The 144,179-nt window shown below is 40.3% G+C and overlaps 1 protein-coding gene and 1 long non-coding RNA gene across 7 annotated transcripts; both read right to left on the minus strand.

Moving 5' to 3' along the window:
- Positions 1–20,960: 20,960 nt before the first annotated feature.
- Positions 20,961–65,404, minus strand: LOC142109292 (uncharacterized). 6 transcript variants are annotated; one of them, XM_075193414.1, is made up of 23 exons: positions 65,208–65,404; positions 64,485–64,541; positions 60,191–60,278; positions 50,170–50,380; positions 47,054–47,172; positions 46,025–46,075; positions 45,731–45,787; positions 42,057–42,119; positions 41,065–41,118; positions 39,274–39,336; positions 38,522–38,575; positions 36,729–36,791; positions 35,977–36,030; positions 34,184–34,246; positions 33,431–33,484; positions 31,637–31,699; positions 30,872–30,925; positions 29,445–29,507; positions 28,880–28,936; positions 26,302–26,382; positions 25,103–25,196; positions 24,215–24,282; positions 20,961–21,031 (listed from the first exon to the last, which is right to left on the minus strand). In XM_075193414.1, exons 6-23 carry the CDS (start codon positions 46,044–46,046, stop codon positions 21,003–21,005), a joined length of 1,056 nt encoding a protein of 351 aa, XP_075049515.1. In that variant the 5' UTR covers positions 46,047–46,075; positions 47,054–47,172; positions 50,170–50,380; positions 60,191–60,278; positions 64,485–64,541; positions 65,208–65,404; the 3' UTR covers positions 20,961–21,002. The 6 variants fall into 6 exon arrangements, with proteins under 6 accessions (XP_075049515.1, XP_075049516.1, XP_075049517.1 ...); XM_075193415.1 differs by having other exon boundaries at positions 50,163–50,380; XM_075193416.1 differs by lacking the exon at positions 50,170–50,380.
- Positions 65,405–65,413: 9 nt separating this feature from the next.
- On the minus strand, positions 65,414–75,826 carry LOC142109294 (uncharacterized). Its single transcript, XR_012680324.1, has 3 exons — positions 75,744–75,826; positions 65,632–65,748; positions 65,414–65,532 (listed from the first exon to the last, which is right to left on the minus strand). It is a non-coding gene; the product is annotated as an uncharacterized LOC142109294 (long non-coding RNA).
- Positions 75,827–144,179: the final 68,353 nt, after the last annotated feature.

A 144,179-nucleotide genomic window follows, 5' to 3' on the forward strand; every position in this document is an offset into this window, starting at 1 on the left:
TATTGCTGTTGAATTTTGTTGAATGTACTAAATAAATAATAACTAGAATCTGATTGGTTGCTATAGGCAACATCTCCACTTTTTTCAAACCAGCAGTTTAGTAAATATACCCCAAAGTGTTTTTATGACTAGATTAAAACTAATATAGTCTATTGAACTGGTTGTGTGATCACAGAGAAAATAATAATTACTTATTGGACCGACAATAAGCATTAAAATATCTTATATTACTATCATATAATGCATTACTGAAAAATAAGAACAGTGAGCCATTAGAATGATTCTTTAGGTCCCCACACCTATATAAATTTATAATGACCATCGGTGTAGCGAGAAATCACTGGGCTCTGTAACAAAATTTTGTTGGGCCTAAAGTCTACTCCCCATTACTATTACATTCACTAAATTCAAACCAACCCACTGAAGTTTGCTCCATTTCAAAACACACTGCACACCTCAAAGCACTGAAACATGCAAGTTAGTTGCCTTTAAATTTGGTAGCCACTTTGACTTCTCTCCAATGTACATAACAAACTAGAATTGTGTGTTATTTTCATACAGTAATACAGTAACACAAAAGTAGGTGTATCTTTTCATTGAATTTTATAATTCAACATGACTCATTGTTAATGGAATATTTCTTATTAAAATTTAATTCAAATTAAATTTGCATTATTAATGCTCTTTTAGTGGACAATTGTGATAAATGCAAACACAGTTCTGCAGTTGTTACCTTTTCAAAAAAGAAAGTGAGCTCAGGGTCAGTCTTTAGGTGTATATTTCAATGATCTTGGAGACATAGGCTTGCAGGTTCATTGTTCAATATTTTAAGTATGCTTTCTATATTAATATAACTGGGTCATAGGGATATATTTAATAAACTCAGCGTTTGAAAAAGTGGAGATGTTGCCTATAGCAACCAATCAGATTCTAGTTATCATTCATTTAATACATTCTACAAAATGACAGCTAGAATCTGATTGGTTGCTATAGGCAACATCTCCACTTTTTCAAACCCGCAGTTTAGTAAATATTCCCCATAGGGTGTTTTATGTGAGGTAATTAAAATGAAAACTGAGCACAAAATTGTGACATGGGGACTGATGGACTAAACGCCACCTGTAGCCAATGGTAGTTTCAATCTGCCTTTTAAGAGAATCGCTGATAATGCATTAAAAATATGTTTCTTGGAATAGTATAATTCTCACCATGAATATCTGAAATCTTAATGCTGTATTTCAAGTTTAATTCTATTCAAACTGAAAATGCAGTTCTGAGTGTAGTTCACTAGGTCAAGATAAAATAGTAAATTGAACTTACATTCACTGTTATCTTTATCTGTCAGGTCCTTTAAATTTTTCCAGTTGTCCAACACTGCACGTCTCTCTTGTAACAAGGCAGACAGGCCTGTTTCTACAGTGTGACTACGTTCTACTACCCACATCCTGACACTGTCCCTCTCATCATGCCAATTCATGCACAGAGTGCCTATTTGCCATGTTCACCCATCTGTCAGAACAGCTCTTTAGGTATGCATGCCTGTATGGGGCAGCACGGTGGCTCAGTGGTTAGCACTTCTGCCTCAGAACACTGGGGTCATGAGATTGATTCCCAAACATGACCTTATTTGTCTGGAGTTTGTATGTTCTCCCCGTAGGTGTGCTCCAGTTCACTCCCAGAAACCTACTAGCAGTTTAATTGGCTGCTATTAAATTGACCTTAGTCTTTTTTGGTGGGTGTATGTATGTTAGGGCATTTAGACTGTAAGCTGCAATGGGACAGCATCAAGCGCAGGCAGCAACATTCAGTTCAAGCTTTGGGCCTCTTTCAGGTACTTGTTTTTTAGCCGTATCTCTTATTACAGCTACAGGTCTAGTCTAACTGCTAATTACTAGTGATGATGGCTGTGTATACATGCTATTACGTGTGCTTGCAGTCAGGAGCAACTGTCAAAATGTATTTTAAGCACAGTAGACATTCGTTACATACTAATAAATGTATTTCATGGAAAAAAATAAAATTAGAAAAACACTTTTTTCAATTTTTTAATGATTTATCATTAATGTCTATGTTACTAACAGGTGATATTTGTTGAATACTTTTCTTTTCAGTGTGTTCTTTTGTGATTTTATAATCCACATATATTTTGGACGTATCTTGCAGTGTCTTGTCTAGTAGGGCAGAGCAGACTTACACCTGTATTCATCTCCACAAGTATCTTCACATCTGCTCCTTGTTGAATTCGGGTGCATGTATAACCAATTTACGTGGGTTTTAAAACAAACGTACATTGCGCTTAGTATGCGTGCCTTTATGAATCAGACCCACCTAGTGATGTGGATCTTACATTTGGGCACAAACCTGTGACACCCATGACAATTGCTAGAGTATTTAATCCCACTCTACCTGAGTTTTAGTGCCTCAGTGCCAAAGTCCTGGATCTAAGTTAATTGTGTCTCACTTTTTTGATATAGGCAGTCGAATTGTCTGTGTACTGACTACGTTTGTCTACCAGTTAACCTGACTTTGACTTTGTTTACGATTTGCAAACCATACCCTGATCTTTGCTCTGTTGCACTGACTTTGGACTTTTGTTTACCAGTTCTGAGCTCATCCTATTTGCTGGTCACCATCATGTTAATCAACAGCTGCCTAGCGAGTCTAGCCTGGGGCAGCGTTCCCTGTGGTGAAGTCCATCACTCTATTTCAAGGTCAACATTTCCATTAGAGTCTGTGAACCAAGTAAGCCAGTGACAATCACTATCGGCATAGCGCTTTAACATCTGGACCAAATGTCCCGACCTGTCTCACGTAGGCCTGCCCTAACTCCATCACAAGAGGTCGGTGCCTTCCACAAAATATGTAGTCTCATCTCCTGGAATAATAGGTGCAGTTTTGTGATCTAATCAAACAAACCATAAAATAGTGTTCTGTGGCATTTGCGAACCTTATGACATATTTTTTAAAAAAACACACCTAAGCACAGAATAAATTTTAAGAGTCTTCAGGAAATTTCGTAAGCACAATAGTGTGAATGTAACCTGTGGACAGTCAGATATAGAGGTCCATAATATGTTCTTAATGCTTACAGGTCACTTCTTGTTTTATTGTTGGTGAAGCAGAAAACATAGTAATTTGTCATGTATTGGGCTTAGTGGTTAGCACTTCTGCCTCACATGCGTCATGGGTTTGATTCCTGATCATGGCCTTATCTGTTTGTATGTTCTCCCCGTGTTTGCGTAGGTTTACTCCGGGTGCTCCGGTTTCCTCCCACACTCCAAAAGCATACTAGTAGGTTAATTGGCTGCTAGCCAATTGACCATAGTGTCTGTGTGTGTATGTTAGGGAATTTAGACTGTAAGCTCTGAGTTCTCTGCACAGCGCTGCAGGATTAGTGGCGCTATATAAATAGCTGATGATGATGATGATTTATTACATGTTGAACTTTTTCTTCCTTCACAGGAATATAGTTTGCAAATGGCAGAAGTTAATAGTACCGTTGTTACTGAATTTATTCTATTAGCTTTTCAAGAACTTCATCAATTCCAGATTTTGCTTTTCGTGTTAGTTTTAATAATATACAATACATGCCTTGTTGGGAACATGATAATATATTTGCTCATTAAGTTTGAACGTTCTCTTCATACTCCGATGTACTTTTTTATCAGTGCATTTTCCATTTTGGAAATTATATTTGTTTCTGTAATTGGCCCCAAACTCTTAGATATCCTCATTGCAGGAAACAACAGGATATCTTTTGTCGGCTGCTTTGCACAATTGTACTGTGCTGATACCACAGGGATTGTTGAATGTTACCTCCTGGTCGTTATGGTTTTTGACAGACACTTGGCCATTACTAACCCTCTGCATTATTCTGCTATAATGAGCCAAGCATTTACTAAACTTTTAATACTGCCGTGGTTAGTTGGTTTCATTGCTGCCTCCATCCCAACCATCTTCACCGCTCGTTTGGATTTCTGTGGTCCCAATATGATGGACCATTTCTTCTGTGACTTGGTTCCACTACAGAATCTAGCATGTAGTGATGCTTCCATTAGCAATCTCATTACAATCACAACAGCCGTCTTTGTTGTGCTTCTCCCCTTTGTCCTAATTGTGGTGTTCTACACACATATTATAATCACGGTCTTAAAGATCAAAAGTGGTGAAGGCAAACATAGAGCTTTCTCTACCTGTTCTTCTCACCTTATTGTAGCCAGCCTCTTCTTTGGTACAGGCATCGTTGTGTATGTGAATCCAATTGGCGGCCAATATGAGAAATTCCTTGCCCTAGTATACAAAGTCGTTACACCATTGTTGAATCCTTTTATATATACATTGAGAAACAAAGAGGTGAAGACAGTTTTCTTGAAATCATTAAGAGTTATCACTAAAACAACAAGCGGACAATGAAAAGACATGAAGAACAATTGACAATATTTTTAACATTAATATAATATTAATCTTACATGATTGACAAGAAACATATTTTATCTTTAAACCTTTTAGAGCAATCTCCATAAGATTTATGGTGATGGTCGTCCCATACTCAGAAGACCATCGTTAGCAATCCTTTGCCTCGTAATACTCAGCCTTTTGATATGTGGATAAGAACTTTGGTGAACTTTGATTCAAATCACATTCAAATAGTAATTGGGTGCTCTTCTGGACACTAGGGGACTGATTCGTTAAGGAATGCAAGCTGAACACAATGTTACGGTTTTTTAAACAGACGGAAAATGCAAACAGGTATTCTGTATTCAACAAGGAGAGGAACTTGAGAAACGTTTCTGGTTGAAAATAGGTCTAAGTACAATCTGCCTACATGACACTTGCCGTATGTAGACAGACACAACACACTGCAGGATACACACAATACATGCCACTAAGCATGGTGGCTTAGTGGTTAGCACTTCTGCCTCACAGCACTGAGGTCATGAGTTCAATTCCCAACCATGGGCCTGAGTCATTAAGGACAGCAAAGAATAAAAAAGGAGTATCATTTGCACCTGGGCAAAACCATGTTGCATTGGATTTAAAATGTGAGGACACTGCAGAATTAAGGGTTGAAGGTAAAGTTACGGCTCTGCCCGCTGTCCTCCAGTCCCGTCTTCGCTACTGTCTTCAGCCTGGCTGTCACAATGACAGCCAGGCTGAAGACAGCGGGCCCCCTGGTATGTGTGTGCCACCGGGCCCCCTGGTGAGCCCGGGCCCGGTACAAGAGTACCCCCTGATGGCGGCCCTGTTGCCTGCTATCAAAAAATGACCCTAGTCTGTGTGTGTGTTAGGGAATTTAGGCTGTGAGCTCCAATGGGGCAGGGACTGATGTGAGTGAGTTCTCTGTACAGCGCTGTGAAATTAGTAGCGCTATATAAATACATGAATATGGCCACCGCCGTATTCTATTATATCACCTGCACCAAAATGGCCGACAATCAGGCTGATTCATTGAAACTCCTTTACCAAGATGGCCACCGCTATATCTTATCAGGCTGATCCATTGAAACTCCTTTACCAAGATGGCCACCGCTATATCTTGAGTTTTATAACCACTATAACTATTGTGAATCACTGTATTCCCCACATCCCACAATATCCCTCATATTCCACCATTAATAATTGAACAGAGGACTGCCTGTGATCAGAAAATCACGCCAGTACCGTATGCGCAGTTAAACCAACGAATCGCGCATGCGCAGTCCGTCCAGCGCAATGTGCATGTGCAAAATGGCGATGCGCATCAGTATAAATACATCCCTGGTTTAGACCACACTTATCTACTCCTGAGGAAGTACTGTTGAGGACGAAACGTGTAGAGGCTCTGTTCTAATCATTCCAGTGTATATTGGATCTCCATACCATCAGTTAATCCTGTGCGGAAGACTGTAGGAGGTTCCTGTTGTACCTAAGGGCATGGTATATCTGATACCTGAATTTCAGATAAGCTTGTATTTTTATTACTCTGTGTGAGTGTGCATTTTATATGTTAACTCTGATTAAATACTGTTATTTTTGAAATACTACACAATATAGTGTATTATCTTCTTTTTTCTTATCCACTGAGTGGAAGAAAGATATGGTGTTTGCAGTATGCTGATGTTATATGACTGGAGTACAGACTTGCAGTTGCTGAGAATGCTGACCACATATTATTGAAAGAGAAGTGGTGATTAAGCTGTGTTCCAGTCTCTGGATTTATTATACAGATAAGCGATATAATTCCTTGGGTGTGTGTAACACTATGGTGATGGGCTATCACTAACACACTGCTCCTACTAATCCTATGTTTTTAATATTCTGTCATTTTATATATGCAACACTGGACTTATACCCGTGGTCCTAGAGGACCGTCCAGCAAGCGTGGAACATTGAACTGTTGTTTTATTATTACTTCCCCACTGAACCTGGGTTAAATTCCCTAGTAACACACCATTGTGCGCCGTATCCTTATTTGACTTTATATATATATATATATATATATATATATATATATAGTCCCATCAGAACGCACAGAAAACAATAACATTTAAAATACATATACACCTGCTAATCATATAATCATTAAAGAAAGAGCATATCCCCAAAATTTGTTTTTGTTTTCATTTTTAATTTATTTATATGAGATACATTTATCAGGATCTTATTAATGCCTACTGTTTTTTTTATAGTTGCTCTTTATTACAAACTCATGTTCTTTCTAGCATGCATATACGACCACTATCACTATTAATTGGCACTTACACCTTACTGATCGCTGGTGTATAGTCCATTTCTAAACATGCTCAGAACAATTTCATGCAAAATACAGCACATATGGGCGTTTATGTTCCTTAATGAATCAGGCACTGGATCCCTAATTAGATCATTGAAGAAAGGGATCTAGTGGAGATTGTTATCCTCAACAAACATAATGGCATGCAAGAAATCTCCCGTCACCACTACAATATAGGTATTACAATCTCTGACACCGGACTCCTGGTGGGAAATTTAGTACACCCATGTGTATGCTAGCACTGGTAGTGCAGCAACAGCGCATACTATATCAGTTTAACCTTGTTACCCACAGATTGGGGTACCAGCAGGGGTCCAGTGCTTCTGAGCATTGGGTTGGACATCTCTAGGTGTACCACATGGGGCCACCTTCTATAGGACTGGACCCAATGCTGAGTAGCAGAATAGGACAGGGTTTTTTTAAGATTAATTAATTAAATTTTTTTTTACTACAGGCAGGTAAGATAGGTCAAGCAGCATGCAGTTTAATCTATCTTACTCATCAAAACCACGTATTTTTTTCTTGCAGTTTTTCCAGCAGTTTGACAACGAGCAGCATGATAAATTTCATGCTTTTATTTTTACCATGACAACAAACAGAGAGTTGCGCAGGAATTGCCTGATAAAACATTTATTAAATCAGATCATGTGAGAGCAACCAATGTAAAACTTTCATAGATCATTAAATAGTGATCTTATAACAGTAATAGCATATAGAATATATAAAGATATAGATAAAAATCATGCTTATAAAAAGCAAGACATAAAACAATCATATTACATTATTTTTACCATGCAAAAAAATCAGCAGTTTGGCCTTTAGTTAATCAAGTAGCTTGCAAGTTGCCAATAAAATCACTTAAAATCCTGGGGGTATATTTACCAAACTTCGGGTTTGAAAAAGTGGAGGTGTTGGCTACAGAAACCAATCCGATTCTATTTATCATTTAATTAGTACATGCTACAAAATGACAGCTAGAATCTGATTGGTTGCTATCAGTTTAGTAAATATACCCCCTGCTCTTTCACAAAACCGTATATTAGCAAATGAACCTTACCTTAGGATTAGAGCATATGCCTACATAACCTGACATAAGTTATGATGTCTACAATGTGCAACTTTATGATTTTGCATGTTAAAACATGCTTTCGCAGGTCAACGTTAATAGAAAAAATCAAGTTGTGAAAAAAAAGAAAAGCCAAAAATCAGAGAAAATAAAAAAAAACATTTAAACTTCATACACATATTATTATTAGAGATGCTCAGGCTCGGTTCCCGGAGAACCGAGGCCACCTGAATTTAGCAGATCCGAGTACCGAGCCGAGCCAACTCGGTACTTTCACACGTCCTCGGAATTGAAAACAAGGCAAAACTTCATTGTTCCATCGTCGGATCTTGCGAGTTTTGGATTCTAGAAGTACCGCCCCCAATGGTGATGCAGCACCATTTGACAGAGAGACACAGAAGGGGTAGCACGGTTCCTGGCAGTCTCTAGTGCATTTGGGCAGCGTCATAGCTAGAAAAGAAAGTGGAGGGGTAGCAGTGTTCTTCAAAGTCTCCAGTGACATTCTACAGTATTACTGTTGGCGGCACAAGACATCAGTCCTGGGGTGGAGCTCCTCTTAGACTATGGAATTCAAAAATCCTCCTTTGAAGGATTTATATTTTCTAGTTGATTAGTATTTTTGTGGACTGTCCTGGTTTAAAATATTTTTTTTTGTATTTTTTGCAAAATGTATTTTTTTAAAATATGTTTATAAACAGTTGCTCCTTTATCTTTAATTGTTTATTATGTATTATTGTCACCAGTTGTCCAATAAATATATATTGTTATTGAACATCAATGTAGTTTTTAAAATATAATTTTATTTTACTTACAGATATCTGTAAATATAAGGTTGTCTTTGAAAAGCTCAATGTTATATATGTATATATATAACACACACACACACACACATATATATATATATATTAAAACAATGTGAAAAGACAAAGGCGCTCAGTGCAAACACCAATGATCACGTGTTTAAAACCTGTGCGCAAATATTAAAATCACATACAGTAGGCTGCTTCCCTTTGAAACATCAGCTTGCAGATGTAAAGTCTAGATATACAAAAGAAAAAAGAAGCGCCAAAACATAGTGTGATATTGCCAAATCAGAGCAGTGATCAGGATAATTATCAAATTAGCCTCGTACCAGATATAGAGTGTAATTTCGCTTATCTGAGAAAAATCCCTCTGCAAACTCCAGAACCTTCTTATGCAGATTAGGGTACTGCAAACTAGAACTTAGATAGAAAGTAACAAACAATAGTGTAGTGCGTTTTAGCAAAAGTAAAACATCATTTAATTCATAAAATTGTATCCATAAACAGCAAATCAATGCCCGTACATTGAATAAAATCAAATCAAGCTTATCTGTGCACTGTGATCGTCCACTGTCCAGTAAAGATCTCGCCATCCACTAGTGATCCTGGCTCCTTTACACCAATATATAGACAGGAGATAGTGATTCCTCAGCCCTCTAAAACAGGTGACAATGCGTCCTCAGCCGACAGATTAAATCAAGTGCACCTCAAAAGATCCCTGACGCGTTTCGTCTGTTAGACTTTATCAAAAGGATGAATGTTACCAAACATTACAAGCCTTCTTTTATAATGCCCGCTTCTCATCAATTCCACGATGGAAGCGCCAGAAACCGGAAGTTGTCAATGCCATTGAGAAGTGCTGCCTCGCTATCGCTTCCGCCCTTCAGACTATCCAGTTAACTTCCGTTTTCCACAAAAACGTCACTTCTATTACAGATCGTTCAATAAAGATATTCAAGGATACAAAACTTTAATCTTAAGACACAGAATATGTTTAAATCGCACTACTGTCTCCCTTAAACAGGGGATCAATAATAAATTTAATAATTATTGGGTCAAAGTTAAATACAACTAATTTCCATCATAATACAATTAGTTTACAACAACCAAAAGTAAAAATTGAATAGGCACATAACTCCGCCCTTAGGACCTAACACACAGGAACAGCAGGTAAGTAGTTATACAATAATAGATAAATAGGAATACAATCAGTAAAGATCAAACGCTTTTATACCATCAGAATCCAGTACATAATATTATGAACAGTGAAGGATTTACATAGCTAAACTATACAGAGACCAAGCTCACTAGAGAACCAATAGATCAACAATCAATGCATGAAATCTATATCTATATTAATACAAGTACATGTAAACTAACATACAATCAGAGAATTATAATTAAACAAAGAGGAGAAGAAGGGGAGAAAAGAACAAAAAACAGTTAATTCCTTATATAAACGGGGCTATTTCAAATGTTTCATTCAAGCCTAAAGGAGCAAGTGTGTTTAGTTTAAATATCCAATACATTTCCCTATATGATAACTTACGGGCAAGATCCCCACCCCTAGGGCCTAAAAGTACATGTTCTATCGCTTTAAATTTAAGATGGCTAGGGTCCCCGTTATGAGATAATAGAAAATGCTTAGAGACTGCATGCGTCTCCACTCTATTTTTTATAGCTCGTACATGTTCCTGTATCCGAATCTTAAGCATTCTCTTAGTTTTTCCAATATACTTCAGATGACAGGGGCATTCGAGCATATAGATTACCGAAGTAGTCATGCAATTCATACCACCTTTAATCTTATACTCATTAGCATCAGTGGAATCAAAGAAAGTTTTATTCTTGGGATCAACCCATTTACAGACATTACATCTACTACATTTCATAAAACCTGAACTAAAGTCTGCCAGAAAATTACCCTTATTTAACAATCCCACCCTTTTCACCAGCATACTAGGGGCCAACATAGCCTTGAGGTTCTTAGTTCTCCTAAACACAATATCAGGTCTATCATTCAATTCCGCCCCAAAATAGGATCCATTTTAATAATGCTCCAATGTTTATTAAGAGAATGTTTGATCCTCTTCTCATCAGTACAAAATTCCGTTATAAATGGAACCATTTCCCTTTTATTTTGCTTCCTATACGTTAAAATCTCCTCTCTCCCTTTCTCTCTAGTCTTACTCAATGCATCATCCAATATGCTGACAGGGTAACCACGTTCCCTGAACCGTTCAAAATAGATTTCAGATTGGGTTTCACATACTTCATTATTAGAGCAATTCCTCTTCACTCTATTAAATTGAGAAAATGGGATATTATCCTTCCATTTTTTTTGGTGGCAGCTTTCATAGTGGACATAACTATTACTGTCTACCTCTTTTATAAAAGTGCTGGTTTCAATTCGCCCCTTTTTAACAAATTTAGATCTAGAAAATCTATACATACACTATCAGTCTTATGGGTGAAGCTCAGATTCAGTTTATTAGCTTCAATATAATTGAAAAACAAATCAAGACTTTCATCAGAGCCCTCCCATATTAAGACAATATCGTCTATATAGCGCTTGTAGAAAATTATATTAGACCTGAAGGGATTATTAGAATAAATAAAATCAGCCTCCCATTTCCCCATAAAAATATTGGCAAAGCTGGGCGCAAATATTGTGCCCATGGCAGTGCCGCACAACTGGATAAAGAAAGCATCCAAAAACGTAAAATAATTATGTGTAAGAATATATATATATATATATATATATATATATATATATATATATATATATATATATATATATTATTTAAGGTTTTTTGAGCGCTTGCATAAATTCAAACTCATATCATCTAGCAATGCACATGTTGAGATTACATTACAAAGTTACATAAAATATTCACATAGTCATACATGATTTAAACAGAAAATAGCAATATCAGTCATTATACTACATAATCGTCCCAATACTAATAAACTATATTTTTTAAAATCACATCTGTTTATTTATTTTTAAATATTTAGCTTAAGTTAGTTCGGGTGAAGTTAAGGTATATTTCATGACTGATGTGCAAAAGTTGTTAGTGTTGCAGGGACAGTAGTGTATACATGGTAAGTATTAGTAGTGTAGAAACACGCATATTTAGTATATGTAAATGGGCATGTGAAATGCTACATACATAATAAAAATATATATATTTTTTTAGCTTGAAAATGCAAAATACAATCACGGACATCAAGCAGAACACTCAACGTTACTTAGAGAAAAATAATAAAAGAAGAGAAGAAAAAACATTGTACAGAAGAATAATAAGACTCAAGCCAAAAATAAGAGGGGCGGGAGGAAGAAAGGAAAGGAGGGGTAAGGAAGGAGACAGATGTGGAGATTAGTAACACATTGGTAGTAAATACACATGATCACCATTTCAATTGCACCAACAAGAACAAGAGTGAGGGCAAGCGGTCGCGGGGGGCCAGGTGTTCCATATAATACTCCTACAATGGGAACCACTTGATGAAGGGTGAAGAGACCTCAGTGGAATTTTTAAATCCAATGGTTTCCATCTCATAACTACCTTGGGTTTTGGTAATAATTATAGAGATGGGCGGAGGGAAAGGAAACTTCCATTGCTGGGCTAATGATGCCCTAGTGGCGTTGAGAATGTGCCCAGAAACACAGTGGTTGTAACGTAGGAGCTGTGGGGGGTAAGGGTGTAAGAGGGCCATGGCAGGGCATGGGAGAATACTTATCTTAGTGACCCGACTACTTAGCTGGAACATCGCTTCCCACAATGGTCTAATCCCTGGACAGGTCCAGAAAACATGGAGGAAAAACTGTTGTTTTTAAGACAAGCAATAATCACATATACATATTTAATATATTTGAGTGACACTTTAATATGAGCGTAGCTTGGAACAAAGCACATCATTATAATTATAGAATTCCTCTATTTTGGTTGTCCTTGAGAATAAGACATACATATTCGTGAATAATGTGGGTACCTTTAATATATTGTGATATTCTAACATAGTACAAATGTGATGTTATTCAGAGAAAAAAATCACATGGACCTGGACGGTGTTTGGGCAGTTACATCTTAAGAAGAGTGTTTTTAGTGTTTTTTAGCACATGCAAGGGGATTTAAAGCATATTAATGAAGTAATGAGTTTTTGTCAGTACACCTTAAAGCCACACAATTGATATAAAAGGGCTAGCATGATTTAATTGGTAAGAGCCAGTGGTGAAATGGCTAATGAGCCTAAGTGATGCAATATGTGTAACTGCATTCTGCTTTGGCTAATCATCATCATCATTTATTTATATAGCGCCACCAAATTCCATAGCGCTTTACAATTGAGAACAAGCATTAATAAAACAAATCTGGGTAATACATACAGACAGAGAGATTAGAGGGCCCTGCTCACAAGCTTACAATCAATGGGACAATGGGATTTTGATTCATAAGGGCACGTGCTACATCATATTGCACATTGGTCCAGCTAGGATGCAAAGGTAAAAAGTATTGAGTGGGCTGTGTGGTCAGTCACACAGCAATGTTGGTCAGAGGGTTGTTGTCTTGTGCTAGCTGTGTATAAGCTGGTAATAGGGTAACCTAGGGAGGTTAAGAGGGGGGTTGGGGAATATGATAAGCTTGCCTGAACAGGTGGGTTTTCAGAGAATGCTTAAAGGTTTGAAGACTAGAGGAAAGTCTTATTGTGCAAGGGAGGAAATTCCACAAAGTGAGTGCAGCCTGAAAAAAGTCCTGTAACCCGGGAATGGGATGAGAGTAGAAGAGAGAAGCAGATTGTGTGCAGAACGGAGGTGTCAAGTTGGGAAATATTTTGAGACAAGTGAAGAGATGTATGTCGGTGCAATTATGTTGATGGCCTTGTATGTTAGTAGAAGAATTTTATATTGGATTCATTGAAAACAGGCAACCGATGTAGAGACTGACAGAGTGGTTCAACAGAGGAAGAAATGTTTGCAAGGAAAATCAATTTAGCTGATGCATGCAAAATAGATTGTAGGGGTTCAAGTCTGATTATGATAAGACCAGTAAGGAGTGAATTGCAATAGTCCATGTGTGAGATGATGAGTGCATGAATGAAGGTTTTTGCAGTGTCTATATCATATTAAATATTTGTCCAGCTAGAATGCAAATAAATGAACTCTCAAATGACCATTCAGTATGACCAGAAGTCTGGCTAGTTAAACATTCATTTGCTGTGGAATTTATTGACATTTAAGTTGTAAACTTGTTAGATGTGAGATGTGATATAGTAAATTTCCTGTCTGTGGGGAGCTACAAATTAGATGGATCATAAAGGTGTCACAGTCCTTTCCCCCTTCCATTCACATCAGTCAGTCAGATTGCCATTTGAGCAGTTACAGAAGTGCAAATCAAATAGTTTGATGAAAGCTCAATTAAATGAGAATTTTAAAGTGCAGTAAGTGATCACATGAATTTGGCCTCATGTACAACCAGAAGGGCCGATGGCTAGATGGACCAGCCGACACTTCTTGGATTCCTGGACACCTCTGTTGCGCGACGGACAAGGGCACCTCTGCTCCCTCCCCCTTATCCTGTGCACTGTGTCCTGCAATGTGGACACAGTTTTTTTATTTTTTTCTCTGAATAGGGAGTGGATCGTGGGGAGGGGGTGCCTCAATCTTTGCACGGGGGTCGCGGGGGGTGCCGCGATTTTTGCACGGGGGTCACGTGGGGTGCCGCGATATTCGCACCGGGGTCGCGAGGGGGGGTGTGGTGGTGCCGAGTTTCTCGCGTGGGGGGGGGGGGGCAGGGTTTTCACGAGTGTGGGAGAGCCAGGATGCTGGAAGAGGGTGAGAGCCAGGGAAAAAGGGGTGCTGAAAGAGGATGAGAGAGCCAGGGGGGAAGGGGGTGCTGGGAGAGGGGTGAGAGAACCAGGGTGGGGGGGGTGCTGGTAGAGGGGTGAGAGCCAGGAGGGAAGGGGGTGCTGGAAGAGGGATGAGAGCCAGGAGGAAAGGGGGTGCTGGAAGAGGGGTGAGAGAGCCAGGGAAGAAGGTGGTGCTGGAATGGGGTGAGAGAGCCAGGGGGGAAGGGGTTGCTGGAAGAGGGGTGAGAGAGCCAGGGGGGAAGGGGGTGCTGGAATAGGGTGAGAGCCAGGGGGGAAGGGGGTGCTGGAAGAGGGGTGAGAGGGCTGGGGGGAGGTGGTGCTGGAAGAGGGGCAAGAGAGCCAGGGGGGGAAGGGGGTGCTGGAAGAGGGGTGAGAGAGCTAGGGGTGAAGGGGGTGCTGGAAGAGGGATGAGAGCCAGGAGGGAAGGGGGTGCTGGAAGAAGGGTAAGAGAGCCAGGGGGGAAGGGGGTGCTGTAAGAGGGGTGAGAGAGCCAGGGGGAAGGGGGTGCTGGAAGAGGGATGAGAGCCAGGAGGGAAGGGGGTGCTGGAAGAAGGGTGAGAGAGCCAGGGGGGAAGTGGGTGCTGTATGAGGGGTGAGAGAGCCAGGGGGAAGGGGGTCTGGAATAGGGTGAGAGCCAGGGGGAAGGGGGTGCTGGAAGAGGGTGAGAACCAGTGGAGAAGGGGGTGCTGGAAGAGGGAGGGGTGAGAACCAGGGGGGAAGGGGGTGCTGGAAGAGGGGTGAGAGCCAGGGGGGAATGGGGTGCTGGAAGAGGGGTGAGAGCCAGGGGGGAAGGGTGTGCAGGAAGAGGGGTGAGAGCCAGGGGGGAAGGGGGTGCAGGGAGTAAAGTAAGAGGGACAAAGGAGAAGATGGTGCAGGGGCATAGGTAAAAGAAAGTGTAAAGGGAGAGACATCTTAAGAATGGGAATGTCAGGGAAGTAGCCATCATAAAACACAACTAGTAAGGAAGAATGGGAATGCACAGAGGGGACAAGTGTTAAAAGAAAATAAAAAATCAAGCTTTCATACTCCATTCACTTTGACCACTGCCCTCGGTCCCTGCTCCTGACTGCCTGTGTGAGCTGACAGCTGCAGATCCCTCATTGCCCAACACGCGCAGTTGGAGAACAGAACACAGTGTGCAATGTGTTTTTAACCATCCTTTGTTGAACTGGGGGTGCTACTGTGTATCCAATGACGTTTAAAACACTATGGGCTGAATTTACTAAGCTGCGGCTTTGAAAAAGTGGAGATGTTGCCTATAGCAACCAATCAGATTCTAGCGGTCATTTTGTAGAAGGTACTAAATAAATGAAAGCTAGAATCTGATTGGTTGCTATAGGCAACATCCCCACTTTTTCAAACCCGCAGCTTAGTAAATCTAGCCCTATGTATTGCTCATTATTGCGCTGTAATTTTCTTGCATATTTATCTGTACAGAGACTTCTAATTAAGAGGAAAAAGCACTGCTTGTCATAAATTTTAACTGTGAATGTGTCAATAAATGGTGTATTAAGCTGCTCCTGGGACTCACACTCCCAGGGCACTACTGTATGGCATAATGTTATTATTTGGGGTCACTATTGTGGCATAATATGATTTAGGGGCACTACTGTATGGTATATGAGTTGTGGGCACTACTGCATGGCCAAATATGAATTGAGAGTAATATTATGTGGCATAATATGACCTGGGGGCACTACGGCGTGGCATAATATGACCTGTGGGCACTAAGGTGTGGCATAATATGACCTGGGGGCACTAAGGTGTGGCATAATATGAACTGGGCGCACTATGGTGTAGCATAATATGAACTGGACACACTACGGTGTGGTATAATATAAACTTGCCCAAGCTCCCACTTTTACTTATTTTCACAAAGGTAAAGCATTTGATATTTCAGAATACTGTTGGCAAATGTCACAGTAGTGCTGAGGATCGACTTATCAACTAAAACAAGGCTATTTTCGGATCTACTGGACTGCCATCTCTATTCAGCTGTGGGACCCATAGAGCTGGACTGTCATTGTTGTTTCAACTTCTGTACAGATCTAAATGAGCTCAACTGTCAGCATACTGGACCTCGTTGTGTCAGAGCTGCAGAAACTGCCTACTCTATTAACCGCAGCCAGGGGGCAGTAAAGTATCCTTCACCTCTTTCATTGCCTTGCACAATTTGGATCAATAATTCTTACCCAATCTCTCATTACCTACCCTAGTTAATACACATTCATCCACATCTCTTACATCGCTCCATCATCCACTTACTTAATTTACACTATCGCTTTCTCCTGTTCATTTTCATTAAACTACTCTTCTCTCTCCATCATCCTATTTCTCCCTTCTCTATTATTATTTTCCCATCACTAGTTACCTCCTCACTAGTCTGCACACATGAACTGTTTTGTCTCCTGCAACCAGCACACACATCAGCCTACATAAACAGAAATAAACCTCACACTCACAAATTATCTTTGCTTATTCTATTTCCCACCCTGCTCCTTCTTGTGGCTGCTGGTGACATCTCACCTAACACTGGGCCTCATACAATTTCCACTATCTGCTCCCTCTCCTTGCTCTGCTTCAAACTTTTCCATCCACCCTGTACTACTAATCCTGCCAACTTTAGCCACATATCTCCATCTGTTCCTTTCTCCTGTGCACTATGAACAACCAGATCTGTTTGTAACAAACTCATATTAAATCATTTTATATTAATTTTCTAATACCTCAACCTCCTCGCCATTGCAGAAACTTGGCTCCTCTGACAATCCATCCCTCTCACCTATAGGGGACTCTCATTTTCACTAAAATAACTCATTTCTCCTAGACTGCATTGCCCTGCCCTAATCAGGCTGCCGCTTTTCACATCTAAATCATTTCAGCCCTACATAATGCAGCTCCAGCTACTACATACAGTCTCCAGCAATACAAATCACAACCATGGCACACCAAATAGACCCGCTACCTGCAAAAGTGCTCCCGTCCCCATGCTGATTTCCTCCACTATAAATTCATCTTTTCATATTACAGCACTGCCCTATCAACTGCCAAACACACTCCAAATCTCTCCTATCCACCCAGTCTTCTAACCCACGTCGCCTCCTTGCCACCTTCAACTTACTTATCTGCCCACCTGCACCTCCTCCCCCTTCCTTTCTCACAACCCATGATTTTGACGCCTACTTCAAAGACAAAAACGACATCATTTGACAATATACTTCCTCATAACAAATTCCACCCACTCCACCCACTCTTCCCCCATTCACCTACACTCCCCAATACACCCTCAATTCATTCTCTTCAATAACTGAAGATGAAGTCTTTGCACTCATCTCACAATCTCACCATACAACCTGTCCCCTCAACCATCTTCCATCTCAACTACTCCTCTCCCTTACTGCATGCCCACCTCTATCTCAACTCTTCAACTTGTCTATCTCCACTGGCACATTTCCATCCTTCTTTTAATATGCGCTCATCTCACCAATTTTAAATAAAGCGATTCTCGATCCAACCCACTCTTCAACTACCGTCCTATCTCTTTCCTCCCCTTTGCCTCCAAACTACTTGAGTGACTAGCGTATAAATGTCAGTCTCCCTTTATCTCCACTCACTGCATTCTCAACTCTCTGCAATCAGGCTTCCACCAAACATTACACTGAAACTCCTCTCACAAAAGTGATCAATGATCTCTCCTAGTGCTGTCAACTTCACCTTAATAACATCTACCATCTTGACTACTGTAAACTCCTACTATCTGGCATTACTAACACACATGTATCCACACTTCAAGCCATCCTAATTCATGCTGTTCTTCCTCTCTCACCACTCCACATCTGTTGTACCACTTTGCAAGTCCCTATACTGACTCCCTGTGTCCTCCTGATTCCAATTCATATTACTCACTGTTACCTACACAGCCCTAAACAATACAACCCATGCATACATCTCAAATCTCATATCAAACCACTCTCCCTCTTGCCCATCTTTGACTTGTTCCTGCTCTGGTAACCACCCCCCACTCCCAGCTACAAGATTTCTCCAATGCACCCAATTATGGAATTCCCCACCTCGTCCAATCCGGGCCTTTCCAACAGCCTTCAAATCTGTAGCTGTTCTCTGAAAACCCATTTTTTGTTTAGTGTTTATCTTATCCCCAATGATACTATTCACAGTAATGCACCATCACAACTATCCCAATCTTCACTCTCAATCACACTTGATCCTTTTGTCTCAGCTGTGTCCTCTTCCACTTAGAATGTAAGCTCTCTAATGAGCAGGGTCCTCCACACCCTTTATTTACATGTCTGCATTAGCTTTGTATACCTTGTGTGTCCCTGTTTTGTGTTTGTCCTGTTTTCCCTGCTTTACGGTGCTGCAGAGCACTTTGGTGTCTTACAAATCTGCGATAATAATAATATTATTTTTCAAAAACAACTGTTGCATGGGATAATTGTGAGTTTTGTTATAATTTCATGAAAGAGAAATGAAACTTGCATGTGTGCTGTGGTTGAAGTGGAAATTTAGAAGTGGTGGTATGGAAAAGTTACATTATAAATGTAATTTGATAGTTTTACAATGAAAGTAGTAGAAGTGGTGGAATGGCAAACCACCGTATACCAGCCCAGTTCCATCACATATGTTACCAGACAAGAGTTTTTATCAAATTGAATTTGTGTCAGTCTAATTGTGTGCTTATGTTTTCTGTACTGTCACTAAGAAAGTTCTAAAGACAAATATTTCTGTTACTCTTATTTATGTCTGATAGAAAATACTAATAGTAGTGACCATGGATGGATTGGGAACTTAAAATGGCCCTGGAAATAATTCTTGAAGTGGCCTCCTGTGGGCGGGACTAAATCAACTGTAGGTGGGGTCAGCACAAAAGTGGGCGGGATTTCGAACTACTAGAATTTGGCTGTAGTAACATTTAGGAAAACCTAAATGACTTATTATACAGTGAGTCATTTCTAAAGCAATGCAGTGCAAAACTGCCAGTCCTTTGTAAAAATACATGAATCCTTTTGTGACTGATTTACACCGCTGTGCTCCAACTTGTTTAGTTGCCTAATAACACATCCTTCCAACATTCCCTTCATAGAAACATATCTGACTGTTTAATAAGCTTAACTATTACGAAACATGATGGCACAATCGTATTTTATCAGTGTACAAGAGCTGCATATGAGCACCGCAATGATGCATCTTTCCCTGACGTCATGAGATGCAAACTACCAGTCAAGTGTGTGTTTTTGTGTGTTTATGTGTGTGTGTGTGTGTGTGTGTGTATAAATTAGAGATACTCAGGCTCGGTTCCCCAAGAACAGAACACTGCATATGTTATTATTCGTGTGTATAATCTAAATTATTACATTTATTTCATGAAAGAGACATCTAGTGAGGAACACTCAAATTACAGTTACCAGACAGAGTTTTGGGTGCTTATGTTTTCTGTACTGTCACTAAGAAAGTTCTACAGACACATGTTTCTGGTACTCTTATTTATATCTGAGGGAAATGACTAATACTAGTGAGATAAACAAATCTTTACAATAGAATAACTATGGCGCTTCCAAAATTTAAAAAATGTGACAAAATAATAATATAGTGAAAACATTAGATTCAAAATTCATAATTCATAATCTTCTCTTCTCCTATATCCCAAATATGAAAAATTACCCTAACAAGTTTGTTTCCTCGATCTCCTTTCTAGCTTGAAAATGTGCTTGTGACAAAAAGGAATATATATATAGCGACACTGTACTATACAGCAGCCGCGGCGCTGTCAAAGAAGCGTCCGCTGTGGTGCTATATATAATACAGCACCGCCGTGGACGCTTCTTTGACAGCGCCGCGGCTGCTGTATAGTACAGAGCTGCCTTAACGCTTTTTTTTATTTCGTTGGAGGAGAAACTTCCCCTTAAAAATGCTCAGTGCGGCCCTGGGGTGATCAGCGCTTCAAAGCAAAAAAATAGGAGAAGAAAAAGATAGCATAGTGTTGTACCGTAAGTATACAAAATATAAAACATGTGTTAGTGAGTTACATTCTCATTTTCTTTCTTTTAAGGAGAGGACACCATAGGGATACAATGCACACGTCTTTGGAAAGTCATCTGTGTGGGGACCTAACCACAGGCACCAGGGGTATGAACAGCATCTAAGTTGCTGACTATAGGTAGCTGAAGTGAAGTGTCATTCCTTTATAGGCTTTTCTTTATGGGGTAAATTACCTCCTAGTGTCCTCTGACTGTCACTTTTTCTGCTTATGTTAACTGATAACTAATAATTGTCCCTTGAAAACAATAGTTGGAGTGACCTCTCCTGGCTGAGTGGTGCAACTACAATGAAAATAAGATGTTTAGATTTAAGCATAGTTTTTAAATTGAATGCATTGCTATTGTCTTATCTATGGAGAGTGCAGACAGAACAGACAACTCATTGCACAAGATAAGGACAAAACATCATTTTTTTATTTGTTTTAAATGTCCAGTTATTCAGTCTGATTCAAAATTTGGCAAACTGGAAAACAAAAGGAAAATAGAAACAGTTAGTAAAGGATAATAATCAGCGATTACTTATTTAAATATGTATCAATTCTTCCATTATCATGATGAACAAAACTGTCCACAGAAGAATAGAAACAACTTTCTTGATCGTTCTTATGAAACCTGAGGACATAAAGGGGATAAATATCTCTATGGAATCACATATGTGGTCACAACCTGCCAGGAAACCCAGCAGCTGAGGCTCACATCCAATCATGTGACTCCCTAATCAGCCAGGTCTGCTCTGCGGCTTCCCGGCTAATTGAGACATATAATGCAATTTGGGCAGAGGGTATCAGTCCTCCTTAAGCATTTATATTTGGATTTCCGACAACAAAACGGAATAAGAACGGTAAGAAAACACTTGTAAAGTTTAATTTAACGGTAATGTTGTATTTTTCCCTATAATTCACTATGAGGATATACAAACACTCGGTATTACATTTTTTATGCCCTTTTCTATAATTTTTAAGCCCATTTTTATTCACTGTTGCAAAACCAAGAAGAATTCTGGAAACTATGACAAAACTCAGGGATATATAATAACACAGAGATAAAACACCACCCAATTACTTGTGTGCATAAATCTGATGTTGAACAGATTATTATTAAATGGGTGTAGTACCAATTAACAGTACTGACACCACCGACACAGAGAAACGAGACATGAGGACTCCGAATACGTAGTACAACCCCTAAAATAATACTAACATTACATCAATGACAGCCGAGTCTGTCCATCGCCCCTTTAACAGGAGTTGCGGTTTCTGATGACTTCATTTTGCAGAGTCGGCAACAGAGCGAGTCGTCCCATCAAGTTATCTGCATCCTGGTTAGTATTTTTTTTTGCAGGTCGCTGTACTACGTATTCAGAGTACTCGTGTCGTCCTCTTCTGTGTCGGGGTAGTCAGTATCGTTAAACTGACTACCACCGTATCAAACATCTTGGTCATATGTAGTAATTGGAGGATATCACCAGCAAAAAACACCACAAATGTAGCCAGGTTCAGCTACAGACAACATTGTCAGATAATTACAGCATAGTTTCCAACTTTCCATTGTTGCTCTCCGGGAGATCTCGGGAGGAGGTGTGTGGTGGGAGGGCGGAAGAGGGTGGGGCACAATGAATTGCATCATATTGGCCCCGTCCCCGTAAAAAATTGACATTTTGTCGCAGGGGACGAGGCGTAAATGACGAGATTAGCAGTGTCATTTAGGCTCCCGATGAGCAAAATGTTAATATAAAATGCCCCCATTATTCAGAGCCAAGGCCTATATTCTGAGAATACGTCTAACAGTTCATTAGGAATTATTGGGGTAAAGTACCTCCATGATTTCCCTGGTTCTTAGTTAATTGATTGGCTTCTCACTGATATCACTCCTAGTTGTCAGGTCACACTGGTCCCTAGTTAGATGATAAACTGACTCATCACACTTAATGTTCTTCTCCACTAGAGACCACTTATGATACGTAAGCGTGTGAAGATCGGGTCTCATCCCATACTTTCAGGGCTTGATTCATTAAGACACGTCCGTAGTCAACAAGGAGCGCATCTAAAGATACGTCTGATGATGAATACAGGTCTATGTGGGCTCTACTCTAACTGATAATACACTGCAGGATACATCCAATACATGTGGAATATAAAGTTACAAAGAGAGCAGGTGTGCACCTTGAATTGCACTGGAGTGGGCTAACGCGTTTTACTCCAGGCACCCACAGTGCTTTGTAAATGAAGTCCCCTGTGTGTAAGTGAAAGGTGCACGTTATTACTATATTTAACATCAAATTATAGTTTATTAACTGCATTCTTTTAAGTAAAACTCTCCCATTAACACATCTTAGTTAGCTGGTAAAGCTGACTTCTCAACACGTATGTTGTTTCTAGTGCTATGGAGTTTACATGTAGTATAACAGCAGTTCCACTAGCTGCCATATTTACATCCAACACAATAGCAATAATATAACACTGAAGGGTTTCACTTACTAAGCTTCCAAACTGCCAATTTCAGCAACAATAAACACTCTATGGACAAAAGTATTCGGACACTTGACCAACAGGGACTGTAATGACATTGTATTCAAATACATATATTTTAGTATGGAGTTGTTCCCCCTTTCGCAGTGAGAACAGCTTCCACTCTCCTTGGAAGGCTTTCCACAAGATGTTGGAGTGTTCCTGTGGGAATTTGTGCCCATTAATTCTGTAGAGCATTTATGAGGTCAGGCACTGATGTTGGACGAGAAAGGCTGGCTCGCAATCTCTGTTCCAGTTCATCCCAAAGGTGTTCGACGGGGTGGAGGTCAAGGCTCGGTGTGGTCCAGTCAAGTTCTTCCACACCGAAGTCATTAAACCATAGTCCTTACTTTGTGCAGAGGAGCACAGTCTTGTTGGACTAAAAAAGGGCCTTCCCCAAACTGTTGCCACAAAGTTGGAAGCATAGCATTGTCCAAAATGACTTGGTATGCTGAAGCATTAGGATTGTCCTTCACTGGAGATAAGGGGCCTAGCCCAAACCCTGATAAACAACCCCATACCATTATCCTTCCAGTCAGCCAAGTAACGTTCTCCCGGCATCCGCCAAACCCAGACTCACCCATCTGACTGCTAAACAGAGAAGCGTGATTCGTCACTCCACAGAAAATGTTTCCACTGCTCCAGAGTCCAGTTTTGGTGTGCTTTACACTTCATCCCACTCTTGGCATTGGTCTTTGTGAAGTAAAGCTTACATGCAGCTGCTCGGCCATGGAAACGTATTCCATTAAGCTCCTGCCGCACAGTTTTTGTGCTTATATTAATGCCAGTGAAAGTTCGGAACTCTTCAGTTATGAATTTAGCAGAGCGTTGGCGACTTTTACTCACCATGCGCCTTAGCAGTCGTTGACCACACTCTGTGATTTTACGTGGTCTTCCACTTTGTGGCTGAGTTGCTGTTGTTCCTAAATGCTTCCAAATTCTAATAATATCACTTAGTTGACGTGGAATATCCAGCAGGGATTAGATTTCACGAACCGTCTTATTGCAAAGAAATACCTCAATTCAATAATTAACAGGTGTGGCCAAATACTTTTGTCGATATAGTGTATTTAAGACATAATATTATCCTATCTGTCCTGTTGTCAGTACTTATTATATAGTTACTTAGTTATTGTTACCTGGTCTATTTGCAGGAGATGCCTGTTCAACGTCCTCATTTCCTTTATCCTTATTTTGCTTTTTCTTGCTGAAAGTGCAAAAATATTGACAAGTGATCAATTACAGAACATATCTAGCAGGAAATATAGACTGAATGTGCACAAAGAACCCAGGTTCTGTATGTTATAAATGGTGCCATAGGTCACTTAGTACAGTACAGTAACACAGGTTCCATCATAACACAGGTCTACTAACGTTACATTTTATGGGTGAACAGTGTGTTTCTGTGGATTCATTGACAAAATCTCAAGTAAGCTTTTCCAGGGAATAGGACTTTGGGAAATTAAGTTTGCATTTAGGTGACTGTAATGTATTGACGTACATGTGCCCCCAGGCAAATTTTACTAATATGTTCCTTTTTCTTTATAGCCTCCCTCTGTGCTTTTCAATCATGTCTTTATATGACATATCTATTTTTGGGTGAATTCACAAATTACTTTGTGAAGAACTGGTTAAGAGACAAAATACAATGTATCCAAACCGGGGCTGAATGTATTGATCCCTTGCTACAGACCTATTACTATTACATATAGGACATCCCACAGAATGCTTTACCTCACTCACATCGTCCCATAATGACTTATTTATTAAGTGCTCCCTGAAAACACAGAGATAGGGGAGGTAACACGGTGCATCACAGCTGACATTAGAGAAGGAACAGGTCTGCTTAATGCTAAATCTGCCCCCTGGAAAAGGCTGGAGACATACACATGTACCTGCCAACCAGATTACATCTGCTAATATAGGATAGTAATAATACGAATAATATACCTCTCCTCTAGGTAAATAATGTGTAACATGATCTGTAGATGATAGTAAGTTATATATAAGTATAGTTAGTAACTTACTAGGTGTAGATCACAATTCCCATTATTATCACAATGACAATGATGCAAGTATTGAACAGCACTATCCAGTTCAAAACCAGGATGTTATAGAAGGCTGTTGAAGAAAAAAAAATGTTAGGTGAGTAATCTTCATTTCATATACTGGCACGTTATATAGGTCAATTATTTTAAACAACTAAAAGTTACATACAGGTAACATAACAAATGGGCTTACTGCACACAGGTTAACGCATCATTTCAACCTCAAACGTGATTTGGACACAAGTATCCTACAGTCTAACAGTTTAGAGTTGGTATCAGTGTGTAGAGCAGGTGATAGGGAGTTTATCTAGGAGGGAATCATACTCTGAATTCCTTGTTACCTAACAAATTGAATGAGGGAATTAACATAGTGTTATTTCTGAGCTCAAGAAGGTAGGGTTTCTAGTATAAGAACATTGTAAACCCCTCTGTATGACCCTCCGGGGTTCGGTATTTTTTTGCGGATTTTTTTTTCTGTATTTTGTTGTAAGATCAGTAAAATATTGAACAATTTGGACAATCTTTTAATAATTTTGATTATGGATGCCCAACCTAGTGGTTTGAAAACATTAAGGGCTAGATTTACTAAACTTCGGGTTTCAAAAAGTCGAGATGTTGCCTATAGCAACCAATTTGATTCTAGTTATTTATTTTGTACAGTCTACAAAATGATAGCTAGAATCTGATTGGTTGCTATAGGCAACTTCTCCACTTTTTCAAACCTGTAGTTTAGTAAATATACCCCTAAATGTCATTTTTTTTATACTATTTCAATTAACTTTGGATATTCCATATTATAATGCTTTATTAACACATATATAATTTTAGATATTCGGTATTATTATGTTTGTAAGTATTGAAACCAAGGTATTAACATATAATATTGGTTTTGGCTCTTTTTCATTTTGTAGGATACTTTGGTGGCTACTGTTTTAAATTAAACAATGCCATCCACCATTTTGCATGGGATTTTCATCCTTTTTAAACACTGATTCCATATAAGAAATTTTAGATAAATACATAGAGGACAAGGCGTGGCCGCCATTTTGGTGAAGTCCTTCCCACGACCACCATTTTTGATTTCCTCATTCCCATAAGAAATTACTCTAACAGAAATTAGTTTCCTCCTACAGAGGGGTAATTGTACTTTTGTGTATAAGGATCAACCTTTTTCTCACCTCTGGCACTTTGGGGAATCTCTGTGGTCCCTACAGCTCTTACACGTCCCATTCTGCGCGCTGAATTAAATGCAGAGACAACTGAAATGCAGATAATCTTCATTACTTTTATTTTTTTATTTTTTTATTAGTAACATCTTGTCTTAAACAATATTACAGAACAGAAAAATTCTTGAAAGGTACATTAGTGAGATGACAAATACACACATAAATTGAACAGTATGTACAAGACTCTCTCACCGAGCTTCTACAAAATAAGTTTCGCTCCAAATCAGCATAGTACCATGAAGATGTTATTTTGTTTTTAATTGTACAAATAAGGAGGAGAAGATAAAAAAGAAGGGGTAAGGGGATGGTACCGGATAAGATGGGGGGGGGGGGGGGGAGAGAACAGATTGGGAAGGTTAGGGGAAAAAAGGAGGAATTCACGCCTTTATATTTTTAGCAGAAGATAACAGTTCAATCAGGTATTTCCAGTGACCAACTAGAATAGTAGTAGTGGTTGGTTGCAGTATGAAGCCCAAGGAGACCAGATTTTGTTGAAGGGAACGGAGAAGCCCCCTAAGCACGCTGGTGATAGGCTCCATCTGATAGGTCTGCCAGATCCGACCACATTACTTTTATTTCAATGTAAGAGTTTATCCCTTTTTATGTGTGCAGAATAAAAGAAAAACTACACATAATTGGCCTTCTAGACTTCTGTGGTTGTTGGCTGGTGGCCTTGGTGGGCATTGGAGCTTCTGAAGAGTCCCGAGAGGAAAATTCAAGGTGTGAAAGAACCGTGATTGAGGATTGTCAGATAAAACCATTTTTTTCTTATCACACATACGTAGTATTACAACTAGTATATGCTTTGGTGTTTGCCAATTCAGCACTATCATCAATCTCCTGTTTTGTTGATTTATACAGTACATATACTGTGTTCCTCTCTTTTTTCTTTTCTCTCTCTTTTTGATAACATTGGCGCCACTTTTATATTCGTTGGCTATTATCATTTAGGAGAGACCCAGCGATCTCTATTAAACACTCATAATTACCAACTATCCCTATTTTCCAGGAACAGTCACACTCTTCAATGTCTATATATTCAGATACCTTTAGATATTTTTTGGAAGTGTGTCGCTAAAGCTGGGTACACACTACAGTTTTCATCAAATAATCGGCTTAATCAGTCGACATACGACCTCTCGTTCAAAAGTCGGGTCAGTGTTTGCAGTGACACGATGGTCGAAAGTCTGCCCAAATGGACGATTATCGCCTCATTTGGTTGGTCGTACCGTTTAATATTTTCGTTCCAATCTCGTTTCCGCCGTGTAGTGTGTATAAACTTCCGACTGATCCACAACAGCGAGTACGAAATTACAGTTATTGCTCACGACAACATGGCTGTAAAAAGTCGCTAAAGGGACGTCCGCTCTTCCCTTTATCGTCCTAAACAAGGCTAGTGTGTATGCAGTCCATGGACCGAGCGATCGGACCATCGATCGCATGTAAAATCGCGCGGCATAAAAAGTTGGTCGAAATTTCTGTAGTGTGTACCCAGCTTAACCAGAGATGCAAATAAGGTAGAGATTTTTATTAGCACAACCTGTTTGTTTTCCTTCTGTGTTTTATTCACAACAATGTCTCTATCCTCAAGCAAAGTTTTTTTTATAAGCTTTGTCTGTTGATAACAAAGTGTTTGGATATTGTACACAATACACAGAGTTCTGTGTATTACATCCTACATATGATGTGATGATTGATCACAAGGATTATATTGTGAAGATCCTGAAATGGGCAGGTCTGCAAGATATATATATAAAATTATAAGCTCCCCAAATAGAAGACTTGTTTTAGGAGACTGCATTCGAATCCACATCATCCACTGACATGTTGAACATGACACTATTCCATAAATGGGAAAAGATTCTTCTAATTGCATAAACTATAGGTAAATCCAAAGTTCTGGATTACAGGGTATATTTATTCATTTTTGTTTCGTACACATCAATTGTAAGACAGGAATATGACCGCTGGTGACCTGTCTATTCTTTTGTCAATAACAAATAGCACAAGACTGAGCTACACATTTTCCAATTTATTTCTAATTTGTTAATTGAGCGCTGGGAGGAACTATAAAATTCACCTCTTTGCCGATGATGTGATATATGATTCATTACTTCATTATAATTTTTTGCACAAGAACTTCTATCTCTAAATAAAATTAACACTTCAACAGGGATTTTCATGGTTCTACTTAAATCATTTGTAATAAATTTAATTTAAAGTTGTAAAGCTTGAAATCACAAGTCTATTAGTGCCCTACAAATATCCACCTTCTGTATCTCTGAGGTGCTGTAAATACATGATATCTTATAATAATAATAATAATAATAATATAATAATATCTTCAACATGTCTACTACAATAGCCCTTTATAAATGAATCCAAGGACCCTGTCATGTATTTACATTGAAATAGTTAGTCCTGCTTTCTGCTGTCAAAGAACTAGATGGTTGCTCTTCCTCCCTTTTGTTATGGTTTGGGAAAACAGGTTCACAGCAGAATAGGGAATGAAGAGATTTTGGAGACTTACTTTTGTGGTCATCATCTTGCTCATTGGTATCCATTGGTGGTGACTCCAAATCAAAACCTTTCATATAAGGAAAGAAAAACAGTTAGGATTATATTTCTTAAAGTAACAAAAGAAAAACAGCTAAAATAGTCAAAAATCGCTAAAAATAGGGAAACCTATATTACTAAATTCAGTAATACTTTTACTGCCACATTACCTATTCTATTATCGCCATTTCAGGAGCAAGATAGTAGTTTAAAAAATGTTTAGAAATGCATTTTTCATCCATCCATCTATTGCTCCTCCCTCCCTCTCTCCACCTATTCTTCCTCCCTCCCTTCCTCTCTCCATCTATTCTTCCTCCCTCCCTTCCTCTCTCCATCTATTCTTCCTCCCTCCCTTCCTTTCTCCATCTATTGCTCCTCCCTCCCTTCCTCTCTCCATCTATTCTTCCTCCCTCCCTTCCTCTCTTCATCTATTCTTTATCCCTCCCTCCCACCATCTATCTAATCTTCCTTCCTTCATCCACCTATTTCTCCTCCCTAGCTTCCTCGCTTTATCTATTCTTCCTCCCACGGCTACTCACTTGTCCTGTCATCGTGGTGCTTGATGTCATTGTCAGTCCATTTTGGCGACTCCATATAGATTTCTTGTCATGTAAAGGAAATAAACAATTAGGAATATATTTCTTAAAATAACAAAGAGAAAGTGTTAAAAAAAGTCGAAAATAGTTACAAAATAGGGAAGCAAGGAGGAGATCATACCGCACAAGGTATATCATCAATTATAGATCCCTATATGAGTGGATGAATATACCACCTCATATCCCAGAGTACTTAATTATAGAGGAACTGCTGAGTGGTGCACATTAACACTGTAAGATTACTCATACACAAAGAAGGGAAAGACATGGCAAAAAGGGGCACTCAGAATCTATAAGTGGAAAGGCAAATAATGAAATAAAACATAACCTTTATTATTATCTGTAAAATATAGTGTGCTTCTCCTGAAGAGAGAAAACTAGCGAAATATTAAAAACCAAAACATACAAAGTGAATTAAAATTGCAGATCAACTGCAGACGCTCTGTGGTCCTGTCTAAATTATTGTAAAGTATATAATTCATATATATAGTACAATCTAATACATTCGTCCACTAAATCATTTGTCGTTATATCATAAGGAGCTACTCATCCTTAGTATATCAGATAATTCCAATATCTAGCTCTGAGAAATTATATTTCTTATATTCTTTATGTTATAATAGAATTCAAGATAATTGGATTAATCCTTATAAGGAGTTTCAATTGATTTAATATATAGTCTGATAGATACAGTTAATACTCTATCTACAGAGCAAACTGTGTACCTGTCCTATATGATTAAGGAGTCTACTACTAATGTTTCACTAATGACACAGATTATCTTCTCTCAGCCTAGACTGGGAAACTCTTAGATCTAGCCAGTACACAACAATTGTAAGACAGGAATATGATTGTTATTGTCCAGTCCTAAAGAGACAGAGCTGTCCACTTTCCCTTTCAATTCTTTGTGATTAGAGCACTGGGAGCAACTATAATATTGCCCTCTTTGCCGATGATGTGATACATGAGATCTTCAGTACTTCATTATCTTTCTTGCACAAAAACTTGTATTCCTACATTTAACTTAGTTGGTTTCTAACAAGTCAACTGGGATTTACATAATTGTACGGAAATAATTTTAAATGAAACACAAATAAAGATTTGAAGATTTACATTATAAGTCTATGAGTGTCCTACAGATATCCACCTTCTGTTTCTCTGGTGTGCTGCAAATACATGAGATCTTCTACACATCTACTGCAATATCCCTTTATAAATGAAACCCTGGACCCTGTCATGTATTTACATTGAGTTACTTTTTCCTGCTCTCTGCTAACTAATAGCTAGATGGTTGCTCTTCCTCCCTTTTGTCACGGTTTGGGAAATAGTTTTACAGCAGATTAGGGGGTGATGTAATTTTGGCTACTCACCTGTGTGGTCACCACCTGGCTCAATTGTCACTACTGGTGACTCCATATCAATACCTTTCATATATAGAAAAAAAAACTAATATAAATATATATCTTAAGGTAACAAAGAAAATCAGTTAAGAATAGTCAAAAACAGTTCAAAATAAGGAAACCGATTTCACTAATATAGTGAAACTTACACTGTCACATTACCTGTTATGGTATCGACATTTCAGAATGGAGATTACAGTTAAAAATAACTTTAAAAATGCTATTTTAATCTATCTATCCGCCTAACCATCCATCTATTTCTCCTCCCTCCCCCTATTCCTCTTTCGTCTCTCCATCCAACTATTCCTCCTTCCTACCCCTGTTCCTAATCCCTCTCTCCATCCACCTATTTCTCATCTCTTCCTTCATCCACCTATTGCTTCTCCCTCCCACCATCCACCTATTCCTCCTACCTCCCTCCCCCTATTCCTCCTCCATTCCTCCCTCCTTCCCTCCATCCACCTATTGCTTCTCCCTCCCTCCATCCACCCACCATTCACCTATTCTTCCTACCTCCCTCCCCCTATTCCTCCTCCATCCCTCCATTCTTCCATCCATCCACCTATTCCTCCTCCCTCCCTCCTTACACCTATTCCTCCTACTTCCCTCTTTCCCACCATGCATCTATTCCTACTCCTTTCCCCTCTCTTACCCTCCACCTATTCCTCCTCCTTCCCACCATCCACCTATTCCTCCTCCCTCCATATCCTTTCCCTCCCTCCATTGGCTGCTCACGTGTGCCGTGATCCTGGTGCTGGACCGTATTCTCTGTCTTCATTGTTGACTCCATATAGTTTTCTTTTCATGTAAAGAAAAATAAACAATTAAAAATATTTTTCTTAAAGTAACATAGAAATATAGTTACAGGAGATTGTACATGCACTAAAGGATGTGTCTTCTTTGGTGTATATTTGTTTCTCCTTTACATTAGATGTAATGTACCTCTTAGCATCTACTCTGCACATACAGGTACTACCTTGTATCACTCTTAGGTAAATACATCTGTATATAGTGAGGGGCTTCCTCCCTGCAGGGTGTGGTTATAGTATAGATCTACCTAACTGCCCACCCTCTACACTGCGTCATTTCCTGCTGACATTAGCATATGATGCAGTGGTGGGGTGTGTATACAGGTATGATTACTTACTGTGTCCTACCTGAAACGCTCTTCAATATCTACTTATTCAGGTACGTTTAGATACATTTTGGAAGAGTGTATCTAACCAGCAAAGCAAAAAAGGCAGGTACTTTTACTAACACAACTCTCTTCCTTCTGTCTTTTTCCCAGTAATGTCTCTTTATCGGCCTGCAAAATTTTCTTTATCAGCTTTGCAAATAAATGTTTTAGTAGAGTCTAGATAATGAACAATATATCAATTGACCAAGTGATATTTTGAAAAGATCTGTTTCTACCTCTTGTGTTATGTAATTAACTAAGTACTATGATCTATATAACGTTGAGTCCACGTTGTGAATTACTCACCCAGTATGACACATCGGTGGGATACCACCAATAGCAGCTGGCACTCAGCACAAGGGGGACAAGAAACCTTTCTATACTAATAACTGTGCCGGGTGGGAAATTCAAACTTCACAAGACAGGAGGTGATAACTGATTGTGCCCCATGATTGGACAAGAGTCATACTACACATCATGTGCTGGATATAACCATCCTGCAGTACTGCGCTGTGTTACAGACAACATCTAATTTATGCAATCAAATATATAATGTGCTGGTTAATTACAATGATCATATCATGAGGATGCAGAAACAGACATGGCTGCTTTTTATATAACAAATTATAAACTCTCCAACTAGAAGACTTGTTTTAGGAGGGTGCATCAAACCCTCATCATCCACTGACATGTTTATCGTGATACTATTACAAAAATGGGAAAAGATTCATCTAACTGCAGAAACTATAGGTAAATCCAAAGTTCTGGATTACAGGCTAAATTTATTCAATTTTATTTCTTACACAACAATTGTAAGACAGGAATATGAACGCTATTGGTCAGTCGTAAAAAGACAGAGCTGCCCACTTTCCCATTCATTTCTAATTTGTAAAGAGAGCACTGGGAGCAACTATAAAATTGCCCTCTTTGCCGATGATGTGATACATGAGATCTTCAGTACTTCATTATCTTTCTTGCACAAAAACTTGTATTTCTACATTTAACTTAAGTGGTCTCTAACATGTCAACTGGGATTTACATAATTGTACGGAAATAATTTTTAATGAAATACAAATAAAGATTTGAAGATTTACATTATAAGTCTATGAGGGTCCTACAAATATCCACCTTATGTTTCTCTGGTGTGCTGCAAATACATGAGATCTTCTACACGTCTACTGCAATATCCCTTTATAAATGAAACCCTGGACCCTGTCATGTATTTACATTGAGTTACTTTTTCCTGCTCTCTGTTAACTAATAGCTAGATGGTTGTTCTTCCTCCCATTTATCATGGTTTGGTGAAATAAGTTTACAGCAGAATAGGGGGTGACGTAATTTTGGCTACTCACCTGTGTGGTCACCACCTGGCTCAATTGTCACTATTGGTGACTCCAAATCAATACCTTTTCATATATAGAATAAAAATCAATTAGATTTATATATCTTACGGTAACAAAGAAAATCAGTTAAGAATAGTCAAAAACAGTTAAAAATAAGGAAACCTATTTCACTAATATCTTAGTAAAACTTATACTGTCACATTACCTGTTACGTTATCGACATTTCAGAATGGAGATTACAGTTTAAAATAACTTTAAAAATGCTTTTTTAATCCATCCATCCGATCAACCATCCATCTATTCCTCCTCCCTCCCCCTAATCCTCCTCCCTCTCTCCATCCACCTATTACTCTTCCCTCCCACCATCCGCCTACTAGTCATCCCTTCCTCAATCCACCTAATTATCATCCCTTCCTCCATCCACCTATTGCTCCTCCCTCTCTCCATCCACCTATTGCTCCTCCCTCTCTCCATCCACCTATTGCTCCTCCCTACCTCCATTCACCTATTCCTCCTCCCTCCCTCCATCCACCTATTCCACCTACCAACCTCCCCCTATTCCTTCTCCATCCCTCCCTCCAACCACTTATTCCTCCTCCCTCCCTCCTTACACCTTTTCCTCCTTCCCTCCATATATTCCTCATCCTTCCCTCTCTCCCACCCTCCACCTATTCCTCCTCCCTCCCACCATCTACTCCTCCTCCTCCTCCCTCCCTCCACCTCCTCCTCCTCCTCCTTTTCCTCCCTTCATCGGCTACTCACGTGTGCCGTGATCCTGGTGCTGGACCGTATTCTCTGTCTTCATTGTTGAGTCCATATAGTTTTCTTTTCATGTAAAGAAAAATTAACAATTAAAAATATTTTTCTTAAAGTAACATAGAAATATAGTTACAGAAGATTGTAAATGCACTAAAGGATGTGTCCTCTTTGGTGTATATTTATTTCTCCTTTACATTAGATGTAATGTACCTCTTAGCATCTACTCTGCACATACAGGTACTACCTTGTATCACTGTTAGGTAAATACATCTGTATATAGTGAGGGGCTTCCTCCCTGCAGGGTGTGGTTATAGTATAGATCTACATAACTGCCCACCCTCTACACTGCGTCATTTCCTGCTGACGTCAGCATATGATGCAGTGGTGGGGTGTGTATACAGGTATGATTACTTACTGTGTCCTACCTGAAACGCTCTTCAATATCTACTTATTCAGGTACGTTTAGATACATTTTGGAAAAGTGTATCTAACCAGCAAAGCAAAAAAGGCAGGTACTTTTACTAACACAACTCTCTTCCTTCTGTCTTTTTCCCAGTAATGTCTCTTTATCGGCCTGTAAAGTTTTCTTTATCAGCTTTCCAAATAAATGTTTTAGTACAGTATAGATAATGAACAATATATCAATTGACCAAGTGATATTTTGAAAAGATCTGTTTCTACCTCTTGTGTTATGTAATTAACTAAGTACTATGATCTATATAACGTTGAGTCCACGTTGTGAATTACTCACCCAGTATGACACATCGGTGGGATACCACCAATAGCAGCTGGCACTCAGCACAGGGGGACAAGAAACCTTTCTATACTAATAACTGTGCCGGGTGGGAAATTCAAACTTCACAAGACAGGAGGTGATAACTGATTGTGCCCCATGATTGGACAAGAGTCATACTACACATCATGTGCTGGATATAACCATCCTGCAGTACTGCGCTGTGTTACAGACAACATCTAATTTATGCAATCAAATATATAATGTGCTGGTTAATTACAATGATCATATCATGAGGATGCAGAAACGGACATGGCTGCTTTTTATATAACAAATTATAAACTCTCCAACTAGAAGACTTGTTTTAGGAGGGTGCATCAAACCCTCATCATCCACTGACATGTTTATCGTGATACTATTACAAAAATGGGAAAAGATTCATCTAACTGCAGAAACTATAGGTAAATCCAAAGTTCTGGATTACAGGCTAAATTTATTCAATTTTATTTCTTACACAACAATTGTAAGACAGGAATATGAACGCTATTGGTCAGTCGTAAAAAGACAGAGCTGCCCACTTTCCCATTCATTTCTAATTTGTAAAGAGAGCACTGGGAGCAACTATAAAATTGCCCTCTTTGCCGATGATGTGATACATGAGATCTTCAGTACTTCATTATCTTTCTTGCACAAAAACTTGTATTTCTACATTTAACTTAAGTGGTCTCTAACATGTCAACTGGGATTTACATAATTGTACGGAAATAATTTTTAATGAAATACAAATAAAGATTTGAAGATTTACATTATAAGTCTATGAGGGTCCTACAAATATCCACCTTATGTTTCTCTGGTGTGCTGCAAATACATGAGATCTTCTACACGTCTACTGCAATATCCCTTTATAAATGAAACCCTGGACCCTGTCATGTATTTACATTGAGTTACTTTTTCCTGCTCTCTGCTAACTAATAGCTAGATGGTTGTTCTTCCTCCCATTTATCATGGTTTGGTGAAATAAGTTTACAGCAGAATAGGGGGTGACGTAATTTTGGCTACTCACCTGTGTGGTCACCACCTGGCTCAATTGTCACTATTGGTGACTCCAAATCAATACCTTTCATATATAGAATAAAAATCAATTAGATTTATATATCTTACGGTAACAAAGAAAATCAGTTAAGAATAGTCAAAAACAGTTAAAAATAAGGAAACCTATTTCACTAATATCTTAGTAAAACTTATACTGTCACATTACCTGTTACGTTATCGACATTTCAGAATGGAGATTACAGTTTAAAATAACTTTAAAAATGCTTTTTTAATCCATCCATCCGATCAACCATCCATCTATTCCTCCTCCCTCCCCCTAATCCTCCTCCCTCTCTCCATCCACCTATTACTCTTCCCTCCCACCATCCGCCTACTAGTCATCCCTTCCTCAATCCACCTAATTATCATCCCTTCCTCCATCCACCTATTGCTCCTCCCTCTCTCCATCCACCTATTGCTCCTCCCTCTCTCCATCCACCTATTGCTCCTCCCTACCTCCATTCACCTATTCCTCCTCCCTCCCTCCATCCACCTATTCCACCTACCAACCTCCCCCTATTCCTTCTCCATCCCTCCCTCCAACCACTTATTCCTCCTCCCTCCCTCCTTACACCTTTTCCTCCTTCCCTCCATATATTCCTCATCCTTCCCTCTCTCCCACCCTCCACCTATTCCTCCTCCCTCCCACCATCTACTCCTCCTCCTCCTCCCTCCCTCCACCTCCTCCTCCTCCTCCTTTTCCTCCCTTCATCGGCTACTCACGTGTGCCGTGATCCTGGTGCTGGACCGTATTCTCTGTCTTCATTGTTGAGTCCATATAGTTTTCTTTTCATGTAAAGAAAAATTAACAATTAAAAATATTTTTCTTAAAGTAACATAGAAATATAGTTACAGAAGATTGTAAATGCACTAAAGGATGTGTCCTCTTTGGTGTATATTTATTTCTCCTTTACATTAGATGTAATGTACCTCTTAGCATCTACTCTGCACATACAGGTACTACCTTGTATCACTGTTAGGTAAATACATCTGTATATAGTGAGGGGCTTCCTCCCTGCAGGGTGTGGTTATAGTATAGATCTACATAACTGCCCACCCTCTACACTGCGTCATTTCCTGCTGACGTCAGCATATGATGCAGTGGTGGGGTGTGTATACATGTATGATTACTTACTGTGTCCTACCTGAAACGCTCTTCAATATCTACTTATTCAGGTACGTTTAGATACATTTTGGAAAAGTGTATCTAACCAGCAAAGCAAAAAAGGCAGGTACTTTTACTAACACAACTCTCTTCCTTCTGTCTTTTTCCCAGTAATGTCTCTTTATCGGCCTGTAAAGTTTTCTTTATCAGCTTTCCAAATAATTGTGTTAGTACAGTATAGATAATGAACAATATATCAATTGACCAAGTGATATTTTGAAAAGATCTGTTTCTACCTCTTGTGTTATGTAATTAACTAAGTACTATGATCTATATAACGTGGAGTCCACGTTGTGAATTACTCACCCAGTATGACACATCGGTGGGATACCACCAATAGCAGCTGGCACTCAGCACAGGGGGACAAGAAACCTTTCTATACTAATAACTGTGCCGGGTGGGAAATTCAAACTTCACAAGACAGGAGGTGATAACTGATTGTGCCCCATGATTGGACAAGAGTCATACTACACATCATGTGCTGGATATAACCATCCTGCAGTACTGCGCTGTGTTACAGACAACATCTAATTTATGCAATCAAATATATAATGTGCTGGTTAATTACAATGATTATATCATGAGGATGCAGAAACGGACATGGCTGCTTTTTATATAACAAATTATAAACTCTCCAACTAGAAGACTTGTTTTAGGAGGGTGCATCAAACCCCCATCATCCACTGACATGTTTATCGTGATACTATTACAAAAATGGGAAAAGATTCATCTAACTGCAGAAACTATAGGTAAATCCAAAGTTCTGGATTACAGGCTAAATTTATTCAATTTTATTTCTTACACAACAATTGTAAGACAGGAATATGAACGCTATTGGTCAGTCGTAAAAAGACAGAGCTGCCCACTTTCCCATTCATTTCTAATTTGTAAAGAGAGCACTGGGAGCAACTATAAAATTGCCCTCTTTGCCGATGATGTGATACATGAGATCTTCAGTACTTCATTATCTTTCTTGCACAAAAACTTGTATTTCTACATTTAACTTAAGTGGTCTCTAACATGTCAACTGGGATTTACATAATTGTACGGAAATAATTTTTAATGAAATACAAATAAAGATTTGAAGATTTACATTATAAGTCTATGAGGGTCCTACAAATATCCACCTTATGTTTCTCTGGTGTGCTGCAAATACATGAGATCTTCTACACGTCTACTGCAATATCCCTTTATAAATGAAACCCTGGACCCTGTCATGTATTTACATTGAGTTACTTTTTCCTGCTCTCTGCTAACTAATAGCTAGATGGTTGTTCTTCCTCCCATTTATCATGGTTTGGTGAAATAAGTTTACAGCAGAATAGGGGGTGACGTAATTTTGGCTACTCACCTGTGTGGTCACCACCTGGCTCAATTGTCACTATTGGTGACTCCAAATCAATACCTTTCATATATAGAATAAAAATCAATTAGATTTATATATCTTACGGTAACAAAGAAAATCAGTTAAGAATAGTCAAAAACAGTTAAAAATAAGGAAACCTATTTCACTAATATCTTAGTAAAACTTATACTGTCACATTACCTGTTACGTTATCGACATTTCAGAATGGAGATTACAGTTTAAAATAACTTTAAAAATGCTTTTTTAATCCATCCATCCGATCAACCATCCATCTATTCCTCCTCCCTCCCCCTAATCCTCCTCCCTCTCTCCATCCACCTATTACTCTTCCCTCCCACCATCCGCCTACTAGTCATCCCTTCCTCAATCCACCTAATTATCATCCCTTCCTCCATCCACCTATTGCTCCTCCCTCTCTCCATCCACCTATTGCTCCTCCCTCTCTCCATCCACCTATTGCTCCTCCCTACCTCCATTCACCTATTCCTCCTCCCTCCCTCCATCCACCTATTCCACCTACCAACCTCCCCCTATTCCTTCTCCATCCCTCCCTCCAACCACTTATTCCTCCTCCCTCCCTCCTTACACCTTTTCCTCCTTCCCTCCATATATTCCTCATCCTTCCCTCTCTCCCACCCTCCACCTATTCCTCCTCCCTCCCACCATCTACTCCTCCTCCTCCTCCCTCCCTCCACCTCCTCCTCCTCCTCCTTTTCCTCCCTTCATCGGCTACTCACGTGTGCCGTGATCCTGGTGCTGGACCGTATTCTCTGTCTTCATTGTTGAGTCCATATAGTTTTCTTTTCATGTAAAGAAAAATTAACAATTAAAAATATTTTTCTTAAAGTAACATAGAAATATAGTTACAGAAGATTGTAAATGCACTAAAGGATGTGTCCTCTTTGGTGTATATTTATTTCTCCTTTACATTAGATGTAATGTACCTCTTAGCATCTACTCTGCACATACAGGTACTACCTTGTATCACTGTTAGGTAAATACATCTGTATATAGTGAGGGGCTTCCTCCCTGCAGGGTGTGGTTATAGTATAGATCTACATAACTGCCCACCCTCTACACTGCGTCATTTCCTGCTGACGTCAGCATATGATGCAGTGGTGGGGTGTGTATACAGGTATGATTACTTACTGTGTCCTACCTGAAACGCTCTTCAATATCTACTTATTCAGGTACGTTTAGATACATTTTGGAAAAGTGTATCTAACCAGCAAAGCAAAAAAGGCAGGTACTTTTACTAACACAACTCTCTTCCTTCTGTCTTTTTCCCAGTTGTCTCTTTATCGGCCTGTAAAGTTTTCTTTATCAGCTTTCCAAATAAATGTTTTAGTACAGTATAGATAATGAACAATATATCAATTGACCAAGTGATATTTTGAAAAGATCTGTTTCTACCTCTTGTGTTATGTAATTAACTAAGTACTATGATCTATATAACGTTGAGTCCACGTTGTGAATTACTCACCCAGTATGACACATCGGTGGGATACCACCAATAGCAGCTGGCACTCAGCACAAGGGGGACAAGAAACCTTTCTATACTAATAACTGTGCCGGGTGGGAAATTCAAACTTCACAAGACAGGAGGTGATAACTGATTGTGCCCCATGATTGGACAAGAGTCATACTACACATCATGTGCTGGATATAACCATCCTGCAGTACTGCGCTGTGTTACAGACAACATCTAATTTATGCAATCAAATATATAATGTGCTGGTTAATTACAATGATCATATCACGAGGATGCAGAAACAGACATGGCTGCTTTTTATATAACAAATTATAAACTCTCCAACTAGAAGACTTGTTTTAGGAGGGTGCATCAAACCCCCATCATCCACTGACATGTTTATCGTGATACTATTACAAAAATGGGAAAAGATTCATCTAACTGCAGAAACTATAGGGAAATCCAAAGTTCTGGATTACAGGCTAAATTCATTCAATTTTATTTCTTACACAACAATTGTAAGACAGGAATATGAACGCTATTGGTCAGTCGTAAAAAGACAGAGCTGCCCACTTTCCCTTTCATTTCTAATTTTGGAAAAGAGCATCGGGAGCAACTATAATATTGTCCTCTTTGCCGATGATGTGATACATGAGATCTTCAGTACTTCATTATCTTTCTTGCACAAAAACTTGTATTTCTACATTTAACTTAAGTGGTCTCTAACACGTCAACTGGGATTTACATAATTGTACGGAAATAATTTTTAATGAAATACAAATAAAGATTTGAAGATTTACATTATAAGTCTATGAGGGTCCTACAAATATCCACCTTCTGTTTCTCCGATGTGCTGCAAATACATGAGATCTTCTACACGTCTACTGCAATATCCCTTTATAAATGAAACCCTGGACCCTGTCATGTATTTACATTGAGTTACTTTTTCCTGCTCTCTGCTAACTAATAGCTAGATGGTTGTTCTTCCTCCCTTTTGTCACGATTTGGGAAACAGGTTTACAGCAGATTAGGGGATGATGTAATTTTGGCTACTCACCTGTGTGGTCACCACCTGGCTCAATTGTCACTACTGGTGACTCCATATCAATACCTTTCATATATATAAATAAAACAATTAGAATTATATATCTTAAGGTAACAAAGAGAATCAGATAAGAATAGTCAAAAACAGTTAAAAATAAGGAAACCTATTTCACTAATTTCATAGTGAAACTTGTACTGTCACATTACCTGTTACGTTATCGATATTTCAGAATGGAGATTACAGTTTAAAAAAACTTTAAAAGTCCCTTTTTAATCCATCCATCCGCCCAACCATCCATCTATTCCTCTTCCCTCTCTCCATCCACCTATTCCTCCTCCTCCCTCCCTCCATCCATTCATCTATTCCTCCTCCCTCCCCCTATTCCTCCTCCCTCTCTTCATCCACCTATTCCTCCTCCTTCCTCCCTCCATCCATTCATCTATTCCTCCTCCCTCCCCCTATTCCTCCTCCCTCTCTCCATCCACCTATTCCTCCTCCTCACTCCTTCCATCCATCCATCTATTCCTCCTCCTCCCTCCCTCCATCCATCCATCTATTCCTCCTCCTCCCTCCCTCCATCCATTCATCTATTCCTCCTCCCTCCCCCTATTCCTCCTCCCTCTCTTCATCCACCTATTCCTCCTCCTCCCTCCCTCCATCCATTCATCTATTCCTCCTCCCCCTATTCCTCCTCCCTCTCTCCATCCACCTATTCTTCCTCCTCACTCCTTCCATCCATCCATCTATTCCTCCTCCTCCCTCCCTCCATCCAGCCATCTTTTCCTATTCCCTCTCTCCATCCATCTATTCCTCGTTATTCCCTCCCTCCCACCATACACTTATTCCTCCTCCCTCCCTCACTCCCCCTATTTTGCCTCCTTCCCTCCCTCCATCCCCCAATTCCTCCTCCTTCCCACCCTCCCTCCCTGCCCCTATTCCTCTTCCCTCCCTCCCGCCCTCCATCCACCGATTCCTCCTCCTCCCCCTCTCTCTCGGCTACTCACCTGTGCCGTGATCCTGGTGCTGAACCGTATTCTCTGTCTCCATTGGTGACTTCATATAAATTTCTTTTCATGTAAAGAAAAATAAACAATTAGGAATGTTTTTCTTAAATAACATAAAAATATAGTTATAGAAGATTGTAAATGCACTAAAGGATGTGTCCTCCTTGCTGGATATTTGTTTCTCCTTTAAATTAGATGTAATGAACCTCTTAGTATCTACTCAGCACATACAGGTTCTACCTTGTATCACTGTTAGGTAAATAAATCTGTATATAGTGAGGGGCTTCCTCCCTGCGGGGTGTGGTTATAGTATAGATCTACCTAACTGCCCACCCTCTACACTGCATCATTTCCTGCTGACGTCAGCATATGATGCAGTGGTGGGGTGTGTATACAGGTATGATTACTTACTGTGTCCTAGCTGAAACGCTCTTCAATATCTACTTATTCAGGTACATTTAGATACCTTTTTGAAGAGTGTATCTAACCAGCAAAGCAAATAAGGCAGTGACTTTTACTAAAACAAATCTCATCATTCTGTCTGTTTCTTAGTAATGTCTCTTTATCGGTCAGCAAAATTTTTTTTAACCAGCTTTGCCATTGGAGAACAAAGTGTGTGGATACAATTGTACACAATACACAAAGAGCTGTGTCATATGTAAGAGCAATAAAAGTAAACAAATCTGCTTAGCTGATAGAAAGGTATTAGAGACAAGAACATAAATTATAAAGAAATGTTTTTAGTAAAGAATAGTTAATTAAAAATAATATAATTTGGCCAAGTGAAACTTTGAAATTATATGTGAATAATTGGCAGATAGCAGGAGGTTGCAATAGTCAAGACGGGAGACAATGAGAGAATGGATAAGAGTTTTGGTAGCATGTTGAGTAAGAAAAGGGCGTATCCTAAACACATCTACTGCAATATCCCTGTTTAAATGAAACCTAGGACCCTGTCTTGTATTTACATTGAATTACTTATTCCTGCTTTCTGCTGTCAAAGAGCTAAATGGTTGCTGTTCCCCCCTTTTGTCCTGGTTTGGGAAAATAGGTTTACAGCAGATTAGGGGATGATGTAATTTTGGCTACTCACCTGTGTGGTCATCATCTTGATTGTTTGTTGTCACTGGTGGTGAATCAAAATAGATACCTTTCATATATAAAAAATAAACAAGAAATTTAGAATTATATTTCTTAAAGTAACAAAGAAAAGGAGTAAAAATAGTCAAATATAATTGAAAGCAGGTTAATCTATATCATTAATCTCAGTAATACTGTGCATTACCTGCTATGTTATCGCCATTTTCGGATGGAGATAATAATTGAATTTTTTTTTAAAAAAAATGCTTTTCTTACCCATCCCTCCCTACATCCCTTCATCCACCCTTCTGTCCATTCCACGTTCCCTCTATTCCTTCTCCCTCCATCCATCCACCTATTCCTCCTCCCTCCCTCCATCCACCTATTCCTCCTCCCTCCATCGGCTACTCACTTTTGCCGTCATCCTGGTGCCGGACTGTATTCTCTGTATCCTGTGCTGACCCCACATAGGTCTCTTTTCATATGAAGAAAAAAAAAATTACTTACTGTGTGCTACCTGAAATGCTCTTCAATATCTACATATTCAGGTATGTTTAGATATATTTTGGAAGAGTGTATCTAAACAGTAATGCAATTACAGCAGGTACTTTTACAAGCACTCTCTTTCTTCTGTCCTTTTCCAAGTAATGTCTCTTTATCAGCCTGCAAAGTTTTTTTTAGCATCTTTGCCCTTGGAGAGCAAAGTGATACAATTGTACCCAATACACAAAGAGTAGTGTAATTTGTAAGAGCAATAATATATAAACAAATCTTCTTAGCTTATATAAAGGTATTAGGGGCCTATTCAGTTAGCCACGAACATCGCGGCTACATGTGGATGTGCATTTTTTAATGTTAATACGTTACCACAACATCGCAGATTTCTGTTTGCTCTCCATAGGGTTGTGAAGGGAAATCTGTGATACTGCGGTATTTTATTAACATAAAAAATGTGCAGCTGACGTGTAGCCGTGATGTCCGCAGCTAATTGAATATGGTAAGCAAGGGTACCTCCAGATCCGTTCTGGAGGCACTTTGTGCCTAACTGAATCTGAGCCTTAGAGACAAAAGCACAAATTATAAATAAATGTTTCATAGGCAAACCGAGGGGGGTTTCCTAGTGCCTATAAACCCCCTCCAAGCCTGGGGCACTGTATAATTGAGGTGGCTGGACCCTGCCCCCGCTTCACACGGCTCTGCTTGAAAAGGGAGAGCTGTGTGCACCTAACAGTAGTGCACGCAGCATTGCCCATGTATATTATGGGGATAGGAAGAGTTGGAGAGCAGCCAAGCACTGTCTAATATTATAGCCACGCCCCCATGCATGCTGGTCACACCCACTGGTGGCGTGGTGAGGAAACCCCCCTCTACAGATCCTATCCTGCGTTTGCCCCTATGTTTATAATAAAGTCTAGATAATGAGAATAAATCATTTGGTCAAGTGAAACTGAAATTACATGTTGTGTTAAATAACTAATTATATTCTATTATGTAAATAAAGTGGAGTCCACCTAGTGAATTACTCACCCAGTATAACACATCGGTGGGATACCACCAATAGCAGCTGGCACTCAGCACAGCGGGAGAACAAGATACCTTTCTATCCTAGAGACTGTGCTGGGTGGGAAATTCAAACTTCTGAAGACAGGAGGTGAGAACTTGTATCTCTAATTTTAATTTTGATGGTTTCTAACAATTCAGACGCGATTTACATGATTATAGTGAAATACAAAAAATGATTTGAAGATTTACATCATAAGCCTATTAGTGTCCTACAAATATCCACCTTCTGTTTCTCTGCTGTGTTGTTAATACTCGAGATCTTCAACACGTCTACTGCAATATAACTTTCTAAATGACACATAGGACCTTGTCTTGTATTTACATTGAGTTACTTATTCCAGCTTTCTGCTATCAGAGAGCTACATAGTTGCTCTTCCTCCCTTTTGTCCTGGTTTGGGAAGATAGGTTTACAGCAGATTACGCTGTGTTTGGCGCTACATATTTGGGACCATTTTGGACATTTACAATCCCGGGGTTAGCTGCACAATATCGGGACTGGACATATTATATATTTTAGAAGTGTTTGTTGCCTCTAATCTCTCTATTGAAAAGGACAATGGACTTTCAATAATGTGGAGAACTATAATTGAGGGAAACTGAACCACCTGCTTCTTTTTGCTCGAGAAGTATTAGACAATTGTGCTATATTCACCCAATTTTATTATAAGTTATAGGTCATCGCTATAGATCTACTACTGTTGATAATCAAAAGGTTCTGTGTTTAACATAGTGATCACTAAGATCTTGTGACCTCTTTAATATCATGGCTGGAGCCTATACAGCTTATTAAATTATATACATTTTTATTGATCTTATTTTAGATTGTATTAGTATTAGATCTATACTTTTAAATATATCTGGTTTCAGCTCTTCTTGTTGTTTTTTCCTGCTGTTTGCATACTTGGGTACAGAACCCATATTTGGGAAGCTGTGGTCCAGAGAAGCACAGTTTATTTAACTGGTCCATTAGCCCATTAGTTTGTACATTTGTTACAGCAGATTAGGGGGATGAAGGGATTTTGGTTACTCACTTGTATGGTCATCACCTTGCTCAATGTTTGTCACTGGCAGTGACTCCAAATTGATACCTTTCATAAAAGAAAAAAAAAATAGGATTATTTCTCTTACAGTAACAAAGAAGGTCATTTAAAAATAGTTAAAAATAGGGAATTTTATTCACTAATATCCCGGTAAGACTTGTACTGCCGCATGACCTGTTCTGTTATCACTGTTTCAGGATGGAGATAACAGCTTAAAATTATTTTAAATATGCTCTATTAAACCATCATTCCCAAATAATTTAAATAACTGCAATGTCCACTTACCTCCAGTTGTAGGTATCCGCATTCCATTTCCACAATGAATAATTAATATTCCTAAAACAATTGTGTATAAACACATCATTACTCCGACTCTACTTCACCTCAAAAGACTCAAGCTGTTGAAGTCTAGGACATCAGCCCAAGTTTCCATTATGATGCGTTCTGTGATGTAATAATTCAAACTAGATGCTGACTAGCTAGGAGCTTAGTAGGACAATTGTGAGGAGTAAAATATAATGTGTCAATGTGTTGTTAGTTCAAAGTTGCTATTTGAGATATTCAATTATTAACAGGGTAACATTTTATTTATATAGTGCCTACATCAGGGGCTCCTGCTGAGATCCTGTTTTTCTTGCTTTACAAATGCTTTAGGTAGTACAGAGTAATTAGCTAATTATTAAGTAGTATCTTATACACTATTAGTAACTTCAGTGAGAATCCTTCTCCAGCATGTGTTTAATAAAGCCGTAGCCCCAGTGATTACTGACTCAGAGTCTTATGACTGGGTGTCATTGTGGTCCGTGCATTGGATCCTGCCCCCTGCAGCTCTGACATCCAAAGGTATCTAGCAGTATCAGGACTCTTCTGCATTTAGCAAACTCTAAGGGCCTCAGTCATTAAGGAAAGTAAGGCATAAAGGGGGTAAATGTTCTTTGGGACAAACCAATGTTACAATGCAAGGGGTGCAAATGAGTTTATTATTTTGCACATAACTTAAATACTGGCTGTTTTTTCATGTAGTACACAAATACTTGATAGCTTTACTTTTACACTAAAACTTAAAGTTGATCTAGGACATGCCCTACCCCAACTGTAAATCTGCCATCACATTATAATTTTTCCTCCCCCTCCAATGGAACATGGTATTGCCCAGGTACAAAGTTACTCTTCATGCCCTGAAGGTACCGGTGGACGACCGCACTAATCTGTTAGTGTGAGATAGGGGGTTGGGTTAACTCGGTGAAATATTCTTATGTTGACAAATAGCAAATGTTACAGTAATATTATTGTATTCATATTGCCTTTACCCACTTCTTGCCCCCCTGGTTTCTGATGATTAACTTCTGAGTTCTCTGTTTCATGCTGTTTTGTGTGTGCTGATATATTGGAATGTCACCAAAGCAGTTCCCATAATAAAATAAGCATCACCCCTGTGATTGGGAGACATCAAAAAATATAATTGTTTGAACATTATTAGATACAAACATATTGTAAACTGACTGACTCTTTTATTATGCCAATATTAATAGTTATGTTTTATTATATTCTATTTTTTATTTGACCTTTATTTGCTAGTTTAATATCTCAGGGAAAGATTAAGCATATATGCACTAATGGTTTTATTAGTCATCAATTAATAAGCTACTGTAGGTTTCAGAGTGAGCCGCCTGTGACAATAGTCATTGTCAAGGGATATTATTTCCCTAAAGTGTCACATTAATTCATACTTGCCAACTCTCCCGGAATGTCCGGGAGACTCCGGCATTTTGCGAGAGTCTCACGGACTCCCGGGAGAGTGTCTCCCGCATCTGGCAGAATTCTGTCTACTTCCTAGTTAAGTGGGCAGAATTAGGTCCAAAACGCAGCGATTCCCGTGTTAGCCCCTATTGTCAAATGATGCGTTTGTGTCAAGACGTTGTGGGGGCGGGGCCAAAAGTACACAAATTTTGGAGCCCTGCCCCCATCACACCCACCTCCTGCAGCAGGCTCCCGAGAGCCAATATCAGCAAGTTGGCAAGTATGCATTAATTATCCTGCTTATCAGGTATAACTACTAGAGATGTGTGCTGATCCCACTGTGTTTAGGTTTTGGATGTGGTTTTTGTTCTAAAGCGTGTTCATGTTTTGGTTTTGTGACAGGTTTTGCGAAAAATCGTAAAAGGTTTTGGTTTTGGATCTGGATTTAATGAAAAATTGTGAAAGTAGGTAAATTCATGTCATTGTGAGCTGTTTTTACTCCAATATTACTTTTTATTAACATTAATTTCCAGTCACTTCCAGTCTAATTTCTAATTATCCCTTCACAATTGTTCCAATTTTTACCAATTTTAGCCACAGTCTGCAGCGAGCTGTCTTAATAAAGGATTTTGTAACTTTGCCTTTGTTGCATTTGCTTTCTTTGATTCAATTCTAAAAATAAACTGCATAGTGTTGATGGGCCTGATTCATTATGGAAAGTAAAGCCAAAAAAATTAGTAACTTTGCACCTTGGCAAAACCATGTTGCATTGGAGGGGAGAGGCAAATTGAAAATGTGGGGACAGATTTATATTTGGCGTAAAGCATGTTCTAAATCAACTTTACATTTTAGAGTTCAAATACAGCTATCAAGTATTTGTGTGCTACATGAAAACAACCAGTATTTGTCTTATGTGCAAAATAATAAACTAATTTGCACCCTTTGCATTTTACCATGGTTTTATCCATGGAAGACGTACTCATTTTTTTGCCTTACTTTCCTTAATGAATCAGGCCCATTATCTCCCTTACAATGCACCCAAACCTCCTTCATGTGTTCAGATTTACTATTACTGTAATAGAATATATTAATAACCATACGGACACCAATGTAAATTTGGCAAAAACTCACAGTTCTTATTTAAACAAAAATAGTGGCGGAGAAAGCATTGCAAGTCAGCTAACAACTCATTGGAAGGACAAATTGCTGTTATACCACTGGTCCCAGGATATAATCCTTCATGATGTTACGGCTTCCTAATGACTGTCATTACTTTTAGAACTAGAGGGAGAGGTCTACACCTATAGCAGCTGCCTTTCCCGTAGAGATAGACGTACATAAAGTACACTTACCCCGGGGTTGGATTAATCTTCCCCCAGTGGAATAATTATTCAGCCTTCCCTCCCCATAAATATATATGAATCCCTCGACGAGGGGAAGTGATCAGTTTATACGAGTATTCTCGGTCAGGTGATGTCATCAGTATGTTCAAGCAGCCCTGGTATGGTGATGTTATCAGTGTATACGAGCATCCCCGGTGCAGGGAGATGATCATTGTGTACAATCAAGGTATAATGGTAACATTTATTTTGTTTTCAGGTTCAGCTGGTTGGAAAACTCATATGGATGGTAGGTCATTTTTACGTGTACTGGGCATCCAGACACTGTTTAGCGGTAAATGGTTTAGATTTCCCACATCCAGTGCAGATAAGATGGTTTGGTTACAGGGTTTGCAGTGTTGGGCTCTTATCCCGTTACTTAAAAGAGAAGAATGTTGTTTTGGAAGGCCAGACATTTTAGTACTTCATTTAGGAGGATATGACTTGGGAAAAGGGAAATCTTTGGACTTGCTGACAGCGATCAGGGAGGATCTGCGCTCCATCAAGGCTTAATGGCCACTGGTGGCCATTTGCTGGTTTAACATGATACCTAGACTCGTGTGGAGGACACCTATATCCCTATCCATTATGAAAAACCTCCTATCAAAGGCCAACAGAATAGAGGGTAAGACCATACATTCTTGAGGGGGGGGCATGGTCATAGCTCATCCTTTGATGGATAACAAACGACTTTATAGAAGTGACTGGGTGCATCTTTCCGACGAGTGCAATTGGTTGTTCTTAGAACAAATATGGTGGAGGTTAGGTGAAGTTGTTAGGTCACTGGGTGGCGGGCTGTCCGTCTGTTGAAGGACTTAACTTTGGCGGGAGAGCTCTTGCAGTTAACGACTAAGGCATACGGTGCTATCTCTGATTGGCCGAATGTCACTGACCCCTTCGTAGCACTCTGGTTCTTAGTTACCTTGTGTGGGGACCCTTTGTCCATCATTATATGGCACTTCATCGTAAGCCCAGAAGGGAAGTAGTCACAATTACACCAGATTTAGCACCGGCCAATCGTAAGGGACTAGGTCCTGGGACCTTTGGTAGTGCCTGTGGCCGCACACTGTTTGGTCCACCTATTAGTTAGCTGACTCGCAAGTGCTCTCGCTGCCACCAAGTTATATATAATCATTAATAAATTGTGAAAAGAATAATGAGGAACTGACAAGCGCTCCTATAGTAATAGAGGTCTACGGCAAATCAATATAAACGAGAGTGGGCAAAAACATGAACAGTATAAATCACATAAAATTGTGTCCTCAATCGATGTGCGGCAATAAAGTATAAAATATGGACAGTACTTATCACATTAATGTTCTGCCTTCAAACGCTGTACGAAGGATTAGGCAATAAGATTGTGCAATGAGTCACCGCTATGTAGATCTCCGGGTGAGTAAAGAAACTCAAATTCAGCGCCCAGAATGCCTTGCGGTGACTTTGTACACTCTGCCTCCAATGTGCCGGCATCTTGGGAGATAAACACTCCTACTTATGGTAATCGGCGTCCTCTCATTGGTCTCTGGATCCGATCATGTATATAGAGGTATGAGAAAAAAAACATATAGGGCCTTAGTCACTAAGGAAAGTAAGGCAAAAAAAGAAGTAAATGTTCTCTGGGACAAACCATGTTACAATGCAAGGGGTGCAAATTAGGGATGTGCACCGGCGACTTTTGAGGTCTCGTGTTTTGTGTTTTGGATCCGGATTTTCTCGATGTTTTGGGTTCGGATTTGTTTCGCAAAACATCTGCCGAAAGGTTTTGGTTCGGATTTAAGGTTTTGGATTCGGATTTTTTTTGAAAAAAAACTAAAAAGTGTAAAAATCAAGTTTTTGGGCTTATTTTCACTCCTACGCTATTATTAACCTCAATAACATTCAATAACAATAATTTCCACTAATTTAAAGGCTATTCTGAACACCTAACACCTCACAATATTTTATTTTTTTTAGTACAAAACGTTGCAACGAGGTATCTTTCTGGACTGCGTAGAGGAGTGTTCCCCACAATATAATTAAAAACCCATCAACTGGTCTGAATTACACCCAAAAATAGTATCTGGACTGCGTAGAGGACTGGCCACTGGCCACCACAATATAATATATAGAAAACCTTCAACAGGTCTGAATTACACCCAAAAATAGTATCTGGACTGCGTAGAGTAGTGGGCACTGGCCACCACAATATAATATATAGAAAACCTTCAACAGGTCTGCATTACACCCAAAAATAGTATCTGGACTGCGTAGAGGACTGGCCACTGGCCACCACAATATAATATATATAAAACCTTCAACAGGTCTGCATTACACCCAAAAATAGTATCTGGACTGCGTAGAGTAGTGGGCACTGGGCACCACAATAAAAAATATATAGAAAACCTTCAACAGGTCTGAATTACACCCAAAAATAGTATCTGGACTGCGTAGAGGACTGGCCACTGGCCACCACAATATAATATATAGAAAACCTTCAACAGGTCTGAATTACACCCAAAAATAGTATCTGGACTGCGTAGAGTAGTGGGCACTGGGCACCACAATAAAAAATATATAGAAAACCTTCAACAGGTCTGCATTACACCCAAAAATAGTATCTGGACTGCGTAGAGGACTGGCCACTGGCCACCACAATATAATATATAGAAAACCTTCAACAGGTCTGAATTACACCCAAAAATAGTATCTGGACTGCGTAGAGTAGTGGGCACTGGGCACCACAATAAAAAATATATAGAAAACCTTCAACAGGTCTGAATTACTCCCAAAAATAGTATCTGGACTGCGTAGAGTAGTGGGCACTGGGCACCACAATAAAAAATATATAGAAAACCTTCAACAGGTCTGAATTACACCCAAAAATAGTATCTGGACTGCGTAGAGGACTGGCCACTGGCCACCACAATATAATATATAGAAAACCTTCAACAGGTCTGCATTACACCCAAAAATAGTATCTGGACTGCGTAGAGTAGTGGGCACTGGGCACCACAATAAAAAATATATAGAAAACCTTCAACAGGTCTGCATTACACCCAAAAATAGTACCTGGACTGCGTAGAGGACTGGCCACTGGCCACCACAATATAATATATAGAAAACCTTCAACAGGTCTGAATTACACCCAAAAATAGTATCTGGACTGCGTAGAGGACTGGCCACTGGCCACCACAATAAAATATATAAAAAACCTTCAACAGGTCTGCATTACACTGCACATACGGCTGCTCCTCCATCCGCTCCATCATACACATGTTGGAGTTTCAGCGTGTGAAAACCTCTTGTTTTTGATAATGTCAGTGCATTTTGAATATTTTTCAATTTGCCCCACACCACTGAATGTACTTTATCTATGATACGCATCTATCTTTCTTGACTGCGTAGTGTGGTGGCCCCGGTACACAATTTGGTACCAAGGCCACAATATAATTAAAAAACCCTCCACAGGTCAGAATTCCACCAAAAAAGGGTATGGACTGCGTAGTGTGGTGTGCCCGGAACACAATTTTTTACAGCGCCAACAATATAATTAAAAAATTGGGCATCAACTGTCACCGTTGTTTAATATCTGATACACCTAAATATGGACTGCACAGTGGAGTGGCCCCGGTAGTAAATTTGGTGCCGGGGCCACAATACCTCCTCCAACTTCCAAGTGTAGTGTTAATAAAGACAGACAGCGTCGAAGTGTTATTAGTTGACTTTCTTAACCCTAAAATTGTCCCTGTTGCAAATATTCGTGCAATGGAGAGTTACTTTTTCATTGAAAGACTCAAGCTTTCAAGTGTAGTGTTTATAAAATATAAACAACAATACAGTAGTTCTAGAGCACGTCAATCCCTCTTGTTTTAAATTATGACACGGCATTTTACTTTTGGTTTAATTTCCTGAATTTGTTTAAATTTGGTTTTACTTTTTGAACATGACAAACGACTGTTGATGGTCATATAATGCAAAAAAAAAGTTCCAAGATGGAATTGTCCTTGGGCCCTCCCACCCACCCTTATGTTGTTGAAATAGGACATGCACACTTTAACAAACCAATCATTTCAGCGACAGGGCCTACCAAACAACTTTGGCTGAAATGATTGGTTTGTTTGGGCCCCCACACCAATAAAACAATTCATCTCTCCCTGTACAAACTAAACAGGCTCTACTGAGGAAAGATGTCGTCCTCATCCTCAACCTCTGATTCCTCTCCCCCTACAGTGTGTACTTCCTCCTCCTCATACATTATCAATTCGTGCCCGCTGGACTCCACAACCACAGGTCCCTCTGTACTGTCTGGAGGGCAGTGCTGCTGTACTTCATTGAGGAATTGATTATTCATTTTTATAAACATCATTTTTTCAATGTTGTGAGGAAGCAACCTCCTTCGCCGTTCACTGACCAGGTTCCCAGCTGCACTAAAAACTCTTTCCGAGTACACACTGGAGGGGGGACAACGCAGTTAAAAAATAGAGCCAGTTTGTACAGGGGCTTCCAAACTGCTTTTTGGAGTTCTACCACGTCACTACCTCTAGTTAATTTAGATTGCAAGGCTTGTAAATATAAATACTTTGAAGATAAAAAAAAAAGCAGGCTGCACAGACTGTGGAGCTAGAAAGTGTAATTAAATGGACCACGTTACTTTGGTGGATATCTATGCCCCCCCCCCCCCCCGCCCTACACTTGTAGTTGAATATAAATAAAGCAGCCTGCATAGACTGTAGAACTAGAAATTCAAATATACAAAGAAATGGACAAAGGCAGTTTGGTATCTGTCTGCATCAGATCCCCTCTCCACTAGGAGTAAAACAGAAAACTATTCAGCCGTTATATAGTCTAGAATATAAATAGAAATTGAGAAAGGCAATTTGGTATCTGTCTGCATCATAATCATCAACATCCTCCTCAGCGCCAGCTACATCAATATCCTCCTCCCGGTGTACAACATTCACACCTTCATTAGCCAAATCTGTAACTGGACTGTGGGTGATCCTTCCAGCATATGCAGAGGGCGTGCTGCAAATGCTGGATGGAGTCACCTCTTCCCGTACAGTGATGGGAAGGTCAGGGTTCACAACCAACAACACCCTTGGACTCGCCTTGGGGATTTGTGATGTCATCTGTTTAGAAGGCAGAGTTCTTTGCTGTTTTCTTGTTGTTGCTGACAGCATAACTCTCTTAAATTTTTTGTAAGGGGGGAGGAGGAGGGCTTAGATCCTTGGGTGAAGCTGGACCACTAGTCATGAACACGGACCAGGGCCTAAGCCGTTCCTAGCCACTACGTGTCGTAAAAGGCATATTGCCAACTTTACTTTTCTCCTCAGCTGATTTTAAGTTTCTCTTTTTGCTATTTTTTGAGAACTTGGGCTTTTTGGATTTTACATGTCCTGTACTAGGAGATTGGGGATCGGGCTTGCCAGACGACGTTGATGGCATTTCATCGTCTATGTCATGACTAGTGGCAGCAGCTTCAGCATTAGGAGGAAGTGGGTCTTGATCTTTCCCTACTTTATCCTCCAAATTTTGGTTTTCCATTATATGTAGCACAAGAGAGCGTACCCCTAAGCCACACACACTCAGCAAAGCATTTAAAAATTATATGCGGCACAGGAGAGTAGCACTGGACTTATACTGCTGAATCAGTGAATTTTGTAATAGCAGTACCACTGGACTTATACTGCTGAATCAGTGAACTTTGTAATAGCAGTACCACTGGACTTATACTGCTGAATCAGTGAACTTGGTAATATTGCAGTACCAATGGGCTTATACTGCAGGATTGGTTTTGCTAATTTTGTTGTAATTAATTATTTTTTTATTATTTTTTTGTATTTTTTTTTATAACTTTTTTAAAAAATTTTAAACACTTGGGAATAATGGGGAAATAACTATGCCCTTAGAAGCACAGAGCACAGGACACAGCACCACTGGACTGAACAGGACACAGCACAGGACCCAGCAGCACCACTGAACTCAAAATTGACAGAGCACAGCACACAACACCACTGGACTGATACTGCAGAATGTGTGAACTTTGTAATATTGCAGTACCACTGGACTTTTACTGCTGAATGTGTGAACTTGGTAATATTGCAGTACCAATGGACTTATACTGCTGGATTGTTTTTGCAAATTTGGTTATAATTTTTTTTTTTTTAATTCTTTTTTTTTTATTTTTTTTATAACTTTTTTTTCATTTTTTTAAAATCTTGGGAATAATGGGGAAATAACTATGCCCTTAGAAGCACAGAGCACAGGACACAGCACCACTGGACTGAACAGGACACAGCACAGGACCCAGCAGCACTACTGAACTCAGCAGGACAGAGCACAGGACACAGCACCACTGGACTGATACTGCAGAATGTGTGAACTTTGTAATAGCAGTACCACTGGACTTATACTGCTGAATCAGTGAACTTGGTAATATTGCAGTACCAATGGGCTTATACTGCAGGATTGGTTTTGCTAATTTTGTTGTAATTAATTATTTTTTTATTATTTTTTTGTATTTTTTTTATAACTTTTTTAAAAAATTTTAAACACTTGGGAATAATGGGGAAATAACTATGCCCTTAGAAGCACAGAGCACAGGACACAGCACCACTGGACTGAACAGGACACAGCACAGGACCCAGCAGCACCACTGAACTCAAAATTGACAGAGCACAGCACACAACACCACTGGACTGATACTGCAGAATGTGTGAACTTTGTAATATTGCAGTACCACTGGACTTTTACTGCTGAATGTGTGAACTTGGTAATATTGCAGTACCAATGGACTTATACTGCTGGATTGTTTTTGCAAATTTGGTTATAATTTTTTTTTTTTTAATTCTTTTTTTTTTATTTTTTTTATAACTTTTTTTTCATTTTTTTAAAATCTTGGGAATAATGGGGAAATAACTATGCCCTTAGAAGCACAGAGCACAGGACACAGCACCACTGGACTGAACAGGACACAGCACAGGACCCAGCAGCACTACTGAACTCAGCAGGACAGAGCACAGGACACAGCACCACTGGACTGATACTGCAGAATGTGTGAACTTTGTAATATTGCAGTACCACTGGACTTTTACTGCTGAATGTGTGAACTTGGTAATATTGCAGTACCAATGGGCTTATACTGCAGGATTGGTTGTGCAAATTTTGTTGTAATTAAAAAAAAATTAAATTCGTTTTTTGTATTTTTTTAAATAACTTTTTTTTATTTTTTTAAACACTTGGGAATATTGGGGAAATAACTTCGCCCTTAGAGAAGCACAGAGCACAGGATACAGCACCACTGGACTGAACAGGACACAGCACAGGACCCAGCAGCACCACTGAACTCAGAAGGACAGAGCACAGGACACAGCACCACTGGACTGAGCACAGCACAGCACAGCACTGAACTGAACAGAACTGAACAGCACGAGATATAGCAGGACAGAGGACCACCTAACACACCCTCCCTCTACCCTGATCAATGCCCGAGTGAAGATGGCGGCGACTAGCGGGGAATTTATAGGATCCGAGTATCGCGAGATCCGACAACGGGATTATGAGTCAGAGCCTCAGTTTCAGATTTGAATTTGGCGCCAATACCCGGATCTGTCTCGAATCAACTCGGATCGGCAACGTTCGGGTGGGCTCGGATTTCATAAATCCGAGTGCGCTCATCTCTAGTGCAAATGAGTTTATTATTTTGCACATAAGTTAAATACTGTCTGTTTTTCCATCTAGCACGCAAATATTTTCTAGCTTTATTTTTACACTGACATTTAAAGTTGATCTAGGACATGTTTTTAATATTTTTAGAGCGCGAGTATTTAGCGGAACTCGCTAACAATTGAATACCCCACTTAGTGTCTTATCTTCAAATAACAAAACAATCCATTTATTAGAATACAGATTGGACTCGTCCCTGATTCACAGTTACAATCGCATATAACACACAAAGCTCTTCCCGGACCGAGCTATACGGATCAATACGTAACAAATAGTGATGGATAGAGATAAATATACAGCCGAAGTCCATAGACAGCTGTAGAGGTGATCTCTGCTCATCTCCCTGGGCCTGAGCTCCGGAACTCCTGGTAACACTTACTACACTGTACCACTGAATAACATCAGCAATTACACTGTGACCTAATTTAGCCAAACAAGAAGTTGTCAGTGTGTTTTATTTCATTAGAGGTTAAGAGATTGTGACGATGACTGTTGAGAGGTTTTGTGCATGGAAGAAGTGAATCTGTAGTATAAATTTAATAGTATTTTAGAAAAATAACTATTGCATGGGATATTTGTTATAAGTTCGTGAACATGGAACTGAATCTTACATGTGTGCATTGGTTGAAGTGGAAATTTAGAGGTGGCGGTATGTAAATGTTACATTATAAATGTAATTTGATAGTTTTACAAGGAAAGCAGTAGAAGTGTTGCAATGGCAAACCACTGTATACCACCCAGTTCCATCACTGCATATGTTATTCTCAGTGTGTATAATCTAAATTATTACATTTATTTCATGAAAGAAACATCTAGGGAGGAACACTAAAATTACAGTTACCAGATAGAGTTTTTATCAAATTGAATTAGTGTCAGTCTAATTGTGTGCCTATGTTTTCTGTACTCGCACTAGGAAAGTTCTACAGACAAATATTTCTGGTACTCTTATTTATGTCTGACAGAAATTACTCATACTAGGGACCAGGGGCGAATTGGGAACTTAAAATGGCCCTGGAGATAATTCTTCAATTGACCTCATGTGGGCGGGACCAAATCAAATGTAGGTGGGGCCAACACAAAAGTAGGCGGGGTTTCAAACTAATGACAGTGTGGAGGAGGGGGAGGGGCAGTTCCATGTGCACATAAAATGTTGCCAGTTTAGCGTCCCCCAGGTCCCAGTGCTGCAGCCTGATTAGCCTATTGGTTTATCAGGCCCTGACTGGCTCTAGGACCTAGAGGAGACACACCAGGAAGGTTGCTTAGCAACAAGACTGGTATGTGAGGATCAGAACCTGTGTGGGGAGTTGGCAGTTGGGGGGGGGACAGTTAGCACCAGGACCCGAGAGAGGGAGGGAGTTCCCGGATATTCAGGGGAAATGCAATCAAATAGAGACCCCAGGGGAATGTAGAAGTCCCAACCACAAAAAAGGAGACCCCAAGCTGGAGAAAGGGGGCTCAATGCTAGAAACATATTTCAGGTCTGCCCTAAAGGAAGCCTGCAGCGTGATAGGCTGGGCGTTTATAACCTGTTGCAGAGAGTCAGCTTATAGAGATAGTGAGGACAGTATACAAGCCAGGAACTGAATCTGTGCCTGAGCCAGGGAAGCTGGGCTGAGAGTACAATGGAGAATGTCAGAGGCCAACCGAGAGTTATCATCCCCACAGAGAAGGGGAGCTGCAGCTGGAAGCTGCACTGTGAGAGAGGGTGTTAGAGCTGCAGCTGGAAGCTGCGCTGTGAGAGAGGGTGTTAGAGCTGCAGCTGGAAGCTGCGCTGTGAGAGAGGGTGATAGAGCTGCAGCTGGAAGCTGCACTGTGAGAGAGGGTGTTAGAGCTGCAGCTGGAAGCTGCGCTGTGAGAGAGGGTGTTAGAGCTGCAGCTGGAAGCTGCACTGTAAGAGAGGGTGTTAGAGCTGCAGCTGGAAGCTGCGCTGTGAGAGAGGGTGATAGAGCTGCAGCTGGAAGCTGCACTGTGAGAGAGGGTGTTAGAGCTGCATCTGCTTATGGAGGAGGTGCTGAAATAAGGGAGATGTCTCACATGTGAGACCGGCTGAGTTAAATTGGGTTGCAGTCTTCATAATGTGGATTTAGGAGAAAGGTAGATAAACAGCCCACAATGTGCCTGCAGACAGGGGAGTAGTGAGAGGCTGAAATGAGAGTGGAAGTAATGTGCAGGAGGAGTAAAGAGTAATGATCACCTCACCACCAAAGTGCATACTGTATCAGTGCAGATCCATGCTGGAGGAGAAAGGGAGCTGTATATAGTTAATATTGCAACAGTTTAAGAATATGCTGGAGTGAAGAAGTGTAAATAAAGATATTATATTTTGCCGTATAGTGATGGGCTGGCACCCAAATTATTGAAACATCTGATTGCACTGCACCATCAAATGGCATCACCTGGGTCCCACCAACTACAAAGAGACTTGGAATAAAATGACCTGTATGTGCAGGGACCCCCTGGTAATTTACACCCATGACCACGAGCTAGCCAGGTCTAGAGAAAGAGGTGCAGTACCTAACCTGTGCACCTCACACCACACACCTGGATAGGGGGTTACATGTGGTACCGTAAATGTACAACAATGAAATACGTGTTAGTGAGCTACACTCTCATTTTCTATCTTTTAAGGTGTAGCCTGAGTTCTCCTGCCTCCACTATCCAGCAGTACCTCAGTGGATATATATTCTACCTTTACTTTATCTATATCATACATTTAAAAGAGAAATCAAAATAGCATGTATAGTTTACCATGCTAGGATGTCCAATTTGGGCATGTCACTGACATATCGGGCAGATCATCTGCTTGCAAGGCAGATAATGCAACAACCTCAACCTACATATTGCATTCCGCCAGCCAGGAGGAGTGAGGACACCTTAGGGATACAATACACACGTCTTTGGGAAGTCATCTGTGTGGGGACCTAACCACAGTTACCAGGGGTATGAACAGCACCTAAGTTGCTGCCTATAGGTAGCTGAAGTGAAGTGTCTTTCCTTTATAGGTTTTCTTTATGGGGTAAATTACCTTCTATTGCCCTGAGTGTCACTTTTTCTGTTTATGTTATCTGATAGCTAATAATCGTCCCTTGAAAACAATAGTTGGAGTGACCCCTCCTGGCTGAGTGGTGCAATTACAATCAAAATAAAAATAAGATGTTTAGATTTATGCATGGTTTTTAAATGGCATGCGTTGCTATTGTCTTATCTATGGAGAGTGCAGACAGAACAGACAACTCATTGCACAAGGTACGGACACAACAACACTTTTTATTTTTTTTAAAGTGTCCAGTTATTCAGTCATCCAAAATTTGGAACACTAGAAAAAAAAAGAAAAACAGAAACAGTTACTAAAGGATAATAATCAGCCCTCACTTACTTAGATATGTATCAATTCTTCCATTATCATGATGACCAAAAGTGTTCCCAGAACTATAGAAACAATTTTCTTGTGCGTTCTTATGAAACACTTTTGTACCTCAGGACATAAAGGGGATAAATACCTCTATGGAATCACATAAAATCTGCTAATATAGGATAATAATAATAATATACCTCTCTTCTAGGAAATAATCTGTAACATGATCTGTAGATGATAGTAAGTCATATATAAGTATAGATAGTAAATTACTAGGTGTAGATCGCTATTCCAGTTATGCCAGCAACAATGATGCAACTATTGAGTACGATCCAGTCCAATACCAGTATGTTAGATAAGGCTGTTGAAGAAAGAAACATGTTAGGTGACTAACCTTCATTTCATATACTGGCACGTTAAACATATTAATTATTTAAAACAATTACAAGTTACATACAGGTAACATAACAAATGGGCTTACTGCACACAGGTTAACGCATCATTTCAACCTCAAACGTAATTCGGACACAAGTATCCTACAGTCTAACAGTTTAGAGTTGGTATCAGTGTGTCGAGTGGATGATTGGGAGTTTATCTAGGAGGGAATCATACTCTGAATTCATTGTTACCTAACAAATTGAATGAAGGAATTAACATAGTGTTATTTCTGAGCTCAAGAAGGTAGGGATTGTAGTATAAGAACATTGTAAACCCCTCTGTATGACCCTCCGGGGTTCGGTATTTTCTTGTGAATTTTTTTTGTATTTTTTAGTAAGATCATCATCATCATCATCACCATTTATTTATATAGCGCCACTAATTCCGCAGCGCTGTACAGAGACCTCACTCACATCAGTCCCTGCCCCATTGGAGCTTACAGTCTAAATTCCCTAATATAGACACACACTCACACACATAGACATATGCATACAGACAGAGAGGTAGAGACTAGGGTCAATTTTTGATAGCAGCCAATTAACCTACCAGTATGTTTTTGGAGTGTGGGAGGAAACCGGAGCACCCGGAGGAAACCCACGCAAACACACGGAGAACATACAAACTCCACACAGATAAGGCCATGGTCGGGAATCGAACTCATGACCCCAGTGCTGCGAAGCACAAGTGCTAACCACTAGGCCACTGTGCTGCACAGATCAGTAAAATATTCAGCAATTTGGACAATAGTTTAATAATTTTGGTTTGCCCATTCTATTTTATTAACACAAATAAACTATATTGACAAAAGTATTTGCCCACACCTGTTAATTATTGAATTGAGGTGTTTCAATCAGACCCGTTGCCAGAGGTGTATAAAGTCAAGCACCCAGCTATGCAGTCTCCATTTGCAAACATTTGTGATACAAAATGGGTCATTCTGAAGAACACAGTGACTTCAAGCGTGGTACTGTGATAGGATGCCACATTTGCAATAAGACGGTTCGTGAAATTTCATCCCTGCTGTAAGTGATATTATTAGGAAGTGGGAGCATTTAGGAACAACAGCAACTCAGTCATGAAGCGGAAGACCATGGAAAATCAGAGCACGGTCTGCGACTGCTAAGGTGCATGGTGCGTTAAACTCTCCAATGCTCTGCTGATTCCATAGTTGAAGAGTTCTGAACTTCCACTGGCATTAATGTGAGCACAAAAACAGTGCAGTGGGAGCTTAATGGAATGGGTTTCCATGGCCGAGCAGCTGCATGCAAACCTCACATCACTAAAACCAATGCCAAGGAGTGGTGTAAAGCACAACAACACTGGATTGTGGAGCAGTGAAAACGTGCTCTGTGGAGTGACGAATCACGCTTCTCTGTTTAACAGTCAGATGGGCGAGTCTGGGTTTGATGGATGCATGAGAACATTACCTGCCTGACTGCATTATCTCAACTGTGAAGTTTGGTGGATGAGAGATAATAGTATGGGGCTGTTTTTCAGGTTTCGGGCTATGCCCTTATCTCTAGTGAAGGGCAATCTTAATGTGTCAGCATACCAAGTCATTTTGTACAATGCTATTCTTCCAACTTTGTGGCAACAGTTTGATAAACGCCCTTTTCTATTTGAACATAACTGTGCCCTAGTGCACAAAGCAAGGACTACAGACATGGTTTGATGAGTTCAGTGTGGAAGAACTTGACTGGCACTAACAAAGTCCTGACCTCAACCCCATTTAACACCCTTGGGATAAACTGGAACAGAGATTGCGAGCCAGGCCTTCTCATCCAACATCAGTGCTTAACCTCATAAATGCTCTACAGAGTGAATGGGCACAAATTCCATCAGAAACACTCCAACATCTTGAGGAAAGCCTTCCAAGAAGAGATGAAGATGTTATCGCTGCAAAAGGGCGACCAACTCCATACTAAAGTATATATATTTGAATACAATGTCATTACAGTCCTTGTTGATGTGATGGTCAAGAGTCCGAATACATTTGTCCATATAGTGTATAATTTTGTGTATTCCATATTATTATATTTTATTAACACAATTAATGTAATTTAATATAGTTTTCAACTGTCTGGGGGGTTTAAACTTGATCTTTTATTTCCATGCATTACTGGCTTCAGCTTTCTTCGTCTTTAAGATCTTTTTCAAATAGACTTGGAACCTACACTAATAAGACAATAGAGCGGTTTGTTTCCCACTACGGAAGTATTGAGGCCAAAGTATTAACATATAATGTTGGTTTTGGCTCTTTTTCATTTTGTAGGATACTTTGGTGGCTACTGTTTTAGATTAAACAATGCCATCCACCATTTTGCATGGGATTAATCCTTATTAAACGCTGTTTTCATATAAGCTATTTTAGCTAAATACACGGAGGTCAAGGTATGCCCGCCATTTTGGTGAAGTCCTTCCCTCACGACCACCATTTTTGATTTCCTCATTCCCATAAGAAATTTCTCTAACAGGAATTAGTTTCCTTCTACAGAGGGGTAATTGTACTTTTGTGTATAAGGATCGCCCTTTTTCTTAACTCTGGCATTTTTGGTCCCTACAGCTCTTACACTTCCGGTTCTGTATGCTGAATTCAATGCAGAGATAACTGAAATGCAGATAATCTTCATTACTTTTATTTTAATGTAAGAATTTATCCCTTTTTATGTGTGCAGAAAAAAAGAAAAAATTACATATAAGTGGCCTTCTGTGGTTGTTGGCTGGTGGCCTTGGTGTGCATTGAAGTTTCTGAACAGTCCAGAGTGGGAAATTCAAGGTGTGAGAGAACCGTGATTGAGGATATTCAGATAAGACTATTTATTTCATATCACATGTACGTAGTATTACAACTAATATATGCTTTGGTGTTTGCCAATACAGCACTATCATCAATCTCCTGTTTTGTTGATATATACAGTACATATACTGTGTTCGTCTCTAATTCCATTTCTCTCTCTTTTTGATAAAATAAGTACCACTTTTATATTCGTTGGCTATTATCATTTATGAGAGATTCAGCTATTTCTATTAAACACTCATAGTTGCCAACTATCCCTAATTTACAAGAACATAGTGTGTTTATACTCTTCAAAATGTATATATTCAGATACCTTTAGATAATTTTTGGGATGCGTGTAGCTATCCAGTGATGCAAATAAGGTAGAGATTTATTAGCACGACCTGTTTTCCTTCTTTGTTTTTTTCAAAACAATGTCTATCCGTCAGCAAAGTTTTTCTTTTTTTATATAAGCTTCATCTTTGGAAAAAAAGTAAGTGTGAATATTGTACATAATACACAGAGTTCTGTGTATTACTTCATACATATGATGTGCTGATTGATCACAAGGACTATATTGTGAAGATCCTCAAATGGGCAGGTCTGTAAGATATATAGCAAATTGTAAGCTCCCAAACTAGAAGACTTGTTTTAGGAGGGTGCATCAGAATCCACATCATCCATGGACATGTTGAACATGACACTATTCCAAAAATAGGAAAAGATTCTTCTAATTGCAAAAAATATAGGTAAATCCAAAGTTCTGGATTACATGCTAAATTTATTCATTTTTGTTTCTTACACAACAATTGTAAGGCAAGAATATGAACGCTGGTGTCCTATCCTGTGAAAAGACAGAGCTGCCCACTTTCATATTCATTTCTAATTAGTTAGTGGAGCGCTGGGAGGATCTATGAAATTGTCCTCTTTGCCGATGATGTGATACCTGAGATCTTCAATACCTCATTATCATTCTTGCACAAGAACTTGTACTTCTAAATTTAACTTTGTTGGTTTTTAGCAATTCAACAGAGATTTACATGATTGGACTGAAGTCATTTTTATTAAATTACAAATAAAGATGTGAAACTTGAAACCATAAACCTATTAGTGTCCTACAAATATCCACCTTCTGTTTCTCTGGTGTGCTGTAAATACATAAGATCTTCCACACGTCTACTGCAATATCCCTTTATAAATGAAACCCTGGACCCTGTCATGTATTTACATTGAATTACTTAGTCCTGTTTACTGCTGTCAAAGAGCTAGATGGTTGCTCTTCCTCCCTTTTGTCATGGTTTGGAGAAATAGGTTTACAGCAGACTAGGGGGTGAAGGGATTTTGGATACTCACTTGTGCGCTCATCATCTTGCTCGTTGCTTGTCACTAGTGGTGACTCCAAATCTATACCTTTCATATAAGGAAAGAAAAACAATTAGAATTATGTTTCTTAAAGTAACAAAGAAAAACAGTTAAAATAGTAAAAAATTGGGAAACCTATATTACTAAACTCAGTAATACTTCTACTGCCACATTACCTGTTCTGTTATCACCATATAAGGAGGGAGATAGTAGTTTAAAATAATTTTAGAAATGCTTTTTTTATCCATCCATCCGTAACCACACTCCCTCGATCCATCCATCTATTCCTCCTCCCTCCCTTTCTCTCTCCATCTATTCTTCTTCCCTCCCTTCCTCTCTCCATCTATTCTTCCTCCCTCCCTTCCTCTCTCCATCTATTCTTCCTCCCTTCCTTCCTCTCTCCATCTATTCCTCCTCCCTCCCTTCCTCTCTCCATCTATTCCTCCTCCCTCCCTTCGTCTCTCCATCTATTCTTCCTCCCTCCCTTCCTCTCTCCATCTATTCTTCCTCCCTTCCTTCCTCTCTCCATCTATTCCTCCTCCCTCCCTTCCTCTCTCCATCTATTCTTCCTCCCTCCCTTCCTCTCTCCATCTATTCTTCCTCCCTTCCTTCCTCTCTCCATCTATTCCTCCTCCCTCCCTTCCTCTCTCCATCTATTCTTCCTCCCTCCCTTCCTCTCTCCATCTATTCTTCTTCCCTCCCTTGGCTACTCACTTGTGCTGCTATCTTGGTGCTTGACATGATTGTCTGTCTCTTTTGGCGACTCCATATAAGATTTGTTTTCATGTAAAGAAAAAAACCCAATTAGGATTACATTTCTTAAAGTAACAAAATAAAGCATTATAAATACTCAAAAATAGTTAAAAATAGGGAAATCTATTTCACTAATATCTCAGTAACACTTGTATTGCAGCATTACCTGTTCTGTTATTGCTTTTCAGGATGGAGGTAGCAGTTTAAAATAATTTTAAAAATGATTTTTTTATTCATCCATCCGTCCATCCAACCATCCATCAGTTTGGCGACTCCACATAGATTTCTTTTCATATAAAGAAATATAAACAATTAATAATATTTTTTTTAAAGTAACATAGAAATATCAGGAATAGGTGGCAGGGGCTCTTTTTGGGGAGCTTACCTTGGACGTCTGCGCTTGGTGGGAGTGTCTTAGGGGTTGGTGCTGCCGTTACGGAATCTTCGGGTGTTCCAATTCCCAAACTTTTTGCTTGTCTCGTTGTCTGTGCCGTGGCGCAACCTGGGGTGGAGAAAGAGAGGGGGATGGTTTATGGAGAGAACACAGATACAGATTTGGTACCAACAATATACGTAGATGCTTATGGGTAAGCAGTGGATTATAGCTCGATTTGCTGATGTGGGTCTATAGCTCTATTGCCCTGTTTAAAGCTCTAATGCAGTGTATATTGTGGTGCTAGTGGTACCTTCTGTATGTGGGATGTGTCTATAGCTCTGGTGATGGTGGTGGGCAGGGGTGTCTTTAGCTCTTAGCTGCTTACAGTGTTTATAGCTCTAATAGGAGGGCAGTGGTGGTGGGGACTGCCTCCAGTGGTGATGTTTTATGGAAACTGTGGGTGCTGCTGTTTAATAAGGCTGTTTATAGCTCTTGTATGTTGTATATAGCTCTCTGTGTAGGATGTACTTGTGGCTATGTGTCCTTTGGGCAGTTAAATAACATAAAAAATCCATAAAACATCACCACTGGAGGCAGTGTATAGCCATTCTGCAGTACTGCGCTGTGTTAGACAGCATCTAATTTATACCATCATATATATAATGTGCTGGGTATAATCATTCTGCAGTACTGCGCTGTGGCGCCATCATATACAGATATACAGTATGTATATATAACCATATATTTTGGAGAGATGACAGAGGAGTAGAACGGATACAGCCTGATCAGCCACCTGCTGAATGTTGTCACGGGGTGCCAGGAAATGGCCTTACTTGCATTAGAAACGTTTGTGCACAGGGGTGAAACGATAAGTGCTGCTGTGCTTTGGTGACACGTTGGAGAAAAATTGGTGGGCAAGGGGGGGAATGTGAAAAAAAATACAGCAGGGGGGTTGCTAGTGATCTGAAAGCTGGTGGGCAGGGTCGATATGTGAGAAAGTCATGCAGTGGAAATGGACTAGCTTTAGATGAAATCTGAGGAAAAATTACTTTTCCAAAAAGTAGTGGATAGGTGGAATAGACATCCAACAGAGATGGTAGAGGATAATATAATAGAACAATTTAAACATGCTTAGTTATTAGAGATTAGGAATATTAGTGTAAGCTAGATGGGCCAAGTGGTGCCTAGTTGCCATCAAATTCTATGGGGCATCTTCAGTTAGCCAGGATCGCGGTAACGCACTTGAACAGGGTGTGAAGGTAATCCGCGGCACCGCAATAAGGCTGAGTTTCGTTCGCACCCTATAGTGCTGCGAAGGAAAATCCGCATCATTGTGGTACCATATTACTTTCGGTAATGCGCACTCCGCGCATTACCGCGATCCGGCACCTAATTGAATTTGCCCCAATGTTTCTGAATCGGATATCCTAAATATTTTAATTTTAAAAAAAGCTATGAAATTCCATAGACAAAAAAACCTTGCGGTTTATCATGTCCGATTAAGGTCCCTTACACTTACACACCATCTAAAGTCTAATAAAACTATTGAAATTCTACCACTCAAATTCCAAAAAGCAATGAAATTACAGTAGCCTTAATGGACGTGTTCCTTGCACAACACAGACATGATATTCCATCACATCCTGTGGTTAGCTGCAGATTCAGCACTATCATGGAGTGAGATTGCTGTCCCCCCAATACCTCACTGCACTGCACTCTCTGCACTGCAGCCACTGTCAGTGACATGGAACATGCAGGCAGTATAGCGGCCACCCCTTCCATCTCAGGTCCTCTCCTCTCTCCCAGCTCCTCGCAGTCCCAACCTGTTAATAGCAGCCATCCAGGACTCGGTCATGGCACAGAAAAGCATTAAAGATTTTTTTGGCGGTCGAAGTACTGAATCATCATCAAAGCGACCAGGGGTCAGTTCCATTAATGTCAGACCCTCATCCTGACGATGATCTCCATGTGGTGGAAACACCAGATGAAGGTGAGCTTTTCGTAAAATTAGGTCTGTTCATCGTGGAAAGTTACGTGTACTCAGCGGCCGAGAATCAATTAATTTTTTTAAAAAAAATAATTGAATATATATATTACATTTTAAATTTCCTACAACATACAAACTCCACACAGATGGGGGAATAATCTTCCTGTGACGGTTTGAATCAGGCTCCTGGCTTCAGATGGGAGGCAAGATAATATGGGACAATACCACCATATGTAAGAGAATGATTCTTTCTACCTGTTACTGTTTACTCCAACAGAAATCTGAATAGGTTGAGAAATAATGGATCCTTGGGGTAAACGATGACAACATATATCCCTGCTTTATGTATGTTCAGTTTTCCATACTGGACGGCACTGCAGAGCGTTGTAGCATCTTACATATCTGTGATAATTCTAATCCTAATACCATTGGTAATATAGTTTTTATGCATTTTTTTTATATGAAAACAAACAGAGCTTTTAGATAAAATTTGCGGTCAAGGACCACCCCCATGTCATGTCCCCATTTGACCCTATGAGATTCCTTATCCTGTGAGGTTGGGGCTGCTAAACCAGTCCAATGTAGTTTGGGTATTGGAGCGAGTGCCCAATCTCTTAGAGTGAAGAAAGTGTCTGTTTTGACGGTATTAGTTGAAAGTGAGTCAGGTTTAAAGTTAGAGCAAGCAGGGTACCCAGGATAGCCAGGTCATTCAGAAATTCAATGTTTCAATTAATTTTGGATCCAAGAAGGTTCTATAAGATTGCATTACGGAGAAGAGGTTTGGAAGGGAGGTCATAGGGCGTGTTAGCAAGCCCACTTTAAACCCCAATATTTGAGCTGCACCTTATTTTGTCCACAAAAGGCTCTATGACAAGGACAAATATGATAGGGGGAAGGAGGGGGCAACCCTGGTGAGGGCATTTATAAATGGAGAAGTCAAGAGGCAATTGACAGAGATTGTAGCAGACAGATTATCGGCCAAGCTGGTACAATTACTGGTGCAGATAAAGCAGTTCTCTTAATTCCTCCAAGCAAAAAAATAAAGATAAACTGACACGTTTCTTCGGTCTAACTGACTTTTTCAAAGATGTTAGATCAGCATGTTCTGTGGGTATTTAAACCGTCCTTCATAGAGGCATAAAACCAATCAATGTTTAGATTAATTAGTACAATCAGTGTCAAAATGGTCTCCTTTTTACTCCAGATTCAAAGCAGTTACATTGTAGCAGTCTCGTAAATCAGATTATTATTAGAATTTATTATTATTATTATTATTCATTTTTATTTATGAGGCGCCACAAGGCGTTCGCAGCGCCGTACAGAGACAAACAAATTACAATACAATGGGAGACAGCACAGTACAGTAAACAGTAAGCACAGCAACTCAGTAAGCTCAATGCACAGCTAGAGAGGGCGGGGAAGGGGGAGGGAGGATCCGCAAACGACGGGGCCCAAGAAGGAGGGCGCGGAAGACAAGGAGACCCCCAGGGGGGAGGAGGGAGCGAGAGTGGACGTGGGGTGGAGGACCCTCGAGGAGGAGGGCTAAATAGCTGGAGAGCAGAGTTAGAAGTGGTGGAAACAGGAGGAGAGATGGCCCTGCTCAGAGGAGCGTACAATCTAAGGGGAGGAGTGGACAGACAGAGACGCAGGGGAGAGAGGGAGAGTAGGGGGACGGAGGCAGACGATAAGGTAGGAAGTTAAGTGGGAGACAGAAAGGCTTTAAGAAAAAGGTGGGTTTTTAGGGCCCGTTTGAACCTGGACAGATTAGGGGAAGTTCTGATGGAGGGAAGGAACTTGTTCCAGTGGAGGGGAGCAATGCGGGCGAAGTCTTGGATACGCGCGTATCCAAGACTTCCAAGAATGAGCCAATCCCTTGTTAAAAAAGATAAACATTTTGTCATAAAAGTTAAAGGAATGACTTACTCCTAGCTACATTTAAATCCTAACATTGTATTTGTAGTAGTGCCTATTATCTTCTACTGCAGTCTCCATCAGTATGCAAAACATCACAACAGTGTATAAAACACCGATTTCCTAAGTATTGGTTGGAAAATTGCAATTACTCTGTGAAGAGGCCAAATCCTTTGCCATGTTCAAAGGTATTTGTCAAGAACGTTTTGCCATCCTTGGTGATTTGAAGCTGAAAAGACAATCCCCATCTGTATCTGAAAGTATGATTCCTCACGATTTTGTTGATTAAAATCATATCTCTGGCACCATTATGCTCTATTTGGTTTGACCTCTGTCCACCTGGGAGTCCAAACCTGGTCTTACCCACCCTCACCCCCACCCTCCTTTTCCATTTCCCACGTCCTCATTATTGCACACAACGCCACATGCCCCAGCATCCCTTTAAGGTTTTTCATTATATTATGGCTACAAAATTCTTCTACCTGTTTGTTTTGTAACTGACAGGTAGAAGTCTAACTGGGAGATCCTTAAGCTGTCGACACAAAATAAGACCTTATAAATCTTACACTCATCTTCTCTCATTCCCTCAAATCACTATTATTATCACCTCCACCGCCCCCCCATTACCACTTGCACTTCATGCTGATTCTGTAGACTATATACATCCAGCAAACCTCAGTCATACCACTTGTCTCCCTTCACTTTCAGGACATTTTAAATCTGCCCTTTGTATTGCACAACCTCAACAGTTCAACAGGAACGCTGTGTGACAAGCTCCTGTACCCACCACACTGCACAGACGGCGTTTTAATCAATAACTATAATCCAATTTCTAAAAGGTATTTAGAAAGGTTTAAGATAAACTCTCCCTGGGGTCTAGCGGCAGTGGCTCCTGGATAGCCCAGTGGTGACTGGCCGCCACACTTCGGCCAAACAACGGCACCAGAGGGGCTTCTAATAGTGCCTCCTGGATACAAAGGAGTCCAGATGTGTTGTCTCCTGGGAAAACCAAGAGGCAAAGTGCTATAGTAGAGCTATGGTGGCAGCAGGAAAAGTTGCCCTGTGGATGACTACCAGCTGAAAGTGTCTCAAGTTCCTCAAGTTAATATTACAGCAAGCAGGTTAAGAGACTTTTTCTATGTCGTAAAGTAATAGACATCTTTCTTTCAATTGTACTATAATGAATACAAATGTAAAAATGTATGTAATTAACCCTTTCACCTACCAGCGGCAGGGCCATCTTAACAACATTATGGGCCCCGGGCAAAGCAGTGCATCGGGGCCCCTACATATATATATATATATATATATATATATATATATATATATATATAGAGAGAGAGAGAGAGCGAGAGAGAGAGAGATATGATTTATGAGATACAGATATAGATATATAGATGTACTTGCTCAGTGACCCTTGAAGGGTTTTTTTGCAGATTTTTTCTTTTGCAGGTTTATTTATTCTAATTAAGAGCCCTGCCTCTGGGGCCCCCTTGCCCATGGGGCCCCCGGGCACCTGCCCATTGGGCCCAATGGAAAAGATGGCCCTGACCAGCGGTCCAACCATCTTTATGCCCTTATACTTTCCTTACTTCACCACCAAAGAAGGAATGTCCACAGTCAAAACTAAAGAATCCCATTCCAGTGTTTCCCACCTTAAAAAGGAGAGATGTGTGTTTGTTTATTTTTTAAATTGTTTATTTGTACACAATAGACAGGCAAACCACAATTGCCTAAGAGGGCATCACCAAGTTACATTGAGATTTGGATAACAGAGTAAAAAGAACAAACATATATTTATATATATATATATATGTATAAATAATTGTTGCAGTCCACATCCTGTGCCTTGGACAGTTTGCTTTCCAGTATTTGTGCCCCTGTACCCTTGGCTCTATCTGCTACCACCGTACCTAACTCACAGTTTCCCTGCATTCTTCAAGCATCCAATTCTCTGCCTGTGTTTGGATATCATTTATATTATTAATGTTGCTGCTGTTCAGTCTATTCTGGGTGCCCATTCATCAGCGTGCTAACTGAGTATTGAGCTAATTGAGGAAATTGTGACTATGAGGACACCCCTGGAACAGTGAGAAATAAGCTTCATATATTTCTATATTTGGTACGCTCAATACCATTGGGAGTTGGGAAACGCATAGTTCTCTGTGAAAAATCTGTTTTCACTGTTTGTGGTGGTTGTGAGCTGACCTGTTTCACCTACCCTCTCGCTCTGTCAGTGGGTGTGATACCGTTTGTATTTGAATTACTACACTATATTGGCTCTCCTACATATATTTTTGTTTTCTATATGGTGAGACCGGAATATTCTGCAACAAGGAATAATTTTCCACAAGGAGTTATAACCTACCTAATAAGTCTACTTTCAAGCAAATATTTGGTACGCATAAATAACATTTTTTTATATCCAATTATCTTAAATAATACACTATGAGGCGCCTTGCTGTTTTTTTGTTTTAGATTATTATTCTGGACTAACCATCCTGTGTTACGCAATTCTGGCTGCCGGAAATAAGACTGTGTATTGGACATTTGGGAAGATTATCCTCTTTTCGTGCTCATATACAATTTCATTTTTGGAATACATATTTCGTCGTCCTTGTAAATCAGTTGAACTCGATTGTACAACTAGGGCCAATTGTACTATTTTGTATATCAATATATATAATATAATGAACAAAAAATCATATGTAATTGTTTCCTTTTATATAGAATACAAACAACTGCCATGCCAGGGGGATGTGTTTGCATTTAAGGTCTGCTTTTGTTGGGAAAACACATAGATATAGTTACTAAACAGCGGGTTTGAAAAAGTGGAGATGTTACCTATAGCAACTAGATTCTAGTTATCATTTATCTAGTACATTCTATTATCAACAGTTGTCCAATAAATATATATTTCTATTGAATATCAATGTAGTTTTTAAAATATGATTTTATTTTATTTACAGAGATCTGTAAATATAAGCTTGTCTTTGAAAAGCTTAAGTATTTTGCTTTTTTTGGCAGGTCTCACAGAACTCCACTTGTCTGCAAGTTCTGTGAAAAACTAGACACAAATTTATCTGTCCATCTGCAACGAGTGTGTCAGAAGAAGGCAGATCCTTCACAGATTCCTATTTTGGTAGAGGAAGCTCGTTACAGCATGATGAAGATGTTGTAGAAGCTGAGCATAGTGAACTATGCTGACGTCAGATTCAGAACCTTCGGTCCGGTGCAAATGGAAGAGCTAGTGGGCTTCTTTGAGCATTGTGGAATTCATGTTAATGGAAAACCCTCACCAACCCCAGCACGGTATGTAAAGATTGCATTGGTTATCTCTAATGGCAAACTATGTTTCCATAGCTTTACATAACTTCTAATTTCCAGTAATGCAACAATGTAATAATTAATAATAGTATTACTATTATGGCCTCAGGAATTATTAATAGCACGGTTGCAGAGGAACGACCTCAAGCATTGACATCAAAGTAAATATATTATTAGGGGAAACCGCACTATAAATGACTGTCCAGAAACACATATAACATTGACTTTTTGCATTTTCAGAAATGCTTAACCGCCTTCAAGTAAAAGGAACCGGGAGGTTGAAAATGAAGAGGATATCAACATACCCCAAACTCCCCAAAAAAGGATTAAAGAAGATGTATTTTCATCATTCATCCTGACATATCCCCTTCACATGGACCATGAACCTCCACCTCTTAAAGAGTGCCTGCAACTTCCTAGAGGTCGTTATTGCTATGACAAGTGGCGGAAGGCGCAGGGAGGATATTATAGGTAAGAAATTGTACATTCTTTTGCTTCTAAAACTAAATTGTTCCCCCAAATAGGCCAAATAATGTTATGGATTGCTTTATTCAAATCTGTAAAAGATTGACAGCACTTGGTTTATGCACTATTAAATGTTTTATAGCCATTCTAATATATTTATTTTTATTTATTTTTTCTTCAGGTTGTTTCCGGACAAGGCTCCCAGAAGAATGTCAGATTCTTCAATAGGTTAAGCGCCAGGTAAGGACACAAAACATCCCGAGAACGTGCAAGATAATAGAGAACTGGGAAGCCACAGCGTCTGAGAAACCAAAATGACAACATGGATATAGAGCATCTGGTCTCCCATTAGGAATGGAAGGGTCTGGCAATCGTTCCAGATAAAACTAAAGGAGAGAAGGTGTTTGCCACCAGACCATTTCGGAAAGGGGAGGTCTTATGCGACTAACATGGATCTTTAATATCCCATGATGAAGGGGATAAAAGAGTGAAAATAATCCCACAGGAAGCAATAGGGTACCAGATCTTTTTTAAAGACTCCAGGGAAAAGCGTTAAGTGTGTCACTCGCAACTCAAATCGACTTTTGGCAGAAAAATTAATCACTCAAGAAACAAATACAACATTAAGCCAGTTTGTTTTGCCCTTTTCGATAACTCCACCCCTACAGTTTTACTGTTGGCAACTGTGGGGAAACGAGGTATTAATATCACCTCAACCTGTCTGCTCCTCGTTTCTCACAAACTGCGGACTATAAAAACATAATTTTTCTAGCCCCCTGGTTCCCCATATTTGTCAGTCATATTTAACCTTGTATGTATTCTATTTTTGAAAGTAATTAAAATGTCTGCCAGCATGTTTTGTTATCTTGCAGACTAGTCCATTGTTTCAGCCTAGGCAAAAGGATTATTGTCCACCAGTCCTGTATGAATATACATCACACCAGGGGGTCTCTTGTCTTGGTTTAGCTGTGGGTCTGTGTGTGCTAGCATAGGGAAAAGGCCCACAGGCAGAGCCCTATGTTTAATTACAGAGGACTGAATTGTGTATTTAAAAGTAAATGTGTCTGGATTGTGATCTCTCCTGTTTAAACAAACTTTGTATAGCCACATAACAATACCTGTCCCAAATTAAATAAGGAGTGGATCATTTGCAATTTCTTTATCTGTGAAAAGGTAAATACAGAACAGGACCAATCAAGCAGGTCTTGAAACTGCTGATGAGGTCATTTTGGGCTTCAAAGAAAGCTCCAGAGGACAGCAAATTGGCATTCACTACCAAGTGATAGCTGAAGTCAGGTTGGCATTGAGATATAGATCTCTGCCACTGACAGGAAAGGAACAATTGGTCCCTGGAGTACTGCCGTTGCCCTGTTCTACCTCTCCAGGTCTTGGGTAGCTATATATCTGCCAAAAGCGGAGCGGCAGTGACTCGGGGTCGCTACCTTTGCTAGTAGCCTTAAAGGAGAGAGGGAGAGAAGCTTGAATTGATAGATAGCAGTCCCTGAAAGTGACAAGGATACTGGTGAGGTGTTTTCATTATACCCTGTATGATGTCTGTGCCAGACTGTAGTGTTTCAAGTTATATTGAAATATGTTTATTGCTGTTTGGTGCTACCATTTTGTTAAATAAACATATTTGTTTTATTTTGGATATTTGCCTGTGTGATTTTGAACCTTGGGTAGGTACCGGGTAGGCCAGCTTTGCGGCGCAGAAGGTTATGTTAAACCTGGTATCCTCACAGCGACACAAGACATCAGTCCTGGGGTGGAACTCCTCTTTGACTATGGAGTTAAAAAAATCCTCCTTGGAACGGAAGGGGCCAACTTATCTTTTCTGTCCTGGTTTGAAATTTTTATTTTTTGCAAAATGTAATTATTTTTTAAATATGTTTATAAACAGTTGGTCCTTTATCATTAATAGTTTATTATGTATCATAATCACCAGTTCTCCAATAAATATATATTTGTATTGGATATCAATGTAGTTTTTAAAATATAATTTTATTTTATTTACAGATACTGTAAATATAAGGTTGCCTTTGACAAGCTTAATGATATATACAGATATATATTTTTAAACTGTTGACGTGATAGGTAAATATATACAGTTCCTATATACATCTCGTCTCCTCTTGCGAAGTGCATAACTGTCCTATGTACAGAATATTAATGGGGAGATCACATGACCTGGAGGCTTTTTAACTCCCATATCTCTCTCTCCTATTAGAGGTACATCATCATATATTTATATACCACCACTAATTCCGCAGCGCTGTACAGATAAATCAGTCTCATTTGGCATCTGACCATGAACCCTCTCCCAGGGTGATGACACTCTTAGTGACTATATACAGGGCTCTCTCCATCTGAGCTTCTCACAGATAACTGTACATATAAGGTTTCCTGTGAAATAATTAATTAATTACTTAACTGAGTTCAAATCAAGAAGAAGAGGCTGGAGAGCTGTGAAAACATGTCTGTACTATGTGGTATCTATGTGGTATATGCTGAGAACTGAAAATGGCTGCCAGGTATTTCCTGTCAGCCAGCACTTCCTGGTTGGCAAGTGGATGGCAGTGATGTCACTTCCTTCAAACACACAGCATACATCTACAATAAGGGTGCCTGTGAAAAAGCTGAGTGGTCTAGTAAAATGGATGATGGATGCAGTGTCTTAGCTTCTCACAGATATCTGTACATTTCAAAGGTTATATATATATATATATATTTTTTTTTTTTTTTGCAGCATCACTAATTTCATAGTTCCCTAAAATGTAGTATGTACTCTTATTTACCATGATTGAAACTCATGTTTCAAGTTGGCTAATAGCACAATACAAGTCTGTGCCCTTAATATACACTATAATGATAACTCAGCAGCACCATTAGACAGTGCAAAAGCTGCTGATTAAACCCATACTTGCCAACTCTAACGGAATGTCCAGGAGACTCCCGCATTTCGCGAGAGTCTCACAGACTCCCGGGAGAGTGTGGCAATCTCCCGCATCTGGAGAATTTTGCCCACTTCCTAGTGAAGTGGGCAGAATTAGGTCCAAAACACTGCGATTCACCGGGAATCGCAGCGATTGGCCCCGCCCACTGCTGTCTAATGACGCATTTGCATCATTACATTAGGGGGCGGAGCCAAAATGACACAACATTTTTGGAGCCCCGTCCCCATCACCCCCCTCCCCCCATCCTGGCAGGCTCCCGGAAGCCAACCTAAGTAAGTTGGCAAGTATGATTAAACCTGTCACTTGTAGTTCTTTATCTCGCTGCAGCTACTGTGACACTGCTGAAAATCTTAATACGATCTGAAAATTGCATCCATCCTAGTTTGTCAGTACTGATTGAATGAACTGGTGTTGAGTAGAAATAAGGGGGTAGCATTTTTGCCTTGGTAACCGTGTTTAAGTCACAGTAGTTAGAAGTGGAGATGTGTGAGGGGTATAGATAGACAGGCTAGCTATGAGTAGTCTCTCATTTGATATGTTAGTTTGTCAGTACTGATTGATTGTCTTGGTTTAAAATATTTTTGCAAAATGTATTTTTTTTTAATTTGTTTATAAACAGTTGCTCCCTTATCATTAATTATTAATAGTTTATTATTATCAACAGTTTTCCAATAAATATATATTTTTATTAAATATCAATGTAGATTTTAAAATATATTTTTAAATTTTATTTACAGAGATCTGTAAATATAAGTGTAGCCCCCTGTCCCGGTGTGTAGTGTGAGATGCACAGGTTAGGCGGTGCACCCCCCTCTCCAGCCCTGGCTAGCTTATGGGCATGAGTGTAAATTATCAGGAGAAAATATATATAATATTTTTTTTGTTGTACACACACACAGTCAAAGCTACCTCATTTTGTTTGAAAAACACTTGGAACCCCCCCTTAAAACATTTTGTTGACAGCTTTATTAAATGAGAATTTTAAAGTGCAGTAAGTGATCACATGAATTTGGCTTCATGCACGACCATTTTTGCAGTTCCTATGAATATCCATTTCATCTATATTTGGCTGCATTGTATTGCATACTTGCCAACTCTCCCGGAATGTCCGGGAGACTCCCGCATTTTGCGAGAGTCTCCCGGACTCCCGGGCGAGTGTGGCAATCTCCCAAATTCTGCCCACTTCCTAGTGAAGTGGACAGAATTAGATCCCAAACGCCGCGATTCCCTATGAATCGCGGCATTTAGCCCCGCCCCCCGCTGTCAAATGACGCAATTTTCGTCATGACATCACAGGGGGCGGGTCCAAAATGACGCGATTTTGGCTGCCCCGCCCCCTCACGCCCCCCTCCAATGGCTGGCTCCCGGGAGGGAGCTGAAGAAAGTATGTTGTATTGCTAAATATTTATTAGATTAAAAATTATTGCGTTTGCCCCTGGGGGGGATCTCAGAGTGTCAGAGTGATGGAGGGGGGGCAGAATATCACAAAGTGACATTCTCAGAAATTCTCAATTTCTGAGTACTGAGTTAAGGTCCAAGTCCCACAGGCCCGTCGAACCATATGGCTTGTCACATTTGACAGCTGATGCCTAAGAAGTGTTAGATAGAAAGGTATATTAGTGTTTACACAACCTTTTTCTTAAAATAAAAGTGTGCAGGCAGTGACATAGGAAGAGCAACACTGGCACAGAGTAAAGAACAATTATAAACTAAGAAATATAACTACAAGCTGGCACAGTCAGTGTAGCCAGTTATTCCTTGATTATGCGCTGAGTATGTTACAGCGGACTGTATTGGACTGCTCAGTGTGTGCTAATCTCACTATGCACCAGGTTGTACAGGTCTATGTGTTACATTATGGGGCATATAATGTGTGGCAATGTGTAGGTATCTGATTAGTAGCTGTTGACATACTCAGTATGTTGCATTAAACATATGCAGATGTGTAATACCACTTTATACATTTTGTCATTTGATCATCAATTTAAAGTGTAGGTACAACATTAATGCTACCATTCACTGCAGCATTAGTATGGTTGGCCCATTCTAAACGTCTAACTATTATTTACCAGACTGCACTTACTTTTGGTGAAAACAGCAAAGGTCATTAGAAACATTAAAAATGTTTGCTCCTGATGTGAATATAAAAAAATCGTTTCCTGGGGTGTATCTTCCTTTACCATCAAAGGCCGTACCATGTTGAAATAAGTGCTGAACCACTAGTGAAAAATACACATCTGTTCACCAAAATCTATAACTTTGATCTAATAACACACCATTTCTTCTTCTTCTGTGAGTGAGAATGTGGCCACTTGATGTGTAGCAGTTTTGTGTTGCTTAACTCCTACGACAACAAGGTTTTCAGAGGCATGACAAACCCTCTCATGTCATTCCTTAACCTAAGACTAAGAAGATATATCAACATTAAAGATCGCTTTTATATTTTAAAGTTTAACAAGTCATCAATGTCCAATAGTACTTAGTCCCGGCGAGTTCAAAAAACCGGGTCTTTGCAGATGTTTTAGGATGAGCAAAGCCTCAAGGTAATATAGAATGTTGGTCTTATGTTTGACTAGTAGTTGTACACCAGTAGAAGCACCAAGGATGCAATTCAAAAATTCTGGTTTTGCAACCTCCAGCAGCCAGGGGCATTCCTCTCTTCGCAAGGAACCTGTCGTCAATCTTTTGTACCTGTAGATCATATAATAAAAATGTTGATTAAAAATGAGTTCGTATTTGAACTCGATAATGGCTTTCAAAAGTTCTTGATGCAATGCTGCCTTAACACCTTCCAGAAGGTTAGTCATCACTGCTTGGAGCCACCAGAGCTCCTGCATGGGAGCCTGTGGGGGGGGGGGGAGCCTGACAAAGAGCAGAGTGGTCCAGGATCGGTGTCAGACTGTCCAAAATCAGGTAAGGCACCAATCACGCCAGTCTGAGGCCTCTCGCCCCAGTTAGCCCCAAGCTGTACTCCAGCGATGTAGGGTGGCCTTAATGAGAAACTAAGGCTCTCAATTGCATGGGGCTTAGGTACCCAGATATTAGTTGTCTAAGGAGGATGCTTGGAGGGCCAGGAAACACTGATGGCACCAGATTATAAAAGCTCTGGAGGACAGCTAAGGGAAACGTTGTCCGTCCACTATGGCTGTCAGGCCACGCCCCCCCCCCCCCCCCCCAGCATGCATGTGTTCATGCAATAACATATATATGGAGGTAAGAATACATTTGTTTGAAGCTGATCACCTGCAAGTCTGATAATGTCCTGTAGTTGCTATACTTACTGGTCACATACTGTATTCTTTTCTTATTCTGCCGATCTTTCCGTTTTCCTGGTCTCTGGAAATATCAACTTGAACTTGAGGGTTTTACATTTTTTACACTGATTTAAAAACTGCATAGAATTATCTAAAGTCACCAAATTTGCACAATTTTCAGAACTAAATGGACTTTAAACTGGCTATTAAGCCAAACCAGGGTCGGACTGGCCCGCCGGGGGACCGGTCTATCCCCCGGTAGGCCCCGACCCTGATCGCTCCCCTCTTCGTTGGTGGGGGAGCGAGTAACTGAAGACAAAAAAAAACAAAAAAAACCTTGCGTGTCTGCGGCGCTGGCTCCGTGCGCACTGAATGCCGGGCGTGACGTCATCACGCCCGACATTCAGTGAGGAGCGCCGCAGACAGAAGACAGAAGACAGAAGAGAATAAAGAATCAGATAGAAAAGGTAAGTGAGGGAATGGAAGAAAGAAGAGAGCATGAAGGCAGAGCATGAAGGCAGAGCGTGAAGGGGGAGCATGAAGGGGGAGCATGAAGGGGGAGCATGAAGGCAGAGTGGAGGGGGAGCATGATGGCAGAGTATGAAGGCAGAATGAAGGGGGAGCATGAAGGCAGAGCATGAAGACAGAGTGGAGGGGTAGCATGAAGGGGGAGCATGAAGGGGGAGCATGAAGGCAGAGTATGATGGCAGAGTGGAGGGGGAGCATGAAGGCAGAGCATGAAGGCAGAGTGGAGGGGGAGCATGATGGCAGAGCATGAAGGGGGAGCATGATGGGAGAGCATGATGGCAGAGTGAAGGGGGAGCATGATGGCAGAGTGGAGGGGGAGCATGATGGCAGAGCATGAAGAGGGAGCATGATGGGAGAGCATGAAGGCAGAGTGAAGGGGGAGCATGATGGCAGAGTGGAGGGGGAGCGTGAAGGGGGAGCATGAAGGGGGAGCATGATGGCAGAGTGGAGGGGGAGCATGATGGCAGAGTGGAGGGGGAGCATGAAGGCAGAGTGGAGGGGGAGCATGAAGGCAGAGTGGAGGGGGAGCATGAAGGCAGAGTGGAGGGGGAGCATGAAGGCAGAGTGAAGGGGGAGCATGATGGCAGAGTTAAGGGGGGCCAGGAGAAGGGGGAAACAAAAGCAGCATGACACAGGGTGATGAAGGGGGGGCAAAAACAGCATGGAGGGCGCAGTCTGATCATAAGGAGGCCCAGCATGGTGATTAAGGGGCACAGTAATGTGTGTGTGATGGCACAGCGGGCTTGTGGCAATGTAATGTGTGTGTGGTAGGTGGTAGCTAAATAATGGGTGCTATTTTCTTTGTAGGGTGAAGGTGGGACAATTTAATTTAAGATGGGGTGGTTTGGGGGCTTTTAATTAAATGTGAATATGAATTATTTAATGGCAGTGACGGTTGCGGGAAATAGGTATATTTATTATACGTATTATACATAAATGCGATTTATTGCAGGGGCTGTCTGGGGGGAGGGAAATAGGTTTATTAAATGGGAATACTATAACTTTAATGTTGTGGCTGGAGGAAGGCCTAAGTATTAATTGTTGGTCCTATTGATTTAATGCCAGGGCTGGTTGGAATCTTCTAAATGTACCCATTATTTTTTCCAAATAGGGCCCTCAACATTCCAAGATCCAGACAAGCAGCAACTAAAGAAACCAGCAGCTGCAGGTGGTAAAAGTGACAACAACAGGTAGGACAGTCTGTCAAAAATTCTGAGTCTAGTGCAGGCTTGGCTAACCTGTGGCACTCCAGGTGTTGTGAAACTACAAGTCTCAGCACACCCTTCCAGCAATAAGCTGCTATATATTGGCAAAGCATGCTGGGGCTTGTAGTTTCACAACACCTGGAGTGCCACAGGTTAGCCAAGCCTGGTCTAGTGGGACAATACCGATTTATGGTGACTGTTCTGCCCAATCTAAGGGGCAGGTCAGACTGTGTACTCTTTATACACACACTGCATTCTTTATATACTACACTATGGTGCTAGCTGTCCTTCGTGGGCTGACCACTCCCCCTCTAGCGTCTAGTCTCGCCTCTATGATGACTGGCCACACCCCCTCTGGTGGGCCCCTAGCATTGCAGTTCCCCGGTGGGCCCTTCATGCCCCAGTCCGACACTGAGCCAAACTTTGTCCCCTTGTCTGTATTAGTGGGATATATGCAGCTGTCCTTTTCCATTGGGGTGGTTCTATGTGATCAAGTGTGTGATTGTTTAAGTTATACATTTTATTTGGCAACTTCCACAATGACCAAGCTCCCTGAGACTGTAACAGGTGGATTGGAAATAGCTTTGTAAAAATGATAATATATATTTTTTTCCTTGAAAAAATATATGGGAATAGGGAATTTTTTGTTTGGAAAAATTTGGAAACCCCCCTTAGAAACATTGTGTTAAAAGCATTATGAAATGAGAATTTTAAAGTGCAGTAAGTGATCACATGAATTTGGCCTCATGCACAACCATTTTTTATAGCTGCTATGAATATCCATTTTATCTATGTTTATTTGCATTGTATTGCAGATAAATTATTTTTATTTATTAATTAATTTAAAAAAAAATCTTCTGCCTTTGCCCCTGGGGGTTGGAAAGTGCAGAGAGTGTGATGGAGGGGATGTGGGGGGGGGGGGGGGGGCGCAACCTGTCAGTGATGGAGAGTTGCGGGAAAAAGGAGGCCCAGCAGTTTAAGGAGGGGGTGCAGGCAAAAGGGGGCCCAGCGGTGTAAGCAGCCTCGGACTGGCCTGCCGGGCAGCCGGACTATCCACCGGCAGGCCCGGCGCGTTGATCCTCCGCCCCCTCCGCTGTTAGGGCGGAGCTTACGTGGAACACCTGACTGGCGATATCGGCGGTGACACTCTCTGCACCTATGCTGTCTCATTCATGAGAGTATAGATTCAGTACATCTTAATGTACAGGTAAGCAATGGATTTCTGGTACAAAAATGAGTTTGCGCATTGGGACCCGCCCCATCCACTCCATTGGTCCATTACCATTAACCGGAAGTGACATCACACCGGAAGTACGGGTGCGTTCTGGGTTGGAACGCACCACCGGACTCCAACGATAGCGGCGTGATCACCCGCTATCCTCCGCACTGACCACTTCTCTGTAAGGACACATATGGACTTCACTCATCACCACCAATTTTCAGCAACCAAATGCAAGTATTTTATCTGAACCCAGAAAGATTCCTTTTATCCGTCCCGCTCTACTTTATCCATATCACGTTCCTGTTCCTCGTTGTATGGCTCATAGACATTAATCATTGTCATATGGACATTTCCATAACCTTACTGTGGCTGATGTATACTACATTAATATTGACATCAGCTGCATATTGACTTTAGACTGGTTTTTCAATAGAGGATCAGTTGTGATACAATGACTGACTCATTATTATAAAATTATAATTTTTTTAGGATTGTATCCTCTTTACAGCACTGCCTCATTAGCTTTTTCAGCTATCATTTCAAAGGTATCTTGTGACATATGATAGCTAATTGATCTTGTTTACATCATTATGATTGCATATTATGAAATTCAATAATCTGTATTATTCTATTCAGGTGTATGTGATACCCAATTGATTTTATATACATATTGTTTTATAGGAATACATTTATGGTTTTAAGACATTTGTATTCAGAGTATATATAACCAAGTAAACAGGTCTTACCTATATTACACCCAGTAATTACCTGATGCTTGCCACACCCCCTCTGGCTGGCCACACCTCTATGATGGCTGGCCACACCCCTTCTGGTGGGCCCCTAGCGTTGCAGTCCCCCGGTGGGCCCTTCATGCCTCAGTCCGACACTGGGTGTAAGGAAGGGGTGTGGGCAAATGGGGGCCCAGCAGTATAAGGAGGGGGTGCGGGCAAAAGGGGGCCCAGCAGTGTAAGGAGGGGGCATAGTGTTGGATGACAGGGGCTTGTGGAAATGTAATGTGTGTGTGATATGTATAGTTTGGAGCAGAGAAGGGAAAGGGGGACATGATAGAAACATTTAAGTATATCAAGGGTTTGAACAAGGTACAGGAGGGAAACATTCTACAAAGGAAGAGAAGTATTAGAACACAAGGACATGTACTGACCCTGCATGTAGGGGGGAAGTAGGTTCAGAAGAAATTTGAGGAAAAACTTCACAGAAAGGGCAGTGGATAAGTGGAATAGCCTCCCATCTGAGGTGGTAGAGGCTAATACAGTACAGCAGTTTAAACATGCTTGGTATAGACATAAGAATATCCTTATAAAGAATCAAATGGGGTTTAAGGTACCATAAGCAGGGCCGTCAAGAGGAATTTGAGCCGCGGCACAGCAATCATTTAGCCCACCTGGATACAGTGGGCCTGATTTAAGCAATAAATTTAGTAAGTTTTCTGGGCAAAATCATGTTACAATGCAAGGGGTGCATATTAGTTTATTTTTTTGCAGATAAGTAAAATACTGGCCTTTTTTACCTAGATCTACTTTAAATTTCAGTGTACAAAAAAGCGTTCAAGTATCTGTGTCACACAGACTGAGTGCTAGATGAAAAAACAGCCAGTACTTAACTAATGTGCAAAATAATAAAATAATTTGCACCCCTTGCATTCTAACATGGGTTTGTCCAGAAAATGTACTAAAACACACACAAAAAAAATCATTACAATCTATGGGACAAGGGTTTCATACACAAGGGTAAGTGTTACACCATATTGAATATTTGTCCAGCTATAAAGCAAAGGTTACAAATTATTTAGTGGCTAGCTCATACATGCCAACTTTGAAGCTTTGAGCCCCGGGGAAGAAGTCATGTGACATGGGGTAGGAGGGAGGCGTGGTGACAGTGTCGCGTCACCATAGCCACGCCCCATTATAAAAAGTCAAAAACTCACGTCATTGAATGTAGGTTGCGGAGCTTAATGATGCGATTAAGCCCCGCCCCCTCCATTCACTGCCGTGAATTTCAGCAAATGCGGGAGCTTTGGCTACTCTTCCGGGAGTCCGTGAGGAAATTCGGGAGCCTCCCAGGAATTCCGGGAGAGTAGGCAAGTATGGCCTAACTATCCTTAATGAATCAGGCTCAGTGTATTTAATTCAAACATCCAAAATACATCCAATACTTTAAACAAGATTAAAGATCCTAAGATCCTAACCTAATCTAACGTAGCCTAGCCTAATCTAACCTAGCTTAACCTAGCATAGCATAGCCTAGCCTAATCTAACCTAACCTGACCTAGCCTAACCTAACCCCCCAAGCAGGCAGGTTAACAGATGTATGAGCTGTCTTCACAATTTTAAACACAAATAATATTACATGAACCACTCACATGTCACTTCCTAATCTTTGAATATTTAACAGTTGTTACCTACAGCTTTCACTAATAGACTAATCAGCTGCTATGACTGAGAATGGAGAAAGAATAGAAACAACAATTATTTAATAATACATTTTTTAATGTGAAAGGATGTCCAGTCATAACTATAGTAGTCTCTCATTTGATATGTTAGTTTGTCAGTGCTGGTTGACTGTCTTGGTTTTAAATATATATATATATATATATATATTTGTTTGCAAAATGAATTTTTTAAAACTATGTTTATAAACAGTTGCTCCCTTATCATTAATTATTAATAGTTTATTATTTATTATTATCAACAGATGTCCGATAAATATATATTTTTATTGCATATCAATGTAGTTTTTAAAATGTATTTTGTATTTTATTTACAGATGTATTTTGTATTTTATTTACAGATATCTGAAAATATAAGGTTGCACAGGATGGCACAGAGTGATGGCGGGGGGAAATCATTTACTGTTTATCTAAGCGCATACTTGCCACCTTTTCCTCGTTGGCTTCAGGGAGATCCCGGGGAAAGTGGGTGTGCGGGGATGGGGCTTGACAAATAGCATCATTTTGGCACCGCCCCCTAAATGATTGTCACAATTTTGGCCAATTCCAGCAGGGGGTGGGGCTAAGATGACACGATATTTGTATTATTAAGCCCCGCCCAACCACTTCTCTTTTGTGGGGGTGAGAACTGGGAGGTTGCACTGCTCTCCCAGGAGGTCTCCCAGAAGTGCAGGAGTCTCCTTCACATTCTGGGAGAGTAGGCAACTATGCGTTAAAGAAAAGCAGCTAATGAATCTCTAGAGACTGAAGTGTCTTTTACATTTCTGTCTCCATTACTGAAGTCATGTTGTCTTAACTGTCAGTGTTTGATTAAATCTTGGTCTCTATGAAAATGGCCACCTCCATAGGTATCAATACATGGACATCAGTATCACTAATTTCATTGTTCCTTAAAATGTAGTATGTATTCTTATTAACCATGTTTGAAACTCATGTTTCAAGCTGGCTAAAAGCACATTGCAAGTCTGTGCCCTTGATACATACAATGATAACTCAGCAGCACCACTAGACAGTGCAATAACTGCTGATTAAACCTGACACTGCTGTAAATCTTAATAAGATCTGAAAATTGCATCCATCCTAGTTTGTCAGTACTGATTGAATAAACTGGTGTTGAGTAGAAATAAGGGGGTTGCATTTTTGCCTTGGTAACTGTCTTTAAGCCTTAGAAAATAGAGGTGGAGATATGTGAGGGGTATAGATAGGCAGTCTAGATATGAGTAGTCACTCATTTGATATGTTAATATGTAAGTACTCATTGACTGTCTTGGTTTAATTTTTTTTGCAATATGTATTTTATTTATATATGTTTATAAGAGTTGCTCCCTTATCATTAATTATTACTAGTTTATTTATTATCAACAGTTTTCCAATAAATAAACATTTTTAAACTGTTGCAGTGATAGGTAAATATATACAGTTCCTATATACACCTCCTGTCTCCTCCTGCACAGTGCATTACGGTCATATGGACAGAACATTAATGGGGAGGTCACATGTAACCTGGTGGCTTTTTAGCTCCCATATCTCTCTCCTGGTAGAAGCACATCATCATATATTTATATACCGCCACTAATTCCACAGCGCTGTACAGATAAATCAGTCTCACTTGGCATCTGACCATGAACCTTCTCCCAGGGTGCGGACACTGTTAGTGACTGTCACGAACACGCTCCCAGCTGCCGTGACTTTGGGATGTTTGCTGTATGAGATCACACACGATTTCAGCCCGCCGTCTCTCTCACCTATCACACAGGTTCTAGACCTACGGAATCGCCCCCAAACACAGCGCTCTCACACCCCCAGACACTTCAAGGTTCAGCCACCACCTATTGGGTACGGGCAATAGGACCCCAATATACTGTCCCACACTGGCACACAAGCTTCTAGTTCCACAAACTAGCAAGACCCACACCAGCACACACAGGGTTAACTCTTCACACCTCCAGACTGTTACACAAATGTAAATACAAGCACACACAGCTTGTTAATCAAATGTATCAACAAATCACACACTGGCATTCCAAGGGTTAACCTGGAAGAGCAATCTCTTCTAAACAGGCTAATGAATCCGTTAGAGAATCAAGGACGCAACTTGTTAAATTTTAGATTTAATATACGAAAATACAGGGCATTCAGATAACAAAAATAGTAAATAACAATTAATAAACTTGACATAACAAGCAAAACAGTTTAAAATAAAAAGGATTACATTCAGATTTGCACTTACATGAATTACATTCTGGCCAAGGGGATTTGGCTAGGAAGATGGACAGCTTATCAATGTAACTTGATTTCCCCAAAAGTCTATCAGTTTTTTCCTTCAGAACACAGATTTTTAAGCGAATTCAAATGGGACGGCATTCACAGGGGCAGTGTGAATGCTAATGTGGGGGCGGAAATGTCCCCTGGGTGTCACCTCAGGTTTGTTCAAACTATTCCTAAGTTTTGACCTGTTGGTAATTCTTCACATATATATCTCAGAGAAATAACACCCCCCTCAATAAACCAGTCATAATCTCCCGCACGTTTAAATACCAAATATGATGAGATTACAACAATATCCAATCTCATCCTGAAATACATGTGACTATGGTTGTTCCCTGTGTAGTTGGTATCTATGTTTTAAGACCCTTGTATGGTTTTTGCCCCTCAGTATGGAGTGCCATCCAGATTTCCCAAAATATGAACTATGACAACATTTTCCTTTGAAGGTCATATTTCTATATACCTGTATAGGCTTTCACATGCTGCCTACCAGGATCTCCAGCTGTGATTGGCACCACAAAGTCTATTCAAGTGTCTAAAGTGAACATCCTGGAAGCTGCTAAAAGTGGCAGGCTTATCTCCTCACACTGGGATGTAAAAAGCCATCAAACACAATTACATCAGACGATCCGTCTTTAACTTTTACACTAACTTATCAATGGATTCATTTGATACAACCTATTTACACTGCAGTTATGAATTATCCCTTATAAATAACTGCAAGCTCTCTATGTTCACGACAGTGATTATGTAGAGAGCTCTCTCGATCTGAGCTTCTCAAAGAGAACTGTACATATAAGGTTGTCTTTGAAAATTTGAGTGTTGTCTAAGTCTTATGTTGCCTTGGCTGGCAGGGCCGGTGCTAGGTTTCCGGGCTTCCGGGCACCCTAGGCAAAGATTCAGCCTACTCCCCCCCCTCCCCCAATACCCTCGACCCACATTCATAAACTCATCAAGAAGAGAACTGAAAGCTCCACATAAAATAAAGGTATTTTTTAAGTGTGAACTTATTGAGAGTATAACATCCTTCTATATCGTTTCTACATAGGTTTTTGTTTATGGTTGTCTATTTAAAGACTAAAGTTAGTATCTTACCTAAAAATAAAAAAAATATGTATACTGCCTGTCAGGCTGTCACAAAGCTAGTGTCTCAACTGCGCTGTTCAAGTTCTACATTACATAGGCACCATCATAGCTGACTTAAGTCTTTAGGGAATCCAAAGCACACTCAGACAGGTGGGGGGTTCCTATTGTCTAGTAACAGTTGCACACATTCAAGGAGGGAGGGGTGTCACACATGGGCAAGGGGACACAGGCACATGTGTGCTGGGGAAGTCACATGGGCAGGAGGATACCGGCCCACATGGGCAGGAGGGGACAGGCACACATGGGCGGGGGGTGGGTTCGGCAGACATGGGCAGGAGAAGACAGGCACACATGGGCAGGGGGGACAGGCACACATGGGCACGGGATGACAGGCACACATGGGCAGGGGGGGAGGACAGGCACACATGGGCAGGGAGAGGACAGGCACACATGGGCATGGGAGGACAAGCACACATGGGCGTGGGGGACAGGCACACGTGGGCAGGGGGGGACAGGCACCTGTGGCTGTCATGGTGTTGTCATTTTGCATACAAATCTCCTTACCTTACACTCCATTGTCGTAGTCCAAGGGACTGAACAGAGCTGCTTCTTTTTCACAACATTTCTGAGCAGTGCTGCTACCACAGCACCTCCCCTGCCGGACTCTCAGCTTTCTGGGCTGCATTCAGACTGCAGCTGAATGCAGCAAGATTGGTTGCTTTGGCTGGACACACAATAGGGCTTCCCCTAGAAACTGCTTCTAAAGATCCCTCTGGCTTTACAGAATCCCCCTCCCCTTACTTCCCCAGTCTCACAGATTAATAGACGAGGAGTCGGCAGCAGAACCCCCGCTGCCACTGACACCCAGAGAACATTCATATCACCCAGACAGTGAACAGCTATCCAGGATCCCGCCGATGGTGAGGCTCTGTGCGCCATTATTATTTCATGAACTCCTCCGTGGGCGGAGAATAGGTGTGGGGAAGTGAGACAGAACGGCGCCTTGCTTCTCTGCTGTGCAATGATTCGCTGAACTCCTGGTTAATTCAAAAGATGTGTGCGGTGAGCTTAATTATGCCAGCGGCTGCCGATAAGATTATAAGACATTATTAACATTTATACCTTGAGTCAGTTGCGCCCCCCAGAGCACGGCGCCCTAGGCAGTTGCCTAAGCTTGCCTAATGGAAGCGCCGGCCCTGTTGGCTGGGTCACTTTGAAGGGTTGTATCTCTGGTTAGAAAAGCCTCAGGAACACCAGGCTTGACCCACATACACCTCAGAGTCGCCACTGTCCAATGGTACCAGTCTAATAATTTTGGGTCCCCAGGAAGGGCCCCTCCATGGAGCCCAAGGGGCTAGCACCATGGCAAGTGTCCCAAAAAGGCTTAAAAAACTTTCAAGTGATGCTGGTCCTTCCAGGGGCCCAATGGTGAACTTGGAGCCCCAACCCTCCTCTGTCCAAAGAGTGCTCCCATGGGTCTCTAGGTCCTTGCACTTTCTTTAATGCTCTTATATCACTGCGCCGTCAATCTTCCAATGACATAATTGTTAATTGGTCCGGAAGACTTTTTGGAAAAATATGCATCACATAGGATGAAATATTAAAGATAACAATTTTTATTTTCGTACTCACACCCTGGCAATCTGCGTCAAATGAAGCTTAACTCAATGTTGGAGCGGAATAGTGACTTTGTTTTCGAAAAAATGCGTTTTCCAGCGTTGCCATTTTTTGCTTTTTTTTAGGCACAGCAAAAACCTGTGCCGATCACGCTTTGATTGGTGGATCTTAGTGATTTTTCTTCCTTAGCCATTGTTTTGTGGTTAAGCCAAAAGTAAAACCATTCCAGGTGCCTTGAGTGCAAAGATGACATATTTAGGGTAAATCATTCTCCATCTTCCACGATGCATAAACCGGCTTGAGCCTTGAAAAATAGTTCCATACAACAAAATGCAGCTCAGATGAAAGAGGTGGCCGCGAAACATGTTTTAGCGGCTAGAGAAGGTTTTTTTTGACCGGCCAAGCCAATTATTGGTAAGGCTGCATTAGATGTAGTTTATTCATGGATGTCTGGATAGTATGGAGTAATGATGTGGGGAGCCATATGGGGGAGTGGGTGGAAGAGTTGAATGTAGAGTAATAAGGCACAGGTGATGTAGTAGCTGAGTTCTTGCAGAGTCAGGAAAGAGGAGAGTGATTCAAACTCAGTTTAATTTCTTCATCCTTGTGATGGCAGACAAAGTCTTGAGTAGAATGGAAAGTACAAATGATGAGATAGAGGACTATAACAGCTGCAGCATGGGTAGGGAGTGGCTGAGTAGTACAGCAGGCTGATTAAACAGAAGGGTTGTTGCAGGGAAAATAAACTGACAGATAAAACTAACTTTCATGAACTGAGAAGAAAATAAAATCAGAGTTTAAAACAGTCATCTTGTGGTGTGAAGCTTATAGCGAGGGAGAGATAAAAACATCAGGGGCAGAACATGGAGTTTCAGGTGAATACCGACTGTTGTCCTTGTGTAGCTGTGGTAATAGGCAGAATGTTCTTCTTCTGTTTCCTCCGGTTCAACTCCAGTATAACTCCGAATTATGCTATTTAAATCTTAATACACTTGTAACACACTAACTATCACTGGCTTTGCAGCCATTCTACAATGAATATATATGGTTAACAAACACATGTGATCAGTGTTCTTCAATCAGACCCTCGATAAACTCACCCAGCAAACACTAGCCATAAAAGCTTTAAGCAAACAAGCAGTGAAAGAATATCATACCATTAGAAATAAAAATACACTTTCTTAATACAGCTCTGACACTGGTGCAAATAAGGTAGAAGCAATTGTCATTAGAAATAAAAATATACTTTCTTATTACAGCTCTGACACTTGTGCAAATATGCTAAAATATGCCTGCTGTAGATCGGTTGCATTTGCTACCATTGCTGATGTCCATCTGTATACGTATGATCATACTTGTCAACTCTCCCGGAATGTCCGGGAGACTACCGCATGTCGCGAGAGTCTCACGGACTCCCGGGAGAGTGTGGCAATCTCCCGCATCTGGCAGAATTCTGCCCACTTCCTAGTGAAGTGGGCAGAATTAGGTCCCAAATGCCGCGATTTACCGGGAATCACAGCGGTTGGTTCCGTCCCCTGCTGTCAAATGACGCATTTGCATCATTACGTCACGGGGGTGGGGCCAAAATGACACCATTTTTTTAGCCCCGCCCCCATCACGACCACCGCTCCCGGAAGCCAACTTCAGCAAGTTGGCAAGTATGCGTATGATTTGCATATGGGTGGAAATAGGCTATTTTTGTGTACGCTGTTTTTAACCAAATCTTAATCATGCCTTCTCTGTCCAAACATACTCCTACTATTGAGGAACAGGATGTTGAATGGATGAAACTGTTCTACTTTTTACAATTCTTTTATTTACTGGTGGCATTGTCAAAGTTAACCAGAAATCCACAGATACTCACTAACTTTAATAAGTTTCAGAGGGCTTTTGTGTCAAAGGACTGTATTTCCCATGTGTATTATTTCCAAAGAACTCCCTGTTCTCTCGCAGGAGTGTATATAGGACTCGAGCTCTTGTTCCTAACAAACCTGAATCATATTTAACATGAGCTTTCCTGACTGTCACTTCCCATCCTCTAAGACAATGATCACTTTGTATGACATTTGAGAACACTGTTGTGAAATGCTAATTAAAGAAATGTTTTTACTGTTAGAAATTCAAGTAAGTGCAAAATTACTGTTTTTGTGGTTTTTTTTCATTTTGTAGTATATAATAATATTTTAATAACATCAGTTCATCTAAAGGAGAAAAAAATATATTTTTTAATAGCCAAGTGTTCTAAAATACAGAGGGAATCTTATTTTAGTAATTTATCTCCTCTGTGAATGATGGCTAAAATTATCTTGATTTAGGTAATGCTAAATTATGTGCTTAATTGTAGACTCTGAAGTGCACACTATATTTAAATATTGCCATTACTACTTAAGACTACTTATGGTAAACTACGTCTTATTAGACCAGTGATGGCTAACCTGTGACACTCCAGGTGTTGTAAAACTACAAGCCCCAGCATGCTTTGCCAGCTATCAGCTAGCTATCTACTGGCAAAGCATGCTGGGGCTTGTAGTTTTACAACACCTGGCATGTCACAGGTTAGCCATCAAAGTATTAGACAATATTTCATGTGATCTCATTCTCTAGACAACTGCCAAATTAACCTTCATATCAAAGCATATTTTGCTTTCACTGACAGCTGTGTTTTCATTGAGTTGTGCTTTTACAGTAAGCATAATTCAGAAGACCGTTGAACACTTTACAAAGAATCATTAAATTTATTTTAAGAAAAGCCATCCCTTCCTTAGCGTTGGATATAATTTTCTGCACAGAGTGACAGGGGCGCACTTAGGGGGGTTTCCAGTTACACAGAACACCCCTTTCTCTTATCAGGGAACCTTCCAGTTAGTAGGAATATCTAATTCACTATAACACATTGTCTGCAGCCTTATCCACATTTTCACGAACATCTGGATATGTTTAAGAAAATATTGGCCTCAGCAAAATGGCCACCATCACTTTTCTCTCTAGTGTATTATTTTTACGGTTTTGTATTTAGTGCTTGTCTGGCATAGAAAATACAGAAAGAAAATGACCTTTTATCATCTGCAGTCTGATGTGTGGCTGGATAAGTAACTATAACACTGATTTTAATAGTTAATATTTTAATTGGGTGTGACTGGAGATTAATTTTAATTTTGTAGAGCAATATTAATTTGATTACATGGTCAGATATATTTAAAGCAGTGTTCACATTGATGTACAGCTTAATTTATGCCTTATTGTTTTGTATGTAACATTTTATTACATTTATGTACATTTTACTGTTCTAATTGTAGTTTTCATATCTGAATACTGCACTACTGCCTAATTTCTGTTTTGTATGCAATTCTGAATAGTTTTGCAATGCTAAATGTGTGCACACTGCACAGTATCACTTCTCTTTATGTCATTTCCATGCTGTACACTGCACAGGACCACTTCTATTTATGTCATGTTCATGCTGTACATATGTACACTGCACAGTGCCACTTCTTTTTATGACATGTTCATGCTGTACTTATGTACAATGCATAGTACCACTTTACTTTATGCAATTCTTCTGCTGTACATTTGGACACTGCACGGTTCCTCTTTTCTTTAGGTCATTCTCATGCTGTACATTTGGGAAAATCTCCCCTGCCCATGCACCGCCAAAAGTCTTGGAAGCCCGGCGGAGGCCTTTTAAAAAAAAATAAAGTTTAAACTTAAAATATTAAGTTTGAATTAATGAGGGTTCCTAAAAATTTCCTGATCAGGGTCAAATTTTCCCAAAACCGTGAATAAAACCAGCAAGTACAGCTCATGCTAGAGCATTCAAATTTAAAATTTAAATTATTTATGTAAAGATGTAATATTGATTGAATGCTAACAAAATTAAGTATTGAGACATATATCTAATTAAATTTAATTCACTACAACACTTTATATGAAAACTTTAAGATATTCATATAACGCCAGCATATTCTGTAGCGCTTTACATTTGGAAATCAACACTGTAATAAAATGATTCTGGGCATTGACAGACAGACAATAAGGTAAGAGGGCCCTGCTTACATACGTACAATATGACAATATGAGTTACATACAGTACACGAGGTTAAGTGACACATATTGGTCTAGTCATGTTGCAAGTGGAAAATTTACTTTTCGGGGCTATGTGAGCCAGTCACACTGCAATGACATGGATATGGATATGTTCATACATTATGTCCCTGTATCATTGTCACTGGTAGTATCATAATCCATATAGTTTAAAATAATGGAGGAAACATGTCTAATAATAGAGGAGACATTCAACCTCCTTCCACAACTAGAAGGATGGTTGTCTTGACTTGATGAGCTGCAATAACCTTTCAATCAGTGAAAAATACACAGTCTGTGCTTACATTCTAGTTCATTAAAACTCTAAAAGGTGATGGGGGAGGATAAATTCGAAATAATGGAGATATCTTCTACTAGGTGGTTGGAGATTTTTTTTTGTTCTTTAAAAAAAAATAAGAGAATTATTTAACTGGAGCTTTTTCATTCCATTTATAAAAAAACCCCCACACATATTTATGATTACTTTTACTCTCTTCTTAGTATTTGGCTGTCTGTGGAGAGCTGTTAGATTGGGTACACATAGTGCATAATTTGCATTGTGAAGCAGTTTAATTTGCATTGTAAAGAAGGTGGTTGTTTTATTTTTGCTCATTAGTTTTAGACACTAAGACAATGAGATAAAAATGCAACAAGATGCGTCTTTTCAACAAGACAACAACATTGCAGAGGTAAATATGATTGGGCAGCACGGTGGCTTAGAGGTTAGCACTTCTGCCTTACAGAACTGGGGCCATGAGTTTGATTCCTGACCAAGGCCTTATCTGTGAGGAGTTTGTATGTTCTCCCCATGTTTGCGTGGGTTTCCTCCAGGTGCTCCGGATTCCTCCCACATTCCAAAAACATATTGGTATGTTAATTGGCTGCTAACAACTTGACCCTAGTCTGTGCTTCTGTCTGTGTGTGTGTGTTAGGGAATTTAGACTGTAAGCCCCAATGGGGCAGGGACTGATGTGAGTGAGTTCTCTTTACAGCGCTGTGGAATTAGTGGCGCTATATAAATAAATGATGATGATATTATAGAAGTATTTACTAGTTGGCAGGAGGCTGTCATTTTATGGCTGGGCTTCCTCTACACAGAACCAGTAGTCCCTGGTGGTTAGCAGGCTGAGGACTATTATCTTTTTAATAAATTATCTCCTTGTAACAGGGTATGGAGTCTCTCTACTCATCTCGTCGTCTCACCCCTCAACCTACCTCAAGTCCATTCTCTCTCAACATCTTCACTCCTCTCGCCCACTGCATGCCCACCTCTAGTTACTCTATTCAATTTGTCTCTCTCCACTGGCACATTCCCTTGAATAAGTGTTTACCACAGCAACCCTAAAGAAGCCATCTCTTGACCTAGCCTTTCTCTCCAACTACCGCCTTACTTCTCTCCTCCCCTTTGCCTCCAAACTACTTAAGCGGCATGTGTATAAATGCCTATCTCACTTTCTCACCTCTCATTTCCTTATTGTCTCTCTGCAATTGGGCTTTCTGCCTCCAACATTTCACAGAGTCTGCCCTCACAAAATTCATCAACGATTTACTTACAGCAAAGTAAAGAATAACTTCTCCACACTCCCTCCAGGACTTCTCTGCCTCTTTTGACAATTTTGTCCACTTCCTTCTCCTGTGCACCCTTCACTGTATTGGCCTACATCAGAGGGCTTGCCAATCCGACTTCTAGGCTACACAGCATTTCGTGACGAGACAGCTACAAGCCGGAGACCCTTAATATTACGGAGCATTTGGGTGGCTGTTTGTCCGCATCACATCACCTCCCTATTCATATCATTTTGTAAATCAGAGGGGTTGTCTATCCGGTTCGTATGTATCTATTCATCACTCTGTTGTTGGTCTGTGCCTGTGGAAATTAAATTATCAGTCCTATAGAGATATATGAGTGGGATACTAATTCCCTCTTTTACGGGCATCCGATTCTATCACACTCAACATTGCTCTAGCCTATCCGATTATCATATTGCAATTAACATTTATTTAGAAGTGCTTTTGTTAGTGATTTACTATCTGCTGATGTTTCTGTTTTTATTATATGTACTATTAAAGTGTTATATATTTTTTGATTCTAGGGTGACTGTTTTTTTAATTCTGCCCTGGTTTCTCTACTATCTGGATTACTATTTTGACTTCTTTTATAATCTCTTTTACATTTGTGTGTATATATATATATATATATATATATATATATATATATATATATATATATACAAGTTAACCCGTGCATGATACTCATTCATTCTAGTCAAATCAAGCAACTTAAGGTGTTAAAAAGGTTCTTGTCGAGGGGGCGTGGCTTGGAAGCCATATCGAGAGGGTGCCGGTGCGACGAGCTCCCGAACAGGTGGCTGATTTTAGCCTGTTAACCCCCTTCCTACACCTACCAACCTCAGCCACTGTTGAAGCCCGCATAAGCAGGCACCTGCGGGACCCTCTTGCTGCCGAGGCGGACCCCCGCTGAGACGGCCGCGACCCCCGTAGCGCACACGTGGCCTGACTGCGGCCCTGGTTCTGCTGCTCCCCCCGCCTAGCACCGCACATCTCCCCGCTGGATTGCGGACCCACAGCCTCACCTGGACTAGCGCTGCCTGGCGCTCCACGTTTGGGCCTTGAAGCCGCGGCTTGCAGTGCAGCCCGCATCCCCTCAGACGTACTTCCGGTTTCTGGGACCCGGACTTCCGGTTCTGACCTGTGTGACGGGCGGAGAGGCCACAGGACCCTTTGGAAGCGGCAGAGCTGTGTATCAATCCGGAGGCCCCAAGTTGATACAGCCGCCTGAGGAGTCCAGAAGAAGCAGGTTAGTGTGAGAGGGCCACTACCCGCCTCCAACTCCATCTGCCCACCCAGCCCACCTCCATCAAGAGCTGAGAGGAGACCATTTAGTCAGCAAAATTGCTCCCTGGATTTGAGAGCGATAGACGCAGGGGTAATTCTGGTGCCTTAAAATAGCTCACACGGCCAGGCCTGCTGCCCTTCCCTGCAAGGGTTGCCTTAGGCTGTTGACTCATACGTTCCACACTCTACCTATTATTGGGCCCTGTCCCGGGATTCCTGGGGTGCTCAATGACCCTATAGTCCCCTGAATGCTGACAGGGGGAAGCCTCTTCTACACTACTTTTCAACTCCAGATTCATGTAAACCCTCCTCCCTATGTGGGTCCGCTTATTGTAATTTACTCTACTAATCCGTCTGGACATACCGCTACTCCTGTCTAGTCCTCTGCAATGCCTAAGGGAGGCAAGAAACCTCATCCTAAAGGACTTCCTCAATATTTCTCAAAGCAATCGACTTCAACACCGCATCGGGGAAGGACGGACTCCCCTCACACTTCTGCTGACTCTGAGTCGGACGAGGATGACACATCCCCGATAACCAGGCGGGACTTTTTAACGCTAATCAAAGAAATGAAAGAGCTTAAATCTTCCGTCCATTCAGAGGTCCAAACTGCCCTTCACTCACTACGCTCGGAGGTGGCTTCAATTGGTGCTCGTACTGACCAAGTTGAACAAAGACTGGAAACGGTGGTGACCTCTCAGACAGGAATGGAGGAGGATATTGTATGCCTTCGAAGTGATCTGACATCTGTACAGGAACACCAGGAAGATATGGATAATCGGGCTAGGCGGAATAATCTACGTTTGAAGGGCATCCCAGAAACGGTTGAATCTGCCCACCTGGACCAATACCTGAAGAGGCTCTTCTCCCAGTTAGCCCCCGAGGTCCCGGAGGACCACTTGCTACTGGATAGAGCCCATAGAGCCCTAAAGCCCAGATCGTCCGATCAGAACCAGCCTAGAGATGTTATCCTACGGCTCCATTTCTACACGGCCAAGGAGATGGTCTTACGAGGGGCCAGGAAGCTAAATACCCTAACATACGAAGGTCACAACATTCAGATTTTCCAGGACTTGTCACCAACCACCCTGGCCAGGCGACGGGAGTTTGCCCCGGTAACGCAAGTTCTACGGGATCATAATGTGCGATATCGGTGGGGGTTCTCCTTCCGCCTCTTCCTTTGGCATCAGGAATGTCAGATTTCTGCCCGCACACTTCTGGAGGCTCAGGCTCTTCTCCAACGGCTGGGTCTTGGTCCCGGCCCATCCGCAGGCACTTCTCAATCTCCTACTTCGGGTAGTCAGGATACGACTCCGCGACCTCAAAGAGCACCGCGAGGTGAATGGTCCACAGTCCAGAAGTCTTCCACTCCTCGCAAGACTTCGTAAATTAAAATTCTCTGGCTGTTTCCTAAGGATGGGAAATTTCTCACTCAGGGATGGTGCATTGGGATTTGGGTTTAATGAGAGTCGCATCTGCCTGTTTATTGTCTACCCTAGCAGGTGGCATTCCAAGGAACTGGGCTTACATGGAGACTTGTCCTTTGCTGTGACGTTTATATGCTGCCTAGTTTCTAATATCATTTTGGCAGGCTCTAGGTCGACCGGCTCTGTTTGCCCTCTTTGTTTCTGCTCTTTCTGTTTGCAGGTTCGTCCTCACGCCCGACGCCTTTTCAGTTCCACAATGGACTGCCCGCATGGACCTCCCTCGGAAGGCTGGATATCCTCTTGGATCATTAACAGGCCTGTCTGTGTGTCTTTGTGATTCTATGACTTGCATATGTTACTACCCGTCTGCTATCATTGTACCTTTTAACTAGACAACATACCATAGTTATTGTATATGTTTTTGTCTTCTGTTTCCTCTCTCTTTGTTTCTCCTCTTTTGAGACTCCTTTTCATGTTTACAATGGTACTTACTTGCATATGTTACATTCTGTCTGCTAGCATTGTACCCTTTAGCCAGAATATGTGCCATAGTTATCGTATATGTTTCTGTCTGTTGTATCCTTGTTCCTTGTTTTCCCTCTTTTGGGATCCCTTTCTATGCTTACAAGGGTACCGAATTGCATATGTTATAATCCATCTGCTATCATTGAACCCTCTAGCTAGACAATGTACCATAGCTGTTGTATATGTTTAGGAGGGGCCCTAACCCACCATCCCCTTCCCGCCCCCTCCACACGCGGACCCACTGGGGGGTGTGTCCCCCCCCCCCCATCAGCGATTTACCTGTCGCCCTCTCGGCTGGTAACCCCTAGCTATACCCCCCATAGAGCTTGCTTGCTCTCAGCTGGTCCCTGGGTACCTAGAGTACCGTTCCATTTTTCCCACCAGCACCCTGGACGAGTGTTCCGCACCACACTCGCCCTCCTACCCTTGTCCTCCCCACACTCCTACATTGTACCCCCAGTCCTGGTCGTCCCCGGTATCTACTCCTCTAGCAAGTCAGATGTCCTACTTCCTATACATATTTTCTCTTCCTGACTCCTCTCCCCTGACTTTCTCATGACCCTTCGCTTGATATCTTTTAATGTCAAAGGCCTCAATTCCCCTCAAAAAAGGGGCAAACTCCATGCCTCGCTACAGGCCCTTAAAGGTGATCTAGTATTCTTACAGGAGACCCATTTAATTAAACACCTACACCCGGAACTTAAGTCTAAAAGATTCCCCCTCACCTATCATGCTTGTGACACTACTAAGAAGAGATGCGGGGTGGCAATCCTTTTCTCCCGTAGTCTTGCTTTCGATCTTACAGATACGTATAGAGACAAAGGAGGTAGATATCTTATTATAGTGGGTAAACTAAATAATCTCCCCTGCACATTAGTGAATATTTACGCCCCGAACCAAGACCAGCACAAATTTTTTAAACACCTAGGAACTATACTATCTCAGGTCCGTAGAGGAGAATTGATAGTAGGTGGAGATTTCAATACAGTTCTTACCCCCCATCTGGATAGATCTGCCCCTTCAACGGTTCTTTCCGACAGGAGGGATGGGAGGAACTTCAGGGCTTTGCGGGATTTTATGAAGCTCCATAATCTGTACGATACATGGAGAATCTCTGACCCTCTGGCTCGAGATTATTCCTTTTATTCCCCAGTCCATAATACCTATTCTCGAATCGATATGGTCCTGCTCAGCCACGATCTGACCCTTAAACTCACTAACTCTAATATTCACTCAATTACATGGTCCGACCATGCCCCAGTTTCGGCAGACCTCTCCTCCGCATTTACTCGCCCCACTACCTTTTCTTGGCGAATCAACGAATCCCTCCTTCATAACCAGAATACGGTAGCTCATCTTAAATCTCTAATATCAGAATATTTTGAAACAAATGAGTCACCAGACATCTCACCCTCCACTCTCTGGAATGCCCATAAGGCGGTCATTAGAGGCCATCTAATAGCCTTGGCCGCAAATGCCAAAAAAGCAAGATTAGCTGAAACTGTGCGCCTCTCCACGTCCCTCCAGCAGTTGGAGGAACAACATAAATCCAACCCTGATCCTGCCGTACTTGAACAGATTCTCTCTGTGAGGGGTGAGCTCAACCTGCTCCTTTCCCACCGAGTGGCCAACAAGCTGAAATGGCTGAATCAATGCTTTTATGAAAAGGGTGATAAGGCGGATAAGCTCCTGGCCACTCGGCTGCGGACTAAAATTTCTGCCCGCAATCTTATGGCTATTAGAGACTCATCAGGGGTCCTGGTTTATGATCCCAAATTAATCCGCTTGGAATTTCAGAAATACTATCTGAAACTGTATAATCTTCCCCAACCACCCAACGTTTTGGCCCAACGGAATCAGGCGGAACATATAGACAAATTCCTGGAGAACGCTCGACTCCCAAGGCTTACTCCCCAGGCCGCGGATAGCCTTGGTGAACCTGTTACCTTGGAGGAGGTAGGGCAGGTTATTAAGGCTCAGAAAGCGGGTAAGGCTCCTGGCCTGGATGGGTTTTCGGCAGCTTACTATAAAAAGTTTGCGGCTCTGCTGGCCCCTCGCCTCTCTACTCTCTTTAATTCTATCCTGAAGGGCAATTCTTGGCCCAAGGAATCTCTGGAGGCTCGGATAACTCTGATCCACAAGTAGGGGAAAAGATGTCCATAATTGTGCTAGCTACCGTCCAATATCTCTGCTTAACAATGACCTGAAACTGTATGCCAAGATCCTGGCCAATCGCTTAAACAGTGTGCTCCCTGGGCTTGTTCACTATGATCAGGTGGGGTTTGTTTCCGGTAGACAGGCCAGAGACAACACGAGGAGAACTATTGACCTTATTCACATACTCAACACCAGAAAAACTCCCTCCATTATTTTATCTTTAGATGCGGAAAAGGCCTTCGACAGGATCTCCTGGCAGTTCATGACTCATACTCTTAAGCACTTTGGCCTCTCCGGGGATTTCCTGTCGGGGGTCCAGGCCTTATACTCCCATCCCTCTGCTAAGGTCATGGTTAATGGCTCTCCTTCTGACCTAGTCCCAATCAGTAACGGTACCCGCCAGGGATGCCCACTCTCCCCTTTAATTTTCGCCTTGGTCATTGAACCTTTGGCGGCTACCATCCGAGCCTCCCCAGACATTAGAGGGGTCGAGACTGGGTCTTTGGAGAGTAAGCTCTCTTTGTTTGCTGACGATATACTCCTCACTCTCCGGCAGCCAGGAACATCTTTGCCTAACCTTTTCTGCCTCCTCTCGAGATACGGCGGCCTGTCCGGGTATAAAATTAACATAACAAAATCCGAGGCCCTATTTCTTAATATGCCTTCACAGGATTGCTGTGATCTCACCTCCCATTTTCACTTCAGATGGCAGAAGAAAAAATTGAAATATCTGGGGGTCTATATCACCACCTCATACGAATCCCTGTACCAGGAGAATTATCCAGCTCTTTTCCGAAAACTCAAGTCAGATATTTTCTCCTGGCGGACCCTAATCATTTCGTGGCTGGGCAGGATCATCGCGGTTAAAATGACTATCCTTCCTCAACTTCTTTACCTTTTTCAGACATTGCCGGTGAGAATACCCCTAGCTGAATTATACTCCATGCAACAACACCTTTCTAAATTTGTGTGGCGGGGCAGGTCTCCCAGGCTCCGCCTGGCAGTGCTCAAAAAACCCAGAGGCTGTGGAGGCAGAGGCTTTCCGGATCTCAAGGCTTATTATTGGGCAGCCCAGCTTAGCTCAATTGTCTCCTCATTTGCTCCTCCACATCTCACTCATGGGCAGATTTGGAGGCTGCCTATCTCTCCATACCTGGTATATCTGGCCTTTGGGGAATTCCTCCCGGTATTCGGAAGGCTCTAACTAAACGTTTTCCAACTCTGGAATTTGCTGCCCGGATCTGGGAGACCTGCAAGAGCCATCTCTCTATCTTTCCTAATCCTCTGCATATTATACCCCTTTGGCATAATCCCTCTTTCCCCCCGGGTATGTCCCAATCTTTTTCCCGGTTGTGGACCAGGGCGGGATTTCGATTTGCAGGAAGCCTCCTTGAACGAGGAAGGCTTATACCCTATGATGTTCTTTGTTCTAGAGTTCCTAACTTTCATCCGCCTTTCTACCAATACTTGCAGGTTCGACATTTCCTCCTGTCACTCCTGTCGGACAGTACGCCCCATCTCTCCTCCCAATTTGAATCTCTTTGCCTCTCTTCCCCCCTGCGAAGAGGTATGATCTCCTCCCTGTATAGTCTTTTACTAGAGAAACTGGTGACGGCCGGGAATATACATGAGAGGGAGTGGGAGAGGGATCTGGGCCCGCCCCCGGAGGAGGACTGCTGGGAAACCATTAGACTGAATGTGGCCTCTAGTTCCATCTCCACACTTATCAAGGAAAACGCATATAAAGTATATTATAGGTGGTATCTTACACCTGATAGGCTGGCAAAGATGTATCAGTCGGCTTCTCCCGACTGCTGGAGGGATTGTGGTCACCGAGGCACTCTCGTACACATTTGGTGGTCCTGCCCTGTCATCTCCTCCTTCTGGGATAGGGTTGCGAGACTTCTCTCCTCCCTTCTCCAATGCCCTATTAGGAAGGACCCGTGGTCATTCTTACTTTGTTATCCTATACAAGACCTTGATACCCACTCAGCGAAGCTAGCTTCACACGTGTTGGCGGCCGCCAAATGCCTGATAGCTAAATCTTGGAAGCAGGTGGAGCCTCCTCGCATCTCTTCTTTAAGATCATATATATGGTTTATAGCCAACATGGAAAGGATCACCTCCTTACTACAGGACAAAGAGGACAAATTCCACCAGGTTTGGGCCCCCTGGCTCTATGCTTAGAGTCTTGCAGTCTGTATCCCTCTGATTAATCTCCTTCTTGCACAACCCCACATTAATTTTAGCCTATCACTTTTCTAAAAAGGCCACCTCACAGTCCAGGTAGCGCTCTCTCTTGAGAGAAAGTACCCTTCTCTTAGTTTACTTCATCTGACGACCTTGTACTTTTCCACCTTCCCTACCCCATACCCCTCTAAAGCCCACTGCCCTACCTTCCCCTTCCTTACCCATTACTAACTTGTTATATTGCAATACATATCTCTGTTATGAAGGTGACATTGCTGGATACATGTATCTCGAATGTTTTGCTCAAAGCTTCTTGTTTTCTGTTTATGTCACGTATGTTCTTGTTTTTTTTTTCTTGATTTGCAATAAAATTTTGAGTTAAAAAAAAAAAAGGTTCTTGTCATGCATTTGGGCCTAGCCCAGGCCTACTCAGGGGAAGAACGTTACTTCCCGACGCAAGCGCCCTTTTTTAATGTGGTTTTCTCCACATGTCACCACCTCATCATTTTTCTCCATCACCTCATCCTTTATCTTCATCGCCACATCCTTCATCAAGCTACTTAAGGTGTTAAAAACTCCCCACTGTCACCCCCGGCAACCACCAACCACTCCCAACTGTCACTTCTCCTTCAAGAAATATATAGGTCAGTGTATAACTCTGCCCAGCAGGTGGCGCTGCAGCTTGGTTTTTTTTTCCACACACGCCACTAGGCATTTATATAGTATATCTATCTATATATATATATATATATATATATATATATATATATATATATATACATATGTTTATATATACTCATATAATTTAACTATCCACTGATCACATTTTTGTGCTGGACTGTTTGGTTGATTATATATCTTCTTACAGTACACCTCTTCTCTAGCTTAACTAATTGGCTTTTTTGGCTTCCAGAACTACCTTTGACAACATCCAAAGCTACCATTCGTTTCCTGAGATAATCCTACCCTACTTCCATCTATGCTACTGACATTGTTACATCCTCGCTATATCTATGATCTCCACTCCAGTCACGTTCTCTCCCTACCATTATTAATTCTAACAAAGAACAAATAGAATTCATAGGTCTGGTGTCAGTTTGTGCACCTAATGAGATTTTTCTTGTTGTCATTAGTGCATATATTTTGTATACCTTTTATATCTTTATTTTATTCTAAACCCCCCCCCCACCTTTTTTAACTCAAAATTATCTTAATAGATTTTACTGAAAATTTCCCAAAAAGTTCATATTTTGAATACTTGCCCTGTATGAAATTCAACAAATGTGGTTACCATTTTGAATTTATAGATATGGTGAAAAATAGGTAATAGAAAACGTTATTTTGCTGCTGAAAAAGTCTAGAACAAGAAAAGTTAATATTTAGTTTGTTTTATATGCATTAAAAATGTTATTAAAAATCTTTTTATTTTTGCAGGAATAAACTTCATGAATATGGCCAACATCAACATTACTGTAGTTACAGAATTTATTCTATTAGCTTTTGAAGATCTCAACCAAATCCATATTTTGCTTTTTATTATACTTTTATTAATATACACTATATGTGTTATTGGAAACGTTATTATATTTTTACTAATTACTTTTAATCTTCCTCTTCACACACCAATGTACTTTTTTATCCGGACATTTACCATTTTGGAGATTTTATTTGTCTCTGTCATTATCCCCAAATTCTTAGACATCCTCATTGCAGCTCATAACAGAATATCTTTTATTTCCTGTTTCATACAGTTGTACTGTGCTGGTACTTCAGGCATAGTTGAATGCTACCTCCTGGCTGTTATGGTCGTTGATCGATACTTAGCCATAACCAACCCATTGCATTATTCCACTATAATAAGCCAAGCTTTTACTAAACTTGCTCTATTTCCATGGGTCGTTGGTTTTACAAGTTGTTCCATACCCACTGTCTTCACCGCTCATTTGGATTTCTGTGGCCCTAATGTGATCAACCATTTCTTCTGTGACATTGCTTCACTGCAACATTTGGCATGTTCCAAGTCCTACGTCAGCAATTTGGTTACAAGTACAACATCCATCTTTGTTGTGCTTCTTCCTTTCATCGTAATTATAGGATTCTATACACGAATCATAATCACGGTCTCAAAGATTAAGAGTACGGAGGGCAAACACAAAGCCTTCTCCACCTGCTCTTCTCACCTAATTGTGACCAGTCTCTTCTTTGGTACAGCAATCATTGTATATGTTAGGTCAAATGGCAGCCAGTATGACAAATTCCTAGCACTAACGTACACCGTTGTAACGCCATTGTTGAATCCATTTATATATACACTGAGAAACAAAGATGTGAAGAGAATTTTCTTCAACTCTATTACGTTGTTCATGAACTCAGCAATACAAAACGGGAAACACTGAGAAAAGCTGCATTGGAAAATGAAATTACTTATTGACAAATGTAAAAGTTTGGCAATGTTTGATATTTTTCTAGAAAGTAAGTGTGAGGAACTGAAGTGCAATTTGACAGCACTGCATACATAAAAATCTGTCTGCCTGACCTAGCAAAGAAGCTTTTAACTCTTTTGTAGCTGAGGTCCTTTTAAAAATTATATCAAAGGAGGCTCTAACATTCTTTTGTAATGACAAATGAACAGATATCTGCAGGGGCGCACGCAGGATTGTCAGGGAAACCCCCCTGACCAAAAAAACCACAAAAAAACACGAGAGAGAGCTGCCGCGCATGCGCCTGCGCATGCGCAGCAGCTCCGTTTCGACAGCGCTGTCCTATACAGCAGCCGCGGCGTTGCCAAAGAAGCGTCCGCGGCGGTGCTGTATACAATACAGCACTGCCGCGGAAGCTTCTTTGACAGCGCCGCGGATGCTGTATAGGACAGTGCCGGTATGGTGGGCACTGAGTTAGCGCAGGGGGGGGGGTTTCTGGAGACTCAGAAACCCCCCCTGCGTGCGCCACTGATATGGTTGTTCTACTGTAATAGTGTGCTGCCTGTAGTTTATATGAGGAACTCCACTATGTTCCCTTGCATAAATGAAGATAAGTGATAAACTATATGATCATCAAGTGCTCATATGAGTTCCTGTGACCGGAGATTATTTTCTTCACAGCCCAAATATTTTTAAAGGTATAGCAGGCACTCTTCTAATTCAGAAATACTGCAATAAAAACTCATACAAAAAAGAAAGTATATAGTGTGGTAAATAACTTCATAGTTCAATAAAACACCCACTAATGGTAAATATTTTTGCCAAGTGGGAATGGACCACTAATGCAATCTGTCCATTGAGTGACACTTTCCCATAAGACATATACTTACAAACACATGGGGTTAAATGTATCAAGCTGAGAGTTTTCCGACGGGTTTGAAAAACCAATCAGATTCTAGCTGTCATTTATTTAGTACATTCTACAAAATGATAGCTAGAATATGATTGGTTGCTATAGGCAACATCTCCACTTTTCAAACCTGCCTGACATATATTTTATTTATTATCATTATACAAGGAAAAAAGGGAACATTTATATAGTTATATAAACTTAACATTGCGAAAATATTTAACATTACCAAACCAACTCTAGTACAAAATATTTCCGACTAATGTGCACACAAACATTTAGTACATGTTTTGGTGGGCTATAAGAAAAATTTATATGTAACGTTTCGTGTGATTTTTTTCCCCATATTTATTTTACTCTACCAAAAGTTATGGAAGTGATAGGAGAGTGCCAGATATAGCAATGCCAAAAATACCCAATAAATTTCAAATGTGTTTAAGCTATCATGTTAATAAAAGCTACAAAGGTTACTCACATTGAACTTAATAAGCAAAATTACATAAAGCAGAGCAATTACCGATAGGATTGCTCTCCACAAGAGGAACATAATGTCCAGCCAGAAACACCTGTTAGCTAGACAATGTAATGTGAAGATTTGCCTCTATAATAGGTATCAAGGAACAAAAGGATAGAGCTGTGGGAGGATCTCTTTCTACAGACTATGATTTAAAGTTTAATAGAAGAATGAAATACATAAAAAAAACCATATAAAACATAATACATATAATGTAAAACATTAATTTAAGCAATATAGTTGGTGGTGTGGCTTGACAGCCATATTGGCAAGTTCTGTTCTTCAACTGATCTGAGCAGAGAAAATAAAAATCCATCAACATTGGGGATTCCCCACCAGGAGCACTACTGGTTCTTACTGAGGCTCTCAGTGCCCGGAAAATCATCCCTGGGCCTGACTTTTACACTGCGGCCTTCTGCAGATTACAGTGTTGACAAAGCCATGTGCTCAAGTAGGTTGAGCCCATGGCTGTGAGGAATCAATTTGATTGCATGTGAGGAATCAATTTGATTGCATGGCCTTATATGATTGTATGGCCTTATAAGTTAAAGAAATGTATCCCTGCATTGTCTTCTTCCCAGACTTCTAACACAGGACTCAACACATCATCAGTGTCTTGTGGAGTCGACGATATGGCGCAGTCCTTGGCCTACCTCAAAGCAACTTGGATTAATCATAAAGCAGCTGTCTGCCTACCCATGAATTTACACCAGAACCAGCACCATTAACCAAGATACTACTGGGCCTGATTAAGAGACACTGGTGTATCTGAGCTCTCCATTGTTCTTGGCGAGAATTCTAATCACTTATATTTGTCCTGCCTCACATTAATCTACTGCAATCCTATACTGTTTACTTGCTATAAGAAAGGAGCTGTGACTTATGTTATGAATACTCCTAGGAGGAAATAACCATACTAACACTGTAAATCAATTCTTTAATTTCAACTACTGAAGTACAGAAACAAGTAAGGTACTTACATGGATTCACAGCTCCAAGGGATAAAGGGCACATGTTAAGAATTGTGAAAGCAGCAAGAAAAGATGGGGAGGTGGATGTCATTGTCCACCTAGGGACAAACGACCTGGCTAATGAAGTCATTACCGTAAAAGATGAGTTTAGAGTGAGTTTAAATTTAGTTAACAGTGGTGGCAACCACTGTAACATTTTCAGCAGTATTGCCAGTGCATTGAGATGAGGACAGGACTCATTGCATCAGAAACTTCAATGGGTGGTGCAATGAAAACCATCACTGGAGCATAGCTATCCCAGCTAAGTGGTTAGCACTTCTGCCTTACAGCACTGGGGTCATGAGTTCAATTCCCGACCATGGCCTTATCTGTGAGGAGTTTGTATGTTCCCCCCTTGTTTGTGTGGGTTTCTTCCGGGTGCTCCGGTTTCTTCCCACACTCCACAAACATACTGGTAGGTTAATTGGCTGCTAACAAAATTGACCCTAGTCTGTGTGTGTGTTAGGGAATTTAGACTGTAAGCCTCAATGGGGCAGGTACTGATGTGAGTGTGTTCTCTGCATAGCGTTGCAGAATTAGTGGCTCTATATAAATAAATGGTGATGATGATGATAACAGGATATAATCTATTTTGTAAAGAGAGACTGGGAAGAATCGAAAAAAGGCTAGCAATGTATGTAAAAAAAAGGATAAATAGTACTTTAGTATAGAGTATTGAAGAAAAGACTAAGGCCCTTTAGGTGACAATATTTAAGGGGGAGAAGGCAATTTTTTTATAGACCACCAGGTCAGGATGAGGAACTGGACAGGAACCTATTGCAGGACATAAATAAAATGGCAGTAAAAGGAGACATAATAATCATGGGAGACTTTAATCTAACTGATGTGAACTGGGAGAGGTCTTTACAAGTTCCACTAGAAGTAGGGACATTCTGAATTCCTTATAGGGAGCTTCCCTCAAGCAAATGTTGAGGAAGCCCACTCGCAAAAATGCGATATTAGACTTAATTCTTACAAAAGGTGACAGAATATCTGACCTAAATGTAGGAGGGAACCTAAGATCCAGTGACCATCAAGTAGTATGGTTTAGTATAAAGGCAGAGACTGACTCATACCACACAAAAACAAAAGTGTTAGATTTTAGGAAGGCTGACATTGCAGCGATGGGAATATGTGTAAGTGACTCTTTGACAGAGAACGTGAAAGGAGTGCAGGAGAGGTGAGAACAAATAAAGAATGCAATACTAAAACCAATTGAACTTTGTATCAAAAGGGTTTGGAAAAGCACAAGGAAAAGGAAGCCAGTATGGTTTGCAAAAGAAATAGCAAGTAGTGTAAATACACAACAGATGGCCTTTAGGAAATATAACTAGACTAAGAATACTGAAGACAAAGAGGTATATCTTGCTAGACAGAAAGATACTAAGAAGGTAATAAGATGTGCAAAGGCACACGCTGAAGAGAAAATGACCCAGTCAGTAGGTAAAGGGGGCAAAACCTATTTTAGGTATATAAGTGAAAGGAAATAAACAAAAGGTTAAATAATAAGACTAAAGATAGAGAGTAAGAGTCTTAGTGAGGGAGACAAGGTAATGCCAGATCATCTTTATAATTATTTTTGATCTGTGTTCGCTACAGAAATTGAGGGGAAGGGGCCACAGTTAAGTTGCAAGTATACTGATAAAAATGAGGTAGATACAAGTACATATACAGAGGAGGAGGTCCTAACAGAACTCTCAAAACTGAAAGTGTATAAATCAATGGGGCCAGATGAGACACATCCAATGATACTAAAAGATCTTAAAGGAGTGCTGGCAACACCATTAACAGAATTATTCAATCAGTCACTAGCTTCAGGATAAATTCCAGATGACTGGAAAAAAGCCAATGTAATCCCACTGCGCAAAAGTAGAAGCAAGGAAGAGTCAAGCAGCTACCGACCAGTGCGCCTTACATCAGGAGTAGGGACATTGATGGAAACACATTCTTAAAATAAACAGTTGTAGAATATCTTAAATCCAGTAACTTACACAATCCCGAACAGCATGGATTTACTGGGGGCGAGATCATGTCAAAAAAATCTTATTGACTTCTTTGACTGGGTTACTAAAGTAATAGATCAAGGGGGGGGATAGATTAAGCTTATCTAGATTTTAGTAAGGCTATTGACACTGTACAACATCGCAGACTGTTAAATAAAATTGAAAGTTTGGGAATGGATTCTAAGATGGTTAAATGGATAAGATATTTGATGCAGGGTAGAAAACAGAGCATTATAATAAATGGAGTGCATTCACAGGAGGGAAAGGTTACTGGTGGAGTACCTCAAGGATCTGTACTTGGATCAGTACTAGGGATGTGCACCGGCGACTTTTGAGGTCTCGTGTTTTGTGTTTTGGATCCGGATTTTCGTTATTTTTGAGGTTCGGATTTGTCTCGCAAAACACTTGACGAAAGGTCTCGGTTCGGATTTAAGGTATTGGATTCGGATTTTTTTTGAAAAAAACATAAAAAGTTTAAAAATCAAGTTTTTGGGCTTATTTTCACTCCTAGGCTATTATTAACCTCAATAACATTCAATAACAAGCATTTCCACTAATTTACAGTGTATTCTGAACACCTCACAATATAGTTATTAGTCCAAAACGTTGCAACAAGGTATCTTTCTGGACTGCGTAGAGGAGTGGGTCACCACAATATATATTAAAAACCCTGAACTTTTATGAATCGCACCAATAAATGTACCTGGACTGCGTAGAGGAGTGGGCACTGGGCACCACAATAAAATATATAAAAAACCTTCAACAGGTCTGCATTACACTACACATACGGCTGCTCCTCCATCCTCTCCATCATACACATGTTGGAGTTTTAGCGTGTGACAACCTCTTGTTTTTGATAATGTCAGTGCATTTTGAATATTTTTCAATTTGCCCCACACCACTGAATGTACTTTATCTATGATACGCATCTATCTATCTTGACTGCGTAGTGTGGTGGCCCCGGTACACAATTTGGTACCGGGGCCACAATAAAATAAATACACCCTCCACGTGTCAGAATTCCACCAAACAAGTATCTGGACTGCGTAGTGGGGTGGCCCCGGTACCCAACTTGATACCGGGGCCACAATAAAATAAATACACCCTCCACGTGTCAGAATTCCACCAAACAAGTATCTGGACTGCGTAGTGGGGTGGCCCCGGTACCCAACTTGATACCGGGGCCACAATAAAATAAATACACCCTCCACGTGTCAGAATTCCACCAAACAAGTATCTGGACTGCGTAGTGGGGTGGCCCCGGTACCCAACTTGATACCGGGGCCACAATAAAATAAATACACCCTCCACGTGTCAGAATTCCACCAAACAAGTATCTGGACTGCGTAGTGGGGTGGCCCCGGTACCCAACTTGATACCGGGGCCACAATACCTCCTCCAAACATGCTACAGACAATTCGTCATTGAGATCCCATTAAGTATGTTAAAGACAGACAGGGTCCAAGTGTTATTAGTTGACTTTGTAAAGAAAAAAACTGTCCCTGTTGCACATAGTCGTGCAATGAAGACTTACTTTTTCATTTAAAGGCACGATCTTTCAAGTGTAGTGTTTGTAAGTCTAAGTCATATTATACTTTTGGTAAAATTGGTTTTTTTTGTTCCTCTTTATGGTAATTAATTAGTAATAGAATTAAAGTAGGAAATAGAATTAAATAGAATTAAAGTAGGAAATAGAGTGGTATAGAGTTGTAGTGTGGTATAGATAGAGTGGTCCACACAATATAATAATAAAACCCTCAACTGGTCTGAATTCCACCAAACAAGTATCTTGACTGCGTAGTGTGGTGGCCCCGGTACACAATTTGGTACCGAGGCCACAATATAATTTAAAAACCCTCCACGTGTCGGAATTCCACCAAACAAGTTTCTGGACTGCATAGTGGGGTGGCCCCGGTACCCAATTTGATACCGGGGCCACAATACCTCCTCAAAACATGCTCCAGACAATTCGTCATTGACAGACCCCAGACAGACAGGGTCGTAGTGTTATTGTTTGACTTTGTAAACCCAAAAAAATGTCCCTGTTGCACTTGCACATAGTCGTGCAATGAAGACTGACTTTTTCATTTAAAGGCACGATCTTTCAAGTGTAGTGTTTGTAAGTCTAAGTCATATTATACTTTTGGTAAAATTGGTTTTTTTTGTTCCTCTTTATGGTAATTAATTAGTAATAGAATTAAAGTAGGAAATAGAATTAAATAGAATTAAAGTAGGAAATAGAGTGGTATAGAGTTGTAGTGTGGTATAGATAGAGTGGTCCACACAATATAATAATAAAACCCTCAACTGGTCTGAATTCCACCAAACAAGTATCTTGACTGCGTAGTGTGGTGGCCCCGGTACACAATTTGGTACCGAGGCCACAATATAATTTAAAAACCCTCCACGTGTCGGAATTCCACCAAACAAGTATCTGGACTGCATAGTGGGGTGGCCCCGGTACCCAATTTGATACCGGGGCCACATTACCTCCTCCAATTTCCAAGTGTAGTGTTTATAATATCTTAACACTACACTAATTCTAGCACGTCAAAACCTCTTGTTTTAAATAATGACAGGGCATTTAACTTTTGATTTAATTTATTGAATTTGTTGGCATTTTCTTTTACTTTTTGAACATGGCAAACGACTGTTGAATGGTCACATAATGCCAAAAAAAAAGGTGCAAGATGGAATTGTCCTTGGGCCCTCCCACCCACCCTTATGTTGTTGAAATAGGACATGCACACTTTAACAAACCAATCATTTCAGCGACAGGGCCTACCAAACAACTGTGGCTGAAATGATTGGTTTGTTTGGGCCCCCACACCAATAAAACAATTCATCTCTCCCTGTACAAACTAAACAGGCTCTACTGAGGAAAGATGTCGTCCTTATCCTCAACCTCTGATTCCTCTCCCCCTACAGTGTGTACTTCCTCCTCCTCACACATTATCAATTCGTCCCCGCTGGACTCCACAACCACAGTCCCTCTGTACTGTCTGTAGGGCAGTGCTGTACTTCATTGAGGAATTGATTATTCATTTTTATAAACATCATTTTTTCAACGTTGTGAGGAAGCAACCTCCTTCGCCGCTCACTGACCAGGTTCCCCGCTGCACTAAAAACTCTTTCCGAGTACACACTGGAGGGGGGACAACTCAGTTAAAAAATAGAGCCAGTTTGTACAGGGGCTTCCAAACTGCCTTTTGGAGTTCTACCACGTCACTACCTCTAGTTAATTTAGATTGCAAGGCTTGTAAATATAAATACTTTGAAGATAAAAAAAAGCAGGCTGCACAGACTGTGGAGCTAGAAAGTGAAATTAAATGGACCACGTTACTTTGGTGGCTATCTATGCCCCCCCCCCGCCCTACACTTGTAGTTGAATATAAATAAAGCAGCCTGCATAGACTGTAGAACTAGCAATTCAAATATACAAAGAAATGGACAAAGGCAGTTTGGTATCTGTCTGCATCAGATCCCCTCTCCACTAGGAGTAAAACAGAAAACTTTTCAGCCGTTATATAATCTAGAATATAAATAGAAATTGAGAAATGCAATTTGGTATCTGTCTGCATCATAATCATCAACATCCTCCTCAGCGCCAGCTACATCAATATCCTCCTCCCAGTGCACAACATTCACACCTTCATTAGCCAAATCTGTAACTGGACTGTGGGTGATCCTTCCAGCATATGCAGAGGGCGTGCTGCAAATGCTGGATGGAGTCACCTCTTCCCGTACAGTGATGGGAAGGTCAGGGTTCACAACCAACAACACCCTTGGACTCGCCTTGGGGATTTGTGATGTCATCTGTTTAGAAGGCAGAGTTCTTTGCTGTTTTGTTGTTGTTGCTGACAGCATAACTCTCTTAAATTTTTTGTAGGGGGGGGGAGGAGGGCTTTGATCCTTGGGTGAAGTTGGACCACTAGTCATGAACACGGGACAGGGCCTAAGCCGTTCCTTGCCACTACTTGTCGTAATTGGCATATTGCCAACTTTACGTTTCTCCTCAGATGATTTTAAGTTTCTTTTTTTGCTGTTTTTTGAGAACTTGGGCTTTTTGGATTTTACATGCCCTGTACTAGGAGATTGGGCATCGTGCTTGCCAGACGACGTTGATGGCATTTCATCGTCTATGTCATGACTAGTGGCAGCAGCTTCAGCATTAGGAGGAAGTGGGTCTTGATCTTTCCCTACTTTATCCTCCAAATTTTTGCTCTCCATTATATGTAGCACAAGATACTGCAGAATGTGTGAACTTGGTAATATTGCAGTACCAATGGACTTATAATGCTGGATTGGTTTTGCAAATTTGGTTATAATTATTATATTTTTTTTTTTTTTTTTAATTTTTTATTTTTTTTTACTTTTTTTTTATTTTTTACAAACTTGGGAATAATGGGGAAATAACTATGCCCTTAGAAGCACAGAGCACAGGACACAGCACCACTGGACTGAACAGGACACGGCACAGGACCCAGCAGCACTACGGAACTCAGCAGGACAGAGCACAGGACACAGCACCACTGGACTGATACTGCAGAATGTGTAAACTTTGTAATATTGCAGTACCACTGGACTTTTACTGCTGAATGTGTGAACTTGGTAATATTGCAGTACCAATGGACTTATAATGCTGGATTGGTTTTGCAAATTTGGTTATAATTATTATATATTTTTTTTTTTTTTTAATTTTTTTTTTTTTTTTACTTTTTTTTTATTTTTTACAAACTTGGGAATAATGGGGAAATAACTATGCCCTTAGAAGCACAGAGCACAGGACACAGCACCACTGGACTGAACAGGACACGGCACAGGACCCAGCAGCACTACGGAACTCAGCAGGACAGAGCACAGGACACAGCACCACTGGACTGATACTGCAGAATGTGTAAACTTTGTAATATTGCAGTACCACTGGACTTTTACTGCTGAATGTGTGAACTTGGTAATATTGCAGTACCAATGGACTTATAATGCTGGATTGGTTTTGCAAATTTGGTTATAATTATTATATATTTTATTTTTTTTTTAATTTTTTATTTTTTTTTACTTTTTTTTTATTTTTTACAAACTTGGGAATAATGGGGAAATAACTATGCCCTTAGAAGCACAGAGCACAGGACACAGCACCACTGGACTGAACAGGACACGGCACAGGACCCAGCAGCACTACGGAACTCAGCAGGACAGAGCACAGGACACAGCACCACTGGACTGATACTGCAGAATGTGTAAACTTTGTAATATTGCAGTACCACTGGACTTTTACTGCTGAATGTGTGAACTTGGTAATATTGCAGTACCAATGGACTTATAATGCTGGATTGGTTTTGCAAATTTGGTTATAATTATTATATTTTTTTTTTTTTTTTTAATTTTTTATTTTTTTTTACTTTTTTTTTATTTTTTACAAACTTGGGAATAATGGGGAAATAACTATGCCCTTAGAAGCACAGAGCACAGGACACAGCACCACTGGACTGAACAGGACACGGCACAGGACCCAGCAGCACTACGGAACTCAGCAGGACAGAGCACAGGACACAGCACCACTGGACTGATACTGCAGAATGTGTAAACTTTGTAATATTGCAGTACCACTGGACTTTTACTGCTGAATGTGTGAACTTGGTAATATTGCAGTACCAATGGGCTTATACTGCAGGATTGGTTGTGAAAATTTTGTGGTAATTAAAAAATATTAAAGTAGTTTTTGGTATTTTATAAAAAAAAATTTTTTTTATTTTTTTAAACACAGGGGAATATTGGGGAAATAACTATGCCCTTAGAAGCACAGAGCACAGGACACAGCACCACTGGACTGAACAGGACACAGCACAGGACCCAGCAGCACCACTGACCTCAGAAGGACAGAGCACAGCACACAGCACCACTGGACTGATACTGCAGAACACAGCACAGCACAGCACAGCACAGCACAGCACAGCACTAAACAGCACAGCACTAAACAGCACAGAACTAAACAGCACAGAGGACCACCTAACACACCCTCCCTCTACCCTGATCAATGCCCGAGTGAAGATGGCGGCGACTAGCGGGGAATTTATAGGATCCGAGTATCGCGAGATCCGACAACGGGATTATGAGTCAGAGCCTCAGTTTCACTTTTGAATTTGGCGCCAATACCCGGATCTGTCTCGGATCCGACTCGGATCCGCAACGTTCGGGTGGGCTCGGATTTCAGAAATCCGAGCGCGCTCATCCCTAATCAGTACTTTTTAATATCTTTATTGGTGACATTGCAAATGATTTTTAAGGGAAAGTATGCCTTTTTGTGGATGACACAAAGATCTGCAACAGGATGGACACACCAGGAGGGGGTAAAACAAAAGATTAGTGATCTAGGTAAACTATAGGAATAGTCAAGAGCGTGGCAAATACAGTTTAAAGTCAGAAAAAGCAAAATCATGAACTTAGGTCTCAAAAACCCAAAAGCTAAATACAATATTGATGGCACTTTAATGGAAACTACTGAGCAGGAAAGGGATCCAGCAGTCACTATTTCAGGTGACTTGAAGCCAGGTAAGCAACATAACAGAGCAATGAGAAAGGAAAGTCACATGCTTGGCTGCAGAGAGAGAGAGGAATCAGTAGCAGAAAGAAAGAAGTAATAATGCCACTGTATAGGTCATTGGTACATACTCATCTAGATTACTGTGTTAAATTCTGGAGGCCATATCTCCAGAAGGATATAAATATATTAGAAACTATACAAAGAAGGGCAACTAAAATGCTGGATGCCCTACAGCACAAAACTTACCAAAAAAGTCTAAAAAAATCTTAATGTATAGTTTAGAGTAGAGGAGGATCTCTAGAGAGTAGAGGAGGAAACGGGGGCATTATAGAAACTTTCAAATATATCAAGGGTTTTAACAAGACACAGGAGGGAAACATTCTTCAAATGAAGAGAAATGTTAGAACACGATGACATGCACTGACACTGGGGGGAAGTAGGTTCAGAGGAAATTGTACGAAAATCTACTTCACAGAAAGGGTAGTGGATAAGTGGAATAGCCTCCCATCAGAGGTGGTAGAGGCTAATACAGCAGAGCAATTTAAACATGCTTGGGAAAGACATAAGGATATCCTTACAAAGATTAAAGGAACAAATAAGGTTGGAGGTTACCATAGGTTAAATATTCGGCAGACTAGATTGGCCAAGCGGTTGTAATCTGCCGCCAAATTCTATGTTTCTATGAGAAGTGACCTGAATGTACCAAGGTACAAGTAATTACAAGAAGTGCTCCTACCCAAGTTGTCTCAAATTACCTGAAATGTGTGCTTCTCCCTGGATGAATCCCCCCATGAAAAGGCATTGAAACTTTTCCCCACAACCAGTAGTTGGGATAGGAGCCTCATGGTACCTAAGAACATTTTACTGTCCCTGAAGAATGGAGAAGGAACAAGGAAGCATTAAAAAAAAGAGAGGCGAAGTGCAAGTATGCTCAACGAAGGTTTTCTACATGGTGCATCGCCCTAAAATGTCTCTCTGATACTATAATAACGACTCGTCTCTGATTCAATGTTATCAGGACTTTAGCTAAACATTACAGCCTCCAAAAGCAAGAAGCAAAATACCATGAACGTGGCTAGTTTTTCTTAAATATGTTGCCTGCACACATTGTGCAGATCACTGTAAGTCCTAGGAGATCTCTGAGTCCAGAAACAATGACAGAGAAAGAGGTCCCCCAGGAGTACAAAGCCTGATAACCAACTTGGTACAAGAAAATTAAGCTATTTTTCAGGATTAGTTACACCAGGCAATCCAAGATTTCCATTTCTAACTAACTGAAATTGGAAAAGGAACAGACACATTAGAAGTTAAAACTGATGACATTTGTAAATTATGTTAGTCAATGTGGATATAACCTCCTTATGGTTATAGGAGTCTGCTTTAGCTGAAAACAAGTAAGTAAATATCTTGAAAACAGGGCGTAAAGAAACAACTTCTGAATTAAAGACAACCCAGGATTCAAAAACAATTTTGCCTTGCCATTTCTGGACTTATTTTGCCAGAGGCATTTGCTGAAGATCTATTAATGGATAAAGCCTACTGGACATTTCGACAAGTCTGAACCTAGATTAGCACCGCGTGCAGGGCCGCCGAGAGGGGGGGGTGCCGACGATTTTTTTTTTTTTTTGCAAAACTAATTTTTTTTCTTTATTTTCTTTTTTTTTTTTTCGGCAGGGGGGGGGGCTCGGTCGTTGGTGGGGGGAGCAGGGAAGTTAAATTAAAAAATAAACATACTCACGTGATCGCGGCGCCGGCATCCCTCCTCTGTGCTTCATTGCTCCAGACTGACTGAATGCCGGGTGTGACATCATCATGTCACGCCCAGCATTCAGTCAGTCTGGAGCAATGGAGCACAGAGCAGCAGAGAAGACAAGAAGGAAGAGAGAAGTAAAGGTAAGTGAAGGGAGGAAAACGGGGGGGGGGGCAGCATAATACAGAGGGGTTAAAGAAAGGAGGGACAATAGCAGCATGACACAGAGGGGTTAAAGAAAGGAGAGACAATAGCAGCATGACACAGAGGGGTTAAAAAAAGAGGGACAAGCAGCATGACACAGAGGGGTTAAAAAAAGAGGGACAAGCAGCATGGCACGGGGTTAAAGAAAGGGGCAAAGGCAGCATGGAGGGCGCAGTGTGATCATAAGGGGGCATAGCGTGGTGATGATAAAGGGGCACAGTAATGTGTGTGTGATGGCACGGAGCTTTTGGCAATGTAGTTTGTGTGAGGTAGATGGTGGCTAATTAATGGCTGCTATTTTGTTTGCGGGGTAATGGGAATATTATTTTAATGTTGGGGCTGGAGGAAGGCCTAATTATTAATCATGGATGTTATTGATTTAACGGTGGGGCTGGCTGTAATTTTCTAAATGTAGCCATTTTTTTTCTAAATAGGTCCTCCAACATTCCAGGATCCAGACAAGCCGCAACTAAAGAAACCAGCAGCCGCATGTGGTAAAAGTGAGAAGAACAGGTAGGACAGAGCAGCATAGTGTGTGAAATGTTGTGATTCTAGTAGGAACAATGCCAATGTTTGGTGAGCCCAGTGGGCGCAGGCCAAGACTGAACTCTTTCTGTATACACTGCATTCTTCCTATACAACACAAGGGTGCTAGATGTCCTGAAAGTCAGGAGTGCTTGGACAAATGTCACGCTTCGCGGATTCAGGACCTAGTGATTTTATTGTGCTAGCCACGCCCCAACGGCGCATTGTCATGCCCCCAATTGTGTGACCATAACCATGATTTTTTTTTTTGCTTATTCAACTTATAGGGCCCTGAATTCCTCTTGGCAGCCCTGACCGCGTGACATCATCCTCAGGATGCATTACTGCCACATTACAGAAAAACTTAAACTCGCATCACATTTTCAACATTTTTTAAATACAATATGAGTGATATTCTACCCTAGTAAAAATGTAGGGCCTGAGTCATTAAGGAGAGCAAAGCAAAAAAAAAAAAAAGGAGTAAGTCTTCTCCTGGACAAACCATGTTACAGTGCAAGGGGCGCAAATTAGTTTAATATTTTGCACATAAGTTAAATAGTGGCTGTTTTCTCATTTAGCACACAAATACTTCATAGCTCTATTTTTATACTGAAATTTAAAGTTGACTTATAACATGCCCTACCCCACTATAAATCTGTCTTCACATTTTAAAATTACATCCCCTTCCAATGCAACATGGTTTGGCCAGGTGCAAACTTACTACTATTTTATGCTTTACTCTCCTTAGTGACTCAGGCCTGTAGTGTGTTGCAGACAAAAATCACATGGGATTGGATAGGGGTTGTGCTGTTAAATCCAAAGAAGAATTTTAAGTACAATATATTAATGGAGTAATGGGTTTGTGTCAGTACACCTTAAATCCCCAACATTGATATAAAAAGGTTAGTATGATTTAATTGTTAAGAGCCAGTGGTGTGAAATAGCTAATGAACCTAATTGATGGGTAATTGCATTTTGCTTTGGCCAATGCTAAAATATGCTTACTATAAATCGGTTGCATTTGCTGATCTCCATCTGTATACGTGTGATTTGCATATTGGTGGAAATACGCTATTTTTGTGTACGCTGTTTTTAAACATAAATTATGTTAATTTTGTGACATCTCTCCATCAGGCCCTCTCTATCCAAACATTCTCCAACTATTGAGCAACAGGATGTTGAATGGATGAAACTATTCTACTTTCTATAATACTTTTATTTACCCAGAAATCCACAAGACATCCACTTTCTTTAATAAGTTTCAGAGGGCTTTTGTGTCAAAGGACTTTATTTCCCATGTGTATTATTTCCAAAGAACTCCCTGCTCTCTCACAGGAGCGTATATAAGATGAACCATATTTAACATGAGCTTTCCTGACTGTCACTTCTCATGCTCTATGAAAATGATCACTTTATACGACGTTTGAGATCCCTCTTGTGAAATGCTAATTTAAGAAATATGTTTTGACTGTTCCAAATTCAAGTAAGTGCTAAATTATTGTTTTGTGTGTTTATTTTATAGTATATACTAATTGTTTAATAATATCAGTTCATCTAGAAGGAAAAAAAATATTAATTTTAAAAGACAAATGTTCTATAATACAGAGGTAATCTTATTTTAGCTGTTTACCTCTACTGTGAATGGTGGTTAAAATGAGTTTGTTTCTATGTTATGTTAAATTATTTGCTTAATTGTAGCCTCTAAAGTGCACATATTTCTTAAAGCCTACTTATGGTATACTAAGTCTTATTAGACAATATTATATGTTAATTAATTCCCTGTACAACTGCCAAATTAACCTTCATCCCAAGGCATGTTGTGCTTTCACTGACAGTAGTCTTTTCACTGAGATGTGCTTATTCAGTAAGTGTGATTCAGACATATATTTATGGAACACTTTACAAAGTATCATTTATCTTATTTTAATAATACCATGTTATCATCTGTAGTCAGATCTGCGGCACTGGGTAGGTAACTTTAACACTAATTTTAATAGTTGTTATTTTAATTGGGTGTCAGTAGAGATTAATATTAATTTTGTAGAGCAATATTAATTTGGTTACATGGTCAGATTTATTTAAAGCAGTGTTCACATTAATGTACAGCATAGTTTATGCCTTATTCTTTTTAATGTAACATTTTATTACATTTATGTACATTATACTGTTTTAATTCTGGTTTTCATATCTGAATAAAGCACTACTGCATTGTGTGCAATTCTGAATAGTTTTGCAATGTTAAATGTGTGCACACTGCACAGTATCACTTCTCTTTATGCTGTTTCCATGCTGTACACTGCACAGTGCCACTTCTATTTATGTTATATTCATGCTGTACATATGTGCAATGCATGGTACCACTTCAATTTCTGAAAGTCTTCTGCTGTACATTTGGACACTACACAGTGCCACTTCTATTTATGTCATGTTCATGCTGTACATATGTACACTGCACAGTGCCACTTCTATTTATGTCATGTTCATGCTGTACATATGTACACTGCATAGTACCACTTCCCTTTCTGAAAGTCTTCTGCTGTACATTTGGACACTACACAGTGCCACTTCTCTTTAGGTCATTCTCATGCTGCACATTTGGGAAAATCTCCCCTGCCCATGCACTGCCAAAAGTCTTGGAAGCCCGGCGGTGGCCTTTTAAAAGAAAAAAAAAAGAAGTTATACTGAAAATATTAAAATAATTTAGAATTAATGGGGTTCACGAAAATTTCCTGATCAGGGTCAAATTTACCGAAAACCATGAAAACAACCGGCAAGTACAGCTTATGGTACTGCATTTAAATATAAATATAAATTACGTATGTAAAGGTATAATATATTTCATTGTATACTAGAAAAACAAAGGTAATGCAACATATATCCAATAACCATACTGTATATACACCACAACACTTTATATGAAAGCTTACTTATATAAAGATGTTCATATAAAGTCTGCATATTCTGTAGCGCTTTACAATTGGAATCAATCACTGTAATAGAATGATTCTGGGCATTGACAGACAGACAGTAAGGTAAGAGGGCTCTGCTCACGTACTTACAATAGGACAATATGAGTTTGATAGAGTACATGAGGTTAAGTGCCATGTATTGGTCCAGCCATATGGCAATGGGACTATGTACTTTTTGGGACTATATGAGCCAGTCACACTGTAATGACAGGGATATGTTCATACATTGTGTCCCTGTATCATTGTCACTGGTAGTATAACAACCATATAGTTTAAAATAATTGAGGAAAAATGTCTAATAATAGATAAGACATATAACCTCCTTCCCCAACTAGAAGAGTGGTTGTCTTGACTTGATAAGCTGCAATAATGTTTCAATTAATTAAAAATACACAGTCTGTGCTTACATTCTAGTTTATTAAGACCCTAAATGGTGATGGGAGGAGGGAGGGGGGTAGATTCTGATCTTCGCTGATCTACTAGGTGGATGAAGATTTTTTTTCTACAAAATTAATGAGTTATTTAACCTGAGCTTTTTTCATTCCATTTATATACAAACCACACACATAAATATGATTGCATTTGCCCTCTTCTTAGTGATTGGCTGTCTGTGGAGAGCTGAGCTGTAATATTGAGTTTACATAGTACGTAATTTGCATTGCAAAGAAGTTTAATTTGAATTGTAAAGAAGGTGGTTGTTTTATTTTTGCTCAGTTACATTTGTTTTAGACACTAAGACAATGAGATTAAAATGCAGCAAGATGCCTATTTCCAACAAGACAACAACATTACTAAGAGCCTAAGTAAAAAAATGACAGAAGTATTCACAAGTTGGCAGGAAGCAATCATTTTATGGCTCATCTTCCACTACACAGAGGAGCCAGGAGTCCCTGGTGGTTAGCAGGCTGAGGACTATTATTTTTAAAGAATTATCCCCTTTATCAGGGATTGGAAAATTTGTACTCATCTCGTGGTCTCACCCCACCTTCCTCAAGTTAATTTCCTCTCAAATTCTTCACTCCCTTTCGCCCACTGCATGTCCACCTCTAGTTACTCTCTTCAAATTGTCTCTCTCTACTGGCACATTCCCTTGAATAATTGTTTACTCCACCAATCTTAAAGAAGTCATCTCTTAACCTAATCTTTGTTTCTCAAACTACTGCCCTATTTCTCTTCTCACCTATGCCTCCAAACTACTTGAGTGGAATGTCTACAAATGCCTATCTCACTTTCTCACCTCTCACTTCCTTATAGTCTCTCTGCAATTGGGCTTCTGCCTCAAACATTGAGTCTGCCCTCACAAAAGTGATCAACAACTTACTTACAACATACTAAAGAGTAACTTCTCCACAGTCTCCCTCCTGGACCTCTCTGCCTCTTTGACAATATTGTCCATCCTCTTCTCCGGTGCACCCTTCACTGTATTGTCCTTTGTATCCTTTCATAGTTCACTTTCTACCTTCTCAACCATTTAATCAGTATCTGTCACGGGGACTAGGAGTTTTACTCAGAATTCACCAGATGTAGCTACACTTACCAGAAGTGCGGACCTCTGGGTAGTGTGGTGAATCAGTGGAACCATACAGTTGAATAAAGGAAAGGAATGTCAATAGTATAAATGCTGAGTCTTGGCACCGTGGAACTGTGATGGTACAGCAGTTTAGTGAACAGGATAAAATGAGAAAAGAGTCCTTAGCCTTAGCACGCAGGTAGCATATAGCAGGCCAGTACTTGATAACTGGATAATGTTAGGCAAAGACCAATCAACAATAGTAGAAGAGTCAGCGACTTACAGCTACAATACAGAGGCACTTGTAGACTTAGTCCAGCTAATAGGTACCATACAGAGTAGTAGCTATATCACAAGGAAACATGAATGGTCTACAGCTGGTAAGTTTCACCACGGATATGTAGAGAAGACTTGTCCAGCGCAGGTGTGTAACAGAATAGCGTGAGTGGTCTGCAATTGGCAAGTTGTACCACTGATGTGAAGGGAAGACTTTTCCAGGCGCAGGCATGGAATGGAGTAACGTGAGTTGTCTGCAATAGGCAAGTTTTACCACTGATGTGTAGAGAAGACTTGTCCAGGTGCAGGCGTGGAACGGAGTAACGTGAGTGGTCTGCAATAGGCAAGTTGTACCACTGATGTGAAGGGAAGACTTGTCCAGGTGCAGGCATGTAACGGAGCAACGTGAGTGGTCTGCAATAGGCAAGTTGTACCACTGATGTATAGAGGAGACTTGTCCAGGAGCAGGCAGGTAACGGAGGTAGCGAGAGTAGTCTGCAGCGGGTAAGTTCTACTACCGATGTGGAGAGAAGACTTGTCCAGATGCAGACAGGTAACAGAGGTAGCGAGAGTAGTCTGCAGCAGGTAAGTTCTACTACCGATGTGGAGAGGAGACTTGTCCAGAAGCAGGCAGGTAACGGTGGTAGCGAGAGTAGTCTGCAGCGGGTAAGTTCTACTACTACCGATGTGGAGAGGAGACTTGTCCAGAAGCAGGCAGGTAACGGAGGTAGCGAGAGTAGTCTGCAGCGGGTAAGTTCTACTACCGATGTGGAGAGGAGACTTGTCCAGAAGCAGGCAGGTAACGGAGGTAGCGAGAGTAGTCTGCAGGGGGTAAGTTCTACTACCGATGTGGAGAGGAGACTTGTCCAGAGCAAACGAATAACACGAGCAGAAACAGGAAACACCTCAGAGTCTCAAGGAATGAGAAACAAGAACAGGCAAAGGTAATAGGGCAACAGGTGCCTTAAGTACTGAGAGGTGATTAATTACAATATTTCTAAAGATATAAGGACGGGGAAAATGGGGGCCTAATAAATAGTCGCACTAATGATAGAGCATATCCCGTGTTACAATACACATTATTCTATTATAAAATGTACGGGGTGCTACCATTCCTTAGAGAGGCAGATGAAAAGTTTAATAAAAGAAGGGTTTGATAGGTGCACAAATGCTCTTAATCTTGGAAGGAGTATGAATCACTTAAAACGTAACTTTTATTACTGACATATCAGCGAAATATAGAATGAAATAAAAGTGTTAAAACGTGGTGTGTACTTAAAAGTTCGCTGGATGCTCTACTAGATCCTATTAATCAATAATAACATCCTAATGCTGGATCCTATTAATATATCGTACAATATGAATTAGCCGATTAGATCAATTATCTCTCCACGTCTGGTTTTGATAATATAAGGTAAATCATCATAGGGTATAATCAAGAATCTCTATAATATAGCCATTAGAACGTACATATCCCTCCTGGCTGACTAGATAATACCCTTAGCTGTCTAGCTATCAAGGGATCTATCTGGCACGGTAATCTAGCAAGTAATCTCCGTAGGTCTATATATGGTGTATTGCTAGCTACCTAACTTGAACTCCATCAAACTTTGGATCTAATAGGAGCAATGAAAAGGATCTGAGGATTTTAGAATAGGTAAGTAGAAGCACCCAGCGAAACGCCGACGCACGTTTTGCTATGTGTGCTTAGTCGTGGCTGTAATGTCAGTAATAAACGTTTTAAGTGATTCATACTCCTTCCAAGATTAAGAGCATTTGTGCACCTATCAAACCCTTCTTTTATTAAACTTTTCAGGTGATTAATTACCCAATGAGACTAGAGGTGAGGTATTAACAGTTCAGGGTTTCTGCACATGCGCAATCTTAGTCTAGATGGCGGACGGCCGCGGCTCAGGAGAGGCGCCGGCAGGAGCGAGAGAGACCCATGTCCCAACCTAGAGGCACTAACAGTCCGGTGAGTGACAGTATCTATACCTCTTGCACATCCTCCCCACCACTCCCATTGTTGTGTTCCTGCAAGGCTCTGTTCTCAGCCCTCTGTATTTCTTGCAGTACAAAGCTTCTCTTTCTTAACTAAATGGCTTACTTGGCCTCCAGAACCACCTTTGACAACATCCAATCTATCATTACTTCCCTGAGATATCCCTATCCTACTCCCATCTATGCTATTTACATTCTTACACTCTAAAGACTTCTATGATCTCTGCACCAGTCACACTCACTCCTCTTGTTTTAGTCCTGCCCCTTCCCACTAGATTTTAAGCTCTCTCCCTACCATTTGTTTTCATAACAAAGAACAAATAGAACTAATAGGTCTGGGGGTAAATGTATCAAGCTGAGAGTTTTCCATCGGGTTTGAAAAACCAATCAGATTCTAGCTATCATTTATTTATTACATTCTACAAAATGACAGCTAGAATCTGATTGGTTGCTATAGGCAACATCTCCACTTTTCTAACTGGCTGGAAAACTCTCAGCTAGATACATTTACCCCCTGGTGTCAGTTTGGGCACCTAAAGAGATTTTTCTTGTTATCACTTATGAATTTATTTTGTGTTCCTTTTATATCCTTGTTTTATTCCAAGCCCCCAACCTTTTTTTTTTTAAATTAAAAATTATCTTAATATATTCCACTGAAGATTTACCAAACAGTTTGTATTTTGAATACCAGCCCTGTATGAAATGCAACATAACTATAATGTGGTCATCATTTTGAATTTTTATATATTGTGAAAAGACAGGTAAGAGAAAACTCTCCTTTGTTACTGAAAAAGTCTAGTACAAGGAAAATGTATATTTAGTTTATGTTATATGCATTAAAAATGTTCTTAAAAATGTTATTATTTTACAGGAAAATACGTCATGAATATGGCAAACGTTAACATTACTGTAGTTACAGAATTTATTCTATTAGCTTTTGAAGATCTCAACCAAATCTATATTTTGTTTTTTATTATACTTTTATTAATATACAATATATGTGTCATTGGAAACATTATTATATTTTTACTAATTACTTTTAATCTTTCTCTTCACACACCAATGTACTTTCTTATCCGGACATTTACCATTTTGGAAATTTTATTTGTTTCTGTCATTATCCCCAAATTCTTAGACATCCTCATTGCAGCTCATAACAGGATATCCTTTGTTTCCTGTTTCATACAGTTTTACTGTGCTGCTTCTTCAGGCGTTATTGAATGTTACCTCCTGGCTGTTATGGTCATTGATCGATACTTAGCCATAACCAACCCGTTGCATTATTCCACTATAATAAGCCAAGCTTTTACTAAACTTGCCCTATTTCCATGGGTTATTGGTTTTACAAGTTGTTCCGTACCCACTGTCTTCACCGCTCATTTGGATTTCTGTGGTCCTAATGTGATCAACCATTTCTTCTGTGATGTGGCTCCACTGCAGCATTTGGCATGTTCCAAGTCCGATGTTAGCAATTTGGTTACAAGTACAACATCCATCTTTGTTGTGCTCTTTCCGTTCATCATAATTATAGGATTCTATACACGAATCATAATCACGGTCTCAAAGATTAAGAGTGCGGAGGGCAAACACAAAGCCTTCTCCACCTGCTCTTCTCACCTAATTGTGACCAGTCTCTTCTTTGGTACAGCAATCATTGTATATGTTAGGCCAAATGGCAGCCAGTATGACAAATTCCTAGCACTAATGTACACCGTTGTAACGCCATTGTTGAATCCATTTATATATACACTGAGAAACAAAGATGTGAAGACAATTTTGTTCAAATCGATTACGTTGTTCATGAACCCAGCAAAAAAAAAGGGGAAACAATGAGAAAAGCTGCATTGGAAAACTAATCTACTAATTGACAAATGTAAAAATTGGGCAATGTTTGATATTTTTCTAGAAAGTACGGACAGGCTGAAGTGCTATTAGACAGCACTGCATATATCAAACTCTGTCTGCCTGACCTAGCAAAGATGCTGTTAACTGTTTTGAAGCTGGCAAACATTGTATCAAAGGAGGCTCTAACATTCCTATTTTAAAGTTGCATGAGGTTTGACGCAAATAATTATTTTCTTTACCGAAGTGAACTTTTTATATTTTGTTACTATTATCCATGACATTTTTTTTTTATTTATAGTCATTATACAATGAAAATAGGGAACATTTATATAGCTATATAAACTTAACATAACAAAATAATTTAACTTTGCCATCCCAACACTAGTGCAAAATAATTCTGACTAATGTGCACACAAACATTCATGTTTTGGTGGACTGTAATAAAACTTATATGTAACGTTTGTGTGAATTTTTTCCATTTTTTTTTTAAACTCTATTAAAAGTTATGGAAGAGATAGGAGAGTGTCAGATCAAGCGATGTGAAAAAAATATCCATCAGATTTCAGGGGCAAATGTATTAACTCGCAGTTTTTGCAAGTTGACGATATTCGGCAACTCTGAGCGGCAAATTTAAAATGGCAATGGCTTTCAAGGCAAAACTTTGCGGCGGTCAGACCAGCTGACCGCTGACCTCCACATCCACCAATGAAAGAGGGGGAACCGGTATATATTCTAGACTCTGGCACCACTAGGGTGCCAGAGTATCTAGTCTCCTAGTAGTCTCCTGTCTCTTGGCTCCTGTTTGCCCCTGTGCTTTGTTACCTGTCTCCTCGGATTTGACCCTGCTCGTCTGACCCTTCTCTTCGGATTCTCCCTTGCTCTTGTTTGTATCTCTTGGCTTTGACCCCTGGCTCCCTGACTACTCTCCTGCCTGACTCCTCGGTACCTTCTAGCCCGCTTGGTTTCACCCAGGATTGTTCGACTACGATTATTCACCAGATGTCGCTGGTAGCTGCAGGGAGGGCCGCGACCGACATGTCTCAGCAGCCAAGTCCAAAACTCCTTGCGGGGTTCCCTGGTGAAAACCTGGGGCGTGGTTAGACTCCGCGCCTCCTAACGTAGCAACGCTGATACCAGCAGGTGAGGCCTTCCAACTACCCAGGTCGTGACACAAAGTCTCCGAATATCGGCGACTTGCAAAAACTGCTAGTAAATACATTAACCCCAAATGTGTTTAATATAACATGTTAATAAAACCCACAAAGGTTACTCACATTGAAGTTAATAAGCAGAATTGCATAAACCAGAGCAATTACCGATAAGTTTGCTCTCCACTAGAGGAACATATTGTCCAGTCAGAATATATGTTAGCTATACAATGCAATTTGAAGATTTGCCTCTTTAATAGGTATCAAGGAACAAAAGGATAGAGCTGTGGGAGGATCTCTTTATACAGACTATGATTTAAAATGTAATAGGAGAATGAAATGCATAAAAAAAAATCATATAAAACATAAAACATATATATCATGTAAAACAATTGTTTAAGAAATATAGTGAGTGGTGTGACTTGACATTCATATTGGCAAGTTCTGTTCCTCAACCACTCTGAGCACAGAACAGAAGAATCCCTCAACATGGTGGATTCCTTCATCCCAGAGCTGGTTATTCCAGTCATATACCCACCAGGAGCACTACTGGTTCTTACTGAGACGCTCAGTGCCCCAAGAATCATACCTAGGCCTGACTTTCGCACTGAGGCCTAGTGCGGATTACAGTGTTGACAAAGCCATGAGCTAAAGTAGATTGGGTGCCTAATTTCTCCCCCAGAGAGGAATCACTATGATTGTGCTGCCTGGTTGCCTTCAGACAGCCTATTAAATTAAAGAAATTTATCCCTGCAGCGTCCTCTTCCCAGACTTCTTACACAGAACTCACCACATCATCATTATCTTGTGGAGCCGACGATATGGAGCAGTCCTTGGCCTACCTCAAGGCAACCTGAAATAATAATAATAAAACAGCTGTCTGCCTACCCATTAATTTACACACTGACCTTGCTCCATTAACCAAGATGCTATTGGGTCTGATTAAGAGACACTGATGTATCTGAGCTTTTCGCTGTTCCTGGCGAGAATACTGATCACTTATATTTGTCCTGCCTCATATTAATCTACTGCAATCCTATACTGTTTACTTGTTTGAAGAAAAGAGATGTGACTTATGTTATGAATACTCCTAGGAGGAAGTAACCATACTAACACTGTAAATGAACTCTTTAAATTCAACACAGCTTCATCTATATAATTTTGATACACTCAAGCGATGGGTCCTCTGAGTCTTCACCATTCACTTCACCAGCCACCTCAGCTCTTTCTTGCTTTAATGGCAGATTTGTTTGTTATAACTTGTAAAATGCCTGCTGATGCATTGTTACACATATGAGTCTCTTGATTTGATTAAATGCATTGTTTTAACCTACTGCTGAGTTGAAGAATAATATGCAGCACCTTTGAAGGTTAGAGGCTTCTGAAGCGTATCAGGTTGCCTATCACTGTACTAGAGGTCCTAAGAGCCCTAGAAATTAAAGCAGAATCTCTGTCAACATACACGTTTAACCTAAGCGTTAAAGCCTATTCGCTGACACGTTGCACTTCAAACATTTTCTGATTGTGTAGTAGTGAGATTGGACAAATTTCTTGTGATTATTAATCAACTCGGAAAACAAAAAGATTAAGAAGTGCCCAGAGATGCACAAGAATCATTGGAGCTTGTTGATTGCAGTAGCTTGCATCCTAAAGGGAAACAACTTACAAACTTAAGTGAAATGTGAGTTTGAAACAGAAACAGGCGAGTTAGACTGCAGAAACAGGTACACATGTATTGACACTATCATTAATATCTGACACAGCGTTGGAGTAGTGCAGTGGATTGAATGCTTTTGTTTTGTGGGAAGCATTCTGGAAACTCAGCTACTGTCCAATCTGTAAACAATTTTCTTTGTTGTGGGTGGAAATAGCTAATTTGCAGGCTGAGGTATGTAGGGTGTCTGTGTCCTTGAGGCTACCACTGCCTCAGAGAGTCTCCAGAAGACATTCTGACTGGACATCCAACAAGCTGTGCCATTGAAAAGCTCATATGCTGCTCTTGCAAGGCTGGAATGTACAGTTAATATAGGTAATACACAACATGAGGATATGAGGACCTTTACTAGCTATAGGAACAGGAAAATAAAACGAACTACACTTCTCTTGGGTGATTCCATTATAAGAGACATACATCTGGGAAAGTTACTGAAGTGGAGAAGCAGAATTGTTAAAGCAGCAAGAAAAGATGGTAGGGCTGTCATTGTCCACCTAAGGACAAAACAACCTGGCTAATGCTGAAGTCATGGCCGTAAAAGATGAATTTAGAAAGTTAGGGACTGCTAAAGCAGGCGGCAACCACTGCAACTTTTTCAGCAGTGTTTCTAGTGCATAGCGATGAGGACAGAACTCATTGCATCAGAAACTTCAATGGGTGGCTAAAGCAGTTGTGATGTGATGAGGAGAGATTTGGATTAATAGGCCACAGTCACTCCATCTGGGAAGATAGGGACTTATAGAAAAGTGACGACCTTTACCAATCTTCGAGGGGAAACAGAATACTAAGTGAGCAGTTTGGAAGCTTCATCAGGAACTATTTAAACTAGCAGAGGGGGACAATGAACTAAACGGGAATAAAGCTGCTCCCCCAACCAAGAGGTATCGTTCCTGCAGTCTAATGGAACAGGAAACATATCCACAGCAACAGAGGACAATGCAGGTTAAAACAAAATAAACAAAGAGAGAAAGAGAAGCATAGCTAGGAATAGAAGACGTACAAACAAAACTCTTAGAACTATGTATGCAAATGCTAGGAACTTAGGAAATAAAATGCTAGAAATTGACTGCGATAATGACAAGGGATGATCTGGTATTTGTAGCTATAACAGAGTCAATGTGCAATAAAAACCATGACAAGGACATAAATATATCAGAATATAATTTATTTAGGAAGGACAGAGTGGGAAGAATCGGAGGAGTTGCAATGTATGGGAAAAAAAAGTATAAATACTACTTTAGTGCAAAATATTGAAGAAAAAGCTGAGGCCTTTTTGGTGACCATAGAAACAGGGGAGAAGGCAATTCTTCCTACTGAGGTGATCTATAGACCACCAGGTCAGGAAGAGGAACTGGGCAAGAACCTATTGCAAAACATCAATAAAATGTCATTAAAAGCAGAGGTAAATATCATGGAAGATTTTAATCTACCTGATGTGACCTGGAAGGGGTCATTTAAAAGTTCCACTAGAAGTAGGGAAATCTGAATTCCTTGTAGGGAGCATCCGTCAAGCAAATGGTGAGGGAGCCCACTCACAAAGACACAATATTAGACTTAATTCTTACAAATGGTGAAAGAATATCTGATGTAAATGTGGGTGAGAACCTAGGATCCAATGACCATCAAGCAGTATGGTTTAGTATAAAGACACAGACTGGCTCATACCACCCAAAAAAGGTGTTAGATTTTAGGATAGCTGACTTTGTAGAGATGGGAAAATGTGTAAGTGACTCTTTGGCAGAGTGGAAGAACTTGAGAGGAGTGCAGGAGAATTGGAAACAATTAAAGAGTGCAATACTAAAAGCAACTGATCTATGTATCAAAAGGGTTAGGAAAAGCACAAGGGAAAGGAAGCCAGTATGGTTTGCAAAAGAAATAGCAAGTAATGTAAAAGCAAAACAGATGGCCATTAGGAAATATAAGTAGCCTCAGAATAATGAAGACAAAGAGGTATATCTTGTTAGACAGAAGGGGCCTGAGTCACTAAGGAGAGCAAAGCATAAAAAGGGGTAACTTTGCACCTGGGCAAAACCACGTTGCTTTGGAGGGGGGGAGGGATACATTTAAAATGTGGGGACAGATTTAAATTTGGGGTAGAGCATGTCCTAAATCAACTTTATATTTCAGTGTAAAAATAAAGCTATCAAGTATTTGTGTGCTAGATGAAAAAACAGCTAGTATTTAACCTATGTGCACAATAATAAACTTATTTGCACCCCTTGCAATTAAACATGGTTTGTCCCTGAGAACATATACTGCTTTTTTTGCCTTACTTTCCTTAATGACTCAGGTCCAAGGAGGCTAAGTACCTAATCAGATGTGCAAAGGCACAAGCTGAAGATAAAATGGCCCAGTCGGTAAGTAAAGGGGGCTTTTTTTAGATGTATAAGTGAACGGAGAAAAACAAAAAGAAGAACAATAAGACTAAAGGCAGAGTGTGAGAGTCTTGTTGAGGGAGACATGGCAATAGCATGTCATCTTAATAATTATTTGTGCATGGTGTTCACTACAGAAAGAGAGAGGAAGTGACCACAGTTAAGCTGCAAGTATAATCATAAAAATTAGTTAGATACAAGTACATTTACACAGGAGAAGGTCCTAAAAGAACTCTCAAACCAAAAGTGGATAAATCAATGGGGCCAGATGGGGTACATCCAAACGCACTAAAATAACTTAAAAAGGTGCTGGTAACACCATTAGCACAATTATTCAACTAGTCACTAGCTACAGGAGAAATTCCAGAGGACTGGAAAAGAGCCAATGTAGTCCCACTGCACAAAAGTGGAAGCAAGGAAGAGGCAACTACAGATCAGTGAGCCTTATATTAGTAGTAGTAAATTGATGGAAATACTCCTACCCAAGTTACCTGAAATTGCCTGAACTGAATTTTTGGTTCTCCGTGGATCCCCCACTGAAAAGGCATTGAAACTTTTCCCCACCTCAAAGTAGTTGGGATTGGAGCCCCCGGCAACTTAGAACATTATACTGTCCCTGAAGAATGGAGAAGGAGCAAGGAGATATAAAACAAACAAAGGGCGAATGACAAGTATGCTCCGATAAGGTTTTCTGTTTGGTGCATCATAAAATGTCTTTCTGATACTATAACAATAGCTGATTTCCAGGCTGTATTAATCATGGTCTCTGATTTAATGGTATTGGGACAATTAGCTAAATATTACAGCCTCCAAAAGCAAGAAGCAAGATACCATGAACATGGTTAGCTTTTCTTAAATATGTGATTTACTATGTGGCTTATGTTGAGTCTCTGATTATGCATCTTTGAATAGTCCTCCTTTTCTTGATCAGTTGGGTCAAGACATATTATTTTTTTCTCATGGTTAAACAAGCAAACTCCTAGTTAGTTCCTTGCTATAAATTTGCAAATAGGTTTAAATTGTTAGATATAGCAGTAGCCTACCCCGTTGTTGCTTGTAACTCACCTACTAAAGCCTTTACTTCCCGCTATTGACCCATCATTTAGTTACAACATGCACACTCCTCCCTGTTCCCTTGTCCGCAATTGCACTTGTAAACCACCCCGTCACCACCACTACTACTACATAATAAATTGTTCTGCCCCTGGTATGTTAGAGTTGACACCAGATTGATTTATAATATCATAGCTTTCTTAGGGTGCAGTTTTGTGGGTGTTTTTGCTCTTTATTTCCTCCATTGTTGTTCCTTATGATCTAACCTCTCTCTTGGAAGATGTTCTCCTTTAACAGTTGAAAGAGTACTTCTCTGTAGAGATTCCTTGCAATTTGGATAACAACGGTCAGACTTTGGTAAACCTATTGTTAGGATTCTGACCTTATTCTGCATTAGGCCTGCAATACTTTGATGCCACCTGAGGTGCCGCTGCTGTACCTGGGCAGTTTCTACTTGCCTGAAGGGGTTGAACCCTCATCATCTGAGTTGGATCAAAATCATCTTTGTCTGGCCTTTATTAGACTACCTTTTCCTACAGACTTGTGCCAGCTCGTTTGTCACTAGTAATTGACTCCTGCACAGCATTATAATTATAGAAATTTTCTACTTTAGTGTTCCTTGAGAATACGGCATACATATTAATAATGAATGCATAATTTGGGTGCATTTAGTATGTGCTGGTAACAGAGTACAAATGGGTACATATAGTATACATTAAGTACAAATTGGTATATTTATGTATATGCTGGTATTCTTACATAGTACAAATGTGATTTGTATGTGTTGCAGAAAAAAAAATCAAATGGGCCTGAAGGGTGTTTGTGCTTTTAAGTCTTAAGAAGAGTGTTTTTAGTTTTTAAGTAAGCATATTGAAGGGAATTTAAAGTACAATATATTAATGGAGTAATGGGTTTGTGTCAGTACACCTTAAATCCCCAGCATTGATATAAAGGGGCTAGTATGATTTGATTGTTAAGAGTGAGTGGTGTGAAATGGCTAATGAGCCTAATTGATGCGATATGTGTAAATGCATTCTGATTTGGCCAATGCTAAAATTTGCCTTTTTTAAATCGGTTGCATTTGCTGATGTCCATCTGTATACATGTGATTTGCATATTTGTAGTAATAGGCTATTTTTGTGTATGCTGTTTTTCAACATAAATTACGTTCATTTTGTGACCATCTCTTCATCAGATCCTCTCTATCAAAATATTCTCCAACTATTGAGCAACCGAAGGTAGAATGGATGAAACTATTTTATTTTTTATAATACTTATATTTAACCAGAAATCCACATTCTTTAATAAGTTTCAGAGGACTATTGTGTCAAAGGACTTTATTTCCCATGTGTATTATTTCCAAAGAACTCCCTGTTCTCTCACAGGACCATAAATAGGATGCTTGAGCTCTTGTTCAGAACAAATCTGAACCATATTTAATATGAGCTTTTCTGACTGTCACCTTTCATCCTCTACAAAAATGATCACATTGTATGACATTTGAGATCCCTCTTGTGAAATGCTAAATTATGAAATATGTTTTGACAGTTACAAATTCAAGTAAGTGCTAAATTATTGTTTTGGTGTTTTTATTTTATAGTATATAATAATAGTTTATTAGCATAAGTTTTACCTGTACTGTAAATGATGGTTAAAATTAATTTCTTTTTATATTATGCTAAATTATGTGCTTAATTGTGGACTTCAAAAGTGCACACTATTCTTAAATATTGCAATTACTGTATACGAAGTCTACTTGGTATAAAAAGACTTATTGGATAATATTATTTGTTAACACAATCCCTGTACACCTGCCAAATTACCCTTCATACCAAGGCGTGTTGTGCTTTTACTGACAGATGTGTTTTCTTTGAGACGTGCTTATTCAGGAAGCGTAGTTTAGAAGAATATTTATGGAACACTTTACAAAGTATCTTTCATTTCATTTTAATAATAGCAATCCCTTCTTTAGCGTTAGATCAAATTTTCTGCACAAAGTGACAGGGGCGCACTTAGGGGGTTTACAGGTACCCATAAACCCCCCTTTCTCTAACCAGGGAACCTCCCAGTTAGTAGGTATATTTATTTCACTATAACACATTGTCTGCAGCCTATTCCACATTTTCACGAGCATCTGGATATATTTTCTTGAACATTGGCCACCATCACCTTTCTCTCTAATGTATTATTTTTGCTGTTTTGTATTTAGAGCTTGTCTGGCATAGAAAATACAGAAAGTAAGTGACCTTTTATCATCTGCAGTCTGATGTGCAGCACTGGGTAAGTAATTATACCAATAATTGTAATAGTTATTATTTTAATTGTGTGGGAGTGAAGATTAATATTAATTTTGTACAGCAATATTAACTTGATTACGTGGTCAGATTTATTTAAAGCAGTGTTCACATTAATGTGCAGCTTAGTTTATGCCTTATTCTTTTCATGTAACATTTAATTAAAATTAGTTAGAATTAATGGGGTTTATGAAAATTTCCTGATTAGGGTCTGTCACGACTTGCACTCTGCAGCTACTGTCTGCAGTGACTTTATTGGATTTGTTGTGTATATATATCCTACTTGTAGTACCACTGCCCACCAAAGGGGCCACTGTGCTAATTGGACTATTTTCCCTGACTCATTATCACTGGCAGTTGTTTCACCTGCATGTGACCTATACAAACCTGCCTGTTTCAAATGGTCTTTGCCAGATCATCAGGTCATTCCTGTGAGCATTTCCAAGTGCTCTGTTCCTGTGAGCATTACCAAGTGCTCAGCTCCTGTCTGCATTACCAAGTGCTTGGCTCCTGTCTGCATTACCAAGTGCTCTGCTCCTGTCTGCATTACCAAGTGCTCAGCTCCTGTCTGCATTACCAAGTGCTCGGCTCCTGTCTGCATTACCAAGTGCTCAGCTCCTGTCTGCATTACCAAGTGCTCGGCTCCTGTCTGCATTACCAAGTGCTCGGCTCCTGTCTGCATTACCAAGTGCTCGGCTCCTGTCTGCATTACCAAGTGCTCGGCTCCTGTCTGCATTACCAAGTGCTCGGCTCCTGTCTGCATTACCAAGTGCTCGGCTCCTGTCTGCATTACCAAGTGCTGTGAGTTCAGGTCTCTCATCAGGACTGGACTCCCTTTGTGTGACTTACCTGTGGTCGCAGTGCACCGCTCTTCCAAGATCTGCTATTGTTGCTCTCTCTACATCGGCTGCACTGAATTACCATCTAACGGATCAGTTAAGTCTTCAACATTGTTGTTCCCATTGAACTGTTGCTCTGGGTTTTCATCTCTGTATATCTGTGCCACAATCCGTGGTTGACTGTTATCTGTGTTTCTTAATAAAACCACTTTAATCACTTACCCTCTCTCCGTGGTCATACCTGGGAAATCCTGACAGGGTCAAGTTTACCCAAAACGATGAATACAACCGGCAAGTACAGCTCATGCTACTGCGTTCAAATGTAAAATATAGATTATGTATGTAAAGATGTAGTATAATTGAATGGATACTAAAAAAATAAAGGTCATGAGACATATTTCTAATTAAATAAAAGACACCACGCCAGCATATTCCGTAGCGCTTTACATTTGGAAACCAACACTGCAACCAACACTGCAATAAAATGATTCTGGGCATTGACAGACAGACAATAAGGTAAGAGGGCCCTGCTCACATACTCACAGTATGACAATATGAGTTTCATACAGTACATTAGGTTAAGTGACACATATTGGTCCAGCCATGTTGCAAGTTAAAAAAGTAATTTTTGGGACTATGTGAGCCAGTCACACTGCAATGACATGGATATGGTCATACATTATGTCCCTGTATCATTGTCACTGGTAGTATCATAACCCATATAGTTTAAAATAATGGATGAAAAATGTGTAATAATAGAGAAGTAATTCAACCTCCTTCCCCAACTAGAAGGATGGTTGTCTTGACTTGATGAGCTGCAATAACCTTTCAATAAGTTAAAAATACTCAGTCTGTGCTTACATTCTAGTTTATTAAGACCATAAAAGGTGAAGGGAGGTGGTAATAAATTTTGAATAGTGGAGATATCTTCACTGACCTACTAGGAGAATGTCGATTTTGTTTCCTTCAAAAAATAAATGAGAATTACTTAACTGGAGCATCTTTCATTTTATTTATACAAAAACACACATATTTATGTTTACATTTACCCTCTTCTTAGTATTTGGCTGTTTGCAGGAGCTGTAAGATTGGGTTGACATAGTGCATAATTTACATTGTAAAGAAATTGAATTTGTATTGTAAAGAAGGTGATTGTTTTATTTTTGCTCACTTACATTTGTTTTAGACACTAAGACAATGAGATAAAAATGCATGAAGATGTATCTTTTCAACAAGACAACAACAATACTAAGAGTAAAAAAATTAGAGAAGTATTTACTTGCTGGCAGAAGGCTATCAATTTATGGCTCGGCTTCCACTACACAGAGGAGCCAGGAGTCCCAGACGGCTAGCAGACTGAGGACTATTATTTTTTAATGAATTATCCCCTGTAACAGGGTATGAAGACTTTGTACTCATCTCGAGGTCTTCCCCCAACCTACCTCAAGTCCATTCTCTCTCAACATCTTCACTCCCTCTCGCCCATTGCTTGTCCACCTCTAGTTACTCTCTTCAACTTGTCTCTCTCCATTAAGACATGCCCTTGAATAGATGTTTACCACAGCAATTCTAAAGAAGCCATCTCTTGAGCTACCTTTTCTCTCCAACTACCGCCCTATTTCTCATCTCCCCTCTGACTCCTAACTACTTGAGAGGCATGTGTACAAATCACGGAGTCTGCCCTCACAAAAGTAATCAAGGATTTGCTTACAGCAAACTAAGGAGTATTTTCGCCACACTCTCCCTCTTGGACTTCTCTGCCTATTTTGACAATATTATCCACCCTCTTCTCCTGTGCACCCTTCACTGTATTTGTCCTCCAGAACCACCTTTGACAACATCCAAATCTATCATTGCTTCCCTGAGATATCCCTATCCTACTCCCATCTATGCTACTGACATTGTTACATTCTCAAGACCTCTATGATCTCCGCATCAGGCACACTCACTCCTCTTGTTTTAGTCCTGCCCCTTCCCACTAGATTTTAAGCTCTCTCCCTATCATTTGTTTTCATAATAAAAAACACATAGCACTAATAGGTCTGGTGTCAGCTTGGGCACCAAACAAGATTTTCTTGTTGTCGTTTATGCATTTAATTTGTGTACCTTTTAATTATTTGTTTTATTCCAAGCCCCCACCTTTTTACACTCAAAATTATGTTAATAGATTCCACTGAAAATTTCCCAAACGTTCATATTTTGAATACCTGCCCTGTATGAAATGCAACATAGCTAGAATGTGGTCATCATTTTGAATTTTTAGATATGGGGAAAAAATAGGTAAGAGAAAATTCTTTTGAAACTAGTCTGAAAAACTCTAGTACAAGAAAACTTTATATTTAGTTTAGTTTATATGTTAAAAATGTTATTAAAAATGTTATTATTTTGCAGGAATATACTTCATGAATATGGCCCTCGTTAACATTACTGTAGTTACAGAATTTTTTCTATTAGCTTTTGAAGATCTCAAGCAAATCCATATTTTGCTTTTTATTATACTTTTATTAATATACACTATATGTGTTATTGGAAACGTTATTATATTTTTACTAATTACTTTTAATCTTCCTCTTCACACACCAATGTACTTTTTTATCCGGGCATTTACCATTTTGGAAATTTTATTTGTTTCTGTCATTATCCCCAAATTCTTAGACATCCTCATTGCAGCTCATAACAGAATATCTTTTGTTTCCTGTTTCATACAGTTGTACTGTGCTGATACTTCAGGCATAGTTGAATGTTGCCTCCTGGCTGTTATGGTCTTTGATCGATACTTAGCCATAACCAACCCATTGCGTTATTCCACTATAATAAGCCAAGCTTTTACTAAACTTGCACTATTTCCATGGGTCGTTGGTTTTACAAGTTGTTCCATACCCACTGTCTTCACCGCTCATTTGGATTTCTGTGGTCCTAATGTGATCAACCATTTCTTTTGTGACTTGTCTCCACTGCTGCATTTGGCATGTTCTAAGTCTTATGTCAGTAATTTGGTTACAAGCACAACTGCTATCTTTGTGGTGCTCTTTCCTTTCATTATAATTATAGGATTCTATACACAAATCATAATCACAGTCTCAAAGATTAAGAGTGCGGAGGGTAAACGCAAAGCCTTCTCCACCTGTTCTTCTCACCTAATTGTGACCAGTCTCTTCTTTGGTACAGGAATCATTGTATATGTTAGGCCGAATGGCAGCCAGTATGACAAATTCCTAGCAATAATATACACAGTTGTTACGCCATTGTTGAATCCATTTATATATACACTGAGAAACAAAGATGTGAAGAGAATTTTTGTCAAATCGATTAAGTTGTTCATGAACCCTTAACATTGGAGATTCCTCCATTCCAAAGCTGGTTATTCCAACCATATATCCACCAGAAGCACTACTGGTTCTTATTGAGGTGTTTAGTGCCAGGAAAATCAGACATGGGCCTGACTTCTGTACTGTGGACTACAGTGATGCCGAAGCCATGGGCTCAAGTAGGTTAGGTGCCTACTTCCTCACTCTGAGAAGAATCACTATGATTGTGTGGGCTGGTTACATTCAGATTGCCTTTTAAGTAAATGAAATTTTTCCCTGCAGTGTCCTCTTCCTAGACTCCTAACATGAGACTCACCACATCATCAGTGTCCAGTGGAGCAGTCCAAGTGGCATAGCCCTTGGCCTACCTTTAGTCAACCGGGAGTACTAATAAAGTAACTGTCTGCCTACCCATGAGTTTACACTTGAACCAACACCATTAACCAAGATGCTACTAGGCCTGATTAAGAGTCACTGGTGTATCTTTCCATTGTTCCTGGCGAGAATATTGATCACTTATATATGTCCTGCTTCACAATAATCTACTGCAATTGAATACTGTTTACTTGCTTGAAGAAAGGGGATGTAATGTTATGAATATAACTAGGAGGAAGTAACAATACTAACACTGTAAATGAACTCCTTAATTTCAACACAGCTTTATCTATATTATTTTGATCCACTCGAGTGACAGGCCCTTTGTATCTGCACCATCCACCTCTAGCTCTTTCTTGCAGTAATGTTAGATTTGTTTGTTATAACTTGTGTGCCAGCCTGGTCTATCAGTCAGTGGGCCAATTGAACAGCTGTGGCCCACTTTGTTATTAAATGCCGCCGGGTGACCAAATCCATTATTGCTGTGGTGTCCATGGAGGGAGAGGAAGGCAGCTCACAGGAAATGTGAAACAGCTGTGGACCCTGGGACATCAAAAAAGAACGGAAAGGGTTAAAAACAGGAGGACCATGACTCTATCTAAAATCAAGAGTTGGATGCTGCCTGTTTGCTAAATTTTGTCCCAGCAACTCTTCAACTAAGACTGAATGGCCCCTAATCACAACAGGTCGGAGACTACTGATGTCATGCTCTACCTCCACCTCTGTTACCACCCAAATTGTTCACATCACCAATCACAAGGGGACAATGATCGGAGGGATGACGCAGGGGGGGGGCAGGATTTGGTGTATTTTAAGAAGGAACAAAAGGAGATGTCTGGGTAGGGGAGGTTGTTGTTGGAGAATCTTGGAAGAGTAAGGACTGATAGAGAGTAACAGTGTTTTGTCAGTGCCAGAAAGGACTGTTTGAAGCAGGAGCTTCTTGAGACAGATCGGAGAGTGTATCTCTAGGACTGATTCTGTCACAACTCCATCCGGAGACACTCGCAGATTCTGGGGAAATGGTGAACCTACATCATTAGGGAAACTAATACCCAGGGTCCCACCAAGCTGGTGGAGAGTTGGCTGGGATCAGCAAGCTACACAATCCCATCTGATAGAACAGAACCCCCGGCCCACTTGAATTATCAGCTCTGGCCTTTATTACTGGAAGTTTGTGCCTGCTAGGACTATGCTGGGAGGTAACCTGCTGGGGACTTTGTTGGGGAATTTTTACTTGCACTGGTGATTTTCTGACACTTGTTATATTTGTTGGGGAAACACGCTTCTCCATGTTGTATTTTATTTAGTGTGTACACTTCATTAAATATAGGGGCTATTATCTCATTCTTGCTTCCTTACCTGTGAATTTTGAGGGCCATGTATCTAGAGAACTATGATTCCAACCCTGGCGTCCTCACAACTTCTTACTTGTAAAATGTCTGCTGATATTACACATAAGTGTCTCTTTATTAGATTAAATATATTGTCTGCTGGGTTTAAGAATAATATTCAGCACTTTTGAAGACCTCTGAAGTATATCAGGTTGCCTATCATTGTACTAGAGGTCAAAGGAGCCCTGGAAGTTATAGCAGAATCTTCTCCAACATACACATTTAACCTAAGTGTTAAAGCCTGATTGTTGACACATTGCAAATAAAAAATGTTCTGATTGTGCATTAGTGGGATTTGGGACAAATGTTCTGTGACTAATAGCCAACTAGGAGAACAAAAAGAATAGGAAGTACCTAGAGAAGTGACCTGACTGTAACCAGATACAAATGTTTATAAGAAGTGCTTCTACCCAAGTAGCCTGAATTTTGTGGTTCTCCCTGGATGGATCCTCCCCTGAAAAGGCATTGAAACTTTTCCCCTACCAAGAGTTGGGATAGGATCCCCCGGCAACATAGAACATTTTACTGTCCCTGAAGAATGGAGAAGGTACAAGGAAGCATAATAAAAACAGGGTGAAGGTCAAGTGTGCAGAGCAAACCTTTTCTCTTTGGTGCATCACCCTAAAATGTCTCTCTGATACCATAACAATGGCTGGCTTCTAGAGTGTAATAATAAAACTAATGACATTTGTAAATTGCTATTCAATGTGGATATAACCTCTCTATGATCATAGATGTCTGCTTTAGTGAAAAAAAATAAATAAGTAAAGATCTTGAAAACAGGGCACAAAGAAACAACATCAGAATTAAAGACAACCCATAATTCATAGACATTTTTGCCTTGACAATTCTGGATCTATCTTGCCAGAGGTGTTTGCTAAAGATCAATTAATGGATAAAGCCTATTGCGCTTTCTGACCCAAGTCTGAACCTAGACAAACACTGCCTGACATCATCCTCAGGATGCATTACTGTCATATTAAAGAAAAACTGAAACTAGCATCACATTTTTAGCTTTTCTCAATTATAGTATGAGAACATATAGGTCCACTATTTTAATGACTTAGGGATAGATTTACTAAGCTGCGGGTTTGGAAAAGTGGGGATGTTGCCTATAGCAACCAATCAGATTCTAGCTTTCATTTACTTAGTACCTTCTACAAAATGATAGCTAGAATCTGATTGGTTGCTATAGGCAACATCCCCACTTTTTCAAACCCGCATCTTAGTAAATCTAGCCCTTAGTGTCTGCTACTATACAAAATAAACAAGATCTTCAGGACATGATCAGGTCATTGAGACACCACAATTACAAGTACAAGTTGTGTTTTAATTTCAAGTTACAGGTTTTCACAGAATCCAAAACCCTTTTAACAATATCCCCAGAAGAGGGAGCTCTGATTCTGGAGAGAATGGGAATTAGAATTGAGGGATGAGTTAAACCGAAGGGAAACTAAAAACTGTGGTTTGGGGTCCATAACCATTCTGGATTACTAAGGGTTAACAAAATGAGTAGGTGTGGTGATGTGAACACAAGTGTCATGAAGGTGCAGGGACAGCGGTTTAGTTTAAAAGGAGTGGGGTGGAATTTGCTCACTCTCTTAGCCCAAGACAGCAATCAGATAAGTAGCACAGCAATTGTTTTGTCTCTTTGTCCTTTTGACTATTTCTGACTTTATCCTCTTTTTCTTTTCTTTTGTGGTTTATTCCTTTTTTCTTCATCTGATCCATCGTTTCTACTCTAATTCCTTCCTGTTTATTTCTGTTTTTTCAAAACCCCCCTTTTTCCTCCATATTTCCTCTTCTGTGTCTTTTTGTTCACCCCCTTTTTGCCTCTCTTCCCTTCTTTATCCCTTCTCATTTTCTTCCCCTCCCAGCTATGTGCAGCGCCTTATCCTCCAATGCTAAATCACTCTGGTCACTGCACTCCTGAAAGTGCCTGCGGTGGAGAAACCGGAAATGACAGCCATCACTTCTGTCGGCGCCCTCCGAGATGTGACTGCATCCCAGCCGGCGCCGCACACTAGACACCAGGACAGGTCTCTGACCCAGG

The sequence above is a fragment of the Mixophyes fleayi genome, chromosome 12 (assembly GCF_038048845.1).
Source record: "Mixophyes fleayi isolate aMixFle1 chromosome 12, aMixFle1.hap1, whole genome shotgun sequence".
NCBI classification, from domain to species: domain Eukaryota; kingdom Metazoa; phylum Chordata; class Amphibia; order Anura; family Limnodynastidae; genus Mixophyes; species Mixophyes fleayi.

What these genes read in the sequence shown, in the direction of transcription:
- LOC142109292 (XM_075193416.1), bottom strand. Translation starts at nt 46,046, where the DNA reads ATGCGGATACCTACAACTGGAG. An exon ending in GCGGATACCTACAACTGGAG is followed by an intron (nt 45,788 to 46,024) that starts GTAAGTGGACAT and finishes CTTTTATGAAAG; the next exon opens with GTATCAATTTGGAGTCACTG. An exon ending in GCCAGGTGGTGACCACACAG is followed by an intron (nt 34,247 to 35,976) that starts GTGAGTAGCCAA and finishes TTACATGAAAAG; the next exon opens with AAAACTATATGGACTCAACA.